The 118,428-nt window shown below is 42.0% G+C and overlaps 3 protein-coding genes and 1 long non-coding RNA gene across 26 annotated transcripts; 1 reads left to right on the top strand and 3 right to left on the bottom strand.

Annotated features, from left to right (window-relative positions):
* Window positions 1-490: 490 nt before the first annotated feature.
* Window positions 491-19,203, bottom strand: LOC104138682 (regucalcin). 3 transcript variants are annotated; one of them, XM_068922948.1, is made up of 7 exons: window positions 18,346-19,203; window positions 9,319-9,487; window positions 8,587-8,769; window positions 6,636-6,851; window positions 4,948-5,079; window positions 3,719-3,873; window positions 491-2,331 (listed from the first exon to the last, which is right to left on the bottom strand). In XM_068922948.1, exons 2-7 carry the CDS (start codon window positions 9,482-9,484, stop codon window positions 2,281-2,283), a joined length of 903 nt encoding a protein of 300 aa, XP_068779049.1. In that variant the 5' UTR covers window positions 9,485-9,487; window positions 18,346-19,203; the 3' UTR covers window positions 491-2,280. The 3 variants fall into 3 exon arrangements, with proteins under 3 accessions (XP_068779049.1, XP_068779042.1, XP_009664700.2); XM_068922941.1 differs by lacking the exon at window positions 18,346-19,203 and adding an exon at window positions 17,554-17,783 and having other exon boundaries at window positions 1,707-2,331; XM_009666405.2 differs by lacking the exon at window positions 18,346-19,203 and adding an exon at window positions 15,375-15,485 and having other exon boundaries at window positions 1,707-2,331.
* A 2,837-nt stretch (window positions 19,204-22,040) lies between these two features.
* On the bottom strand, window positions 22,041-42,969 carry LOC104138681 (regucalcin). Of its 6 annotated transcripts, none has more exons than XM_068923057.1 (7): window positions 42,842-42,969; window positions 34,434-34,598; window positions 30,726-30,908; window positions 29,243-29,458; window positions 27,531-27,662; window positions 23,308-23,462; window positions 22,041-22,588 (listed from the first exon to the last, which is right to left on the bottom strand). In XM_068923057.1, exons 2-7 carry the CDS (start codon window positions 34,594-34,596, stop codon window positions 22,538-22,540), a joined length of 900 nt encoding a protein of 299 aa, XP_068779158.1. In that variant the 5' UTR covers window positions 34,597-34,598; window positions 42,842-42,969; the 3' UTR covers window positions 22,041-22,537. The 6 variants fall into 6 exon arrangements, with proteins under 6 accessions (XP_068779158.1, XP_068779157.1, XP_068779156.1 ...); XM_068923056.1 differs by lacking the exon at window positions 42,842-42,969 and adding an exon at window positions 37,433-37,929; XM_068923055.1 differs by lacking the exon at window positions 42,842-42,969 and adding an exon at window positions 35,697-37,069.
* Window positions 30,915-42,830, top strand: LOC138063228 (uncharacterized). Its single transcript, XR_011136827.1, has 3 exons — window positions 30,915-32,533; window positions 37,067-38,649; window positions 40,580-42,830. It is a non-coding gene; the product is annotated as an uncharacterized lncRNA (long non-coding RNA).
* Window positions 42,970-43,533: 564 nt separating the features above from the next.
* On the bottom strand, window positions 43,534-113,170 carry JADE3 (jade family PHD finger 3). Of its 16 annotated transcripts, none has more exons than XM_068922995.1 (16): window positions 113,031-113,170; window positions 112,184-112,278; window positions 110,880-110,956; window positions 102,001-102,146; window positions 94,469-94,521; window positions 91,677-91,729; window positions 78,723-78,782; window positions 77,532-77,614; window positions 66,030-66,187; window positions 63,204-63,394; window positions 60,806-61,017; window positions 57,839-58,006; window positions 51,964-52,080; window positions 50,938-51,411; window positions 48,529-48,646; window positions 43,534-47,004 (listed from the first exon to the last, which is right to left on the bottom strand). In XM_068922995.1, exons 6-16 carry the CDS (start codon window positions 91,678-91,680, stop codon window positions 46,112-46,114), a joined length of 2,478 nt encoding a protein of 825 aa, XP_068779096.1. In that variant the 5' UTR covers window positions 91,681-91,729; window positions 94,469-94,521; window positions 102,001-102,146; window positions 110,880-110,956; window positions 112,184-112,278; window positions 113,031-113,170; the 3' UTR covers window positions 43,534-46,111. The 16 variants fall into 16 exon arrangements, with proteins under 16 accessions (XP_068779096.1, XP_068779107.1, XP_068779117.1 ...); XM_068923006.1 differs by lacking the exon at window positions 113,031-113,170 and adding an exon at window positions 112,756-112,832; XM_068923016.1 differs by lacking the exons at window positions 102,001-102,146; window positions 110,880-110,956 and adding an exon at window positions 95,715-95,774.
* Window positions 113,171-118,428: the final 5,258 nt, after the last annotated feature.

A 118,428-nucleotide genomic window follows, 5' to 3' on the forward strand; every position in this document is an offset into this window, starting at 1 on the left:
ATAAAATAAGAAATAAGACCAAATTGCTTAATCATCTGTCGTTCATCCAGGCCCAGCCCACGATTGTCTTCATAGATGGCATGAATTGCACCGTCATTTCTCGTTCACTCCTCTGGCAGACCATGCAGTAGAAACTGGCAAACGGCAAGTGAACTCTTTACTTCCATCACTTATCCTTCCAGTCTCAAAAGAGTCTGAACAGGATCTGGCTTACTGTAGGTGTGCCAGATCACCTTTAAAGCCTTTAAGAAAACCTGTGTTCAAGAGTCCGCTCAATGCACCCCTAGCTCCTGGCAGAGTCTATTAGAATAGGAATGAAGAACCCAGTATCAAAGATAAAAAAATGTATCTGTCAAATATTAACTGACAGGGAAGAAATTTTCACTCTGACTCCCAGGATTCCTGATGCTGCCTTTCCCACTCTATCACCTTCCATTCTGGGACAGGACCAATAAAATTAGGTTTACTTCAGACAAGAACTCCAAAATCTGCCTCTGACCATTTTCAATTTTAATTTTAAAATATATACTTCTTAAAAATAAACCCTTTTGTAATCATGACGAAGTACATTAGGATTTACTACAATTGTTAAAATACCTTCAGTGAAAACAGCAGCCAGGCAGTACATGTTTCTGACTTAAATCTTAAAAAGGTCTGCCTACCAAATTGGCAGAAGTCGCTAGCTAAGCACCAGAGTTTGTGAAAATGCCTCATCAACTTCTGGCTTCATCGAACTGGCATCATCTTCATCTTTTCATTAAATTGGAATTTTCTTCATTTCAGTTTGCCTAGACTGGCTTTGATTGACTCTACAAGAAGTCAATGGAGAGTTCAATCAAAAAAGCAGGAAACTAGTCCAAACTAGACGGGAGGTCTGCAATCTTCTAGTTGAAAACTTTGGAAGGAAGAGTTAGTTTAACTCATGAGTTACGTGCAATACTGTCTCTGTTTGACAAACCATCTTTTAAACGCAAAATTTGCTTTTCCCTTATGTATATAGCACTTTTAACAGTTTTATTCAGTTCTTAATGCTTTCAAATGCTGCATTTTTCTGCTTTTTTTCAGTGGACTCCTAATTTCCATCTGAGAAGTAAGGTTAGGATGAGCATGTCCTCAGTGAATTCTGAGAGGACAATCTTAGCTTTGGTGTAGGCAGTTGCATGGGATAAAACCCTCTACAGTTTGGGCAAAGAGAAAAAAAGCAAGAGGCCAAAGCAGCCCTCTCAGAGAGGAGAGACAAGGTGAGGGTAATCGGCAAGAAACCTGAGCAGATATATGCAGCGCTGAAAGCAGGGACAAGGACTTTAAACTTGATACTGAGCAATATGGACCACAAAGAGATGAAAGCAGATTGACAAAAAGTGAGATAACTCCAGCTGGGCAGAGAAACTTAGGCAGAAGAGAATAGAAGAGAAAGGTAGCAGAAAGAAAATCTAAAGGGGGAGAGAGAGAAAGGAGGAAAAGACTTTAAACAAGAGAGGAAAACAGAAGCCATGTGTGCAATGAGAAGGTATGGAAAGCGGAGGGAAGTACAGGTGCTTGTGTGCAAATATGTCCTCTAACAGCAAGACTATATGGAGCATCAGGTTTCAGTATCAAAGGACATCCTGGTAGCCCACAGACTTTTTGTACCCGGGCTTTGTGTGGTCCTTCCATATTTTCATGGTAATATCTGAATGTGAAAAAAATACCTATAAACACATTTTAAATACGGTTGCATAATTTATTTTTAACTGTATAAATGATGTCCTAAAGACAAGGCAGGAGAATTCAAGACAAGGCAAACAGAAACAGGCTAGAAAGAATCTAAAAATGAAGTCTGAATACTACAGAGAAGTCTGACCCCACAGCAAAGGAGCAGTCTAGTTCAAGTCATCACTCTGAAATTTATTAAAAATCTGCCATATTGTTGCTGCCACATCACTGCAACACAGGAAGACAAACTAAGAGTCAAATTGTCCAATTCTGCTTCTGGAACCACGGAGATATGAAAAGGCAGAGCTGGTCATCAGGAAGTACATCAAAATAAGCTGGAGTTTAAAGAGGTTTGTGTAAATTCATAACAGATGTCAAGATAACAGAGATAAGCCTTGCCTCTCTAGTCTATTGTATCATGCCACAGACTCGAAGAAGAAATATCTTCAGCTCCAAACAAGTGAGTTCTCAGATGTGTGTTTAGAAATCCTCATACAGATAAATTCTGTAATTCATTGGATTTTACCTTGTCAGAATTACTCCAACAAGCCATAAGCGTTTCTTGTTTGTTATTTAGCATTATATTCAAGCAGCATAGAAATTCTGTGGAATCCCTTTCACACCCAGGCCTGTTATCTGTTTAAAGAATAAGAGAAAGGAAAAGGATAAATATCTGACTGATTAGAATGGAAACATCCACATGTTGCACAACAAATATCATAGTAACCCACCCCTACATCTGCTTCAAGGAAAGCCCCGAAAGAGTCATTACCTGGAGTCCTTCAGAGCAAACAAAATGTACTCATAGTGACTGGCAACACCACAAAGCCCTAAGGTTAATCCTTAAGATTATCAAATAACACTCAATAATTGCTAATGCACATACCTTCCACAGCCTTTACACATGTTACTTATCTCCACGTTAGCGAAACAAGTCGTATTTGCCATATTTGGCAAATATGCCAAAAATTTGCCAATGCTTTTGATGCACTTTGTGCATGCAAGACAAATTGAGTCTCAAAAATAGCAACTCACTTTTATAACAGGAGAATTGAGGAACAGAGATAAAAAAAAGGCAAGATTCCTAATGACGTTCTGGTATTTAATTCTCATGTCAGCTCCTAAATTCTGCTGATTCAAGAGTCTATTCGTTCTTGGCCACAGGAAATCTGTTCCAAGCACTGCTTTGAATTAGAAAGTCCCAGATCCCAAATTAGATCCTCAGGTCCTTCCTGGGTCATGCCTTTATCCTATTTCCAAACTGATATTAAGTTGTTTCTTGTTTTTTGTTTTTTTTCCATTTCCCCTCATTTACAGCCCTTCCTTTTCACGGTAGGGTCACCCCTCAGGGAATGACAGTAAGTGCTCTTTCAGAACTGTCTTTTAATCTCCCGGTGCACCTTTTACTAATACTTTGAAAGAGAAAATAAAATAACCAGCAGAGAAACACGTTTTGAATTCAAGAGCCCTAGACAAAAGCATGATTAACAGTTACTCAAAATGTATCACCTGCTTTTAACAGACTAAAAAAAAAATCTCAAGTAAGAAATTCCTTGCAGTTTTGCCCTGGTGAGCTTAATCTGATTTTTAAAAAGGGCAATCTGTATCGTAAACCTTTAGATACCTCGGCACAATTAAGAAATGGCAACTAAGGGAGTGAAATTTCCAAAACGGACAAAAGCATACTAAGAAATAGGAGCAATACACAATCTCTTAGAGTGTATTAAGGAATATACTAGGAAGGACACGGCAGATCCAGAACCACCAGTTGCCCAACGGGCGGCAGCTCTCACCTCACTCCTGTCTGCACCCGCCACATGTGTCAGGCACAGCTGGCAAACCCAGAGCAGAGCTGCCTGCCAGCTGTGCTCAGCACACGACCAGAGGAATTGCTACGGTCACACGCACAAATATACAAGCAATAAACCCCAGCTTTGGTGAGGTCTGAGGCAATCACATGCCTCGCTATCAGAACGTGAAGCTTGGCAGGTCTGATTTATGGAAAGAAATAAGATCTGGTTACCTTGAAAATCTCTCCTGCCTGAGGTTCCTTTGCCAAGGCCGTCTCATCCAGCCCATCATATGCAGAAGTCACGTACATTTCTGAATAGTCTTTTCCACCAAAGCAGCAAGAAGTGATCCTGGAAGTAGGCAGCATTACAGTTTGGATTCTTTTTCCTGGAAAAAAATATATAATTGTCTCCTAATTTATGTTTTCTAGGAAGCACGTAAATATTAATTTACTGTTAAGGAATATGGTGCAGCTGTAGCCTTTACACAGAGCATGAAGAAGGCATTTTCTTTTCAGATAGAGGCCATATCCTAAAGGATAGTTTCAGGGGAAATGAAATTCGTCCATCTGCTTCTTGTCTAATTACTTTTCAGCACCTCTCCTATATCCATGAGGCTTCATTTCCTTTTTCTCAGAATGAAACAATCAGTATGTGAAGCCAGGGAGGGCAGAGACACATGGGGCCTGGAGTAGCTGTCACTTCCTAACAGCATTAGCCGGTTCAACATTTCAGTGCTGAAGAAAAATAAATGTTCTTTTTTTTTTTTTTAAATTGCAAGTTTTAAATGTTTTTCCCAATAGATTTGCTGAGCCAACCGTTAAAAAGCAGCATTAAAAGGAAAGGGGTGGGCTTCATCAGCAGACCGTGCGAGCAGAGGTACCTGGTACACAGAAGGGGTGGGCAGGCAGCCGGGCAGTGCCCTTCGCCTGATCAGGGCCTAGACCAGCGCTGCGCAGGGCAATGCGTGGGGCAGAAACAGGCAACAAAAGACACCAGCTTATCTTACCTTCGAAACATCCCTCCCGGCTGCCTTTCCTGCACCCTTCTGCTCCGTGACATATAGCTTAAATCAAATTACTGAAACGTTGTACATCCGTCCCCTCGGAGGATGGTACGGCTGACGTGCCCAGTGTGATTTAGCGGTGGTGATTGTCGAGGTTATTTCTCGGGGGAGCGCGCTCCTCGAGCGCCTCTAATGTTCTTTGTGGGCAGGTAGGACAAAACCCCTCCGCTGCCTCATTGTACCAACTGACATATTAAATCCATGGTGGTTTAAGGTAATACATAACGCCTTGAACTGCAGCGGCTGAGGAGCAAACACTTCCCCATGACAGACCGACTCGATTCAGAACAAGACAATTAATTGATACAAAATGAAAACACTTCAAAACTGTGGCCCAGCATATCAAACAGGCGTACTAGAAGCAGAATTACAGACCACTGCTGGTGGAGGCCTTACCTGTCTCTGGATCTAAACGAATCACTCTGCCGCCATCAATACAGGCCACCCAGAGCTTCCCTTCTGCGTCTATGCACATCCCGTCCGGCATTTGCTCCTCCTTCTCTAAACGGTACACAAGTTTTGGGCAGGCTGCAGGAAAAATTGCGAAGCTGGTATTACGTGAACTAGTACAGCTTCTGTACCGGATCCCAATCTAACATCTTCCGCACTCTTGCAAGCACATAGATTTGTTTTCCATGAGGAAGACACACTGCAAAATTTGTATTACACATGCATTTAGCAAATATGGTTAAAAGCATAATTTCGGCTGGCAGACATAAGCCGCCAGTAGAGCCATTGTGGTTTGAGATTGTGCTGAATTAGGACACTTATTATTTTATCAAGTGAAGAGAACAAAATGTCTCTGTGCCTATTATTAACCTACTAGCTGCATGCCGCACCATGACAAGCGCGATAACTTTTCTTAGGCTCATGGCAGCCTGGATGTCCTTTTATGAGCAATAAATCACATAAATAATGAGTTTAATTTAAATGTTGGTAATAAATAATCTCTCCCAGGTGAAGATCAAGAACCTTATTTATTTTAACGGCCAATAAAGCTACCAGTTTAATTAGGCCCGGACACCAACAGTTAGAGGTCTAGCTGCGGTGCAGACAATAGTTCTTTACAGAGAGGTAGGTCTGCATACGTGCAGTCCATGGAGCTGTGCCCATAGGCAGTGTTCTGCCTGCTCAGACCTCAGTGCAATATTGTCATTCTTCTACTCTAAAACAGATATTCGCCAGCATAAAACCAAGGCTGGGGAAACTCAAGCTCATTGTATTTTTGTATTTGGAGAAAAAAAACAAAGTTACCTTAAACATTCTTTAGAAACCTTAGGTCCTAAAATCTATAGAAACAGACAACAAAGGAAACTGAACTCTAACTGAGTACTGTAATTATCTTGTATGATTTTCACCTACGATTATACAAACTTCACCCTGATTAGAACACAAGGGGAGTCACTTCAGTCATTTAAATGCCCACGGACACGGCATTAGTCTCAGATGAATTTTTGCCTTTAAGATAGATAGATATAACAAAAAAATATTTCATGGAATTTTGAAATTAAGTAACCTCAGTGTTGCTTGCACTTCTATTTTCTTTTTGCAAATACTGTAATTAAAAATGTTTTCCTAGAAAATGAATTTGAGTGAAATCTGCCAAATATCCGCAGGCAATTTTGACTTCAGAGTTGAGAAAACTCCATCACTATAGCAACTCGATTTTTTAATACACTTCTGTAATATATATGCATGTGCATTCTCTGTTGGTATGTATGGAGGTAGTAGAATCAAAGCATTCCAGTAGATGGCACTCAAGAATAAACAACATCCTATAAGCTAATACTCATTTTGCAGTCTAAAGCGTTTCCTTCTTGCAACTCCTTAAACAGGTCTAAGTATATCCACTATTCAGTTGAAAGTGCTAGTATTCTATATTTTCACATACAAAATATGAAACGATTGTTCACCAAACATATCTGCATTATAACCAAATTTGAGAAGAATCATAGTCAGCCTGCTAACAAGCTGTAACCAGAAGAAGATATGAAATCTGCCAAATAAATCACTGGCTGTTGCAGGTCTTGCTGCAGAAAGAGAAATAGCATTGCTTGTCACCATATTTAGAAAAGCACACGTACCGATCTTGCCCGTGTGCACATCATAGTCGAAGGCATGCACAGCATAAGTCAGGCTGTCAATGTGAAAGAAGGTCCTGTGATCCAGGGACCAATCCAGACCATTGGAGATGTCCACCTGGTCCAACTGTTTCACTACTGAATAGTCAGGGTAAAGAGTGTAGAGAGCCCCTTGTCGCCTCACTCGTACCCCAGGTGCTGTCTCTTCAGCCATCGTGCCTGAAACAAAAGTGGAGTGTCGGTTAGAAAGGAGAAGCTTGTTCGCACAAGAGTGGCTTCCTCATGCTCGATCAGAAACCTCCCGTAAGTGTTAGTAAGAAGTCCTAATGCTTCTCTTCAAGTTTTTATGACATGACTTACTATTCATTCAACATTGAACACCACCAGTATAACATATATTGCCTGAGCTGCCTAAAAAAGGGGGAATGACGGCTCCATCCCAAAGTACTGTGCAGTGATGAAAGACCTGTTCCAAGGATGGAGAAGTTGCAGAAATGGGCCTTGAGAGGTCCTAAATACCAAAGGATAGCAAAGGCCCAGTGGGAAACAGCAGGAAGGTAGAAGAGGAGAAAATTCCTACTGGCAGTGAGAAAGGGGTGAGGTCCTGTCACACTGATGAAAAGAAGTAAAAGGAGGAGGTCAGGAGCAGCTATCCTCTGCAGAAGTCATCCCGACCACAAAAGGCCAAGTTTCTGCATTTCCACGAGGTTTAAGTTTTAGATACCAAAGACTTAAAAGAAAGCCACAACATGCCAAAGGCTGAGGTCAAAGCCCTCAATGAGACGAAGCAGAGATGGATGTGAGTGTTATACGCTCAGTTTTGCTGTTGTTGGCAGGCTACTTTTACAATGGAAATGGGCTGTGACCTTAAAATGTAGGTGCTGTAAATCACACGGTTATCTCAGAGCCAAGTAAAGAATAACAGAAGTGAGAGATTTTTTTTAAATTAATTTATGCCTCACTGTTATGCTCTTTATTTAATGTCTGATCCTCTCTGCTCTGAAAATGACAGATGTCTACGACGACAGGTTTGAAGCACTCTAGGGGGTGTTTACATTTTCTTTTAACTGTGAGGAACTGTTTCTGTTGGCCACCCCTTTTATAAGAGCTCATGAGCTTGTTTTACAACATTTGGCCAAAACTGAAATTGAGGCTGTTCATTCATTGTGCACAGCTAGGAACAAGTGTGCAAAATAGTTTTTCTTTAACTTCTCTTTTACTCTTGCTCTTAACTCCAGCAACACGTCAGCCCTAAAGCATAACCACGAGTCAAATGGATTTGCTGTTTTTTGGCAAATTTGAAATCAGAGAAAAGGCTGACTGGCAGAACAAAGAAAGATCCAGCTCTGGAGCCATCTTCACTCACATCAGTTGCTCTCTGCTTCCCATGCAGATTGCTGTGTTTGGGTCATAATTTACATGGGAGGAAAGAAAGCACAGGAGGATTCTGGCTGCACTGAAACTGATGGCAAAAGTCCTGCTTGCCTTCAAGAGGCCAAGGCTTTCTCCCAGCACCTCTGTTTCCCACAGCCTGATGAGCAGGGCTGTATGGGAACTAGGCAAGTCACCGTGCGAATTCTCCTCTGGAAGCTATGTCCTCCTCTGCACCTCCAGAAACCTTCTTACCTGTGTGCAGCCTCCACTGGCTTTTCCTGTCCCATGTCGGTAGACTTCTGAAAAACAAGGTTGGTCCAGGAACAGCAGAGCCCTCTTGTCAGACAGCCATGATTGACAGCCTCTGTCCTCATTTAGTTCAAAGGATTAAGGATTACTTCTCCTCTGCCGTGAGGTGATCAGAGACTTCAGCAGTAATTGCAAAGAGGATTCACAAGACTGCTCACACTCACTGCAGCAGTTGTTGTGGGGAACTCAACAGAGGAATTGAGAGTAGGGAGTAAAGCACACTATAATTAGTTTCTCTTTTCTCCAGGGGAAATTTCTACCAGGAACTTACCAGCAAAAAACCTTCCCTTTGGATCCACTTTCCCATCATTGAACCTGTTGTTGGGTTTATCCTGCTCGATCTTGAGGATAGTGGTGACTGACTGGGCGTCCCAATCTAGAAAGGCAAAGCTGGTTCCCAGGGCGATGACGTAGCCCCCGCACCAGCGCAGCGCCACGGAGCCCACGCGAGCATCTGCAGGCAACAGAGAGCAGGAAATGGCAGGCAGCTCCAGGGCCATTGGTTGGTCGTGCCCTTCCTACTGCACCAGAGCTGTCAGGGCTTAGTCAGGAGATACCTGACATAGGAAATGCTGAAGTGATGCTAAGAGAGCAAGGGTAACATTTTTCAAGGCTGTCACCTCTGTAATATCCCCCTCCACAGATAGATATCATCAGCCCATCCTGCTATGCCTTTCTGCCATCCAGACAAGCGCAGCTGTAAGGACCATACCTTTGCAAACACCAAAAGAACAGGGCACCTTCCCAATGGGCTTAGCAACGGCAACATACACAGGTACCTCCACACTTGCCTGTGATCCTCCCTCTGCGCTTGGCCAGCTTGGGCTGTGCCATACTCAGCAATACATTGCAGGAGGACAGGACATGCAGCTCAGCGGAAAGTAGAAGAAGCTGCAGTGCTACAGGACTCATAGCAGGAGAGACAGACTGGGAAGGATGCAGAAAAGAGTCCCAAGGGAAAAGCAGTGGATATGTTTACAGACTTGGCAGTGGACTCGCTTACCCACAGACATGCTCTGCACTTCATTGGTGACAGCGCTCCAGCGGCACACTTTCTGCGAGTTAATATCTACATACACGAGTGCATTTTCCCTTTCTTCCCAGACTGGGCACTCTCCCATCCTGTTCTTCTCCTTCACAACAGATTCAATTTTAATGGAGGAGGACATAGTCTAAAGGGACGAGAGTAAATAATTTATCTAATATAAACTTCTTTTTATATGGATTTTCATAGCTGCAGTGCTTAAAATTGGAATTTGTAAACAGCAAAGCCCTCCTAAATCCCATGCAATACAATAACTCAAGAGGTTCCTGGTATTTTTCCATGGCTTCTGGTTTTATCTTATCTGAGCACCTCTCGGTCTGGAACTGAGCTTGAAGAACCGAGTCTTCTATTTAGAAAATCATTCCTAGATGAGAAACGTGAGTAAAAGCCCAAGAGAAGACAGTAAAATTTAGAGCTCTCATTTTTTTCAAGTACTTTTCCTATATGAATTTTCTGATGTTTACTCAGGGTAATGACCCTCCCTTAGCATCAGCATTTCCGTGAGGTTGCCATGCCTTCAGTTTTACAGCCCTCCAACTAGCGATGCAGTTGCATATACATTCACATATACAAATATTTATATATGCACCTTGCTTTTGTTTTTTGCCCTTCTGTTTAAAATAACGCATGTGTGGTGGAGCATGGGTTTTCAGGTATTCCAGCTGCTGGGGGGGTTATCCAAGAGATTCATTTCTGGGCGGGCCAGCAGCAGCAAAAACTGTAAGGAAGCTGCTTCCTTCTGTGGTCGGTGTCCAAGAGCTGAGCAAAGAGGCACCACAAAGAGGACTAGGGAAGATACCGGGGGAAAGGCATGGCAGGAGGCAGCCCAAGCAAGCCGCTGGCCCTCCGTGGGAGGATTGGGTGCCTCGTGGGGGACCAGGACCCAGCGCAGCAGCTGCAGAGGGTGAACAGCCAGACAGACTGGCCATGCACCTCTCCCAGTCCCACAGCCTGGTCACCAAGCCTGCGCCTGCCCTTCGATGGGGAATCCCAGTCCCATCAGTCCTGAGACTGCTGAGCTGCTAAGGAGGCACCCGTCTCTGGGCGCAGGAGCACTGGTGACTGCCTGGAGCTGGGACCGAGCCAGCAGCTAGGAAGTGATCTCGAGGGAAAAGACTGGCTTTCCTCCAAGCTGTGTGAAGACACCAGTAGGCAGAAGCTAGGCTGAGCTGGGTTGAAAGTCTTGCTGCAGAAAAGTAAGGTTCTGCCTTGTTAATATATGTTTATTAACTTACTCCAGAGGAAAGGACATACACAGAGGTAACACTGAATGCAGTTTGTCGGTACCACAGAGCCATCTAAGCCACTGCAAATCAAATGTTTGTTCCCACATCTAGTCAATGAGCATATGCAAATGCCAGGGAATATTCCTGCATTTGAAACCCAGTGCTTTGTTTCCACTCCAACCTTTTCACGTTAGTCAGGCCCATCCAATTACTGCAGCAATGGCTCCCAACGGCTGGAGCAGACTAGTGAATTTTACTGTATGCCATGCAGGAGGGTGTAATTACACAATCAGCTGGCTTCAGGAGCAAAGCCGCTTCTGCATTTCCCATGCTGGGCACCTGCTCCTGCCCTCCTCACTCGCAGCCCTGGTGGCAGTGGGCCCCAAAAAGCAGCCAGGGGCTCTGTAGACCTGCAGGCAGGACCTTCTTCTGCCAGGCCTGGTGCCCAAGCACTCTGTAAATGCCCCTTCGGACTTTTTCCCTGGTGGTACCACTCAAAATAGTGCCTGGCGTGGCCAAGTGTCCCTGAGATACAAGTTTGCCAGAAAACCATTTTTGGTAGATCCCTGAGCCCCCAGCTGGAGCAAATAGCCAGCTTTCAGTCCTGTGGGTTGTTTCAATTCAAACAAAGAGCCAGTCTTGCTTTTTTCTCCAAAAAGCATACGCTAATGCTGATTCCTCAGACACAAGAGGACTCAGATAAGAGGCAGATTCTCTGGTGGCTTTTCAAGGCTGCTTTCCAAACAGCACCTGAGGGAGGTGGGGAAAAAAAAACCACCCTCTTGGCATCTCTCTGGCACATATCACCATGTTGTTTTCTTGGCATTTAGCTGCTGTCTGACTCATGGACACTCAGCACCCTGGCACGCAGTACCCAACCCCTACCCAACCCCATATGTTTGCCGTCAAAGCCCATTAAATGCCCTCCAGAACGCATAGCTCACCACCTGCCCCTGCCCTGTGTAGGATCTGAGCAACAACCTCCATTGTTCGGCTATTACAAAACAAAGGGGGCCTGATTTCCTCCCTCCTTCAGCTCTAGAGGAGAGGCGGTGGCTGCACCCGCCAGCCACAGCAGATTTTTCAGCTCTCCGCAGATCGCAGATAGGAAAGAGATGTTCTGGAAGCCAGCCAGCCTCCGGCGTAATGACATCCTTCCAGTTTACTATTTTAATACGGGCATTGTTCCTTAGGAGGTGAACTGGGGATAAGATTTATCTCACAGATAATTAGCTAGCACTAATGTGCTTCAACATAACTGGGAAGAGTTAATAATCACTGTGACTGAAAAAGGCAGCATTTAGGGACCCGGATATCTTTCTCGCTTTCTGGGTCCCAGGACACGCGTAACAAGGAGTCACACAGTCAAGGGGAGGTCCAAAGAACTGGTTTACCAGATATACCTTTTCCCCCTTACCCCCCCCCCCTCCCCAAAATGATGTCAAAGGAACATTGCTGAGGATGTAAAGTCAAACATTCAGGCTAATAAGTGATTTTGTACACAGGCATTATGTTACATGTTTACTTGACCTCATCATTTTTTTGCATCATGGCCCCATTGGCTACATTATATTAGTAGATAGACAGGGTACTGTTTGCACTGGCCTGTGATCGTCGATGCAGTTAATTTTTTAGCACGTTTTCTGGCCTGGCTGTGGGCGTCTGCCAAGTCACGCTCTCCCCAGTGGGGCCAGGGCCAGGGGCTGTGAACGGGACATGGTGGGACCCCCAGCTGCCAGAGTTTGGGCTTTACTAACATAACTGCAGCCATTTATAGTCCCCCTTCAGCTGTGACAGCTCAGCACACCTCCACATCAGTGCAGCTGTACTCGCGCTGAGCTAGCGCTCAGAGCGGCTGCGAGAGGCTGGGCAGCGACCCGCTGCTGCACAAAAGGATGCAGAGCGGCAGCACCAAGCCTGGGGTAAATGACGGTATATGGAAAGATGCCCAGAAAAGTTAACCACCCACTACCTGTTAAGCAGACCTTGAGCCGCAGGAGTGAGTTTCTATCGGGCTAAAGTTTGGCCATATAGCTGTAGTATTAGTGACGTGGTGCTCGGAGATCTAATGCTGACTTCACTGCGCCGTTGACCCATGGTCTGGAAAACACAGAGGTGCTCTCCACCTCTGAGAAAACTGCAACAGCAACAAGACTAGCACTAACTCTGACTCTGGCAGAGGAAGAAAGCTGCCAGATCTCTAGGAACCAGTGCGTAATTGTTTCAGTGATGGTTTCATTGATTCAGTTGGTTCATGTTAAACCTTTCTGTTCCCACCCGCTCCCGTTTCATTTAGTGCCCGTTCTCCAGCTTCTGTAACAGCAAAGTGGAGGCTCTGCAGATAAGCAGCTACAAAACACTGATTCACAGACCCATCCCGCGCACAGAGGAATATGCAATCAAGTAATTAACAACTGTTTCATAATACACAAGCAGGAGAGAAACAAACCTGGGTTGCACCCCGCTGCCTTTTTACTCCTTTCTGGAGCTGGACTGTTTGGCTTCACAACCAGAACGTTATTTTAAAGGACTTTTAGCTTTGCCCTCTTAAAAGCAAACTTCAAAAAACATGGAAATCTCACAGACACCCCATCTCCTCCCCAAGACTCAGAGAGACGTAGATTGAAACTCTCCACGGACGAAAATGCCTCACTGTCCTGGGTGCTGGGGAGGCGGGTGCCCGGGTGCTGCTGCCACTGCGCCAGGATGCCTGGACACAGGTACCGCTGCCTGAGGTAGGTGCCCCTGCAGTGTCCCTAGGGCTGGGCCCTTGGTGATGCATGGCACTGAGGGCCATGGTGCAGATCTATGGGATCCCAGCAAAATGCCCCAACCTTAATATATTGTGACAGAGAGCTTCATCAAACTTTTCAACCTCTTCAGGCTGCATCGTTCACAGATGACTGATGCGCCCTCATAACTCATTGCCACCTCGAGGCCTCCTGCCCCCCCCTTTCTCTCCCTCCTGCTCCAGTCCAAGGTGACCTGTCTGGGCCACGCTCTGGCATTTCTCCAAACAGTCCTGAATCGATTGAACTCTCTGACCCGGCAATTTTTTCTCCCCTTTGGGGACACAGTTACTTGCTGATGCCTTTGAGGGGCGAAGAGAGGGGCCCTGCTCCCTGCTCCCATCCTTCCCTCACGCCCCGGCTCACCGCCGTCGTCTTTGCACCGGTGCGGTCGCCCCGTTAAGGTTAACGCTCCTTCCCTTACGAATGCTCCCCCGTGCTGCCGTGGCTGTCAGGACAGCAGTTCCTCCCACCTCCCATCCCATGTCGCCCTCAGTCCTCAGCATCCCTGCCCTGGCTCCTCGCCCCGGCTGCCTCTGCCCTTCCTCCCCATTGCCTCCCAGGCATGGGCCTTCTCCCAGCAATCCAGGACTCAGCCCAGTCTCTCCATGAACCTCCCCCCCCCCCCCATGCTGTGGACACCTGCCATGTCCCACAGGGCCTCAGAGTATGCCTTCCCCAGCTGCATGCTCAGCCTTACTATTCCCCACCACCACCACCACCACAATAGTTCCCATATTTTTCTCCAGTTGCATTTTTTTTTTCAAAGAGCTGAACATTTGGGCTCAAAATTCCCTTGTGTTTTTCAGAGGAGAGCAACTAAAAATGGGACATTTCTGCCTTCATGGCTGAGGTTTTACTAATTTTTGCAAGAAACTGAAAACTAACTCTTTTAACAGGAAGGCCTATTAAGGCAGCACTATCCTTCACAGCGTTTGTGGCCTGGTGATTTGGGGTGCAGGAAAGCCAGTGAGTGCCCAAAATGCATCTCCAGGGTGCAGCCCGGCTCACCCGCAGCGCAGGTGCCTGGCAGCTGCTTCCAGCCCCATGCTCCCTCGACCCCCAGGATACTCATCCTGGCTCACCGTCCCTGCCAGCACCACTCTCCTCACCAGAGCCACTGAGGAGCGGTTCAAAGAAGAAGACATCTCACTGGGAAAGGATGAATTGACCCCAAAAAGTTTTGCTCAGAACATCCAGGGTTCACCCCTTCCAAAGCATCCTTCTGTCTGGCATCTTTTTGTGCAGCACCTTGCACTCTGCTTGACGCAGTTCTAATAGATCAGAGATAAATGTGCAGGAAAAAAAGTAGCAATTCCAAGCAGAAATCAGCAAATACTGCCATCTTTTCCCTAAATGAAACACAACAGGATAAAACTATCTTGTTCACCTTGCATATATCCTCACTACAAAATTACGTTGATGTTTTAGCCTCCTGGAACCATGGATAAACCACTTACAGAAAATAAGGGGCTAAGAAGCATCACTGCAATGTTTTCCAGATTAAACAATTGAAAGTTATCGGAGTTTTGAAACTGGAAGAAATATTTTCTATTAGGATTGAAAGCCTAACGGAAAAACATCCACTCTGATATTTAACAAATAAAACAAAACAAAACCCACACACTTTCTGGTAGTTATTTGAAAATAGCCTTTCTAATCTTCAATACAGATTGCTTTTAAAAATGATCTTGGCAAAAATTGGTAATTTCAATAGCCATAAAATAAAGGTAAAACACAAGTTAATGACTGGCCTTAAAGCATTTCTTTACTGTTGTTATCTCTCTCTCATGCAAGCATACATTATTTTATTTTTAATTTCAAGCTGAAGCTTTGAATAAGACAAACAGTTAAAGCTTTTAATGTGTGTACAGTGAAGCAATCGTCTCTGTAAACCAAGGAGTTTCAAGAACAATTTTACCTCAGCCAATCAACTGAATATTTATATCAAGCTGTAGGGCACCAATGCAAAACCCTGCAGTTAATCACAATAACACACCTGCTGAGAAAAATATTGCAAGACCTGGGCTGATGTCTCTTTTCCAGCGCTGGTCCAATGAAACCGGCTACAGTTTTCAGAGATGATTAAAAAGGTGCAATCGTTGATGTTATCTGCACTGAGCAGGTAACCTTTTACATTTTCTATCCAGTCAGCAGTCACATGAATCATGAGGCATGAACCAAACCCCTTCTGAATGATCTGGTTCATAATGCCAGCAGCAGAACATGTGATAGGGAAAAATCCTTGCTCAGTATTTTTCTCATGTCATCAGAGCAGGAGACGAAAACCGAGACATTGCACCATTCATTCGCCCCAAGGGCTAGCCCAGACTTCTCAAATTTAAGGTGCAAATGAATGTCTAGGGTGATAAAAATGTTGAGAGGAGGTTAATAAAAGATGAGGGGGAGGGTTGTGCAGGACAAGTCACTTTGAATGATAAGGAAAACTATTCATGTGATTAAGGTTTATTATCATCATTAAGACTTGGCTTCTATTCCTAACTGTGCCACAACCTTCTGGTGTGCAGTCACCTGCTCTCCTAGCCTCTAATATGCAAAGCGCACTCCCTACCTGGGCGAGAGCGGCTCTGAGTGGCCGCAGAGCGCGCGGGGAAGAGCTTTGGCAAGGTGTCCCCGGCAAGTGCTGGGGATACTTCAAACAGCAAAATAATTATATTTTTACTGGCTTTAAATACTTTTTTTTCTTCTTCATCTTCTCTGGTATTCACCTTTTTTTTTTTTTGTACATGGGAGGTGAAGGTCGAAGATGCAGAGTGCCTTCCCCACCCATCCTCGCCCAGCAGAGGTAGGTGACAGGGGACCTCCAGCCCCAGCTGCTGGCAACCGCAAATGGGTTTCAACTGCAGGGGGTGAGCTAAAGCTTGCGATGGGGGCAGAGTCCGAGTGAGGCAGTGCGCCAGGGCCACTAACTGCTTTCCTGCAACAAGCACCCTCTCCAGTTCCTCCCTGCTGCAGCAAGCAGGGCACTGGGAGTCCTCTATGCAGATCAGAGGCAGATTCCTGCCAGAGTTAAATCACTGAATTCAGCGAGGATGGAAGCCACCTGGCAGGAATAGGTCCCAAACCAGCAGAAGAAAGAAGTGCATTTCTTTACTCATGTAAACATTTAATGCATGTTTTAATTTGATGTTCAAATGATTCATAGGATGAACATTCTTCCCAGATAAGCAAACAAAAGAGTTAGACCACGTATTACTCCATCGCAGTCATCACAGATCCAAATGCAGAGTTCCAAAAATTACACTTCTGAGCCGGAGACAAATTCAAACATTTCTAGCAAAAAAGCCAGTAATGTTTCAATCTCCTGCCAAGACCATTGCATTATGACAAAGTGACTGTGCTCAGGATAAGGACCATTCTTAGACTTCTTCCACTTCTCAACCCAAATTATAGGCTCACTTTTAACTTCAGCACTAACTCTGTTTCTGCCTACTCTGACAACATTTTTCATATTACTCTATGCTTTCCTCCTTTTAATCTAAATAATAACTTTGAAAGGGGTTTCATATAGATATGGAGGGAAATTTTTTTGTAACTCTCCTTCCTATGAAATGCTTTTGCATCCAGTAGAAATATTTGAAAGGAAAAGTCTTCTTTAAGATAATTATAGTGGTTTTCATTTAACAACCAAAAAATATAGAAAAAAAAAGAAGCAGTCATTTTTCTATTAAATACTTTCCAAAGCATTTTTTCCTAGAGCAAGATTTAATGGTGGAAACCATATTTCCCATTCAACTCTTTTAATCTGATGACTTGACTAACTTCACCACCACACACTGCAGCAAAATAAAATCAAGTCATGCCAAGGGACGGAGCATTAACCTCAATACAATTTAAAAAATGCATATGTTGCTTTACTGGAGAGCAGCTCAAATGCAGTAGAGCTAGTCATACTAGGCCACTGTGGAAACAGCGTCGTCTGGACATACTTCTGATCTACTCAAATGGCTACAATTGCCCTGCAGATACACCGGCAGACCGTGGCCCCCTCCATGCTTTACACCACCTCTCAGCTGAGCTGCTATTCCTACCCTGCTGGCTCTGAGTCCCCCAATACTCCCAGCACCCCATCTCTTTCCCTCCCTCCCTCCCTCCCCCCCTCCCTCCCTCTCTCTCTCTCTCAGTCAGCCAGCCCCTGAAATGTCCCCCAGCTCTACCTTTGCAGAGGTCAGTGACTTTAGAAGGAGACACGTCTCAAAGGCTTTGTAGACTTTGCTTGCCAGCCTGTGCACATCTGCGGTAACAGGTGTATGCATTTACTCCTAGTCAGTCAATTATTATTTTAATTATTCCCACAAATTAGATAGCCTACCCACACCAGCCAGCTCATTTGTTTCTAATAATCGGTCAAAGGTGGCCATACGCCTCTGTACCTCTGCCTGACACCTCCTGGCTCCTCTGGAGTATTTTCTTCTTGGCTCTCTTGCTCTCTCCCTTCCTTCTCCTTTCGTTCCCTTGGATGCAATTGTTATTGCTTTCTTTTATGAATATAATGTAATTGGGATAGTGTATCAAGGCATTAGTGTAATATAGATATTAATGTAGTTCATAAATACATTGCATACCATATATACTAAAGTAGTCTGTAAATACATTGTATTTGTCTTCTATCACATTAGAGACACACACACAGACAATATCACTGAATTTGTTACTGTGACTTTGCAAATACCTAGCAAGTCTCTCTCACCCCTTTTCTCAGAACTCCCCAAATTACCCTTGTGCAACTTCTCCCCCATGAGTATCCACCCTAATGTTTAATACACTAATAACTTTACTTTGTGTGTAATTTGATGCCCTAATCACTCAAAAGTCATTCTGCAGCTAGACACAAACATCTTCTGCATTTATCTTTCCCCCCTTTTTGGAGACAACAGCAGACATGGTTAGAGTTAACACAGACACGGCTATTAAAAAAATTCCAGATAGGCACAGATGTAACTACTCACCTTGGCAATATCCCACTTGACAACGTTGTCCAAAAATCAAGTGGAGGCTTATCTTCTTTGCGGCTTTGCCTTTTGTAGGAAGGAGCTGATCCCTCCTCGCTTCTTGAATTGAGAAGCTCTGGAGCTCCCCGGGGAAGTCAATACAGCCCACTTTTATTTTGGTAGAGCTGTTTTGCCCACAAAGGATTATCTGAGTTTTCTCGAGCTTGGTTGGGAATAAATACGCTTCACCTATGACTATAGATTTTGGTCACGAGGGGAAAAAAAAAAAAAAACCCTTCAGGGAGCAGCAGCTGCTCCTCCTGATACAGCTTTTCCTGTCATTGAGTTCTTGCTCAACCCTAATTGAAATCAGCGCAAGTCTTTGATCAAAGAGGTAAGTTTCATTAATAAATAAGGGATTAAACAAAAGCCAGGGAGCATTCTTAAGCGAGGAAGCTGGCAGGCAGGAGAGAAAGGCCCGGGAGAGGCGACTGCTCATTTCCAGCTTGCTGGATCCAGCGCTCCGTCATGAGACTGGAGTCAAGAAACGTCTGCGGCGCCTGCCTGGGCTCCTCCGGGTGGGAGCGCGGAAGCACGTCCGGCCTCTCAAGCGGAGGCTGATGTGCTCCACGGCCCTAGTGTGTATTGGCAATATTAACAATACAGCTCCCCGGCACGTTCCCGTTAATTCGATGTCTATGAAGCCAGGAGTCCAGCCGTCAGGTCCTCACTGCATCTCCCAGGTGCCTCTTGGCTGGGGACGGCAAACTAATCTTTGGCCAGATCCTTCCTCCCCATGTTATGGTTTAACAGGCCCTGAAAAGTTAACGGGAATGATCTCTGCGTGACCCCTCCCGGGTTAGCTGAATCTTGCCAGGCTTCCCGCTGCTTACATTTGATATCATAGGTGGAGAAATAGCACTTGCCAGTGGCCGCTGCCACTGTCAATCAGAAGAAGGCTCTAGACTATTCAAGGAAAGGATCAGCAATAGACCGCTTAGAACAAGAGTCCAAAAAACTGACCGATCCTGGAGCTGATACATGCCTACGTCCACGATCGGTCTTGGCTGTAAAAGAAGGCCCATTTCCACGGGTTCGAGGGTTCGGTGGCGGAGTCATCGAGGAGAGAAGAGAAGATTCGAGGAGAAGAGAGCTTTTAAGGGCCAGAAGAAGCTGAGCAGCCTTGCTCGAGGCTGAGGGCTGAGCTGACGCACACGCATCCCACTCAAAGCTGCTGGACGGCTGAAGCAGAGCTACGGACCGGCACTCCTCAGGACCTGCCCTGTCCCTTGATTCGGACACTGAATCAAATCCTCCAGGATCCTGTCAACCCCTCTCCCACGTGTGGCCCTCAAACCACAGACACAGAAGTTATTACAGTGCTAAACCAGGAACCAGCACACCTACTGGCATGGCCTGGTAAAATTAACGGTGTTAAACCGGGAACCGGCACCCTCGCTGGTGTGGCCAGGTATATTACAGTCCTGTACCGGAAACTGATACGCCTACAGGGAGGTTATATTAGAAGTTTCACCTTGTCATTATCTGGCACCGCTTCATACAATATCGGGGTACCCTTTCCCATATTCCCTGTTAGCTTATTTGTGTTATTAATCTGAAGCTTCATGCTATTTGCAAATAGTTTACTATAATACATTGTTTGTGCTGTCATCTATTAAAAGGTGTTGTGTTGTCAATTAAGAGGTGCTGTAAATCCGTTCATAAAAGTAAGAAATCCTATACTGCCACTCCGAACCTATTTTCAGTTCACGGATTCAATCAAATAAATTAACTTTCTTATAAAAGGGAGGAACGTTTCTCCACTGATGCGACCGCCCGGCAAACCTGAACCGCGACAACCCATATGAGCTGTTGCTGTTACCTTTCTAGCGCGCTAACAGAAAAAAGATTGGCACTTGTTGTACTGTAGGATGGAGATAACCTTATTGCCTTCACCCTGTGGTGAGTGGCTGGTTTCCCAGTAAGAAGCCCCTGTGCTGGGATGGGCAGGCATCCCTCACAGACTCCACAGAAAGGACACATCCTCCATAATTTAATTAACTGAAAACCCCTGCCCTTTAACTGACAATCATGCCCTTTGTTATCAGTACAGGCCACTCTTTTAACCCTTGCTCCGCTGTTTCTTCCAGTGCTTTCTCACACACACACATAGGCATTTCCATTCATACCCATCTCGCTATTTCTGTCACAAGCCTGTAGAAATACCATATCCAAAGCCCCAGAGGTGAACACTGCCCCAACCTAAATGGGCAGGGAGGAGGCAGCTGGAGAGCACCATGGCTACATCATGGGACAAGCGAGCTGTGCTGAGCTGGGTGAAGAGCGAGGGAGCGGGGACACAAAGCTACCTTGTCTCCCCTCCTAAATCCGCACCTGCAGCACTACGGCAACAGCAGCGCCAAAGGGCTTCAGTGCTGGTTGCTACATTTAGAGTTCCAGTACTTCTCTGATACTGGTACTTGTACTGCTGCTGAAACCCTCTTCTCTGTATCCTTGCTTTTCAAAAAAATAGAGGTACAAACTGAGGTGCAGAAACCTCTGAAACTTGATGGTGATGGTACAGGGAGATCAATTTGCGTTTGTGCCTACTTACTTTCTGCTGCATCTCTGAACGTAAATTAGCTATCAAGGAGCTCAAGCTGCAGTTGTCACTATATTTATGACTTCCGTGAGATTGAAGGCCTAAATTTGCCACATTCTCCATCTCCCTCAACTCATAAACTTTCCCTCTCCTGTGTCTGAGATGTGTGCTTTGCAACACTTCAAGCAAGTGGAGGCATGCTGGACAGTCCAAGAGAAAAACCCTCAACTTCCTTCATCACCTCACACTTCCCATCTTCCAACTGCTGCTTAAACCTGGGACATATCACGGCATGCTTTGAAAAGCTCCTGTGCCTCTTGGGGTGAACCAGGGGCCAGACAGCCACTTTCTCACCCACTGGCAGCAGAGCAGACATAAGTGGATGCAGCAGAAACTTACTCCAACAGGCGAGCAGAAACACAGCGGAAAATCATCAGGTACCAGTACTTGGAGCTAACTGCAAAGAAAACATGCAGCGACAGACTCTCTTGTTTGCAATCAGTGGGTTAAGCCAACAGAGCAGGATCAGGACAGATACTTCATCTGCTGGCAAAGGTGCAGTGGAACGGGAACATATACCGTGCCAAGAACAAAATTTGAAGTTTCAAAACCAGTCGAGCTACACTACAGTCTTTTCAGCACAGACAGGCCTGAAGTTACTAGCGAAAGAACAATGCAACGTGCAAGTCTGCCACTCACAAAAGACGTTGCAAAGCAATCACAATAAAACTTCTCTTTCCCATACATTCATGCAAGCAGTTGCTGCTGGGGCACGCGAGCTCCTCTCGCCTCTCTGGCAGTTGTGGGGGAGTTTGGTCTGACAGGTGGCATGGGCAGGTATTGATTCTTTTAAACACCAATGGTCAAGAAAATCTGGTGCTTTTCTGCCATCACAGATCTCCCCAAATCAGGCTGAGACCTTCAGAGGAGGGACAAAGATACAGTTCTTGCTCCCAACAGTTTGGTTTTATACGTGACAAAATGAGTAACTTAATGACACGCAGTGGGGAGAGATTTTGAAGGCTCCAGCTGATCAGTGTTAATTTAAGCCTGTCCACAGCAGAGGGTCTTAAAAACGTAAGGTAAAAAGAAAGCTGCAGATGCACAGTAATGAGTATTAATGATTCGCTTGTTGAGAATTTCATAGGACAAATGAGGTTCCAGTTAAAGCAGCAATAAAACTACAAATGGATGTTTTACAAGAAACTTAGAAACTACATAAAAGAGAGAAACTCCAAGTAGTTCAATCAATAAATCAATATAGCATAAATCACAAATGACATAGGAGAATAAACAATAAAAAGACAAGATGTTAAAACAAATTAGTTTACTATTAAGAAAGTTACAACATTCAATAGTTTATGAGGGTGAGAATCTTCTTAGCACAGCAGGAAAAGTACCAGAAGGTATTTAAAGTAATAGAGTTCAAAGGAAAAAATAATCAGTTTTAAAATATTCCATGCGTTTCAGTAGTTTTTCTTCTTTTTCTGATGGCAGATTACAACACGGTTATGGTTTTGAAGCACAAGATGCCAAATACCAGATTAAGACCTTCTAACTCATCTCGCTTAAATCAGTCCTCTTTAATCCATTCTGAAGAGTGAGTATTCAACCTGCAAATGGATATGGTGGGATTCCTTTGACCCCTAGCCCAGTTATCTATTAAAAGAGAGAGAGGAAAAAAAAGATGAGCGCAATAATTCATCACTATAAAACACTTTTCTTTCACCACTAGATAGCTTTTTATTTAGAAAAGGACTGTGCCCAATTTGATACCCTACTATATTTTGTATACTGCAGCCAGTAATTTCAACCCATGCTATTTTTCCAAAGTTAAGTAATCACAGGCTATAATCCATTCCCCACAAAGCCCTTCCTCAGATACTACTAGGCCTTAATCCTACAGCCGACGATGTAACCTTTGGTATGCGTCTGTATGGAAGTGCAGGGCTTAAAAAAAAAGCAACATATCTTTATAGGAGATAATTTAGTTATAGCTAACTAGAGAGTAAATAAAAGATGATCTTATCTGCCCTTGGTTAAGACACAAAAGGATTTACACTTTTTTTTTTGTAATAAATAAACAAAATTAAATTGTATTGACAGAGGGAAGAGTAGAAAGAGGTGATGGCATGTGAAGTTTGCAGCATCAGCACTGTTACAAATTTTAAACTAAAAAGTATTTTCATATCTCTAAAAACATTCAACTTTTCTCTCCTGCAGTAGGAACCAAAACTATGAGCAATAACAGCATACTATACGACTGATGTTCCACCACCCTTTTCCTGCTTCCCACTACTCCAACTGTTCGGCTATCTAAATGCAGGACAGGAAAAAGAAAAAGGCCTTCTAAAATGAAAGGAAAAAGAACTGTTCACCTTGAAAACTCCACCAGCCTGTGGCTGTCGTGAAAGCCAGTCTTTGTCCATCCCTTCACTGGCAGAAGTCACATACATTTCTGAATAGTCCTTTCCTCCAAAACAGCAGGAAGTTGTCTTGTCAACAGGAAGTTTCACAGTCTGGATTCTTTTTCCTGGAGGAAAACACGCATGCCGTTTCTGGTTTGTCTGCTTACTATAGGGAATTTAAACAAATTATTGTGAATAACCACCACGGAGCCCGTTGCTTCACACTAACAAATAGCAGGCAGAGGGAGCTCCCATGCTGAGTTTCGGCAGACTGATAAGAACCGGGACAGAGAAATCAAACTGCTGCAAGTCACGTTGTTGTTGACGATGCATCATTTTGCAAATTTAAACCTCAGTTATCACGAACGAATCCTGCCCCAAATCCCAGTGAGTCCTCTAATTAAATGCTAACATCTATAGCACAGACACCTACATCTGAGCTCATCATCCAGGCTGCCCATATAGTAAATGGAAATGGGACATAATTTCTCCCTAAAATAGGTCACCTGAATCATGCTCTAGACCTGCTGACTTCCCTGCTTTGACTACAAAGGGACCCTGGAGCAAGCAGGGCTCATGCAGCTCTCCTACATCTCTACTGCCTGAAGTCAAGGAAGACGAATTCCTACAAGATTTTCCTGAGATTTCAATAGTCTTTCAAATCAAACTTGCATAAAATAGGGATCATGGGACACAGCAGAAGTGTACAGAACACTTGGAGCTAATATAAATAATAGCATGCATTTACTGTACCATCAAAAAGCTACTAGCCTAATGATATGAGTAAACAGACGGCCCCCAGCACTAACCTGAAGACTGCTGAGACACCTTACAGAGAATTTTTCCAAAATTCCTCCTAAAACTGGGCAGTATGTGCTTATACCCATTACACCTATTTTATTTGCCTACAATTAAATTTCTCTTTCTGGAAATATACTAGGATGTCATAGAGTTGTAAGTCTTCTTACAAAACATATAACTCCCCTTGCCCATCATTTATGTGTGTAAGAGGCGTGGTCCCCTTACAGTTACTACGTCTTTAATGGTGCATTGAAAGAGCAAGGTGATAACTTTAATATAGGGCATCCTATAAAGAGGGAAAAAAAAAAAAATCAAGTGAAATGTTTGGCCCACTTTTTGGCCCAGACCAACCTAGTTCAGCATGCCATACCCTCAGAGCAGTTCACGCTCTGTTTCGGTGTGGGAAGATGGCCCCAGCTGTGTGACATGAATTACAACATGCCACACGGTGCAGGACTAAAGGACGTTCCCTGAACTGTTTTATTTGTCCCTAGTAGGGACATAACCAGCACATGCAAAATACAGGATAGAAAGGGATGAGTGGAATTGACTTTGTTTCACTGAAAACCCTGACAGGAATGTTGGATAGTATTAAACTGTCTTGCTTTTAATCACAAAATAAATAAAAGCAGAAAGCAGGTCAGCAGTGATGAAAGAGCTTCTTTTATGTAATAGCTAGCACAGGACTTTGGACCTTTGGAGGTCAAGAGGACTTTGGGACCTTTTTTTGGGATCAGCATATTTGACATTCACCGACAATGGCTAAAAGAAAAATCAAACCCCTCAGTGTAATGGGATTTACACTGGCAGAGATTATTTGCATGCCTGGCTACCTGTTGATTCCCTGAGAAGAGCAGATATTTCAAAATATGTGAAATATTGGGAGAAAAGAAAACTTGTCTGTTGCTTGGGAAAGAGAAGGACAAAGCATGAGACCTGAAACACAGCTCCCGCCAACTGGCTCCAGCAGCATTTTGTGGTTATCTAGTTAGCTGGAAACAGAAGGATTACATGGCTGGATAGGTGACATAAAATAATCCAGGAGGCCGCCCTAGAAATTGGCTGACATCAAGTCTGGGAGAAAACAGGTGGAAAGGAGATTTAAGAGGAGAAAACATGCACTATAGGAGAAGAGATGTGAGCCCCAGAGATACTGTATTTGCAGAGTGGTCTCAGAAGAAAAGGGCCCCGGAGATGTTGTTTACAAAGCTTTGAGATGAGAAATGTCTTCCCGGAGATGCAAGAAAAGATACACCTGGATGCTCTGAAATCCACCTGAAGAAGTATTCATCTGTGCTCCACATCCATAGCATAGATAACCTTAGTAAATTTTGTGGACCCCTTACGCCCAAGGAATATAAAATATATTCATAAGGAGGAACTGGAAGATATTTAACTCCTAGTTAAAGGGTGCGATAGCACAAAACTAACAGATCATTAAGTGGCCGGAAGGTAAGATCAGACCTGGCAACGTGGAAGTCGGGCATCACTTTCGAGCCCTTTGTGTATGCAGTGGAGTCAGTCATCACAGCCTGCAGTGCATACTGAATACAATGACAGCAGCTATCCAGCTAGAAGTGCCTTTCAAAAAAACCTGAAAAGTCACTTTATCCTGAACTAATTCCATTACCTCAAAACCTTCATTTAGAAAAGATCCCAAATAACAAGTTTCCTTGACCATCCCTCTAAAAACATAATCCAAGCTTTGCTATCAGCTAAAACCTGAAAATCCTTCACATGCTTTAAATGAGCTCTTTGTCATTGACTATATCTGTAACTGGCTAACAGTAATTCAAGCCATACTTGATAGCTATTCTGCATTAAAGAGAGGTCCTCATGAAGTTACCTTCAAACCTGTCTGGATCATTTCCTTAAGCAGACTTCACTTAGAATTCAGCAAATTATGGGTTTTACATATTACTTGAAAGTAGAGCAGAGAGGGCAGATGAGCTTGAGTTGTTCACAAAAGAAGGTGGCTCCTTTGGAAACAGACACTTGGCCTGGGAAATATCTTGCTACCATCCACTGCAAATGCTGGGACTCTCATGTGGGCTCGAGGGGAGGCAGGATAACTTCACAGAAGAGAAATCCACCAGGCGTTACTAAATATATCAAAACCACATCCAGTTCAGCAGCTCCAAGCTGAAAATAGTTGGACAGTGGTCATGCGTTAGGGAGACGTACTCTGTCTGCTTTCCCTCTTATCGCACTCTCCCTATGTATCTGCCTATGGACACTGTTCCCATTAGCTTTCCCTTAAGAAAACACTTTCCCTCCCTCCAAAAAGGGAGGAGGAAGGACATAACCAATAAAAAAAAAGGAAGAAGGTGAGGGTCAGTGGGGAAAAAGGTGAAAACGGGGAACCAGAGAGGACAAACGGTAGAGCTCATTGCTCCCAGAGGGTATTCACAGGGCTGGCAAAGGCTGCCCAGAAGCACTCTGCCCACCAAAGACGGAAGACCACAAGCCAGCAGGGCCTTGGATGGGTACAAATAAAAAGACAAAGGGAAAAGCACAGCCCGAACCTCAACTAAGAGGTTCTGGAGGAGTCAGAAGAGAGGCTGCCACCTGGCCCGCTCTGTTCGCACGCATGCCAGGGTATGCGTGTATTCTCCATGCTGTGAGGGGCACACTGCCCATGACACTCCTACACAGCATTATGCAAACCTGCGCTGCCTGGCACCTGTCAAATCAAGTTCCTGCTCTCGTTACCCAGCCCCTTGCTGCCTGCAAGGCCTTATAAGTGTTTTTAAACAGACTGAACCACGCCTGGCAGACCACTGAAGTCCAAATGTGAGTAGCAATGCATGGCAGACTCAGACAATGGACACACCCAAAATATTACTGTGAGAATGGTAAAATGCTTTGGGATTCATTCAATAATTTTTATGATTTCAGTTGTAAACATTTTTATGGTATAAATAATTTTCAAAAATAAAAAAGCATTGCTGGCATCACTGTTGCGTGGGACTTGTATTAACCTTGATATACTGCCCAAAACAATATACAATGCTAAATAAACAAGACAAAAAATGGCAGAAGTCATCTTTGCCATTTCATGGTTAAACCATTTTTTTACCAGTGATCTTAAATTTGGAAGATGCAAGAGGGTGCTAACTCAAACAATTCATAAGAATAATGGTAAGCCCCTCAGCAACCTTACCTGTTCCAGCACAACAGAGGCTCAGAGCAAAGCAGACATATTTACAAAGCTAAATCTGAACAGCAGGAAACTAGGATAGGACTTAAAATTGCTAACAAAAAAAGTAACGTTTTAAAAAGAATAGATATAGCATCCTTGTGTTCAGAGGAGAGAAAAGCTCTTGCCTTCATTTTTGTTTCTTTTGTTTTTTTAAATGCAGAATTACACTCCATCCTTCACAAGGACTTACCTGTCTCAGGGTCAAGACGAATCACTCTCCCACCATCGTAACAAGCTACCCAAAGTTTGCCTTCTGTATCGATGCACATCCCATCAGGAATGCTTTCCTCTTTTTCCATTTTGTATATACTCCTACGGTTGCCTGCAGGGCAAAAAAAACAAAAATCAAAAAAAACCCATCAACAACAAAATTGGGTGAGATATTTGTTAAAATTTTCATTAGTCACAGCCCACCTGAGTTATTCTTACTCTAATTTTCAAAAGCTGTGCTGAAGCCCTGAGTATTTTCAGATGAAAGAAATAGTTGGACCATCTCTGCTGCCCCGTTTGTTTCCCAAAACAGTTGTTTCTCACCATGAAAGCCTGTAGATGACAGGTTGCTATTCACTGAAAGTATAATGCTTATTCTTGGTGCTCCTGTCTAGTGTATTACTCATGCTCCCCACTTACAAATTAAATGAATAACTGAATAAATTAATTGTATATATATTTAGAACATTAATTACTTTTATAAAAGCAGTTTAGACCACTTCAGGCATGTCTGTCTCTCAGTCAAATGCAGACTTGGAGACTTTTCAGCCAGATTGCTGGAACACGCCAATAACCACTGTTCCAACACAAAACTGACCTTCAGATATATAAACTGAGAGTTTATATAAACACAGAGTTAGGAAAAGCATTGACTTCAAAGGCATACTGTCAACTTAAAAACAAACATTTCTATCTGAACTTTTATCCACTGTTGTTAAAGAAGATTAAATCCAACTTTTCAACATTGTTTATTTTATGCTCTGACAGCTTCAGTGTTTCTCATATGTAGAGAGATTTTTAGTGAGTTTCCCTCGTGCTCCTAGGGATTGCCAGATTGCCCACAGAAAAAGGAGAGGGAGAGGGAGAGAGAGAGCAAAAAACCCAACACCCTACTTCCTAAAGAAAAATTAAATTGTAAACCATAAACATAGCAGGAAGACATTGGTGCAAGATGCTACACCTAAAACAACTTTAAATTCACAGTTCTAAAACTAATTCAATTTCAAATTGACAGAGTTCTTGCAAAGCAAAATGCTGCAGTCTGTGTACTTAAAAGCAAATTATTAGTCCAAGCTGCCGGAATTTTTCTTTTGCCCAAACTTGCAGAAGCCCTTTAGGGTTTGTTTTGTTTTGTTTTGTTTCAAATAAACGAAGGAAGAAGGCTCTGAACTGCTGTTTTCCAGCTGTTGCTCGGTACTGTCTGCAGGATCTTCATTTAAGAGCTTATATTTTAGAAAAAAAAATAGCGTGGAAAAAATCTGAAGAGCCCTAGCAGTGGTTTTGTAAAAGGCAGACTACAAGCTATTCCTGTTACTTTGCCCGCTCTGTCAGTCATAAGAAAGATGCAGCCAGAGAAATCTAACCGTACAAAAAACACCTTGCCCTTTTTATACAGGAAGAGCAGATACACACTGTGTTTAGTTACAGTATTCCAGATTACCGCTCAGACTCCAATACGCATTTTAAATACTTTATAATATGGCCAACAGCCTCTGACTAGTTTGAACTAGGAGCCCATGCAGGCACAGATTAATTTTAATATGGTTTCTGCTGTTTTGTCCCAAGGAGGATTCTGAAGAAGTGATCCCAAAGCACAGATCATAATTCATGTTCTGTCTAACAACGGGAACGAAAACAAACATCATAATACTTAGGCAAAAAATAATTATCTTAAAATGAAGTGATTCATACCAATTTTTCCAGTATGGAGGTCATAATCAAAGGCATCCACAGAATAGGACAAGCTGTCAATATAAAAGAAGGTTTTGTGATCCAGTGACCAGTCCAGCCCATTAGAAATGTCCACTTGATCAAAGTGCTTCACTACCGAGAGGTCAGCGAGAAGCGTATATAGAGCGCCCTGGTGTCTTTCCAGCACGGCAGGTCGAATCTCCTCAGCCATCGTACCTGGGGGCAGAGCCAAGGAGGAAAAATCAGATTCAGAGTGAACCAGCTCTCTCCCGGGCCGAGTGGGCAGCCCCTCGCGACGCTGATGCCCGTTGCTGCCAATGCAAGAGGGAGCTGTGGGGGCAGGGGGGCTTCAAAAATTCAGGGGAAAAATTGAGTTAAAAACAAAAAAGGAAAGGTAGATGTCAAAAGTGCTTGCATTTAGCAGAGGATGACAAAATGAAGCCTCTGTCTTTTATTGAAGTGTGGTAGAAACACTGTTCAGACTGAATTCTGCAGGACATTTGATTCAGTCATGTCAAATACTAAGAAAGGTATGGTCAAAATATAACTTCCATATATCTTAGCATTTTGTATAGTAGCGCTATTGGGAAAAGTTTCATCATCATCTCTCAGAACTAGTCTTACCAAAGCCTTTTCGAAAACAGATCTCATCTTTGTGACTCTAGGTTGTCGGTTTGGACTGGTTCTTGGGAGGCTGGGCAAAAGGAAGTCTGGGAAACTAAATACAAGGCAAACACAGAGAATAGTGTTTTTAAAACTTGGAGGACAGAATCACAGAATCGCTGAGGTTGAAAGGCTCCGCTGGCAATTGTCAGGTCACCCAGGGCCACGTCCAGTTAGGTTTTGAGTGCCTCCACAGATGGAGGCTACATAACCTCGCTGGCCAGCCTGTTCCAGGGTTTTTGTTTATTTTTTTCTTATGTTTAAATGGAATTTTATGTGTTTCAGTTTGCGCCCGTTGCCTCTTGTCCTGTCGCTAGCCATCTCTGAGAAGAGTCTGGCTCTATCTGCTTCACGTCCCCCATCTGATATTTACATACATTGGTAAGATCATCCCTGAACCTTTTTGAGGCGGCACGTCGTACTGTTTTTAGAAACACCACCTACCAATTGTGATTTATAAGGAACAAAAAGCATGATATCATAAATTTCCTACTGGAAAAATATTTCTACTGGCACTTGACCAGTATTCAAAACAAGCATGCCAACAGGAGGAGACAAGGACAGTACGTTAAACTAGGCAGGCTTTGAATAACAGATTTCCTTTTAAAAATATAGTTCTAATAAGGCAGTGACAGATGATTTAAATACATTTATAACTGGAATTAAATGCTGCTTGAAGACGAAAAAGGTCCCCACCACTTAACTAGGATTGAACACTTGCTGTATCTACCACTGATCACTGCATGTTATCAATAAAACCTAATGGGAGGAAGAGGGCCAACACTCAGCAGGATGGAGAAAGGAACTGCATCCATCATACCTGCGAAATATCTTCCTGCAGGATCCACTTTCCCGTCATTGAATCGGTTGTTTGGTTTATCCTTGTCAACGTGAGTAATGGTGGTTACCAACTGGTCTTTCCATTTCAAAGCAGCAAACCTGGTTCCCAGGGTGATGACATAATCCCCAGATTTCCGAAGAGCCACGGAGCTCACAGGAGCGTCTAGAAACAGGACAGAATGGAAAGGGGAAGAGATGAATGTATTGTAACGATACGTTTCTTTTCTGCCTGCCTGCTATTTGCTTTGGATCAGCAAGCAGGCACATTGAACTCAGTGTGATCACAGACACGAGAAACCACCTATTTCTGTAGCAAAAAAACGTGTATCTAAATATATAGAAATTGATCCTTGCATGTCGCCTATAAGAGGTCATACTTAATGGAAACAAAAAGTAGCTATGAAGAGAATTACCAGTTTAGGACACAAAAACTCAAGTTAACCTTGAGTACTACCACAGCTCCCAGGAGCAATAATCATTACCAGCACCCAATTCTGCTAAGTGCTTTAAAAACCATAAAAAGGGGGGCAGACACCAGGAACGCACACTTTGTATAGTGGGATGCTGTGCAGGGTCCCCACCACCCAGGAGAAAACTGATAGCCACACGAGCTCTGGAGCTGTTGTAGTTGCATAGTGCAGCTCCTTGACAACTCAGCCCTTCATGGCTGTTCAGCGCTAACCCATGGAGTGAGCAAGTTATCTCGGCACCGAGACGAGTCAGGCTATGCAGGGGAGCCACCTCCAAGATGAGCATCAGCACTCAGCTGTGCAGTTCAGACATGACTCTAGCAGCACCAAAACACCGAAGAAGGATGAGCAAAGCACACTCTAAGGAGTGGCAGAGCTTTCCGAGGGTTCAAGCAAACCAGAAAACTAGTAAATGCTTCGTGGTTACTCATTTGTGCTATTATAAGTCTCAATTACAGGCTATTGTAAAGGAATTAGTTTTTAAAAAAGGGGGGAGGGAAGAGAAAGAGAGAGAGAGAAATGAGTGTGAAGACAACATTTATGTAAAAGCCTACAATCTAGATGCAATATATGGAATAACAACTTTAAATAGGGCAATAAAACCTGGGATAGTATTTAACAGACAAGACTTGGTGATATCCATGAGACTAACCACCAACTTTTTAATGAGAAATAAAACACTTCTTGTACTTACAGCTTTGCACAGATATAATCACATAATAGCTTCCTGAACACCTGTAACTGCCATATGCCAGCACCGCCACCAAAAAGGAGTTGCTCTTTTCTGGCTATATGCCCCCACCTTGTGAGGCCCCTTCACTTTGCAGCCCAGTGGTGGAGTTACCAGGCTGGAGACCCAACGCAGGCACTGCCTGGCTGCACACATGCCTGTGACGCACAGGGAAGGGAGAGCAACATGACGGCAAGAGCCAGTGGGGTGCAGAGCCACTCCTGCCAGTCTCAACACAGTGATGCTGGCAGAAAGGATATATGAAGCCCTGGCCCTTGCCCACGATATTGCAGCCCTGCTTTCCAAGGAGGACACACATAACACCTTTTAACACATCCCTGCCGCGTTGACAGAGGGATGCCAAAGGACCTGTTAAGCCCTGCTGAGGAGGCGTGCGTGCAGAGCAGGCAGTGCAAGGCATCAGGTGCCAGGACAGCACGCACGGGCTCCTCTGCACTCAGTGTCCAGGCAAAGCAGTGAGAGGAGGGCAGGGGACAGCTCTGTGATGCAGGACACCACCTCAGACGCGCTGCTAATTCCAGGTTCAACTCTAACGACTCCTTCACTTAGAGACATCTCAACGCACTGGTAAGACAGTCGGTGGTCTGGGCTCATCTACGCTGGGTGAGCGGGTGCCACTTTTCTTTCTCGTGCCAGCACAGAGTCCCCTCAGCTGCACTGTGACACCTGCCAAAGGAAGTCACTTTGCTGCTCTTCCAAATGCCAGTTAACTACTGAAAAAGCATTTTTTCTGTCAGTATGACTGTACCGGCAGTAAGGGCTTTGCCAGCAAATTGTGGGAATGCAACTCTCCACTCACTCTCCCAGTAAAGCACCTGGAGACACAGCACCTGGGCACATGACTTGCAGGAGCTGTGCCAACCAGGAAGGCCCCAGGGGGAGCAGCCCCCATGCACAGCAACCTATATCCCACCTGCCCTCCTCTCCTCACAAGTGCCGGCCTCATGTCCACCACAAAACAGCACCGCATCTCCCAAACGCAGGCACCCCCAGGGACGAGAAGAGGACCAGGCTAGAAAGGTGAATGCAGCCACCCAACAGTTTGCTGCACAAATACAGCGCAAGGGAGAATGTGAACCCAGGCACCCAGCTCAGCCCAGAGCTGCTGCGGAGAGTTTCGTTAAGCAGGATCCACAGGAACCGAGTTTGTTGCAACGCCATTTTATGCCAAACAGAAAACGGACCACAAGGCCCTGCACCGTTAGACAAGTAATGGTGTTTTTCCTATGGGGTAGAAAAGGGCAATTTGAAGCTGTTGCTAACCGCGGGCTTTTCTTAATTCTCTATAAGCTTTAGTAATAAATAATAATAATTTATCTCCCTCAGTTTCCGCTTTAAACATCAACCCACTATTTTAATCATGTGGCGCTCTTTGGGCGGGTTTTTTTTTGTCTTTAATCATGGTATTCCCAAGGCAGAGCCATTAATTATGACCATTTTATTACTAAACAGAGAAACTGGAAGCAAAAAAAATAGAGTAGCTACTTTAGCTACTGTCTTGTCTGTGTCTCCAGAGAGATCACATAGAAGAGATTACACCTTTAAAAGTAGGTCCAAGTTGGAGGAAAGGGGGAATGTGGGGGAGGGAGGGAAGAGGCACGCTCTTCCAGCTAAGGCAAGAAGAAACAAGTTTGGAAAGCCATGTTTCCAAAATTTGCATCAGGCCCTCTTTCATTTAAAAACTACTTTTGTTTCAGTGCAGACAACTCCAGATCAATTTATTGTGGATAACGTGAACAGCTTACGGGTGTGCAAAAGCAAGTAATTTTCACCAAGTTTTATTAAACAGGAAAAATTATTAAAATCTGATTACTTAAATAAACCACTTAAGGAACCCTCTTGAGAAAGACAAATAAACATTTGCAGTATTACATTCAGAAGTAATTCTGCAATTCTTTATTTAGGAGGGCTAGCACACGTGCCTTCCTTTCTGGAATAAACACTGAAATTATCCAGACTGTAACTGATGACGCTGTTACCTTAAAAACTATCATCTTCTTAAACAGTTAGCAGAAATCCTCACCCAAAATTATACCGAAGAAAAAGTTATGGGCAACTGCTCCCTGAAATCAGTAACAAAACTCTCTCAGATATCAATAGCAGAGAACGAGGGTCTTCGCAAACCTTAACCTCTAGGACAAAGAGGGAGAAAAAGATAGCAGGTTGCAAACAACAAATGCGATGCAGGAGCAGATCAAATGTAACCAAACAGCATTAAGTCCTAAGTCCTCAGGACTAAGTCTAGTCGGTCCCTGTGCACACAGCACAAGTTCCAACGTCCTCCTTTGCCTAGGAAGGACAGGTTTGAGGGGATGGTCTCCTCCCTGTAAAAGATGTTTATTACATAGCTTTTAAGAGATGTAATTGCATCAAGTATGTGAGCCCTGCCCATATTTTACAGGAATACAGCATCAACTCAGGATGTGCACTCACAGCTTCAGTAGGGTATTCTTCAGCAGTTTCTTACCCACAGAAATAGCTTGCACTTGCTTGGTGAGGGAATTCCACTTGCAAACCTTTTTGCCAGTGATGTCCACATACAGGAGCGAGTTTTCCTTTTCATCCCAGACAGGGGATTCCCCAATCTTGTAATTCTCACTAGCAACACACTCAATCTTAACGGATGACATGCCTAAGGGGAAAATAATTTCAGTTTCACATAAGTCTGTAAAGAGCAAGCATGCATAACATTAAACCCAAAATTTTAATGCTAAAAATAAATATTTACACTTACATCCGCTTTAAATATATATTTTCAATCTAGGAGTTTTTGTGGTAAAAAGCATAAATCACCGGGGAAGTTTGTTTCTGATTAAACTGACAGCCTCATGCTCTTTTAACTCCTTCGCGTTTTCCCCACGCATCCAGAATCGTACCAAAAGAAAACCATAAACGCATTAAACCAATTTAACCGTGTGACGGCACCATCTTCTCCCTCCCGCACTTGGTGGAGTATTTAAAAAGAGCGAAACACCTGCCAAAACGAGGGGCGAGGAGGCCACGACGAGGCCCCCCCCGCATACCCTCTGCCCTCCCCCGGGGGGCCGCTGCCACCCCAAAACCACCCCAGAGGCGCATCGGTGCGCAGCCCCACAAACCTCTACTCCAACCGGCAGCTTAAATAATAATTAAAGAAGTAAACTAAAAAGAAGAGAAAGGTGCGGGCCCGCAGCGGGTGCCGCGGCCCCGGGCGCTGGGGCGGCTCCGCGGGTGCGGGGCGGCCCCGGGGGCTCCGCGGGTGCGGCGCGGGGTGCGCGGCGCTGTAGCCGGTCGCTGCGCCGGGGAGCGGCCAGGCCGCCGCCGCCGCGACGGGACGGGACGGGGCGGGACGGGACTTTTGCCCCGCCGCAGCGCTTTAGGTGCTGCTCTCTGGGCGGCGGAACTGGTGCAGTCCGCGGACCAGCGTACGCGGCGAATAGTATTAAAAATTAAAAAAAAAAAAAAAATTTAAGAAAAAAAAAATAGCAACCCGCCCCCCGCCCACACACACCCCGGGCGGCCGCGGTGCCTACCTGTTGCCAACAGCCCAGCCACAAGGCTCGGGCCCGCCCGCCGCGCCTCTTATACCGCGGGCAGGGGGAGGCGGCCGCGCAGCGCCGCGCACCACCGCGCCGGGGCTCCCGGCCGCCGGCTGCGGCTCCCCCCCCCCCCCCCCCCCCGCCCCAAACCTCCCGCCGGGGCCCTCGGGAGAAGTCGCAGCCCCCACGCCCTGCCTGAGCAGGGCACCCACCGGGCAGGCTGCTGCACAGCTCGGGGAGGCGCTTTGGGGGCCGCAGCTGGCTGCGGTGTTAAGCCGCCCCTTCGCCTGCAAGCCTGCTGCTTCACTAGTGGCGAGCACCAAGCAGAAAGAGAGAAGGTGAACTTATGCTTCAGGCGCTGGACAAGACCTCCTTAAATCCTCCCGTGACCTTTAGAGAGCCCCTGAATCTCCCTGACTGTTTCCCCTCTCAAAGGAAAAACCGGACCAAGGCAATGATGAGAACTGCCAGGAATATGCTTAGGGCAGATCTGCTACCAGCTGCTTGGATGCATTCCCCTCAGGAATCTGTAAGATCTCCTTTCACGGTGGCCAAGTTTTTGGGCCCCGTGAGGGGATTTGTTTTCTAAAAAGCACAGTTTCTGTGTTCCTTCCACTTGCTGTTTAGGCAAGGGGAATCACTGAGCCTTCACGCTCACTTCCAGCACTGCAGATCATGGCCTTTTTTTCCTCAGCTTGTGCTATTTTTCCTCTAGTTTTCAAGAGGTCTTGGGACTTCAGCTTGCTGTACCTTCCTTCACTCCTCACGCCCTTAAGCCTCAAAGACTTCCTGCATTAGGCAAACAGCTAGAATGAAATTTCTCCTTGTAGTTGTCCATCGTTGCAGGCACCCGTTTTCATACTACATAACAACCACTGTTGCTCACGGGCCTGAAGTCATAAAACAAAGGACACTTCAGAAAGCTGGTGAATGCCAACTTTCTTCTTCAACATCCCAAGACAAATTACTTCTTGACTCGGATTCAGTAGGTCTGCGTGATATAAACATGACTTCAGTCTTAATGCTTCATGTCTTACACGTCTTCCGGCACCTCCGGGTGCTCTAGGCACGTGCTGACTTAACTGCAGTTTTCCTGCAAGCCAGTGCTAACTTTGCTGCTCCAAAACCTGCCTTTCCCACTAGCAAGATTCTTGGTTCCAGCTGGCACTTTTAATAGGCCTTTTATTCAAGTGGCACCGCGAACAGCATGGCCCAACATTGCATACCAGTGACTGAACAGCACCCGGTAGGGTCTTCTACTGGGCAGCCCGGTCACAGCTTCTGTTATACATACCCATTTTATCTGTTCCTTACAGGTCATACATCACCTTATTTGCAATTATCTTCCGTCAAGCATTTTTAATAGATTACCTCTCTCCATACACCAGGCACTCACACTGGTTCTGGATTTTTTTTTTTTAAATGATCTCTTTGTACAGTTCACGGGCTACATGTCCTTGTCCACACCTGTTTCACACAGATGTTCATTACCTTATTGCCATCTTGCCTCAAACATCATGTTTACACACCCAATCACCTAATACTGTGGTACTGCCTTAGTAGTTTGTTTTTTATTTTACAGATTTGCATAACATTACTTGAGCTGTGCTGTACAAAACGCGGCAGAATTACATCTCAGACCCGAGGCAAGCAAATTATTACTGACTGCCAACGAGGAAAACAAGCACCCACTGGAAAAAAGGGTCACTGGAGCTCTGGCTTTTGCATGTACTTTACAACAAGGGATGAAGATCCTGAGGTTTCAAAAAATTAAGACAACTTCAATGAGAATCCATAAGTACAGTGAGAATTCAATTGTCACTTCACACAAAGCTTAGCCACACTCGCTGCTCTCCCAGTCCTTGCACGCTATGAGGCGATTTGGGATACGTGGCTAACAGCTGCTCGCAGAAGTCACCAGCAGGAGATACTCACACCCTCAACCCACCTGGCGAGTCTCGCTGCTCCTTGCTGACTTAGGCATTTGCCAGCATGGTTTGGAGGCATCAAAACAAGCTGTTTGTTGGCGCCCACCTTGGGAGAAAATTAACAACTTCTCCGAGCTCCGCGTTACAACGCAAACTCTGTCTCCTTCCAAAGCGACAAATATTTTGAACTTGGATCTCTAGTTACATGGCACAGTACTCTCTCTTGTCGTTTCTGTAATGGCTAATCCAGGCTTGCCGAGAGGTGAAACAGGGCAGAATTCACAGGGGAGGGGGAGCCTCCGCCGAGGTTTTCTGCCCGTAGAAGTTTACCAGAGAGGGAAGAGGGCAGGCAAAGTTGGAAACAGGCTGCCAAAGGCAGTGCCGCCATGGGGCTTCCCTGGCGGGAGCTTCCCGCTGTCGCATTGCAACCGTGACATTTACAGCGCGGCCTCCAAACCCAAGTGGCAGGGGGCACGCAGCACCCCTGCCTCTTCCCAAGGAAGCAGCTGATAGCTGCAGAGGAGCTAGGCTGGCCCAGCTTTTATTCCACCCGGAAGGGCACATTGCACCCTTTCTCCTCCTCTTTTACAGGGAGCAGGAAGCAGGGAAAGGGAGGGTAATTTTTCCCTTGCCAGGTCTTACAGACCCCTCTGGTTGGTTGCATGTTATCACAACTAGTAATAGCACAAGAAATACATCTATGACATAACAGGCTGTGCGAGATGGAGTCACAGTTCTTATCCAGCCTGCAGGTTCCCTGTGCCTGCCACAAGCCATTACCTTTCTTGCCACTCAGGAGCTGCTCAGCAGTTCTGGACACACGGTCCCATGTCACAGAGCTGAAAAGAAATTTTCCCCAGTACATGGGGCCTATAAGGACTGCTGGTAAGAAGCGGCGGTTGGACAATTTCAGAGCTTGCAAAGAAAGTGTTTTCTTATGCTAGATCCTGGAGGGTTGCAGTTTTTTCTTCTCTTCCTGTAGGAGCCTGATCCTTTCATTCTTTAGAGTCCACTTCTTTTATTTGAGATCTATCAGCTTTCTTATTTTACTTTTACGTCCTCCTCCTTCCCTGCTTGGAGGTCCTCATCTTTGACTGGATCCAAAATGCAGGGAGGCTCTAGGCCTTACATATGCCCGCTACAAAGCGCAAAAGCCATATATCAGATGTCTGTTTTCTTACAGCTGCCTCAGAGCACCATACAAAGGGAGTCCACGTCAGTCCTCTTCTACAGCTGGGTAAGGCCGAGACGCGGGACACAACTGCTCCAAAGGCACTGCAGCCCGAAGAGCCAGCACCTCCCAAATCTCCATCTAATGCTGCCCTGCTGTTACACCCATTAGTGCAACCACAGTGCACACTTCGGAATTTACCACCTGCAGTTAATACTGTATTTTAGAAAAAAATTCAGAGCAACGCTGGTGATGGAAATTTAAGATCTGTCACCGTGGTCAGTTGGCCGGAAGGCAAAAGTTAGCACTGCCAAGCACTTGTTTTCAGCCAAGTTTAGTTCTTGGAATGAACTTGTGTGCTTGGATCAAGCTTTTATTTGTTAGTAAGCAGCAACTAGGTCCAGGAGAGATCAAATGACTGAGAAGTCTTAACTGTTTACTAACTAACCTGGATGATCACTCATGAAGTCAGAACATTTGCCAAGGTATACTATCTACCTGCTTTGCAGAAATCTCCACAGGAGAAGGTGGCATGAGGGTGTTAAACAGCAGGCTTATACCTGTTGATTAATTCAGATATTATATCAAGTATAACATACATTGCTGTCACAGATGTGAAGGCAGAACAGATTAGGAATCAAATAGGGAACTTCCAAAAATGACTGCACTTAATTACCATGAAGTCATATTGAAGCGTTTAGCCTTAGAAATCCAATTTCTCTCACAGAACTAGCAAAGGTACCCTCACTGCTTATTAAAACTTGTTAGGCAGACTTTTTTTGAGCATCATTTCTTATATGCTGGCCGTGGTCTTAAGAAAATGTATCTTACCTAAGAATGTAGTGCTATCAGAAATCAAATACAATGTTATGTCACCCATCCCAGTGAAGCCAGGCTTTCAGAGTTTCACAGATATCCCTCACACCACCACATGGGCACCTCCAACTTATTTATTATCCTCAGAGCACCTTTGAGAGCTACAGTTCCTGCCATCCTAAGCAGTCTCAGTATGCTTGAGCGTCTAGCCTGTGCCTTTCCAGTTGCGTGCTCTCTACGTTTCTAGCAGCAGGGGAACAGGGCACTTCAGAAAGAGCAAACATTCTTCAGTGGAGCGTAGCCAAGGCATTTTTCATTAATGTCTTACTTTTCTGCTCTTTGTACCCCATGTGACCTGGATTTCCATTTTGCCTGCCTCGGCAAGAAAGAGTATCGATATGTTTAATGGCATTTGCAAAATTACAGCCACAATGTTCTAAGGTTACAGGGGGGCCAAGACTTCAGGGAGAGGCAGCATCTTATATTCAAGTAAATGATCCAGCAACAATGCTTTTAGCATTTAGAGCTTTCTGGTACACAAGTCCTTCAGGCCCAAATCAGAAGCAGACTTCCAATTAATTGCAGTTTGGGACGACTGCTCTGAACTTAGTTCAGTTAGGTTCAATCAGACTATTTGAGAGAAGTTTGTTTTCTATATTACCTGTTTGTAACAATTGTAAACTACTACTTTACTTACGGACATTACACAGCTTATCTGGCATTTTGCCTCTGTGCTTTAAGCCAGGAGGAGCTGTTGCAGAAAGCAACAGGAATAATCAGAACTGGCACAGGAAGGCCCCACCCACACCCAGTTTTAGAAGAGATAAAAGAACAATGGCTGAGCCATCAGTTTAGGAGGAGAGGAACGACTTCTCTGGTCTGGCTCCATTCAACCATCAAATGGAAGCCTGAAATACCAGTGACTGCAGGGCAGGGGTTTCCAGACTACTCAGCACCGCCTTTACATGATAAGAGAGATGGACTACAAAAAAATGCAACTAGATGTAGTTGCTTCAGATGAAGGGGGGGATGTTTTTAGGAGAAGGGTGTTTTTTCCCCCTCAAACATCTCATTGCCATGCTAGGGCTTATGCCTCTACCTGTATAACCAGAGCCATTTCCCCCAAGCAATGCATTATATATGTGTATATATATATTTTTTTAATTTTTATTTTTTACAGGTTCTGTCCCAATGGATTCCTTGTTGTTGTTGAGACCACAGAAGATAAGAGCAGCAGCACATATTGATGACAGGCACAAACTCTAAGGCTTCAGGGTCACCAGGTCTCTTGAAAACATCTTCATTTATGCTATGCAATTGAGTTCGGTTTGAAACTCTTCTGTCAAGACACTGGCCCACCAATTTGGCGGGCAGAACATCTCCGGAGCTGTTTTAGCGCTGTCAAAATATGCCTTTTGCCCCAGCCTTGCCCAATGCTCTTTCCAAGGGGAGGGCGAGTGGGGCACGAGCCCCAGAAAGAACAACAGGGCCTGGAAAAAATGTTTTGAGGATGGAGCCATAAAGGAGCCATCACAGAGCCTACCAGGAGATTTAAAACAATGTGTCAGATAAGGCAGCTTAGGTGAGGCAGGCACCAAGCTTCAGGGCTGCAGAGAAAACAATGGCCCAGCCTGGCCCAGCCGTGGAGGCAGAGAGGATGGTGGCTCTGCCCAGCCTGAAACAAAAGACAGATTCCCAGAGAAAGGGCAGGGCAAGGTGGATCAAGGAGGTAGCCCAAGCCAAGAGCAGCCTAGTCAAACCGGAAAAGAGAAAGATTATCTGGAAGCTGTACTCACAGAGGCAGGAAAACTAATGGGCAAACATCCCAGGCTGCTTCTCCTTACACAACAAGTAAGACAAACACTTACGAGTAAAGTAGTAACACAAAACTTACCTAAGCTATAGCCAAAGAAGGTTAACTGCAGAAACACAAATACACGTGCACATTTGGTATTTTAAAACAACTTCTAACTGCTGTGTAGCTTTTGGGAGGAAATAAATCATTTTGTTTCAAAAAACTCTCCTCAAAGTCACTTGAATCCACTTTGTCACGTGACACCAGAAGAGCTTGAGGGTTGTCGAGGTTCCTGTCAACCTGGTTGGGAATGAGGGAGTCCTGGGAGCGGTTATCTCAGGATGGCCCCAGCAAGAGGAGTAAGTTGCAGAATTGCACCTCAGGAGGGGCAGAAACCTCTTCAGCATAAGGCTGGCATAAAGGAAGATTAAGAGGAGGCAGAAGGGCTCCCCTCTCATGAAACCGGAGCCCAGAAGCCTTGAAGACTTCACTCATTCCTAAAGAAGCAGCGTCAAGGCACAACATCTGGTTTTCCATCTCTTCTTTGCTTTTCCCCAGTATTTTTCCCTTGCATGCCAAGCTCCCAGGTTGTGCGAGCAGCTTCCTTCTGTTCATTAATTCTCATGCCAAAAGCATGCTTTTCCAGTACACGTGTCAGTTCCCAGTAGTGCTAAACCTTAACAATTACTAGGATGGTCAAAATCCACACAGATGAAGATTTCATTGGGTTATCTTTGCAGCCAACAGAGGCAGGCTTTAAGCATTTGGCAACTCAGACAGTCGAGACACCACATACACATCTTCTCTCTGCAGCAGAGCCAGCATTCCCAGATCTAGCAAACAGTGAGGTATCGCTTCAAAATCAAGTGTGAATTTTCCAGCTTATTTTTTAATAGCATATTAAAATAGCATAATATTGTTAAGAATAACATTTGCAGTTTCTCCTTCAGTGGGTTGGGATTCATGCAAAGAGGACGTTATAGAGGTGACAAATACAACAGAAAAGCCAAAGCACAGATTATAGCTGTGAAACAGTCTCATTTTCTCTTTGGACAAAGCCGTAAGTCCAGAGATCATGATGCTTCAAATCACTGCACAGAAGCTATTAGCACTTGTGGGAGTCTGGCCCAAGTCACCATCAACAAGTAGCCAGACCTGTGCGGCTGTCTGAAACTCTTATTTGTAAAGAGTCTACAAAACCAGTAGTAGCCGTTTCCAAACTAAACAACGGGGATGCCGGACTTCTTTCCATGGCTCCGTCTTTCCCACTCCCAGCCACAAATAGACTGTACTCACAAAGGCACTGGGAGGCCACCAGGCAAAAAGTCACAGAAAGCAAGTCTTTCACTAGAAACAGCAAGAATGCCTTTTGGGAAGGAGAAATCCTGATCCTGAAAAATGGCTGATACTACACCACTTACTGCTTCTTCCTAGTCCTGATTTTTTTCCTCTCCTCTGCACGTATACTTTCACTGCCTTTTCTCCCCTCTGCTCTCCTTTTCAGCTGCAGGACTTGTGTCTCTCCATTTCACCCAACCCACCTCCAGCTCCACGGCCACCCTGCCTGCGCTCCCGTACACCATCCCACACACATGGCTTCACTGTTCGGCTCGCGGCCGCAGGTTGCAAATCCCCCTTGAACGCTACCTCCACAGAGCCGATGGGAGTATGAGGGACACTCTCCTATCGGTGGTGCAGTCACGCCTGCCACTTTCTCCCCATCCCTTCTCCCTTGCTCTGGCACAGAGAGCAGCTCCTCTCTGCCTGCAACGTATACTACAGCACCGGCCAGTGGGAGCAGGAGGAACTACAGGAAAAGGCCACGCAAAACCTACCTAGAGCCTCCCCTTGCAGGCTCCCATTCGTCTTTTCCACACACACCCCACGACGGCTCATAATAAGTATTTATTTGTGCACATACGCGAGCGTACAAGAGGAGGGCTGAGAGGGTAGGCCTAGCTACAGCTATTCCTCTATAACTTAATTTGTTCAACCAAGGAGAAACACTCATACTAAGATAGAAGCAAGGATATTAAAAAGTGAGACTGGTGCAGCAAACGGTCTGTTATATTTGCTCAGACAGGCAGAAATACATGCTAGATATGGACTATTTGCTATACGCTGTAAATGAGTTTAGTGTTCAATCACCACCTTTGGCATTTCTTTTTTGGGAGGCTGACAGAGAAACATTTTCCTTGACATTTCAGCTCGTTAAAATATTGCCAACTCTGCAGAAATAATTTACTCTTGATGGACACAGTATTGCTGTTAGACTCATTACTTTAGCAACCTACCAGAAACAAAGGGTAAAGACCTGAATAAATCACAACAAATGAAAATACTGTTAGCAGTTTCATAATTTAATGAAAAAGTACTTGTAAAAAGGGGACATCTGAAAAAGACCGAGTCCATCTTGGAAAATTGAATATATATATATATTTATATATAAAACAAAATGCAAAAACACAAAAAAAAGACAAATAAGGTTAAGAGGTAATACTTCAAACAGTTAGCCACCGAACACACAATAAAAACTAGCAAATGCACGTTGGGGACAATACTTGAGAACTACATAACCAAGGGCTCCTTCATATATCTATTAAAATCATGTAAAAATTAGCAAAACCATTGCCCAGACTGGAAACAACTGAATTAATGACCCCAGAAGAGCAGAAATGCTGAGTTTTGCTGAAGCACCATTTTCCCTCCCCTCTGCTATACACTTCTGGTCATGAAACAACATGAATGCTTTGCTGACCTCCCAAGTTAAGTGTTCCTTCCCAAAATAAGCTCCATAAATTTTCATGACCAATAAGAGGATTACTAATAAATACTGAAGGAGAACTAAGAGAATCAGAACTGGAATACAAATGAACGGACATTTGTTTACTTATTCTGAACGTCCCATGGCTTAGAACACAGAGCATTTCCCATTAAAATAAAGCAGGTGGAAACCTAAAATGCTACTGCATATTTACACCAAAAGAAATAATTTTGAAGGTACAGCTCTAGAAAGACAAATTACACAAATATACATAAAACCAAGAAGTGAAAAAAAATTAAGCAAATATTGCATGAAGCAAATAGAGCAGAACTGCCAAGTATACTTCTTTTTTTTTATTTCACTACTGAAAAGTCTTCCAGCACCTGACCTGCTAGTCCTATTGCGACTATGGAGATTTCAAAATTTTAAACAAATCTAAGAATGCTGTTGCCATTTCCCAAACTAAAAGCAATAAAATAAGTTAAGGTTATGAAGGAAACCAAGTTGTCTTTTGGATTCTGCATAGTCATCTTTACATTGGGTGGTGAACCTTTCCTGTATCGATAAAATGAAACCCCCAACAGAAAGGGGCTATTTGGTACGGCCTATACAACCTCTGTCCTATTTCACCCAGTGAGGTGGGGACAAAAGATTTTGCATATTTATGAAATGTACAGCATTTCAGAAAAAAACAGGGCAGTTACTTTGTTGATCAATACAACACATTTTGGAAATCAGGTTTATTTGTATTCAAGCAAAAATCCTGTGTCATATCAACAAACAGAAAAGGATTCTCCTCCCCTCTTGCTTCCTCAAGACTGGTTAAAATTTAAATACTAGTTAACAACTGCTGATTTTAAAATAGGTAATAAGAGTTTTAGTTTGGGAAATAGCAAGTGATCCAGAGGTTGGTAAGCAGCTTAATGTAATCACAGATCTTCAGCAATTAAAAAAAAAAAAAAAAAAGAAAAAGAAAAAGGTATTCCAAATGATGACTGGCCAAAATTTTACAGACCTAGATGCCAGAAATAAGACTCATAAACCTAGGCTCTTATTTAGGCAACTAGGTTTGAAAATTTATGCCCACATAAAAAGGTCTGACAAAATTATTTCTATTTCAGCTTATTTCGAAAGCACCAGGTTCAAACACCTCTGGACATGAAATCTGAGTTTCAAGAGGAACCTGGCATCACCGGTGATTGCCTAAGTTTAAGTGTCAAATAGCAATTTGCTTTGAAGTAGTACATCTACTTTTGTAAACACTATCCACAAAATTAGCCATCTGTACTTGTTAGCTGGGTAAAATATTTACAAGTGCATCCCACAACAAGCAACTATGTACAGAGATTAAAAAAACTGAAGTACTAGAAGTTGTATATTTACAAAATAAGCAAATTATTGTGAAGAGAAACACAACCTTCAGCAAGAGCAGGGAACGGGGGCACATCTAGAGGTCAGTGAGTTTGGCAGCACTGGCAATACCTGCTTCCGACCCTCCACAAGGAGCCTGCGAATGCCACCGCGGCTCTAAACCTCCCACAGAACAGGATCCTCACTCAGTAGTCACTTCGGGCCTGATCCAGCAGAGCACCCCAACACATGCTCTGAGATCCAAGCTCAGTCTGGTTCCCAAAGAAACCAACAGGACTTCACGTGCCTAATTTTCTAACATACGCTTAAGTGCGTTGCTGGATCAAAGCCATACTGCAGGTACCCTAAGAATACAGTTTCAATGTCTGCTTTTGCAGTCTCCTGCAACGCATTACTGAGTAGCGCAAGGACCCCTTTAAAAGCTGTCCACTGCCACAAAACTGCCGTAACATGAACGTGTTGCCTTACACAAAAGCTGGCAAGGAGGAAGCAGCGTCCTGAATTTATGCAAAGGTTAACTGCTTCGTACTTTCCCAGATGTTAACCTCTAATAAAACATATCAGTTTCTACACGACTTTGCAGTCACTCCATTAACCTTCCAAAGACTGTAAGCCAATTCACAGTTGAACAAAACTGCTCCAATTTCTCTCCCAACCCCCATCCCCTACTGCAATTCTTCCTAATGTAGGTCCTGTACTGTTTTCTGGAACCTTTTGATGCTGAGCTTTGCACAGGTACACTGGATTACACAGAAGCTGAATTACCCCGTAGGGGCTTCTAATCACCTTTGTACTGAACCGTGAGAAATCATATTTTTTTTGTTTCTATTGTGACAATCTCTTCCAAAATCCTTAGTGGGACTTTCTCTCTCTGAGCTACTTCGCCGTAGCCTCACTTGCTCTTTATTTTCATCACTTTCTGCTTCAGAGTCACTCAACTCTAGATCGGGACAGTACCCGTCATTGTCCTGGTACGGAGCACCTTCAAGTGCCTGCTTGCTCCACAAGCGATCTTTTGTAGCAAGTCTTCTTGTTGGCTTTTCACAGCACCGGAGGTCTTCTGTGGTCCTTACCAAACTGTTGGTAGCCTCTTTAAAGGACCGGCTGAAATGTTCTATAGTGGATTTCCTAAAACCACTCTGGCTGGCCAAATGAGCCGTAAGCACAGACTCTTGTTCATAAGGCGTCTGGCTAGAGCTGTCTCTCTGGCTTACGTCTCCAGCCCTGCCCATCAAACCATTGGACTTGGCAGCCAGCCTCGAGTTCTCCTGCTGCATCCTCCCATTCCCAATGGAAGCCTGGCCATGCAGAGCAGCTTGAAGTGCTAAGGGTTTCCCAGTGGGCTGGCCCCGGTGAAACTCTGGCATCGGCACAGGGCCAGAATCCTTTGCTTCGCTCCTAGGCTTGCCGATACCTCCCAGCAACCCGTTACTTCGGTTGTCGTGCTGATACCTGGAGTAAGACTTTGCTTTTATTTCAAACGATTCCTTTGACATCTGTATGCTCCTTTTGCTGTAGACAGTGCTATTGTTATCAGGAGAAAGCGGTCTGTTGCCAGGCTTCAGTGAGTTATTCCTGCAATCTCCTAGTGCCGATTTGGGCATTTTTAGCTTCAGGGTGATCCTGGGAGGTGGGTAGAACAGCGTGTTCTCTAGTGCACTTGTCAGGGTATGGCCTATAGGAGAAAAAGGGGAGGAGGGCAGAAAAAGTAAAGACTTTTTTTCAAAAACAAACAAACAATCGATCATTTTGTTATCTGTAACAAGTTTTACAGTCCATTAGAAGCATATTCCATAATAAGGAGCATTTGCAAAAAATTAGTGTGAAATTATTTTAGGACATGAAAGTCATGAAAGTCAAAACTGTTCTAAATTATCTGTCATTTCAGAATTTAGGTACGCATCTTAGCATTTCCATTAAAAAACAACAACGTGCCCTTTTAAATCCACCCTGAAAAAAAACCCAGCAAATTGAACCAGTTTTGAGATATAACTGAAGTAGTTCCAACAAAACTATTAAAAAACGGTTCAGATTCAGTTTTGGATAGAGAAAAAACAATGCTTCAAACTGAGTTTTAGTTTGGACTTAGTTCAACTCTCTGCTTTGTATTTTAAAATTCTCTACTCTTTCAAAGGCTTTTCATCCCAATGCTTTAGAGTCTTCATGATAACATACATCTATATCGCCACTGCAAAGTGGCTCTCAAGCTCTTCTAATAAGCTTTAAAAAACACTTGTATTTGTAAAGATACAAAAAAAATTATTTAATAGACATTTCTAATAAAATATACTTACATAAAACCACACATTAAGAGTACTGTTGCTTCCACAAAATACTATTCTGATCTAAAACAGTTAAAAAAAAAAAAAAAGTGTCTGTACTAATGAAACCCATTTTGATGGCCAGAGGAGTACAGACATCACTCTGAACAAACTAATTATAAAAAATACAATATGCATCTTGAATGAAAATCAAGATTTTAATTTCATATAGCAGAAATAGCTACCTTCCTATTAGAAAATAATCACACCGTAACATATACTCTTCCTGTCTTCAAATGTTGTGCTCCTTCTTTTAGGACGCTTGCTAGAAAAATTAAGTGCAGCGTCAGTTTTGGTACATCAGCAGTCACTGTTCACTATTAAAAAAAAAAAAAAGTACGTAAAACCTTTTTAAAGGAAGGATAGTAACTGCAGATCACAAGCTGAGGAATTCCTCTTTGCACTGTTCATCAGGCACTCAAGCCAATACCAGAACAACAATTTCTATCAGTCACTCTCTTCACTTTCACCTGAAGAAATTAACAACTGACAGCCAGGAAAAAAAACAGTTAAAAAACAGTATAGGGCTTGCTGTGGGGGGGAACAGTACAACAGCCCCATGAAGAAAAAGTCTAGACATCACCACCACTTCCTCTCTGTGTGCCATGGACTAGATGATCTCCAGAGGTCTCTTCCAAACTCAGCCGTTCTGTGATTCATAGTAACTGATAACTAAGCAGCATATACCAAAAATACTCACGAAAGAAGAAACATCCAAGTAAATATTTTAGAAGATTAAGACATTTTGTGCATGCTGCTGATTTAATTGACTAGATAATTGCAGAGGATTTTTCAAGGTAGACTTAAACATGTTAAAAAAAACTGTGTAGTGTCATAAAGAAATATAGTTTAAATGCATTTTACTTTTATATGATTACCTGCAGCAATTTCCTGATTAATGAGCTGGACTTGCAAATTGAAGACCTGTTCATGTACTTTACTGTGAGACAACTTTAGTTTCTCCCTCCTGCTTACCATATAGCAGAGATTTCTTACCTACAGAGATAGTAACAAGAGACAATAGAAACAAACAAAAATATTGTATGTGTAAAACCTCGTGGAAAAGATCTTAGGAATATTACTGAACATATGAAACAATCACCTAGAGTGGGCGGGGTGGGGGAAAGAAAACCAGTTCCTGCATTTTTTTTTTTTTTTAAAACATCAATTTAAGGAATGCCTTGAATATATTCTGCAAGACCGTGGACTACATTTCCATCTATTAGAGCAAGCAAACAAAATTCCAGTCAAAAGAAAAACAACTTTCAAAGACTTTCTCATCTGTAAAACTGCTTCCACTACATACTACACTGGGGATGTTATGGTAGGCGATACTAGATTCTCCCAGAATTTCCATGCAAAATGCTTCATAGAGTGATTTATTTTGCATTACAGTGCGGCACAATTCTACTTTCAACTGTCCATTTTAGTTGATAGCTGCAGTTTTTCCACCTAATGCAATGAAAGCAGGAACAAGCACTGAAAGATCTTGATAAAGACCTGAAAGAGCTTGCAGAACAGCAAAGCAACATATAGGTTGGCTGAAAGGTATTTTCCAAATGCACTTCTCCCAGCATTTAATCAAATCTAGCTGTTCAAAAACTGGAACCTCTCTCCCCAGAAAGGAAATTCCAAGATTCCAAAATTGTTTTCAGCCCAGCACATAACTAAGTGAAAAAATCTTGCAGCGCAAGTTCAGAAAATTTTAGCCAAGCATTTCAAACTATGAAGAACCTCCACTGACAATATGTAAGTCGATTTCAACAAAGTTTGAATTAAATCAATAACTCTTCTAATACAAAGAAAAAGATGAAGTGTTTTTTTTGGAAAAAAAAAAAAACACACCTATTCCAAGCGTGTTACCATTTTTTTTTTTTTTCCCCCAATAAGGATCCATATCCAAAGTGGTCCTGGAAAAGGAGGTCTGAGCTCAACTTTTGACTAGACTAAACAGAAGAATTCGACTGACAAGTGAAAGACCCCGGTCCAACACTCACCTGCTTGTGTTTTCATGATCTGTCTTCTCTCCCCACTATTTTTTTTCCCCTTTTCCTACAACACTACTTTCTCTCTCCTATTTTTCCTTCCCCTCTCTTCCCCAATGTCTCAACACCACATTTAGCATGCCCAGTTTACATTGTTACCTTCTCTACATTTACTGTCTCTAAGTGCTTGAAAAGTACAGGTGATCACCAGCCAACAGACTGAACTAATGGGCAGCCTCCAAGTGGTAACAAGGCTGGCTCCCTCCCCATCAGCTGCCCAGGAAAGGCAAACTGTATGGATTTATAAGAAATTCCTACCCTGGATTTTGCTCAAAGACTCCACCTTTTGAAATTATTTCCTAGCTGGCAATCTAACACACCTAAGAGCGCAGCCAACTACTGATAGAAAGATATTTTCCCTCTCATTCTACTCAGCAAAGCCACAAGCTGTAGTAGACTTAGTGGGTTGCTTTCAGACCGACTACAGCACCTAAGGCAGAGCTATGTGCAGTTAAAGCATCTAGTTCAAGAGAGCGAGGAGCGATTCAGCCTGGCCACTGCCTAGCATTAGCAGACACTGGCACGCTAGCGAAGAGAGGTGAACCTGACTCCTGAATCAGATGTCATGGGCAGCATTCATCTTTTTTCCAGTGTGGAGCCAGGACTTGCCGCACAAGTTAACCATCTCGGATTTTACCTAATTACCTTCATGGGGGTGAGAAGATCTGTTTGGATTTAATATATATTTCAGGATTCCGCAAAAGCTTATGTCACACTTAGAGAATACTTATTGCTTCCCTGAAGCAAACTCGTTTTTCCTAATCCAGAACTGGCCAACAGGATCTGTGTGTCTGGAATGTGTAAGAGTATCACTAGCAACTACTACAACTGGTTCTAATAAACACCTACTGAACATTTACTCAACTGAAGATGAAAGCAAAGAGTCGATTCGCAAATACGTCCACTGTGCATAGAAACATGCATCTTAAAATATATAAAGGGGACACCTGTAAGCAAGTCAGGAAGCACTGTTTACATATTGAATCTGTGACTGGAGTGAGAAGGGACAGCTCCTGAAAGTCTCTGCAGCAGGCAATGACAGCGTATCACAAGATTGCAGGTGAAGGCCTCTGAAGGCCTTACATATATACATACATATATATGTGTGTATATATATGTATATGTATGTTTTTTAAGTCATCTCCCCTTGCTTCTCCCATTCCCATTTTTATCCTTGTCCATGGACAAAGGCTTCGCTCACCTGCAGATATTTTTTCAAACCTTTACCACTTAAACTCTTACCCTCTCTAGGTCCTGCCTCAAATGCATGAACATCCTCATGCGAGTATGAATGCTATCTTCTTTTGGCTGCACCAAGCCATTTTCTTCATCCTCCTTGGGAGGAAACAAGGGTTTGTTAAAGTTACTTTTTCGCTTTAATTTCCAGTAATTGTAGATGAAGTCTACAGCAAGTTTAGGTAGGCCCAGTTCTGCTGCAACATCCTCCACTTTAACTAGTGAGTAAAACTCTTCTTCCAGCTCGCGGAGTTTTTGGGCTCGCAAACTAGTTTTCTCACTCTCAGTTTGCTTCTGGTCTGACACATTCTTGGGATGCTCATCGATGTCAGGCAGAGAATTCTGTTTGTTTTTGCTGTGCTTTAGACAGTACGACTTGAACTTGACCTCGTCCCCATCATCCAGGATAGTTTTCATCTCTAAGCTATGCTCAAAGGCACAGGTGACATGAAAGGCAGTGATGCAGCTTTTCACAGAGCACTACGAGTGAAGGAAACAAAATAAGTCACCAACAGTAGCAACAAATCAGAAAAAAAGAACAGAATCACCTTAATTGTATAAAAGCCCATTCCTACAAAAACATTTCTTAAGTACTATTAAAAATATCTATTGCTCTCTCAAGTTGGTTTAATCTGATTTGGAAAAAAATGGGTTACGGTCCAATATTTCCTCCTTCTTTCAGAACAGCTGCATGTTGCTTCAAATGCAATGTCTAAAACGTGTATTTTCCCATTTGTCAACAGAGGGCTCAACAGAGGGGACCACTCAACCCATCTCTGACTTGCATACTAGCCACGCTTACACATCTTCACAGCTTTAGTCAAAGAAGGCAACTCAGACTAACTCCGAAGTCTCTATGCTCTAGGGTGCCTAGTGAACTAATGTGAAGAGCATAAACAGCTATGAGGACACAGGCGGCTATCCAAAGTTATCTTCATTATTAAGCATCTCTGAACACAGGAAGAACAGAATTCAGAAGCTAAATTCCCCTCCTCATATAGGCTCAAGAGTCACTACAGGACAAACACATACCTGAATGCAAGCACCAGTTTTCAGTTTGCATAAACTACATACTAAAGCCCATCGACTTGGTGGAATGTGAGACACCTTTGTGATCGGTTCCATCCTCTCTGGACAAGCAATGCTAACCTGTTTAAGAAAAAAAAAAAAACAACACAGCATGGAAAGCATTTATTGAGGCAGTTAAAATAAACTAGCCATTAATACAAGAAGAAGAAATATAACCACACATTTATCTCATCGAAAGATCTCCATGTGCTCATACTTCTTAGCAAATGACACTGAAAGATCCCACATGAAAAAATGCTGTGGCATACCTACTGGTTTAACCTGGTTGCTAGAAACTGTTTTCATCAAAACATTTAAGGCATCTACAGTGTGCCTGGTTACGAGTCAGTTAAAAGACTGCAGTAAGTTACTGTTAAGTTTGTTTGCTTTCAACTTTGTATTTTTCTGAGCTGTTTTAACAGCTTCAACTTAGCACGTATCAAAATACAAAGTAATCCAGAAGGAAACAGGAGTATTTCCTCATACTTACCTGGAAAGTTTCTCCTCTGTTTAAGATCCACAGATCCACTACAATAGCTGGCAGAAGCCAGTTCACAGTCTGGGGCAGAACCAGATTATCAGGCAGCAGCCAGGGAAAGCCTAGCTTGCCTGCGTTCCCTCTACTGAGCACTCCCAATGAAAGAGGTGATTCTAATACACTTCTCTAACTACAAATCGCATGAAGTATAATTTGAAAGAGAATACAACAAACTTCTCTTACTGCAAAGCACGGTATATTCTTGTGTGCCAGTTTTCACGTACTTATTCTGGATGATCCATTTGTCTCTGGTGGACCAGATTATGGATATTAAGACTAAAAGAAAGAAAAAAATTTCAGATAAGCACAGATATCTTCTCCTCTTCTTTGCTGCACTAAGGTCCATGTATCCATTGTGACAGAAATTTCTCAGTTGTCTGCTATGCTACCCATACTGGGAAACAGAACTATCCTTCATATACAGGCACCAAAATGGAGGTAAATGATCCTCTGGCATCCCAGCAGCACTCCTGAGAGACAGGATGTATCCAAGTGCAAGAACAGAACTGGGCAGCTCTGAATGGTCAACGTTCAGAACCGGGCCAACACCAAAATGAAGGCCATGTGGCAGACGTTTTCAGAGAGAACTACTCTGCCAGTCCCCAGAAGTTTGGATTTTGATGCTTACACAAAGGAGGAACGCTTCCTGAATTGAGAGGTTGTGCGCTAAGGAGGACCACCTGCATATAAAGTACAATACTGATTCTGGCTAAGAAAATCCCCACACTTCGTATGAGCAATTCACCTGAACAGAGCAGACCCCATTATGACTAATATTTCCAATGGATGGGAGAGATCCCAGAGTTCAAAGAAAGGAGATTCGTAGGTCATGCTCTGTGGCACCTGTGAGGTCAGAATAAAGTTGATTCCTTAAGAAAGCAGTTAAGGCTGAGATTTGAACAGCAATATTTTTCTAGAACACTTTACAAGCACCTATACTACAGCCTTTTTCACAGACTGTTCTTCCAACCTCCACAGTAAGACTCTCCTAGGAAAATCTAATTATACAAATTAGTTCAACATCTGATAATTAAACTATCACCTTTACAAGAGCCAATAACCTAGCTGAACTTCCTAGCTTTGCTTCTGGGGCACATGAGCCATCACCTGATGCAAGTATTCATTTTAGAGCCTATTTAATTCCAGAGGAAGGACAGTCTTTGTTTCAGGAGACTGTGAAGCAGATGTTCCCTAAGACAACAATAATACACTGATCAAGCCTAGGAGTCATACAGCTGCTATGCTCAAACTGAGTACTATTGCTACTCTGTCATTCTCATTTTTCGCAGTGCTCTGAGAATCAGTTAAAATGGTGGAAAATATAGCTTCACAAGAGGATACCTGCTTTACCATTTCCACATTAAAAAAAAGGCCGATTACCAGTTCATAGGTTAGCGACGGAAGCTGACGCAAATAAGATGTTTATTTGGTATACTATTTCACTCTCCAATCCCCAAGCTGCTTCCCTATCTTCTGGGATATCCTGAGGTCAGCCTGGTGCTGCATGGCATTTCCACTCAGCCCAGCCACAGGCACAAGTGACTGTCCCGAACTCAGTGATCCAGGAGGCCTGATACTGGCTCCGAGTTGGCCTTCTCTTTGGCCAAAACCTTTATCGGAAATCTTTCCCTAGGGAAAGATAAGAGGACTTTACACCCAAAAAGCCAACATGACTGCCATTTTGAGACTGGAAGAAAATGTCAGCTCAAACGATAAAGAAAGCAAGATGAGGAAAAGAAATTTGGCACAATCTTTCTGCAAAGAAAACCCAAGCTGTTTCTCAGAAGTCTTCATTAGAAAGATAGCAAGATGCCTCAGAGAGGGCCTAGTTTTCACAAGACTAGAAAGAGAATAGGGAGGCAGTAAGCAATACTCTCATCAGGAACAGATGACAGCCAATTTCGTCTGTTGCGGCCTTCCTATAAACTGGTGAAAAAGGGACAAAGCTGTTCTCAAAACTCTTGAATGGTTTCACAGAATCATGTTCAACACTCTCATCTAAACATCAAAGGCAGCTTTTTCACTTTGAAAACAAGAGAGCCTTTCGTAAGTCTAGCTCGACCTTGGCTCAAGACACAGAGCTGGGTACAAGCCGTACAGGCGTGTCTGAGGAAGAGAGACTGGCCACCCCAGCTCTCACCCCAGTTACCACTTGCCTACGAGGCAAGACCTCCTTCGGAAATTAAGGAATTGCATCAACTTGTCCTGCTGTCTGTATTCTCTCCAAAAAAAAATCAGAATCTACATTTTTTTTTTTTTTTTGGAAATATAGGAACACCAGCTTCGTACTGTCCCTCCCAGCAGTAGCTGGGAATTGACAAAGATTTTCTCCCTGGCCCCTTCTCTGCCCCTTTTAATCCTCTCCCTACTCCGTCCCCAGAGACATCTCATAAGGCCAGGAAATACTTATGATGAAAATACTGTCCATTCAGCTTGTAATGCTGTCTGTTTACATTACCTCACTTTGTGAAAGCATAAAGAGGAGCTTACAGAGTCAGGTGCAGTTTATTTATACTGGCCTCAAGCCGCCTGCATGTTTCTAACATTCAAAGAAAGGAGCCAAGGCACTGCCTGTTTGAACTCAGCTGTCCCCAAAGGATCAACAGAGCAAAAAGGCCAACTTTTCCATCCTCTAAAACCTCCTACCCGAAGACAGACATGATCAATCTGCCTTAACATGTGGCTGTCCTCTCTGTTATTTCATCAGGTTATATCAGATTACATTTTGACTGCTGTACTCTGAAGAAGTTTTAAGAGTCAGAGAGGGTGAAAACCATGCACTGTTGAAGCCTCTTATTTGGGACTGTTATGCCTATGAGCTGACATCTCTCCCGTGACCCCGCTATCCTCTGCTTGGCTGGTGACCTGCCACCAGCAACGGCACATCAACGCGCAAAGATCTGCATCTGCAGCTGAGAAGGACAGCTCGATGGCTGGAGCACAGCTGCTCATAACTACAGCTAAGGATAATCGCTTCATACCTTTCCACTGTATCAAGGGGAAACAACAACAACAACAACAAGAAAAAATAAACAAAAAACTTTCTTTCACCTGCCAACACAATTTTGAGGGAGGTCATAACAGCAATGGGTTACCTAAGGCAGAGCAGAACCTCTGGATTTCAAAACAGTCAGTGCAAGGTTTCTGGTCTCAAAGTCTTTCCTCTTTTAGAGGATAGCCTTTGAGAAAGCATGAAAGAAAAGAGACATTTAAGCTAAAAGACTACAATGGCAGAAGAATAACAGGATATAAACCAACAATGAGTACTGTTTGGAAAGTAAAAATCTTCAGATTTCCCAGACAAGCATGGCTTAAGAAAGCCTTTCAACAGCATTACCTCAGAAGGGAAGGGAGGGAAAATCATATAAGTCGATGCTGAACAAGTTAATGAAGGAAATTATCTGGTGCCACTGCCTCCAGCAACGCTAGCCTGCACTTAGTGACCCATGAGGTCCTCTTTCAGCCTTTTACCATGAGGCGCGCACACGTTTATGGACCGTTCTTCTCTGCAATCTGCCTTGCTCTATTTTGTTACAGGCTCAAAGGGGATTTCATTAGTCGTCTAGGTCTTTCTTGGGAGGTTCCACTGTGCTCTGGCTTGGGGAGGAGAGCACATCTACGGGAATAAATATTCCCTGAGAAATATCTCCAGGTCTTCAAAATCTGGGCCTTTCTTGTCTCCGCAGCGTGTAAGGCCACGATGGCTCTCTAGACAGGAACAGACCAAGATGTCCGCAGAGATTCATGAAGCTTTCTCTGACTTCCCTGGTGACAACTGCTTGACAAGTGACAGTGCAGGAGACCGAGAGGGTGGCTGGATCCAAGAAACATTTCCCTCATCTATCGGCATCTGCTGCCCCCTTGCAGGGCCAACGCACTCGGCAGAGGTGCAGAGCTGCCTGAGGCCGGCAGGCACCACCTGGGCTGCTGGCGCAGACAGCCCTGCGCTGCCCCCAGCTCCACTCCCTGGGCCAGACAGGGCGGGCAGGCAGCACGTGCTGCCTGCCCGGCAGTCTGCTGATTTCCAAACCTCCTCGTTCCCTTCTTGTTAGGTCAGGCATCATGGCAAATACATGCAGAAAGGACCTTTTAGGAGAACATCTGCTCAGAGTCAGGAAAGCTTCCAGCCAAGATACTTCAAGTACAGGAGGCAAAGTGGAAACTGCAGAGATAACCTCTTTGAAAAATCAAATATATTCTTGGGACACAGCTAGGATTTGCACATTGTGTCTGCCTATGAAGCTTTTTTTAAAAAAAAAACAAAAAACAAAAAACCCAACCCAACCAACAATAACAAAAACAAACAAAAATATATATACACAGAACTTTAATATCTTCCTGAGAAAGTGTTTTGTAAAAGTGAGGCCTGGCTGCTTATGGGTGCAGAAGGTTCAGGAAATAAAGCATTCCCCTAATGTCACAGGGCCAACAGATCAACAGATCTGGCTACGTGCTCTGGCTAAATCATCTGCCTTGGATGGATCTGTGGATCTTACCAGAAAGAGAACAGAACTGTCATTCTGAATACAAAATTAAACACAAAGCCTGCATATGAATGAATGAATATTCTGATTTACAGAATTACATGATACTAAATTTGATTCAAACTACAGAAAGTGTAAGGTTTCATTATTAACCTCACAATATATGTAGGTATACATACACACACACACACACACATATATATATATATATATATATATATATATATATATATATATATATAAAAGCCTTTTATTTTCAAAATAAAGCATAAAAGATAAGAAGCCTGACCTCCCTACAACTCAGAGAGCTTTCAGTTCAAAAAAATAATTTAAAAATACCTTCCCATTTTCAAGTCAACTATATACGAATAATGACTTTTTATTTTTTAAAGGAAGTGGCTGTATTCATGAAAATGATACAACTGAGAGCGCACAGGTGTATCAGGAAATAAGTAAGTGAGACAACGAAGCTGCAGTCGTACAGCGAACACTAGCTTACGTCAATAAACCTTTCCAGCAGGTCACTCAGATGCCATAACGACACTAAAGTGCTTGCTCAGTAAATGGAGGGGACAAAGTGATTAATTAATTAACGGAACATGAGCTGGACTCTCTCCCATCTTCAAGATTATGCAGACTCATCAAAACTAAGTTCACTATTAAGCCACAGAGATACCTTAAATCATGAGAATTTTAAAGGCCGAGGAGGGAAAAGGAAAAACGACAAAGAGAGGCTACAATTTTAAAAAAAGAGAGAGAGAGAGAGAGAGAGAGAGAGAGAGAGAATAAAGGCACAGATTAAGTTACTAAGTTTTACCTCTGGAATCCAGAGGGCACAGCTCACATGTGCCCACTTGGTCCCTGTCCTGGTAGCTTTCATGGCACCTCCTCTTTTGGGACACAAGAGACACTGCGGATGTATTCCCAGAACGCACGTGCGACACAGCCAGCTCCCTTCGGGTACTTTTAAGATTCCATAACACGCCTTGGAAAAAAACACGTATTGAAATCATGGCACTGACATAATTTTACACACAAACGTTCGTACCAGTTTTCATATGGCACAAAGCTTTCAAATACTAACATCGCAGGCTGGCACCACAGGTTGGCATTTAATCCTCTTACCTCTTCACATTAAACTAGTCAAAAGGTAAACAGACTACAGAAAGTCTTTTTATGTCTGTTTCTGTTTAAAATTTGTGCACTGGTGTTTGTTTATGTATAAAAACATACCCACTGCGACTAAAAAAAACAACACTGATGTTAAGAACATCAGTCTTTGCATTTACTGACTTTTAAATTTCTGAAGCAAAAAACGTAGACATCCCTTCAAATTAGCTTCTACATGTGATCTGCTTTTTAAATTGCACTTTCTCACCATTAGTAACTTTGCAATCTAACACAATTCTACTTAGAAGTGAAGGGATACGACCTGTTTGACTGAAGACTGTTTCCTGCAACATTACCTTTACGGTTACAGCTCTGAGAAGCGTTTGTTACTTAAAATAGCTACACAATACTGCAACAAGAGTTGCGGCATATACTGAGGTGCTGTTTGTATGCTTATTTCCTCAGCACTGCATTTAACCTCCCCAGTAATTGAGAAATTTAAGTGTTGCTGAATTTGAGAATTAAAAAAATCTGTTTTTTTATTCAAATTCATAGCAGTTCATAACCTAACAGCTAACTACACATGTACACAGATCTGTTCTGCTGCACATACACACGTCTTCAAGCTCACTGTATCTCAAACCATCAGCTGCCAACAAGGTCTAATTCCACACAACTGTTGCAAATGAAAGTTTCATCAGTAAGACGGCTTTCCTAAACTATCTTACCATTCCTTACACTGTATCTGGGAGCAGTAATATTGCAAGCCTCAACAAAATACGATCACTAACTGTAACCACTGTTTTAGATTCAAATACAGTAGAAAGTTTCCTATGCTCATTTTCGCAGCTTTCTGAAATCTCAGTATTTAATAGGAAAAAAAATCATAAAATACTGCACATTTGTGTCACATCCTGTGGAGGGTGGGATTTTCCTGAATTAAATACCATATAATGAAAATTCCAAGATAAAGTAACCAACACACTCTTGTGATATAACGTGTTTTCACCATTATGAAAACCCAGCAGAGGGCGCTGTAATCTAAATTTTACAATTTTTTTTCCTATTATGTAGCATATATAGTCACACCTACATCCTTACTATTAAACTAACACAAAAGTGGCATTATATCTAAGTTCTCAGTGCATTTAGAGGCTTGAAAATGGACATAAACCACATTCGAATTTAATCCAGTTAATGAGTCAAGGTGGTCTCTAGACTAAAACAGCAGTTTCACGATTAGTTTCAGCCAGCATGAAAGGAGAAAAAGGGAGTCTCACACTCCTCCTCCCTACCTCCAAAACTTGCATGATGACAGACACACCTGACACTACCTCATGAACCGGAGCTTGCCTAAACTAAAAACCAAATAAAGAAATCTTTTTTGCTTTGCCAGGCTGTTCCCCAGTTTGTTTTACGACCTGGTCACGTGAAGCATTGGGCAGCATACGCAGAGGGTAACGTGGGACTGGGAACAAGGCAGTAGGACTCGGCACCCCTGCTCCCTGTTTAAACTCATCTCAAGAACAGGTGTATGGTGCCCTAAGGTACAGGGAGTCAAAGAACGCACTTTCCTTCCCGGCTCCCCAAGCCTGGGCCACGAAGACAAGCACTTAGGGGGCCAGGACCTCCAAGTTTGGGAAAAGGCCTGGTGACGGAGCAAGAGCGAGGAGGCAAGGGCCGTCAGCTCAAGCTCAGCTGTCAGTGGGGATCCGCCAGCCTCTGACTGTAAATCCATCACTGTTCTTAAATGGGCATAAGCGCGGGCTGCCCCTGAACCAGGCAGCCCAGCTGCATTCCTGTCACTGGCCTTGTTACCGGCACTCACATTCACGCCGCTGCTTCACGTGGTGAAGCGGAACAGGAAAGTGGCTGGGCTGAAAGTCGGCCTGCGCATGTGAGGAGGGGAAAGCTGCTTTTTCAGCCAGGTAAGTTTTCTGAGTATTACCTGTGCTCGTCACAAAAATAATTTTTAGAAAATCCTCTTAGTCTCTTTTTAATTTATAGTATAACCTCTTCCAAAACAGGATGCATCAGAGACCACAGGATTCATTGTCCCTTTTTTGAGTGTAAGGAGACCCATACCCAACTACACTGAGTTCACGCAGCATGAAGACTAAGCTACATTTTAAATGCTGTAAATGTGAGAAACATTCAGTTTCAGAGCACAGTTGCTGCAGGTGCTTGCACCTTTTAAATAAATATAAGTCTGTTAAAGCGCCTACATGTGGTTTAAGATACCTAAATTTGGACTGACCATATCCGGCCAATTAACTAGTCACTCAAGAAGGAAAATCCCCTGCTCTGAAACAAATGATTCTTAAATTCTTCACCTATCGGCAGGAAGCATTCCCTGTCCCGCTTCTGATCTTCAGAAGCAGATTTTAAAATGGGGAAAAAAATTGCATACGGTCACAGAGAAAGTACATGCAATACCCGAGAACATACCTCACATTCTTTCCTCAGACTACAGTTGTCCATATATTTACTATGTTAGGCCACTAAATCTACTGCAAGTGTCAGAGCATAAAAATTTTACTTAATGTTGCATCATCCTTCACACCTAGAAAACCTCAAAGCCCTCCAAATTAATATATATTACTAGCTGAAACATCACACTTGCCAAAGTAAACTAAGATCACAGAACAGCGTCAACATTTCTGCAGACACTAACCTGATGGACACAGATATTACACTTGTCACAAAACACCATATCATTTCCATCTTCACTGTCAGGGGATCGGCACACATCACAGATGACATCTTCATCATATTCGATACCTAATCCTTCTTCGGTCTCAATAGCATGATTCATATTCTCATGACAGTGCCGTTCCAGCACTTCAATTGTCTTTTCCATTGTGTTTTCATCCAGGGGCCCGCATCCTAAAACAAGGAATAGGGAGAGGAAATGAGAACACAGTCAGGCTCCTCCGACTGAACTTAAGATGCAGGAAAAGAGAAAGGCAATCTCTAGCAACTAAAGCAGTAAATAGCATCTGCCCTCCCATCACTTATAAACTTTTTTCATTCACTGGCTAATTTCAGCATTGTTACACAAACAGACCTACTGCTGGAGTACAAACTTTAGTTGTACATAAGAAAAGATTGCTCCTTAAAAAAGTATTATAACATATGAGTAAGATAGCAGTTTCTGCAACTACTAGCTGCTCTGATACAACTCTCACCCCATCTCCATCACTTTAAGAAACACTAATGACATTCAAAATCACACACTTAAACGTTCTCTACTTTGAAGAGTAACTCGCTAAGAAATAAAACTTAGAAATTACACTTCACACCTTATAAAGGCACAAAAGTTGCCACCATCCAATCCAGTACGCTAGTTGAGCAATAGCATGATAGTTATGAATTTTTTTTTAATAAAATAGTAAATAAATGTACTGCTGGCAATAAATAAGAAACACGATTAAATCCATATTGCCTGTTCCCTTGAACACTACATAGATGCTATATACACTTACCACTACTTAAGCTTACCATAAGTAGAACTACTTAAAAACGATTTGCTGCGAGACTGGTCCTCAACTTGCAGCTTCAAGACACTATAGTTAGTGTATTTGAAACCTATAACGTTCACAGCTATAGGAAGTCTCTAAACTCCTCTCGAAAACCTCAGCCCCAAATGATGCTGCCACCCACGGTACACTATTTGCTCAGACCAGTAAAGGTTGCAACATTCATGCAATGTTCATCTCAAAGACTTACATTTTAAGTACAAGACTATACATAAATAATATGGCTACTAATTTTTATTTCTGTTGCAACAGCTAAACAGGGAAGTCGAAAAGATGATAGAAAACGCATTCCGTTATTGAACTGTTCTCTCCAGTTCCAGGGTATTTTTTCAATCCCTGAATTTAAGAAAAATCACAGAATCATTCAGGTGGGAAGTGATCTCAGCAGAGCTCTAGTCCAGCTCCCTGCTCAGGGCAGGGTCAGCACTGCATCCAGACTAGGCTGCTCAGAGATTTGCTCAATCACATCTTGAACAGCTCCACTGGCACAGATCCCCTGCGATTTGGCTTTGCAAATACCATCCCTGTGTGCCCTGGTAAGCCTATTCTTGCTTTTAACTTTTACATATGTCTTTTTGCACTGGAGCTGAATCATGAGTTCCCTGATTCACCAAACTGGTCTGCTGATACATCTATTCGGTCTCCTGAGTATCAGGATAGATCGTTCTTGTGCTTGCAGGAAATTGTCCTTAAGTCCTGCCAGCTCTCGTAACCTGGATGCCTCCCAGACACCACCCAGCAGTTCCCCTGAAAAAGCAGAAATTTGCTCTCGTGAAGTCCAGGCTGCTTGCTTTCCTCGTTCCCCTCAGGATCTCGGCCTCCACTATTTTACAGTTGCTACAGCCAGCGCTGCCATTGCTTCCTGCACTCCAACCAGGTCTTCCTTGTTTGTGAAAAGCAGATCTAGGAGAGGGTCAAATACTCCCCTGCTTTTTCCTGTCTGTCCTTCCCGAAGGATCTGTATCCATCCACAGCAGAACACCAGTCATACATATCTCAGTTATTCCAGTGATAACTCCAAGATGTTTTCCACCATTCACTTCCCCTCATAGCCCTCCATACCCATAACTTGCAAGGAGAAGAAAAAAAAAAGCTCACTTAGCTGATTTTAAACCAGCTTCTATGTGCGAAACTGTTAATAACCCAGCATGCAAGCTCCTCAGAATTCTGTATTTGGTAGCAATAATATGTTCAAGTTTAAGAAATGGAAACACCTGTTTTTCCAACACAAATTTTTAACTTTTGAAGCCCAAAAATGAATTCCCACTTGATGTGGATTTTCCTTCCTGCCTTAGTCTACAGAATTTGCACACAATTTCGGATGTGAATAAGTTTTTGGGCACAACAGGTAAGACATTAACTGATCTAGCACCTCACTATTTTAAACAGCTTTCTGTCACTACCTCATATTTTTCTTAGCGTTTCCATTCAACTCTCATTCAAAGATCCATAAGAGATCTCACACAAAAGACTCCAACTCAAACATCATAAATTACCTGCTGCTTTAAAGACTACAACTTATTGTGAAATTACCCATTTCTGTAAGCTCCTCATTTAGTTCCTGAAGCCAAAAGATGTCCATATCATCCAAGTCATAGCGACACATAGATTCTGCCAATTCCAAGATGTTGATGTAACCAGGTTCCGTGGGCTCTTGGCTGGAACAGTGGATATACTTCCTGGGTCGCGTATACAGTACTTCCTTTACCTTTTCTGCTACCACCCTAGTTTAAAAAATAATAATAAAAAATAAAAATATAAGAGAGAGAGAGCGCGTGCGCGTGTCTGTTAGCTACAGCTCTTTAAGATCTATCCTCAAAAGTTTTTTTTTTAAATCAGGAGCAAAGAAACCTAGTGGTTCACAGATTTTGAACTAAACTGATAAAGAAACCCCTCTCCCCGCTCTGGGTATGCTTAAGTGTCATTTCTTCACACAGAATATGTTAAGATTTGCTATGAACATAAAATAGTTTTTGAAGCATATAGCTTAAATTAACAAATCAGCAAATAGTACTAGCTTGATGATGCAAACATTTCTGAAACCCACAGAAAATAATACACACAAAAAAATTCTACCATCTTTGTTTTCGCCTTCCTAAATGAGGGACAGAAATCTTGCCAACCAATAACTTTGAAGATGCTGGCTTTTTCAAGAAAGTTTGATTTATTCTATTGCAGTGAGGAGGGGAAAGAGATGCTTACTCTTCATTTGGAATAAACAGTCTACCTTTACTTCGCAAGTGACACCATAGGCACACTACAAATGTGTTATTTTTGTTATATAAGAATCATTCTGCTGCTAAGCAAGCACATAAAGGAAAAAACAACAGCTCAAAATCATCTAGGAAGTACGGGAGAAAATCATCCGTGTTACAGACCTCTCAATTATTTTAAGAGATAAAACACAGTGTGTCATTAGGAAACTGGCCTATGTGAACGGAAAGACTGACCTTCGTTAGACAAAGTCAGTCTTTCTCTGAATCAAACGCAAGAGCCTTGTATGCCAAAGGAAGCCAGGGAGATACTGAATGGAACAGTGCCATGTGTCAACAGCACTGCATGCTTTCTAGAGCTAATCCTCCAGAGTACAGAGAGGAAAGCAAAAGTGTGGAAAACATGGCAAGAGGAATAAGAAGGAATAGGCAGCAGTCACGCAGTATTCCACGCAATTCTCACTGGACAACGTGCCTTGCCATTGTTGGCGCAAGCAACGCTCTTCTGCCACTCTTCCCCCTTCACCTTGTTCCATTTTTTTTCCCCCTCATCCCCCCGTGAGCTTTGTTTTTTCTCTGCTCCATTCAAATCTATAGCAATTTTTTTTCCTCTGATTTCACACGGCTGGTATGAGATGCAACGTATTTAATAACTTAGTACTGACAATAGCCCCACTGGAAATTAAGTTACGCTGGCATCAGCACTTTCACCGGACATTTCATTTATCTTGGTCTTGAAAACCATGCTGGCAATAATACTTTTATGTTGAAACACACTGTGTCTCCACTAGAAAGGGTCGCAGGAGCGTTACGTTTTCTTAGCGTAAGCAGAGTATAAGAGAATGAAAGGTTACTTATCAATCTCCTGAAACTGAGATCACTGAACTTCTGTAATAATAAAGAGCTATTTATGGAGAGAGAAGGCAGCAAGGATTAAAGCGTTTGGAGGGTGGGGAAGAGGGAGAAGGTGTTCCACTATGTTTAAAAAGGGTTAAATATAAAAAAGGGTAACGTAAAAAGAAAAAAATATATATATACAAACCTTAAATTAAACCTAGTCTAACAGGATTATTATGTATGTAAAAGGTAAGAGTTTCAAGAACATCCCAAAACACAGGACCTATGGACTTCACGATCACAAATGATCTTAAGTCATTTAAGGGATTCTTGAAAATTCAGAGATGCTATGCACAGAGTTTAGTGGTTTAAGTTCGATCAAGATGAGCCATTTTGAAAATCCAGAAACTTAACATTCCCTTTCACTGTTTGTCAAAGCACACACTCTATATAGATCTTCACAGCTCAAAAAGAAAAGCCTGATTTTTTTTCCATTATTTTCTTAGGGGATGAAAAGAGCATTTAGAAGATGATTAGAATTTGTTATAAATTACAAAATCAGCAAAGCCTGCATGCGCACAAAGATCTGTCAGTACAGAACCAACTCCTGAGGCAGTGACCTTAAGTCAGGAAAATAAAACAAAACAAAAATGCAAGAGAAATACAGGACACAAAATTCTGAAGTGTATTTAAGACCAACTTCCCTTACAGATCATTCAAGCATAACTTCTTAGTGTTCCACTAAAGGGCACAAACAGGTTCTCAATTTTGGCTAAGAAAGGTTACATTTCCACATAAAAGCAATTTGCACAATACTACAACGTTCTGATTAGCCTTTTTGCAAACTGTACCAGTCATCAGCTATTACAGATTAGTTCCTACTATTCTATATTAGCTCGCTTTATAGCTTTATAATGCTTTATCATGCTTTATAATGCTTTTCAAGTAACACGAAGACATAAGAGTTTTTTTTTCCTATTTATTAAGCTCACAACACTCAAATGAGAAGACTGTTTTTATACACAGCAGCATGTGACTTAGGGCAGAAAAACCCTTTTTTTAAACCTACACTGTAGCCATTGCAATGCTGTACAAAGAGAAGCTGGTCTGGACTGAAGTATCACAGAAATTATTTCCAAATTGGTCCTGGTCTAATTTAAATAAACACACCTGGAGCCTGGAGGCTACTATATTGCAGATTTAATACACCAAGGGAATGCTGACTGCATTTAGACAATCAATTTTTTGGAGAGACCATCTTTTCTGAGCTGATGTTTGGTGCACATGATCTATGTTTAATTGCTTTTACCTGAGAGAAGGTTGTGGAATAGTTTCGGGACTGGCTGGAACCTGAACTCCTTTCTCCCATTCTTGTTTCCATGTGTCCGCAAAGATATAATATTCATCAGGGTTAACATGGTGAGAATCTGGTAATTTCATGGCACTAATGAGATCCTTACGGAACACCTGCAAAGAAAATCCAGGAAGCTTGCTTAAAAAAAAAAAGAGCTGCACCAAATAAGCTGTAGGGCTTCCCCCCCCCCCCCCTAATTCGCACAGAAACAAGGTATATACGTTGATAATTTTTACAAGAGTACTGACACACAAACCCACTAACATGAGATTATCTAGATTATGCAGTATGATAAGATTTTAAGCCAATGCACAACCATGCTGCTGCCCAAAGCAGAAGGAAGGAGGCTGTTTCAGGTGACCAGAAAAGAGGGGAAAGGAGACAGCATCTGATTTAAGTAGCTTTAAGAATCCTCATTACTTCCAAACAGCTGATTTTCCTTGCTAGTGTGTATGCTTTATCCCAATATAAATACAACGTAGCATATCTTCTTCTTTCCCAGAGTTAAGCTACCTTAAATTGTCATATTCATCATGGGCTAAGAACATTTGCAGTGACAGTTGCCATGGAGAAAGCGATGCAGAGGAATTTGTTCATCTCTTAAAACCCTTTGAAGTTTTACTGGTCAGTATCTTTGGGATCAAAGATGAACAACTGCCTCCATTAAAATAAGAATTCTGTTACTTTATTCCTGAATCCCCACGATGCAAACACAGCAGTACAGTCTGGCTTCAAGATTCTTTAGCAAACCTATGAAGACGAAATATGCCATCTTAAAACAATACAAATCAACATACCTCCAGCAATGACGTTCCACTCTCTTTGGCTTAAAAGTGGTTTTTTAAAAGAGCAACCATGATTATCAGTTACAATAAGAAAGCTTCGAGAAAACTATCTGTCAAATACTTCTACGTGCAATTTAAATAAAGGCACTCTTTGGTTTTCTTCACTGCTACGCTGCATCAGTTTGACATTCGTAAAAGCGACTACGGTTTGTGCTATGGAGAGATCAAAACTAATTAACTGATATGTTAAAACTAATTAACTATGATAACAAGAAATCAAAAGGCAATAAAATAGAATATTGCCTCAAAAGGCAATAAAATAGAAGAGGAAATATCCCTGCAATAACATGTGGTAGGTGGAACTCTCCTTCTTACTAATAGTAATAAAACATTTCAGAGGCAAAGATGTTTTTGTACCCTTTTCCATTTGACAGTACCAGATCAAGTATGCCTACTGCAAAAATCCTCGGCTGTTCTTGCAAAACATCAAGTGAACATTCTAGTTAAAAGCACAGTGCCTTTTTCTAATAAACACGTATAGGTATAGGCTGCTGGCAACGTGGAACATGGGCGTTGCTTCAATATGCACTATAACTGCATCTCACATAGGCTGCAGGGAGAGCAAGCTAATCAGGGAACTCAAAAATACAGTCCAAGTAACAAAATCCTAAGGCTTTCTTATTTGCTACCAATGTGCTATTGCTTTGTTTTAGATCAGATTGTTTACAGTAACCTTCCATGTAAAACCCAAGTACCTAGTAAGCCTTATTAAAATCCAAATGACAAGAGTGCAACCGCTAAGATTGTAAACACCACTTTTTTCCAAGCAGTATGCATACACAAAAAAATAAAATGTAAAGTGATTTCTTCCTTTTTAAAAGGCACTTAATTTTCTTGTTATAAATATAAGACCAGGTATAAATACAGGAGAGACACTAACATGGTACAATTCCAAAGAACTCTAGAAGGGAAAAATAACCCAGCAAATCAGAAATGCAATGACTGGTTTAATTAACGGAAAAGATACCCCGCAAATCCTATATGAGATAGTGCTTAGCAGACTGCCTTTTAAGTCACTGACTAAATACAGAAATAGAACGTTTCATATCAAACACACTACTTCTTAATACTAGATGAAAAACGCTACTAAGGGCATCAGCATTCTAACTACATTGCTTAGCAGCAAATTCATCTTCTCATCATCTATTATGTATGCAAACTGTATCGTCTTTATTTTTAGAGCACAAATCCCTTGAAGCATGGGCTATTTTTTGGTCGCTGTACAGTACTGACCACACTATCACCGTGCAGCAATGTTAAGTCCTATGCTTCAGATCCCTGAAACTGACAATAGTGGTATCACTGAGGATCAAAGATTTAACTGATGCAAACATAGCTGATGAAAACTTTAAGAACCCAACATGTGATCAGGATTTCCTAGGAATACACTCTCCTTTCCAATCATACTTAAAACAACAGTGTAATCGAGTATTTCCAGGCACTTGGAATCCTTACATAGACACCAACAATTTATAGCTCTCATCGTTCTTCGTTTCCTCACATGTGGCCAAGCAGGGTCTTCCAGCAGTAAAACACACTCAGAAGACAATGTATGAGAATGTGTGTTTTTACCAAGTACTCTATACTTATTTTGTTACAGAGGCAAACCAAAACACCCAGGGGAACCTAAGACACTTTTCTTATGAATTAAGTAAATTTTTCTTCAACAGGCAGCCTCAAGGCTATGAATTAAGCCAACTCAACAAAAAAAACACACACATCCAGTATTTTGAAAGCTAGCTTTTCCTTGTAGTTGAGCCTTTGTGGATACTTACGCAAACCCTTATATTAACTGAATCCATAAAGCAACAGTTAGTCCAAGCTATAGCACAGCCTGTCCTCTTGAAAACGGTCACCTTCACTTCCTCAGTAGGCCAATAAAATGCAATAGTCATGTTTCAGTCATCCCAGTGAATTACAGATTATGTGGTTCTTGGATCCAGTTTACAGAAAAACTGAGATTTACAAAAGCACAAACAGCACTGCATCCTAAATATCTATATAAGCTGCACATGAAAGTTAACTTGAGGAAGACATTATGATAGATGCATTTGAACTGTAATTATCTCAAGTAAATTTCTCATATAAAGATGTCACAAAGCAAGGACTTAGCAATACCAAACTGTAACACTGGTGCACCACAGGCAACACTCACTGGTAAAACAGTTCTTTCGTGGGCATGTATTTGTTTTCTGAATTTCTGCATGTAACCGTATATTTATCAAGCATAGTGATCTCATGAAATACAATAGTACCTCCATAGATTATCACGAGTTATACTTTTAAAGCATTCTTCAGTGATCAGATGCTTTTCTTAGCTGAACTCTATTCAGCTTCTGCCTTTTCAAGTTTGATCTACGCATGCCTATAGTTACACGGGTGGTTGCTGGATTTATCCCTCAGCAATATCTTTACCATATGTTAAAGGGGCGAAATCTTAAATTCAGAATTCAGTATTTTTCCAGCTGATAGCATTATGCCTAGAGAAAATTTCTAGTGGCGGGGCAGAGGGAAGGAGAAAGAAATCAAGTTGAAACTGAAGACGAGGGAGGCGAGAGTAGAAAGGGGGAACATCTTCACTGCCAGCCTGTTTCCTGAGGCTAATGCTTCTAACCACAAGGATTCAGGGGCAAAAGCAGAAGGTTCCTGCCTTGACAAGTTGTTCTGCTCCCTCTGAAACCTAGAACGTGGCATTACTAACCTCAGAGAAAAAGATGACGTCTAAACACTAAAATGCTGTCCTATCTTGAACATGAAAAGCACCCTGTCATAGTGAGGAAGGGACAAAGATATTAATCAGAGAACTTCCTGGCACGTAAAGCTAAGAGCACATAGGAAGAATGCTATATTTTATAGATGCACCTTTTTGGTTACAGGTGTACAACTAAGTGGTATTTTCAGACTCCCCAAGCCCACTCCAAGAAGCGTTTGTTCTTCTTGCTAAAACAATCAATTCGCCAGAAAACAAAAGCTTGTTGCAGGCAGCCATTTTGACAACTGAACCCTCTATTATCAGAAAATGCTGTCTGAAAAGAAAAAAGTGAACTGTTTTTCTCCACTGAAAAGCTCTAACACCTGCAACAGCAAATTTACTGGTCAGACCGTTCTCCACCGTAGAGCACTTAAAGAGAAATTCTCATCCTTTCTGCTAACCTTTATTTTTTTCTAATTCTTTCCTAAGACATCCCCTTTCTGCAAGTTGCCTGACAAGCACTTTCCATACTCCAGCATCTTACCAGTCGACCTAGCAAGCCTTAAAGAAACCGCCTTCCAGAGGATGACCTTGATCAGAGAGCTATAATGCAAATTAACAAAAAGAAAATGCTGCTGCATACTTTTCCAACCAGTAGTTTACTTACTGATTTTATAACCTCTACATAAAACAAAAGGGATGGTAATATTTCCATCACCAAAGACCGCCTAATGCCAAAGACAGGGGTAAATTCTATACCCTCCTTGAATAAACTCTCTTACTTTACTGAACTATGAAGAGTAATAAACAGCAGCTTATCAGTCACTGCCAAATAGTCATATTTCTCACTATATATAAAACACAAGTCTTCAATTTTATTTTATTATCATCTTGCAGCATACAAACTCAGAAGACTTGAAAAAAATTGCATGCCTAGACTAGACCTAAGAGGGCATTCCCACTTCTCTATGAGGAAATATTATTCTTGAAGAAATAGGTGTATGTCTTTAACTTTACATATATTTTTATATGTAATTAACATAAGAAGGGTCTTATAGAAACATGAGATGACTTTTAGTCCTGCTTACCATGCAAAACTCTTTTGACTGAACTTTCAATTTAATTTAGTTACCCGCAATTTTTAAGTTTCAGGTGAAAACAGTTTAGCAGTTTGTCCAAATGAAGTCAATGAAAAGCGTGCTTGGTTATGTAACAAGAATCTTATAAGCATTTTGTTCCGAGAAACTAATACTTCATCCGTAAAGCTGGGGCTTGAAGCAGGAAGAGGAACCTCATCTTCCTCACAGGACCCTCCTGTGCTTACTCTGCGAATAAATCAAGATTGTGCAACAACACACACTTTTTTCCCCCCCCCCCCCCTGCAGGATCCCTATCCACTAAAGATGTTGGGAAGGATGCAAGTAGTGATATGGAGCATTATAGTAAAAGATCAGCATCAAAGCAAGAGAGCAGGTTCTTGACTATACAACAGCCTTCATCAGAAAAGGCTATCTTTTCTGAACAATTCAAACACCAGATCTGCACAGATATGGGGGCACCTTCTGTTCATGACCAACGCAAGCCTAAGACTCCAAAATGCAAAACTAGAGTTCAATATCTTTTTCCATACCTCTCTGTAAGCTTCTGCTCAAGCTGACAGATCCCGCCGCTCATTCCCCTTGCCTTCCCCTGGCACATGCAGGAGGGACAGAGGGAGAACTTGAACCAGTTGCGCCACCTCTTAAAAATGCAGTTAATAAAAACAGTGCTTCTTCTGGTGACACCCTCTAAGCTTTCTGGTACTTTGGCCACCAGAAAGCCAGTGTGTTTGGTCACAAAACACCACAAGGGTACACCTCTTGCTGGGGCCATCTAGGTCAGGATTGGGAATCACACCTCAAAAGTTTAATAAATTGTGTGTTGATTGCTCTTCTGCTGTTCGCATCAAAGTAGGATTTCTCCTGGATTGCATCACCCCTAAGACTTCCCCTGGTGCCTCACAGGGCTCCTAAATGAGTCAGCAAAATACATTTCATTTCCTCACGTCCACTATTTATGCAGTCAGAAAACTCAATAACCCAGAAAAAAAAAAAAAAAAGTAGTGATTATTAAAAGGTAGGAGGGAGCTACTATGTCTTGGGTGGTTTTTTTTGGTTTTGGGGTTTTTTTGGATTATACTCTCAGAAATCTTGTATGGAAAATAACACTAAACAAAGGTCAATCTCCTCTCTAAACAGAGAAAGCTGAAACAGCTAGCATTTTCCTGAAATCGCCTTCACAACCCATCTCAAAGGCCAGCTATGAAATTTAATGTGCCAAATACTTACACTGCAGCGGGCATTTTCAGCAAATTACACAAGAGTTTTTCACCATGTTTTGTGTCAAAGCATCTTCTCACTCATTTTCTGAAGGACCTGGGTAATTTTTTATTCTAAAGTCAAGTCACCTGCAAGCATCAAAGCTCACTCTACTATCACAGCTCTCAAGTAAAACACCCTTGGCAAAATTTAAAGACACTATAAAGCAGCAGTTTACACCTAAAATCACCACATACATAATAAAATGGAAGCCACATTGTAGTAAGAGCTACCAGAAGCGTAACACAGTCAGGTAATATCTAAATACGTCTAATCTTTATATAGATGTTTCACAACGCGTGCAAGACTGCCTGCTTGCCAAGGTAAAGCTCTAAGGGACACCACTTTGCACAATCTGGTGGGCACGTCCTGGAAAGGAAGAATTTTTCTAGCTTAACGCATCGTGAGCTGGACATGAAGCTTCTGAATTAAGGCACCTGATATGAAGGAGTCTGGAGTCTCAGGGCAGTTTTGTTTCGTTTTTTGTAGCAAAGTAAAAAAAAAGGCAAAATAATTTTAAAATGGAAATGAAGTTACAGTTCCAGGCACATATACTGACTGGACCGAAAAATTAAAGATGTTTAAAAAGTTTAGGGCAGATGGGAATAAATGTTAAATTTGGACTCCACAAATGAAATATCCAAATAATTTGGACACGACCTGCAGTAAATCCTAGTCTACAAACTCTTATTCTCCTAAAACTATTCTTACTGATTACTCAGGCCTCAAGCAGATGAAGTATTTCACTTTTCTTTGGAGTGGCCATGACTCTTCCTAGCCTCCTTTACAAGTGTCCATAGGAAATGCCAGGAAATCAGATACAAAAATCATTCCCACCTAACATCATGTCTCTGACAGTATTTCAGGAGCCAGAAAAATGTGCAAGAATTGTGTAAGAACGCAACAAGTTTCATTTTGACCGCTAATCAGAGATAAGCTCTAGATTTTGGGATCTAATTCTAACAATTAATTTTAAAAGCATAATAATTATACAGATATTTAGAAAAAATCTGTACTTGTTATCATCTGTTCAGTTCCTTCTTTGGTCTTGTTTAATTCTCAGTCTCAACAACTTCCCATGGCAGATGTGCTTCACAGTCTAATTACACGACGCATGGAAAAGGATATCCTTTTAAATTGCTCCAGATTTTCTCATTTTTAACCTCGTTCATTCTCTGCCCGAGCTTCCTCCCCAATTCTTCTATCATGAGGACAGGCAGCATTGAAGCTCTAGTTCTACTGTTCCGATACCATTCGTACTTTACTATTATGCCTGCTCATTCAATTCCAAAGGTAAAATAGCTCAGCCTTTTCACGAGCAAGCTTTTCCATGCTTTTATGCGTTCTTGTCACCTCTCGTTAGAGTGTTCAAATAGCCTTTCTGAGATAGTATCTCAAAGGCAAAAAGAGATCATAAAAATAGCCAGCAAGGTTGTACCTCTGATTTATATAACAGTATTGTAAATTTTGATACCAACTAACCCATGCAGGTAAAAGAAACAACAACAAAAAAAAGGCAGCATATCAAAATGCATTAAGGCAAGTTCACCAAAGGTCTTGAGAAACCTATACAAACATCCAAGGTGATGCAGTTAATTCAGACTCTTCCAAGACAGGCACACACATAAAGGTAACATTCTCCTGTTATACATGGTACATGCAAAGCAGTGATTTAATCATGTTACTCATTCACTCACAGAAAAAAACCCTACCCCTTTCAGACTGCAAAAGGAATCCGTTCTCTGCTAGGAGTCTAGTCTTACAAAATGCTCCTCAGGATCAAGACCTATGATGTATGTGGCAGTTAAGTGCCACTAAAAAAAGTTTCACATACCCAAGTAACGAAAGTAGACAATTTACTTGTGGAAAACAAGTAACAGTTCACATGATAACACAGATGGCGCTACCAGCGATGAGGGATAAAACCTAGTATTGCTGCTGTGGGATTCAAACCCATCTTATACGGTCAGGATTGAAAAAAAGCACAATCCTAACTTAACTCTTTTACAGTTGTAAGAGGGAACAAGGACTTTCATATATATAAGAATATAAATAATATAAGCTTGAGTGTCACAAATTTCTGTTCTCTTTTGTGCTCCCACAAGCCTGAAGGAAAAAAAAAGTCGTTCAGGATGGTCCAGCTAATAGGTTCTCCCTGCAAAAACGATTCCAATTGTTCTACCATCATTTTCTGCTGCAACTTCCAAGGAGACAGGAAACAGCAAAGTACAGGTTTCATGCTGAGCCAGACATCCAAATGCCTCCTACCCTGCTACTCCCACACAGCCTAGTGTTTAGACCTCTGAGCGACTCCTGTCTAGGTTTAAGTCCATAGGGGGCAACACTGCAACTGGCATGTGGCCAACATCATCACAAAGGTTTTATACTACTGGTGTGCCTGCAACCTTAACACAATTTAGTTTTTCCAAAGGAAATGCTAAAGCTAATTGGCTAGTAGAATTTTGAAGTCACCATTTCAGTGGCTCGCAATACATTATAATTCAAAAGCAGAGCGCAAAGAAAGAGCCACCGTCTTGCTTTTAAAACTACCCAGGGAAACACAGTATTCTGAGGAAGTATCATTCTACGCTTGCTCTGTTCTCATACTCTTTTCCAAGGAACGTAATGGGATAAACGGACCTCAGGTCTGACTCAATAACGTTGCGTTTGCATTTGGGTAAAGGCCCAGTAAATCAGACTCTGGGAATTGACATTTATATTCTAACCCTAAATCACTTTGCTCCACAGAAGTCATCCATGTGCCCACCTTGATTCTGAAACAAATACCAAGTAATTCAAGGCAGAGCGATCCTCAGTTATAGCTGCTTTGCACTCTTCACAGGCAACCACAGGGGAGCACAGCAGATATAGACAAGTCCTATGAAGCAGCTGACAAATATAGGAACTTGTTCATTGGTCACAGTACCAAAAAAAGGTGGTTTTATTTGGAAACATAACTCAGGTACTCAAAAATACTTGGACTGTAGATGGTTGAGGAATTTGAGAAAAGTCTAAGTATCCACATGCAATTTAATTTAGAAAGCCAGGCTTACCGGCATGAAAGAAAAATTAATGTATGAAGACCATGAACAAAAATATTCCCAAACAGCTATTTATAGCTTTGACCTTTTAGATTTTCTGCATCACTAACTCAAGAAACAGTCTGCTGCCTGGGAAGCAGAGGTGAGTGAAAGGAGACCGATGCCAGCTTGCTAAAAGGGATCCCTTGCTATAAGGATGTTGTTAGCCTGAAATTTTAAATTTCCATAAAATAGATATTAAATAACTATTATTACAAGAAATCTGTGGAATTATTATAACATGTTTTTTGGAAGGGTGTGCGGTGGTGCGTCTTTTTTCAGTTTGTGCTTTACACTCTCGTCAACACTTAGTGCATAAATAATCAATTTCAACGCTCTGCTGACAACAGCATTTCATGTACTGTCCTGTCCAGCATATGCTTTTCTAGAGGCTGAAAAAAAAATGTTTGCTTCTAGCAGAAGGAAAGAAAGACTGGAAAGATAGCCAAGAATCTTGCACACAAAGGGTACAGATTATCACTGTCATCCCACCCTCTCTTCCCCGGAGGGTTCTTTAAGTGTTGGGGTTTTTTTTAATATCGTTTTTAGGAACACTTAGGGCATTCTTCTGGAAGAGGAAATAATCTAAGGTTTGAGATTTCTTTTCTCCCCCTTTTTTTTTTTGGTCTTAAATTAAAGAAATCCCTTAAAATATTATGGGAGTAAAAGTATTTCAAAACCTGATAATATTGCTGGAATAAAGAAGTCAGGAAACGCTCCGTTTTAAACGCAGAGCATACGCTCTAGTTTTTGTTCTATAAAAAGTTTTGTGTTTTCAAACACTAAAGGGCTCAAGATCTTGTCTTGGAACAGGTATAAAACAGCAAAGATGATCACAGGAGGAGGAACTGAAAACACTGCTCATTTTAATTCCTAGAAGTTATGTAGTCCATGTATACAGTATTCCTATTTACATCTTCGTAATTATTCTTTATACGCACAGGCACACACAAAGAAAAACTGTGTGGAGCAGAGGCAAAGAACCCAGTAACAGGACAATCCTTAGGAGGAAGAGGTGCAAGAAGAAAGCTGGGTAGCTTGGCAGGGAGATGGAACTGGCAAGGGACTGGCACTGAGGTGCATTTCAAATAGCAGCAAGCCTGGCAATGTATTTGTTTCAGTTCCCATTTGATCAACTTGGCAAATGACAAAGCTACTGCATGGACAAACATCAGCAACAATTAAAATACTTCAGTAGCCTCAAGATGCTTTTAAGATCGAGGATTATGGTTCTATAAGAATTTCAAACACCAACATTTTGAAGGTAAAATAGGAGGCTTTTCTTAACCTTCTCAGCACCTGCAAATAAAGCGTTATATTGCGTATTGTTTATTTTTGTTGAAACATTCATGCAAGATTCTCTTTTAGAAACAAATCAGTATGTTTTCTTCCATTAACTTGTGATAAAAATTAAACTTCCAAAAAATGATATATTCTGTAATATCTACTTTGTTCTTACCAAACTCAATTCATCCAGTAAGCAGCATTTAGAAAGGAGCATGAGGTAAGTTTGCTGAACAGCTTTTGCTATATGAACACAATCTCTATGTTTATGCAATCTCTCACAGTAACATCTAAGCAACTAAAAAGCTATCATTTGATATGGTACAGCAAACTACTTCTAGGCCATAAGTCTCTGAATTCAATTCTACAGAAACAAAGTATTTTTTGTCAGTCTTTTTTCAACAGCCTCAGGCATCAATAATCATACCAACATGTCAAAGGACTCATTTGGAGGGAGTGTGATAGAAAGTAAGGGGAATTAACTGCAAGAAACATATCTCCCATTTGCAGTAATTTCTTGACTTCGGCCCTTAAGAAGCGAGCATCGGATATGCAGAAAGTGGCCAATAAATCCTCCCAAAAAAGGGCTACTGGTGGAACGGCTGAAGAATGGACTTGAGCACAGAATCATACATAAATGCCAAAGAAAAAAAGGACTCAATTAGGGTATATAAATCCAATGAAAGTGGTGATAGGCATGTATGCAGAGTGGCCCTAACAGGTAAGGACAGCAGAGTAAAACCTTTATTGAAGGTAACGAGTCAAAAGTGAAAAAAAATGACAAAAAGATGAGTAAGCACTGATCATACAGAGCCTGCCAACTCAAGTTTTTGGCAATTTTTGTTTTATCCTAAAGCAAAAGGAAGGTATCCTTTCCATATCCATACAAATCACTTGTCTTTGACATGCTTTCAAATCACAAGACCAGCCCAGTTTTTCAGTTTCAAAATGAAACTAACTTTCAAGGAGAGAAAGAAGTATGCGTTACTGTCTGCAATCCCTTAAGTCATTTTAGGGCATCAAATACGGGGTCCTATAATACTTGCATAGCAGGAAGAAACAGATTCATCAGGAAACTGACAGGCAACAAAAGGCCTCAGTGGCACTGGTCCAAAGCTCACTATTTCAAGGCTTTGAAATATGAAAACTACACAACAGAAAGAACTACCAGCAACCAATCTTTAACCCCCGATTCTTACCTCAGCAGGTTTCTTTTGTTCATTTGCTGGTGTTTTTGACTTGCTCCTGTATTTAGAACAAGAAGAAAAGGAAGTGGAAGGACCTGTTTAAAACAGAAACAAAAACACATTATAGCTCATTTGAAATCATTTAATTGCTCAGTAAAACACAAGGCACTCCAGTCTCCTGAATTATCACAGTTCTTGACAAGACGTGGGCAAAACACTCTTATGCGGTGTGTAGGCTTGATTGCAGCTCCTCCTGTTCCACTTGTTCTTTGTAAAACCACAGCGCATTGATTTGAGAGGCACATTCTGCTCTGCCTGATACAAGTGTGAGTAAACAGAAACAAACGTGTGGACCACCTTCCTTCATTTCCTTTCTATCAAAAGTGGAAGGAGAAAGAGCAAAAGTGAGGATAGAAAGCTTGCAAGTTCTGGAAAAACAAACAAAAGCAATGATATTAAAGCATGCTGAAGGGATATGCAAAGCAGTATAGTGTCATGACTAGACATTTCTGGGCAAAATGCTAGTTCAGTACATGATGCATTGATGACTTGCAATAAACGTGAGAATGAATTATCATTATGTACAGAGGTATTCAACGGACACAGATTTAAAAGAAACAAACCAGACTACTGCCATATAGAGTTTTATACAGCTAAAATGGGAAGGTGCAACCTCAGCCAGACGTGTGCCAAGGAACTTTTAAAATATAACTTCACTAATGTATATAGCAGATTGAAGTTGAAAAGAGCAAGAACCAATATAAGAAACCCCAACAAGTGCATGCTCAAACAGCTCTTCACCTCCAGGAATTTTAAAGTTAAGGCTCTGCTCAGGACAAGACAACAGCACTGCATTCTATTTGTATTTATTTATTTATTCTCACAAAATAACCCTAACTGTATGAAAATTTCCTCTTGACAGTGAAAGTTGTCCTGAATCACAGTTATTTTTTTTCCCCAAATGTGAAAGGAAGAGATATACAAATTTCTCCTGAAATTGTGAATTCATAGGATTCTTAGCTTCATTTCCCTCCAGCAAAAAAGAGTTCAGAACACCGAAGACCACAGAATGCAAAAATAAAATGAAATCAAGCAAGAAACATTTTTTTTTAATTATAAGAGGTGAAACAGTTTGCCCTCAAACCACAGAAGGAAACCACAAGGGGGTGATAGACCAAAGAAAAACTAGTACATATTACTTACTCTCATTGTCTGAACTGTCACTGGTGCTTAGATGCCTGTGGCGTTTCATCCTGACGCATCCTAAAGAGGAGGGGGAAAAAAAAAAGTTGATGGCAACCATTCTACTAGGGAAAAAAATAAAAATCAAAGGCTGTGCAGATCCTGCTGGTTCACAGCAGTCTCATCACACAAAAGGCAGCATTCCTCTGAAGGACTTTAAGGCACATAAATAATCCAAGTTCGGCCAAGTTGTTTTATTTCTGTAAGCAACGAGTAGACCACAGTATTATTTACAAAACGAAGCACCCTTAAATTGGTGTGCCTCTGATGAGCAGAGTTCGCTTTAAATTTTTCAGAAAGGAGTGCAACCTGCCAGCTGATTCTCAGCACAGCCTTAGCAGCGCTCCACGAGGAGGAGACTCAAAACGTCCCATCTGTTCAGCCAAAGGAAGAGTTGCCATGGTGGCAGTTGCTAACTGAGAAATGGGTGGAGGCCTAGAAAGAAGATGGCTGCACAATGAGGCAAGGATTTAGAAATACAACTCACCTTAAAAAAAACAACAACAAAAAAAAACCTATGTAAATCAAAAGGCAGATTTTAAATAGAGATAATTAGAGCAAACGCTGACTAATGTCATTTAAGTCATCCGATCGCAGCTTAGTTCACAAAAAACGTGGCTTTCAAAAGTCAGAGAAGAGTGATCGAGTGCATCAGTGAGAAGCAATTCTGTGGTCCCACAAGAGTTTCACAACTAAGCATTGGGCTTTTCAAAATCTAAACATTTAAGACAGAATGATGAAGAAAATTCTGCATCATTCCTTAAAACAGAGAGATCACACAGAGAACTATATATTCTAAACAAGTGCCCAAAAAAATCTATATATGTTCTAAGTCCAGCCATTCAGGATGATAGTACTACTTTTGTTAAATAACAACCAGTAACAGTTTACAAATTAATATAAAAGGAAAATTATCCCCATCTTTTCAATGGATTGAATGTGCAAATCATTAGAGGAAAGAATTGAGGGGGGGGGGGGGGAAAAAAAAAGATCCTGCAAGAGTAGGCAACAATTCAATTTTTTTGGAGCAGAAAACAGGCGCAGGCAGGCTACAAACTTAAGGATCAAAAACAGTTGCAGTAGTAGAACTGCCAGCCTGTCCACGTCTGAAACTTAAGAAGCTTCATTCCTTAAACAAAACAAAAACACATGCTGTTAAAAAAAAAAAAAACCACCCATGAACAGCTAAATATCCATTTGATAAACCCTCCGTGTTGGTTACTGTACAACGGGTCTTGCGATTATCCAAAGCCCATGGGATAAAAAGGATCTGCAGATAAGAGAAGTCTGTCAGAAGGCTGTGAAAAGATTGCAAGGGAATTGTTTGCAGCAGGATTGCTTAATTTACTGGAAATTTTCAGCAGCCTTTATATTTAAGAGCCTACATTCACAGAATCTAAACGCAACGGTCAATTAAAGTTTAAAACAATTTATTTGCTCTACCACTTCAAAAAAATATTTACCCACGCTTTTGGAAGTTGAAAAGGAAATGATGCATATATTTTTCAACTAGGTATTTAAAAAACTTCTGAGTCAGGATATTTGACCTTTGCGGGGTAGGTGGGAGAACAGGACAGGATATCAAAAAGTGGCACTTGTATCACTTTGTAACTGAACTACGATCTCCCATTATTTAAAAATAAATTTCACGTCGATTCACCTTCCCACAGCTGAAACAACATGGCAAGGCAGCCATACTACACAGAAGTACAGCTCCCAACAGAAGAGCGACGGGAAAAACAAAAAGCCCAAAACACTGCAGGATTTCACTTCCATCTAGCAATTTAACATGGCTTGTGCAGGCACCAGTCAGATCAAGAAATTTCCACAAATCTCTTAGGCAAAAGCAGCTTGACAGGTAGAAAGTACTTGAGCCAGACAGGCTTTTCTTTTAAAAAGTGTGGGGGGGGGGGGCCTAGACTTTAAGTTAGCTGCTAGGTGATGAGGGAGAGAGTAGGAGACTACTTTCACCTTGCCAACTGGTGAAGCTGGAAGTGATGCGTTTTAAATCAAGAGCAGGTAAAATGGCATCGTCTGTTTGAGAGTTTAACCCCCCCGCCCAGAGCCCCGCTGTGCTCCAGCCGCCAAACGCAGCATCCTGAAGGACACGACCCTCCCTAAAAAGGAGCAGGTTGTGCCTATGGCAACACTTTCCCCACCAGCAAGCAGCCTTCAAGCTCTGAACAGCCCTGCTTTACAGACCTCCTGGGTGCACGGCAAGACCTTGGGAGAGGCTGAAAAGATGCACCTACAGCAGCACTCCCCATTTTCATTTCTTAGCAAGAAAAGCAAGGGCGCGCACTACTTGCTCTGTTTTTACGTTCAGATGAATTTCTGAGCAGTTGTTAAAAGATGTTGAAAGCTTGAGGCAGGCGTTTCTCATCTTTCCTAAGTCTATAAAAATATGCAGCAATAAAACCTTCTCACTCTGCATTAAGGACACAGCTATCCAAAGAATACAACGTGAACATTCAATTAAAATTGGTTTAAACATCAGGTTAAGAGATACAGCTGCAGAAGGGATCATCCAGGAAGCCTGCACTTCTGCCTCTGTTAACTAGGAAAGACGGGGGGATGGCTACTTTACAGACAGCTTACATAAAAATGGCAAGTGTAACAGCTTTTAAAAAAAATTTAAGAAAAGGAAGTATACCTCTGACAACAACTCCACAGTAAAAAAAAAACATTTAAAAATTTTATTTTGGAAGTGGATTTGTATCAGCTCAGAAAATAAATTTATACCTCCGTTCTAGCAAACAGAAGCTAAAAAAGTAGTCACTCAGGTTAACAACCCCATCTAGTAATAACACCGGATTCCAGCCTGATTTTTGCAGCAGTATTAACTACAATAGCCATGAGTAAACACCCACAGAGCTGCAACAAATCATGAGTACTGTGTTCAGGAAGACAGGTTATTAAAAAGATCAACATGCTACAAGTTCTACACATGTCCCTACACGATACAGGAACAACAGCCTTAGCATCGCTCTGACAGGACCACCTTTACAGAAGGCTTTACCTAAGTTTTTAATAGGAGAGAACTTCCTTTAGGACACTCTTCTGTAAGCTTGTATACTGAGACTGCCAAACAAGTTGTAGCTCGAAGTGGATTAAATGCAATCTGTACCGCTGAACAGCAGTTCGAAGAAACAGCCAACCTGCCATCTCTCATCTCCTATTCAAAAGTCATTTTAGATTCAATCGGAAAGCTGCCACTGTCATAACTGAATATATTTCCACCCCAAAGCGTCAGGCCTCATCCGAAAGGCTTACTTAGACAAAGCTTCTACTCCCAAGCTGTTACAGAGGGATCCCAAGCAACACCGTTTGTAGGTGAACAAGCAAGACGGGAACTTCATCAGTCTTCACAAAAAGCAAAAGAATCTGCCACGGCTCCGTTAAGAAAGCAAGCAGATGTAAAGCCAGTCTTGACAACACAGAACTAAAGGTGAATCTCCGCAAGCTCCAGCCAAGCCCTCTGAAGCAGGCTGGTGCTCTTCAGTGAGCCCGTCTGCCTCAGAGAACGATGCTAGGATCTAGGTGACGTGGTCAGGGTCAGAGCAAGGCTGCCAGGAACCCTGTGCCCGAACACCTGCTTGCAAAGAACTGAAGAAACTAGAGGAAAAACAAAACAAAACATAAGGGCTAAATGTAGAAGCAAGCACAATTTCCACCACTCATAGGTGTAATAAACCCAAACCAGACAAGCAGAACCAAAACCTGTCACAAAGATGGGTAGAATCTCTCCCAGTGCTCTAGAGTTTTTTCTTTTCTATTTTCACCCCCTGAAAACTATGGCAACAGTAAGGCCTAGAAAAAGGTGGCACAATTCACTTTTCTCAATGATCAAAAATATCAAGATTGAATAAAGGGACACTGGAAAAGATCAGATATTAACACAGGACATAACAAATTCAATGTTCATGAGATTACTAGTGTCCTTTTTCAACCTCAGAGTATCAGCTACAAAATGGCATTTGACAACCTTAAAACAATTGAAAATAAATTATTTTTACCCACGTAATGAAAAATTATTTCAAGATTTTTTCCTACTGGATAAGAAATACTTTTTTTTTTTTCCACAGAGGAGTTCAAAAATAACTTTGGAAAGCAGTCTCAAATAGATGTTTAAAAAAAAAAAATCAAAGAGATGAGACAAGAGAAATGAGCTGTCATTAGGAGCATGACAGAAATGCCATCTACTGAGTAGATAAAAAACATCAGACACTTTCCAATTCCTTTATCTTCATTCAGGTGTTTTGCAAATTTACACGTTGAACTTCTGTTCTGGATTTTGAGAATTTAATTTTAGCCTTTAAACTTTCCAATAGTTCCAATATAGGAGGAAAAAAAAGCATAAAGTAACTTAAAACTTGATGTTGTTGTAGATCAAAGGAGGCAAGTGACTCAAAAAAGTCTAATTTCCCAATCACTGAATTATGATTGATAAAAAGTAAGCAGGGGTGCTTTGGCTAGGGATTAAAAACGCTCTCACCTCAACAGTCAAGAACAGATTACCTTCAAAACGATCACTAAAAACTAGAACATAACATGCCTTGATATAACACTTGTACTTTTATCAACAGGACTAACAGATGAAGAATCACTTGTATGACAACATATACAAATTCTCACAAAGATCTATACAAAGATATTCACCTTCAAGAACCTTTTGCATGAAAATCAAATACAAAAGTTACATTAAGAAATCAGAGTGTTGCAAGTGAAGATGCACTTGATTCTCCAGACAATTCCCTATGCCCTTTGGGTGTTCAATCAAAAATAACCTCAGGAAGTCAGATTCTCCTCAGCCAAAGGCAGCAATCTCACGCTGCCAACATTTCCACTGCTTCCCAAACGCTGCCTGTATGAAGCCAAAACTCCTACTGGATCCAGCGCATCATTCCACGTTCAGGCAGAGCAAAGGAATAAGCCAACCTGCATTCAACTGGCGGAAATTTAATTCAATAGCTTCCTTCCCTAAGCGTAATCAACATATCACAGAGCATATGCAAAAAGTTGGTTAAAAGGGTAGTACTGATGTTTCTAAAAATATAGGACAGATTTTTTTTTTTTTTAAAATTAGTGAGTCCTAAGTTACATTTGCCTTTTTTTTTAAACTTATTGGCAAGTATCAGCACAAAGTTAATTCCAGTGTTCTCACAAGAAACATCCACTTGCTTCTACCACCACTGTCTCCTCTCAGTAAAAAGAAAAAAAAAAAATTCCACTGACTTATTAAGAAATTTCCTATTTCTGAAGAGCTACTTGTCATGCATTACCCTCCCCCAAACACTACATGTAAACAGCAGACAATTAACAATTGTGAAGCCTTGTTCAAAGCAAATAGATTTCAAACACCTGTTGGTGGAAACAACAGTAAGAAAGATTTTTTGCTTTTCAATTTGCTTGAGTAAACTAAAGCTACCAAATAAGCCATTAAGAATTTGTCCCCTTATTATAATATATCTCCCAGAACAGTTTACCAGAAACAAAGTTAACAGACAGAAGGATGATGAATCTCACAAAGTCTGAACTCACATAATGTGTTAGGCAAGACGTCAGTGACAAGTGTACAAAATGAATCCTTAAATCCAGCCAAGATTTCTGAAAACAGTACCTCAAAGGAATAACAGTCTTTTCCTTCTTGGCTTCATTTGTTGAGAGAAAGGTTAAACTTATAGATAAGATATTCACTATCTGTTAAGACCTACACAGAATGAAAAGGCAACCAAGAAATTCAAGCAACTGTAACACAAATATATATCCTAGACCTGTGAGATTTTATTTCTTCAGATTTTAAAACAGACTGACAAAAATGGAACTGGCCACAGTACTAAGGAAACTTTCAACGGGGACAGAAAATAACCTACTTTCTCTATCTTATTAAAAAGAAAAAACAGCATCTATGTGCATAAACCAATTGACAAGCTACACGCAAATCTCAGATTAAAAGTCTGTACTTACATTTTTACAATATGGCTCAGCTACAAAAAAAAAAAAAAAAAAAAAAGGCAGCAGAGGCAGTAGGTAGAAATTTCCAAGTCTCCAAAATGTGGTTTATGTAACTGTTAAATTTAGATTAGGAAGCAAATTATCTTGAAAGGTCTCCAGGAAATCTAGTACAGTAAAACCATTTAAATAGGTCAAATTTCATAGTCAACTGCCAGGGAAATTACGAAATATGAGTAGCGTTAATACAACCTTTCAAGTAACTAGAGGAAGAGAAATCACTCATGTTTGGTTTTTTTATTATTTTTTTTAATATCCTATCCAATCTCACAAAAAGGCTATATACACTGTGAAAAACGTCCACTCAAAACTTGGGTTAGCTATATTTGCTGCATTAAAAAGGTTTGAAAGGTTAAACAAGTCAGAGAAAAAAACTTCAGAAAAAAGTAACTTTGTTTCTTTATTTCACTTCAAACTGCAGTTCAGAAACTTAGCAGTATACCCCTGCTAAATTTACCAACCTTGCATTAGAGCAGCCAGCCACTGCACGCCCACCATTCCTCCCTCACCCCCAAAACAAAACCTTCAGGAATTATTCTCTAAAGACTGTACTGGGCCTAACTTTTCTTGCTAAAGTACTGCTTTCATAGAGAATTTTGGTTAGCAAAAAAAATCTAATTCAACAGAAAAGGAATATGCCCGTTTTTAGAGGCAGCAGTACCAGTGACAGCTGATTCCTTTGCCACTAGCTAAGTAAGTAGTTCTCCTAGACAAGGAATTGGGTATTGCAGAGATCTGGCTAATACCATGGGTCAGGACTAAATGCAATATAGCAACTAGAAATAGTCTCAAGCTCTATTGCCCTTCTACAGCCAGCCAGCAATTGCTAGGAGCATACAGTGGATTTAAAAATGCAAAATATTGTCTTCCAGCATGACCCATCCCCTGAAATAGTTAAATTCTGAATTTAAATCAGCTAATAGATCATAAAACTAAGCTGAAGAAACCCCAAATATAACTCCCATCTATATCAATTTATAGATTATGGGCCAAAAGGGAACCCTGAAATCATTTAGTGTGCCCTTCTAGATGATGATTCATCATTTAGTCTGGTGCAAAGCACTTAATGCCCATCATTTTGCTTTGTAAGTATTAAAAGAGGATAAGTGATGTTAATTTACGTTTATAACATGCTTGGAAGATAAAATAAAATACAACATGTCCCAAGTATAACTGCCTTTCCTACCCTGAAAACAAAGTGCTGCCTTTCATTTCTGGTACCACATACATGCCTTTAGCTGTTGCGAGGGCAGGATGGAGAGATCTGCATCAGAAAGCTTCAATTAAGTCACCTCATGCTAAACACATTTTTGAAAATCAAAAATCACTCTTAGAAGCATGAGTTACTAGCAGCATCTATAGTTTCAACATTAACCTCAGAAACTCTCCAAGAGACCAGAAAGAATTAAATTGCACTCTCTTGGTTACCATCTTCTTAACACAAGGAAATGAAAGGAGAACACCCTTATTTTAGTCTTTAAGGACAACTGCACATGCCTGCCTGTACATAAACCAGTCAGGTGGGCCAGCCTGAGGCTGAAATATTCCTGCCCACTAAACACTACAGCCACAGTACCAACATCCTGAAGATGATACCAATCTGAACAGAATCAATTAAAAAAAAAAAAAACCCAACAGCCACGAAACCAATGTTAACTCCGATACACAAACACGTACATGGTTCTACTCCCTTCTATTTTGGTCTTCAACATCGGCTTGCAGTATTGAACAGAATATTGTTTTAACAGCAACTACTTAACAACAGAACTATTGTTTTTCCTAAAACATCAGCAGGGATTTGGACCCAAAAAAAAAACAACAAACCTCCAAAACATCATAATGAGTTTGAGCCTGGTTTGGGGGGGGGGGGGGGGGAAGGGGAGGGGGGAGGGAGCATTCTTTCCCTGAAACTGCAGTCACCGCTACGCTGCCTTTGTATCCCCATGCTCGCCAATCTGCGACATATCTGCCCTGCCCAGGTCCAGGGCACCAGCCCGCCGTTACGACTCCTCACCTACCTTCCAATACTGCTCTCAGGCATGCGAAACGTTAAAATTAGGGCACAGCGTCTGCTGGGTCCAGGATGACACAGAGGAAAGCGAAACGTTGCTCTCGGCACGACAGCTTACTCGACGTCGCTGCCCGTGCATCGCTGCAGGAGCGCGGAACCGCACCGGCGCTCCCTCTCTGCCTGCAGCAGCCCGCTGCGCGCCGCGACCGCGGAGGTCCAGCGCGGCGCCTTACTGCAGGCTCAAGCAGCCATCACAGAGGAAGTGACAAAGCCCCAAATGCAGTAAAAACGGGTAACAAGTTTTCGGTAGAAAAGTCACAGCTCTGACAGGGCTGCTGCTACAGTTACATTAAACATACAGGAAGCCTGTGGATTACTCTGATTTCAACAAGCGTACGCTAGATTTACCCTGCGGAGGCCAGCCTTTCTGCTAAGCAGGTAGGCAGGAAATGTGCGCAAGAGAAGATAGCTGGAGGGAAGCAGTTACAGCTCTCACTTTCTAAGGCCACTATTGCACAAACTACCTCTTGTCAGGCTGTTCGAAACTCTACCGCAGTTAATTGATCCCTGAAGGAAAACCACCCCGAGGTAGGGGCTAGCTGGAATACAGCCCTCTTTAACTACACATATGCAAGGAGCTGCAGCATTAAATGTAACAACAGAAAGCCTGCTATCCCAGCTATACACGCTCTGGGAATTCATTGACACTGAAGAACCCTCAGCAGCGGAGATGCAGTTACTTATTGTTTATTATCTGTTTTATAGCGTTCCCTCAGAAGAAAGCTTCTGCCTGATGCTAACACTAAGGCATCTAATAAGCAAGGGGCAGAAAATAAAATAAAAAAAAAAAAACCAACAACTAAAAGCCTACACATACTTACTCAAAGACAAAACTAAGGACATCACCTTTGATGAAAGGCTGGTGCATGATATACTAACATAAAGGAACAACGTCAGGTCATTTCACCTAACGCTAAACAGGGTAAATAAGGATTCAGGCACCAAGGAGCCCTCCCACCCCCCAAGGAGTTTAACCACCCATAGATCTCCACACGCTCTGGGTCTGCAATGAGAGAACAGTTATAGGCGCACCGAACACAACCAAGAAACAGAAGGGGCAGGCACACATTTAACTGATACGAGCGAGCAGAAAATCTCAAAGAACATGAAGTTTGGTTTTCTATTTTAGAACCTGTATGATCCACATCATCTTAGCTCTAAGTGTTCTGCAGTCTTTATCCTATATACCCTTACAATAAGCTCATATTAAGCAACCACTAAAATCCCTGACATTTCAGAAGCGTGGCACAGAGCAGCCATACATCACACAGGAAGTCTCTGACAAAGCAGGCAGTTGTATCCATGTCTCCTAAGTGCTTATCCAGTGACCTCACCACTAAACTCTCTTCCTGCTGATATACACATAAAGTTGAACAGAAGAAAAATCCCTGTGATGCATTAAGTCACCGAATATTGTCATGCCGTTGTACACTGATGAAATTGCACAATACCAAGAAAAACAAACCTGCAAAGTCAAAAGAAACTCCTAGCAGCTACCCATTGGTACCTGTCTCCGCTCTTCAGTCGAACTAGTGCACGCTTTCATGACAAAACACAAGTAAGGATAGTAGAAGATAGTATCAAGGGAACTAGACCAATATGAGCTCTTTGGGATTAACAAAAAAAAAAAAAATTCTATCATCACAGGCAACAGTTTTCAGATTCTGCAAGACATTCACCTAAAATAATCAGTTAATTTTTTTGTATTTGGCAATAAAACATTAAAGTAGGGTTTGCTGTTTTTTGTTTTGTTTTTCCTAAATTTCAAATGATAAAAGAATTAACAACAGTAACTTGCATTAAATATTTCCTCTAGCTCTTCCAATTCTTGCTATAATGCTTTGAAGAACCTAACTGTTTTGCTGAAGCTTTGCATCATTAACAAAACCTAAAGGACTGCAAAGGGCAGAAAACATCAGGTTATATCTTTGTAATCTAGTCAAAGGATAAGAGAAAGCAAGACCACAAAAATATTTTCCTATTAGGAAACACTAACCTGATAATTTCTTTCCTTATCTGACAAGAAATGGTTTTCATTTACAAGTTTGGAAAGAAAAAAAAAAGGGGGGGGGGGGGGAGGGACTGAAGAGATCATTGTAGAAGAAAAATTAAATGAATGCACTGTCACAACCGGAACTCAAATTAGTGTTTGGCATTTTCCAAGTCACTGGTGGAATACAGAAATCCTATGGTATTTCCTAGCGTTATTATGACACAGGTGTCTGAAGCTTCACTATTGTTTGTTAGTTCTCATATGTCAAAACAACAAGAAGTGAGCAAAAACTGAACTGGAAAATTGCTAAAGCATTTCTTTTTGGTTTTAAAAACTTTGTCTTTTTTTAAAAAAAAGACAACAAAGTTTATCTTATTAACTAATATATTTAAATTAATTGTAATGACCAGTCAACTAACTTCATGTTATGTGCTAAAGTCTTGAGGTGTTTCAATGGATGGTAAAAAACTACAAGACAAAGACACTGAGGTCAGATAGATTTAAAATAGATTTATAAAAATGTAAAGAGCAACCTTCCAAGCTTCTCTGAGTCACCCACATTCAGATGGAAGACAACATACTGAAAGAGATACTGTGACCAACTGATTTTTGTCCATTTTTAGGTACAGAACAGAGGTAAAAAATTTAAAAAAAAATCTAGGTTTTTCTATCATAATGCAAGGTGCAGCAACCACAAAATAAATAGCAAACTTGCCTACTGGAACCGATACTGTCCTGAAGCAAGGACCACGGGATGATCACACCTGCTCAAGGTTTCAAAAATGCCACACCTTGTATGAGAGAGCAGCAAGAAGATGGGTCCAAAGGATCACATAAGGTTCAACTTGTCATTCAGTGGCCACATTTACACCAAGGGACTTCTACACATTTTGAATGAGGGGACACATCGATCAGGAATGACCATTAACACTTCTCTATGTCTGCTCCTTCCACTTCCTCCCTGTTCACTAAATTAACAAGATTAAAATGAGTAAGACTAGATGATCCTCCTTCTACTGCACCTAGAAGAAAGTGTGTCCTAATCAACCTTAGTTAAAGCCAAGTGAGTAGATGGAGATTTTTCTCTTTTTTTTTTTTTTTTGGGCATGGGAAAGGTGCCGCCTGCCTCATAGGGTGGATAACAAACAATACTGGTACTTGGATACATGGAGTCAGAAAGTAAAACAAAAACAAACAGAAAACCCCACCATCCTTTCCATGCTGTGAGGCTAAAGAACTATTGCAATTGACATTCCAGAGCTGCAGGGTTGTGAGATCTGACTTCAAAGCAGGTCCCTTTATCCACTGTCCACTCCTGTACTGGGATGCATGGAAATGCCTACAAGCCATGGAGGTAGGGAGGTGTTTCAACACATCTTTTTTTCATAGGTGAAAGCCCTTTACATGCTGCAGCTGCTGCACCTGAATCCCATGCCAACAACAGCAGTAATAAGATCTCTGCTGAGAAACAGGGAGGAAAAAAAGAGAGGTTACAACTGAAAATGCACCTGTAAAACTGAAGGGGGAAAAAACAAAAAACAAATAAAATTTGTATCTAGCCTAGTAGACTCACATTTAGAACAGTCACACTTAAGACTCCGTACCACAACGCAAAACCTGCAGAGTCAATACACTTTCAGTTGGTTGGGGAGGCTAAGGAACTGCTTCTCTTCAGGCTCTTGCTCTCAGCAGCCACAGGGAAGAGGGCAGCCTGCAGCCGAAAAGTTTATCAGAAGCTCTGAAACTTAAACAAAGCACAACTGAACCTGCACTTGGGCCTTTGCAGAATAAAGCGTTCTGAAATGCCTCTTTCACCATCTGTCCCCCCACTGCCCCCAGCAAAGGGGCCTGGTTGTTCGTGCTGAAGTTATGGTCCAACGAACGGCTCTGCTACGGGCAGTTCCCTCTGCCATCCCCTGCTAGGGAAGCTGACGGCAGCTGCTTGTGCCAATGCTACTAATGGCTCCAAGTTAATATATGCACAGCCACATCACAGCATCTGAAGGACACTTTCAAAAGGTCTTAAGTGGATGAAAGTAAACACATTAATTGAACGCCTTTAAAAATGGCGTCCTTGAGCATTCCAAATCAGATGTAGCAGAAGCTGTTTTATAGGGAAAACACCACAGACCATTGCACATTGATACAAAAGAGACAGCCTTCTGGTAAGGCCCAAGAACAGGGAAGAAAAGCAGTGATACAAGCTTGTCTACTTTCATTTTGTACACCCACTGAGACACAAGGAAAAAGCTTTATGGATGAGTGACACCAGTACATCACTCACTTTTGCTAAGAGTAAGAGAGTATCTTCTCCCCCTTCTGGTACTACTACAAGAAAAAGTATTGCAGAAATAGCAGAATGTGAACCTCCAGCTATAGTTCTATCAGGAGCGTTTAATACGTTTAGAACGAGAGAGTAAACAGACCGAGATTATCAAGCTGGGAAGAGAAGATGCTGAATGCAAGATATCTACCGTAAGCGGTACAGAGAGGTGAACATGAAGAGACTACTCAGCTGTTTCTCATGGCCCAAAAAACTAGACACGCAAAAAAAGTCATTAAAAGCAAAGAAAATTATTTTGCACACAATTACTTAGCGAAATTCATTGCTACGGGATGTTGGTTGCAGGGGTCTGAAAGCACACAGTTTGACTGATCCTCCATTTTCCTAGTTCTCTTCAATCTTCCACTCCAGAAACCCCAACGTCAAAAATTTACAGGAAACAGAGTGTATATCGGCTTTATAACGCTTGCTTTTCCTAGGTGTCCACTGCTGACCATTATCAGAGACCATAATTGGTCTAATTCATTAAGGGAGCTCACACGAAACTCGACTTACTCATCAGAAGTCACCTCTGTCCACTGGATTTTCATTTCTTTCTTTATTTTTAGCTGAAATACAAAACCAATTGTGCTTTAATATAACATGCCAGTTCCCGACCTGAACTCTGCAGACTAGAGATCAAACAGCTGCTTTACAGGGCCACGGTAGATAGCAGAACGAGTATGATTATCAGATAAATTTTTGGAGAAGATGAGCACAACAGATTCTGATGGCTGACATACTATTGCCCCAAAGTTTCTTAACCACTGTTCACTGGAGAGAGCTATTTTGGTCAAAATGATTAATTTAAGTAAAACATTAGGTAATTCCCAGCGTGTTAGCATTTGTTTTTAATGCAAATTCAATAAACATGCAATGCAAATATAGCTGATGCGCACCTTAAGGCGCTATCCAGTCCAGTTAGGATTTTCTTCTGGAGAACCCAGAAGAATAGGAGGAGAAAGAAAAAGCAGCCTGGAACAACCTGAAAGGTATGCATGCCATGTGCACACATGTATATATTTTAAAATTATTTTTTACAGACAGCAAATCCAGGAAAAGGAAAGCGCTGGCAGCCTCTGTGTTACTGTACTTCCTCTGGAGGCACAGGTATGCGTTCCATATATAAAACGCATTAGCTTTAAAATTACCATTAAGAATCATTAGATTCACTAGTGAAACACTGAGTTCTGTAGACCTATCAAGGAACTGTTTTTAGGAAAAAAAGTGCTTTGACATCTCTGTTAATTCAGCATTTCTTGTCATTTTTTCAATCAGCCACAAAGAAGCAGAGACACACCTGTCTGTATCTACTCCCACCTACAGTCATATCGGCATCTAAGAGGAATATCTACTTTTATGCCTACGTGCATAGTTGTAAACAAGGGTTTTAATCTATTTTTCAAATGTTTCAGTCAAGCTTCTACAAGACATAAGAGAACACTACAGAGAACGTACGGCAAAGAGTTAAGAATAGCTGTATCAACTTTAAGCTAAGTAGATTATAAAAAAACAAATAGGCTGTGAGAATTTCTGAAGGCTCTATCTTTGAAAGTTTCCAAATCCAGAAGATATAACAGCTTGATAGTTAACATTTCTGCAAAGCTTTAATTATAGCATTCCTGAATTTGACCAAAATGACATTTTTATAATTGGTACATTAGTAAGCAAATACTAAATACAGAAAAACACGCAAAAGTTTATGCCCATTACTTATTCCTCCTTATTTTACTCCAAAGCTATTACTCTGCAGAGATTTAACTTAGTGGGGCTTTCAGTAATTACATTTGCAATTCTGTATCTGAAGTATAAGGATCCTCAACACTTCCCTTTCCTCATGGAATGGGATTTCCCTTTTTCTAAGTGTGGATAGCACGGTGTTCTCCTGGGAGCTCTTATACATTTATTATCTCAAACTTTTCTACAATATAAATCTTAAAGTTATTTTGTCTCTCACCTCACTCACAGAGAAATAACCCAAACCCACTGCCAGCATCACGCTGCTCTATATTTGAATTCAGTAAGTAGCAAGCTAAACTCTTAAAAACCTACTTAAACTACTTAGAAGATACAACCTGGAACAGATTTGACTAATAAAATTCACGTCTGTAATTAAATTGACCACTGTTGTGTTTGGACTTTACAAACAAATGTTTAAATTCAGTTACTTTTTTTTTTAAGCTGCAATGGCAAAACACATTACATTTCAGTCCTGCTAACGGTACAGAATCACTTAAAAGACTGATGCTATGCATTTTTGTGTATCAAAATAATTGCTAAGTTTTATCCCCATGAAGACAAAGGGATGGTACAAGAGTAGTCAAGGCCAAAGTTTTATTTGTGGAAAATCATGGGATGATACACAATAGCAACTGAGCTCAGATGTTAAGAGCCCAGCTGGAGTTTGTAGAACTGATCTCTAAATTCAGAATATCCGACATTAAAAATCAGGTATAACGCTTCCCTCCCCCACTTTTTTAAACAGTCAAAGTAGAAGCAAGCTTTGAACTAAAAATGCTGAAACTGAGTTGACTACATCCCTTTTCTTTGCCACTCCTTATAATCTTTGGTAGCCAGCCAAAGGGCTCAGCTTAGCTTCACTTTCCACATCGCTCCAGAAGTAGAATAGGTAGTAAAACTTGCATCAGGAGAGGGGTTTATAATCACATTAGAGACATGCAACGGAGACCAGCTACCTCGGTTCACTGGACAGCTTGAACGAGGCTCCATAATGAGGTACAGGTGTTGGCACTAATTAGGAATACCCAGCTCAGTGCTGACATCAGCCCCTCAAAGCAATGACTACACTTTAATCCTTTAAGCCACATAAAAGAAAGGCAGAGAGCAGGCAAACAACAACAACAACAACAACAAAATCTGAAAAAGCCTGGCAGAGAATAGTTCTTAATTTTAGTAAGCCTATCACAGTGTGGAATATTTATTCATCGTAACAATCAAAATCTAAATTCATTAATAAAAGCACCGAATAAAAAGTAAAAGTAGCACACGTAAATGCTGTGATAAATAAAATTAGTCCCTCTATGCCTACAACATCCAAGCATTACAAGATGCATCAAGACAAATTGTAACTGAAATTACTACAAGGACTTCTGCTGGAATCTCATTGTTAACAGCTTCTTTTATGACTTCCTCTCCTTTAAATGACTTTATATTCCTTTAAAACCCACAAAGCTTTCATTTACAAAGGTGGTACCTGAATGTTGAGGGTATACAGGCTCAATTTACACACTGTAAACACCAACACACACATTTTTTCTTTTTTAAACTTCAGTTCCTCCTTCACTTACATGCCAGGTCATGAGGTAGATGTTTTCGCTTCAGCTGATGACATCACAAGCTCCTAAAAAAATGAAAGGAGTGCTATTTAGGTAGTAGGAGTGACATCAGGCATTTCACATTTGAGCTGCAATTTATTTTTTGGCAAGTAAGTGAAGGGTATATTTTTATTACAATGTTTCCAAAGAAAATTATAAATCTATAATATAAATTAAAACCTTAGATGATGCAATTCACATTTAATATATAGAAAAATAGAACGCGTCAAGTGTATGTACCCATTATAATACGAATACACAAAGTACTACAATCAATATTAAATTCATACGAATAATCTTAAAAGCAACTTTGCCATTCTCTTAATATTAACATGAGTAGGAACCAACTTTAGCAGTATCAACAGAACAAAACTGATAACAGAATATTCTCTATCCTCTATCCTGTTTTGGGAATATGAAGCCAAACTTCTAGATAACTGCAAGTTTATACAGCGGATTCAAGGAGCTGATCTGTTCAAAAATTTGCTTTCTTCTAGAGGATCCCTTATGAACTGAGTACGCTTAAAAAAAAAAAAAAATCATACAAAGGCAAACCAAAAATAAGTATAGAAAGAAGGTTCCATGTAGCTCCTGCCTTAATTCCTCAAGACATTCCTTTAGACTTCTCCTTGACGATCCTGGATAGCTCAGCTTCCTTGGCAGGGATTTTGCTTACTTGCTCTTTTTAATCTAGCAACTACCCGTGAACAATATTAAGTGTGGGAATAGAAGGAATTTTTCCCTCTACTAACAGCCCACGTTCCCCTCTTGCAGGGTTATGCACATGTATACTTTGCGTCCTATGGTAATGGACATGACAAAAACATTTAAAGTTGTTACACCCAACAGATTTGTTACAACGCTTCTTGGAGATGTGAGCAGTTATATCAGGGTCTATCCGGGCAGTCAATGCACACCATGCCTTAGAATAAAAAAAAAAAAAACTAACAAAAACAGCAGCATTACGAGCTAAGAAACAGAGTATTAGAGAGCAGAAATTCAAGTAAAAACCAGGAACCAATAACTATGTGCACTGCTAAAAGAAAAAGAATAAGAAGAGGGAGGGGGAAAAATAGTAATGTCTTTCTAACTGAATTAGGACAGCCTCTGGCCAAAGCGTCAGCACCATGCTGTAACGTTTTTTGTCTCCCCACCCTTCTGCAGTACAGAAAGAGGATACCACCACCCATCTACTAAGGAGTGGCCGAGATCCTATTACTTCAGGACTATTGTTGCTCAGCTTGGTCTGTGGCATCAAAGGAAAACGTTGCCTTATAATCTGTAAAAAAAAAAAAAAAAATACAGAGCATATACTATAGCACCCGTATTTTGACTCGACGTAATTTTAAAGTTTTAGCTATGTTCATTTTCTTTGATTTAGGGTTTTGGTTTTTTTGTTTTGTTTTGTTTTTTAAATCATCTCCGTTCCCTTTTACCAGCTCTGTGGCAGTCTCCGGCTATATCTATGCTAAGCAATTAATTTTGAGCAATGCAAGAAGATCCGTAGATCAAAGCAGTCACAGTGCCAAGGTCGCTGAATCATGATACGTGGGTCGGATTTTTACTTCAGATAAACAGATACAATCAGCCCCCACCGCACACATGGTTTGAAGCTATCCAAAAGAGGCTATCACTGGGAGATAAAGTGCATTTGGCAAAAAACTTTGAACGGAGCCTCTAGTTTCCATCAAAAGGAATCTAGCTTGCATGCAGCAAAAACACTGCAAACTGAGCCAACACACAGTAAGTGGGGATGACTGGAGGGACTCGCTTCAAAAAGCACACTACTGCTCTGCAGCAAAACTCTGATATTAATACGGCCTCTACCCTCCAGCTAGCAAATACTGAAAGCCTCACCCACAAAATACACTTGGGGAGGGAGGACGGGCACTGGGAGACAAAACAAATGTCTGGATCAATTTTTCAAACGTGACTTTGAATAAGTTTCTCTTATGCAATGTTTCATTATGGTATAATTCTTCAATGTCCCCACTAAACCCCTTTAATGCAAGTTTTCCACAGAAACGCAAGCAAAGCCCTGGCACTGGCAGCTCAAATGGCAACATTAAAATGCAACACAGCCTACAACTTTTCAGCGTGAAGAAAACCACAGCTTTTGCCTCACAGCTGAGCCACAAAACTAATATATTTTTGAACTCTTCATTAAAAACACATTTGTTTGCTCAGTTAAATGCCAGGATGAACTCTGAAATACCAAAAGGTTCAACTAAAAATCTTCTTCTCTTTCTCTAGCCGTTAACACTATACGGCCACCACCCTCAGTCCCAGTTTTACTGATTTCACAAACAGATATCGCCCTACAAAATAGCATAGAAGATACAGGTAACACCACTTCCCTCCTTTGCTTGGTAAGCAGTCCTAACACACTGATTCAAAAAACAGTGAACTACATCAGCTCTGACTAGCGAGCAGGGGGGCTCTTCTCCATTATGTAAAAACCACAACGCTCCCCAGTCTGGAAGGGCGCCAACCCACCCACCTCCCCCCTTCAGTCGCAAATTCAGAGGAGGGAAACTGCTGGGGAGAAAGAATACGCAGGAGAGAAATATCATCCTCTCTGCACACGCTGTACCAGCCGACTCCGGATTTCTACTCCCCCGGCACATTTGAAAAAGCAACGGGGCAGCGACAGAAACAGCAACGCGGAGGAACAGAAAAGAGAAAGCAGAAAAATTTTATAGAAACTAAAGACAACGTAGACGCAGGCAGGAAGACTTAGAAACGCACAGTAGCTTTTCAGAAATACTGTCTTGAAACTAAGCATCAACAGGGGAAAAATGCCAGTAAGATTTATTTCTTAAAACACAACTTTTTACAACAGAAAGCCGTTTGGAACAAAGACCTATTTTTGCAGTCATCACTACTGTTATATTACAACTCCTTCTGTAATTTACCATACTACTTAGCAACGGCCAAGCCTCCAAAACAAGAAGTGCACTGGTTGAAAGCCACATCTCGTGCTTCCTTCCTTAACCATCCCATATGCTACACTGCCATTTTCAAAAAAGACAGCAGAAGAAAGATCTCCCAGGGTGCTGCACAAGGACACCAGGACAGGGCCAGCAGTCTGTGCCATTCCCAAAACGCCTGTTCAGACTGTGCTTCACAGAGACTCCAGGGCTTCTCCAGGCAACCCGCTTCTGTCCAGTGCTAGCCTTACTGCCTGAAAGCTTTTCCTGGTGCTTAAAGTGAACCTCTCTCTTGACGTAACTGAAGCCCTTCACTAGTTCTCTGACCTGCACCCGGCTCTGAAGAGATCATTCCTTTCCTCTTTACAGAGTTAACAGCACGTTTGAATGCTACAATTTTAACACTTTTGTTAGTAAGTCTCAGCCTTTTCTCCAGACTAAATATATTTTACTCTTTCAGCCTCTCCTCATAGGCCACGTTTTCTGCACCTCTGATCCTTCCAGTTGCTCCCCTCTATAGTTCCTCGTGCTGTTCCACAAAAACGACACAGGGTTGGCATGCCCACATCTGGGCAAAGTATTCCAGCTGAAACCCTCCCTATGCAGAAAATATTCCTTTCTTGTTGAAGGAAATTGTTCTTTCCCTGTTACGTGAGTTAGAGATGAAAATTTTATTTACGCACACTACTATGCTTTTTGCAACAACATGATCCTGTTGACTCGTGTTGCGCCTGTGCCCCATTACCACACGCACAACCCTTTCCGTAAAGGGCTGGCTGCTTCGCCAGTCGTTCTCACCCTGTACACGTGCAGCTGAGCACTCCTACACCTTATGGGGCACGATTTCCCATTAGCCCCCTACTAAACTGCACCCAATGTCTTCCAGACTGTTTCTCCAGTTTGTCAAGGTAAGTATAAATCCAAAGCCTCTTCTCAAACATACACACAGCTCTCCCCAGTTTATCCTGAAACTTAATAAGAACAATCATTATTCCTTCATCCAACTTATTAAAGGCAAAATTAATATTGGTCCTAGGAGAGGCCACTGTTAAATCCCGCTCAATTCATCTGTCTTGTTGAAGACTGATTAGTAACTACCCTCTCCGTTTTCCAAACGGCTGCTAACATTCCTATAGCAATTCCATCTTATCCATGTTTCCTTAGCTTGCTTCTGATAATGTCATACTTCATCTAATGCGCAATTCCCGCCTCACAAATGACTTTCAAGACTGCATATCAGAAAGTCAGTCTTGTGATGCTTCATAGCTCATTCAAAACAAATAATCCCACAGACACAGACATAGCAACTGCTTATAAGGGAAAGGTAGCAGAAAATCATTTTACTGCTTCCAATATTTTTAGACCGTTTCAGATACCTAACACGCATAGCCAGCTTCCCAAGGACTACAACTTACGTTCCACAGACGTCTTACAAAAGGCAGATCAAGATTTAGTACTGCCAGGACAGCACGGGAAATAAAGCCAGTAGTCTTCGAGATTATAGACACGTTGTCATATGAAGTAAGGAGGTAGTGGCACTATTTCCTTTATAGTTCTGGAAAAGTCAGAACAGGAACAAGCATCCACATACTACAATAGTATCCACCGTATATAACTGAAGAGATACTTCCAGGCAATATATTTATCCTATTAACAAGAGGACTCTAAATAGAAAATAAAAAGTCACTAGGCTTTGGGAAAGTCGTCTAAAGCCCTTGCTAAGTGTTCGTAACAAACAGGGTTGGATTTTTGCTTATTTTAAACTGTGACCTTGCACTTATTCTTCTCGAGTGACTAACTGTGATACGTACAACAGATACTCAGTTTTATGATTTCTACCTTGTCTTCACATTCGCTTAACCATGAAAATCATTCAGTAAAAATTCACCATCTCATTGTGAAAATCTGAAGACATCTCACCTTAATGTAGGCCAGAGAACTCAGAAGCGTGTAACAAAGCTTGCAGTTTTCTAGTATCTTCGCTTCCTTCCACCATCACAACAAATATATCCCATTACACCTTTCTGCAGTGACAAGCCTAACTTTAATGATAGCCAGCAACTTAATAATTCCCAGCCACCAACTAGAAATTGCTGGGAAAACTATTTCCCACAATGGCTTACCCATTTCAGACAAACAATATAACAGGATGTTTAGAATGACAGGTTTCATAAGACAACTAACAAGTAACATTAAGTCATTTTATGAAACAGTCTGGAGTCTTGCGCCCCAGGCATTCAGACGGTGACCCAATGGAACAGTTATTTAGAGTGTATATAGCGACAGCCGTTCTGCCAAATACTCAAAACTCTTTATTCTTTGCTTGAAATTGCTTGTTTCACAATAAAATTAATATATACATGCGAAAAAGTGATTCGGCAGCTGAAACAACTGCCTTACAGGGAAAAGCGAGCAAGGCTCAAATACACGTGAAATTTTAAGTTAAACACCCAGACTAAGGTACATATGAAGTTATTTACATTCTTTCTATACTGGTAGGGCATTAACATTAACAAACAACGAAATCAGTCTGTAAAAGATCAGACGCAATGGAATAAATCTAAGACAAAAAACTTAGGTTTAGGATTAAGGAAACTTCCTGACACTATTGCTCTGTATCCCCAAGGGAAGAAATGGAAGCTGGAGCTCTCAACGTTTAAACAAAGATTGGACAAAAGTACTGGTAACTGCACTGCCAAAACAGGCTCCAGTTCAGTGTTTCTCAAACTGGCCTGAGGGAAAAGCAACAACAAAGAGGACCCAAATGTAAAAAGAAGGACTGCACAAAACCATTTGTTTCTCTTGTTTGCACTAAAGACTGCACATAAGCATATAGACAAGTTTCCACGCAGTAACAACTAGCTGTGCATCAGCTAGTCCATAGTACACATACATACTGAGATACATAGGTGAAATTAAGAGTCATTTGAAATAGGTTATTCCACTTTCACCTCTCCTCTCTCCATCACAGAGGCACAGAGAAGCAGTTTTACACATACGGAGAGAAGCCAGAGTGTACAAACGTATACTAGAACAAACGTATACTACCACACCCCAGCTCAGGTAAAAGGACCAGGTCATCTACCTCAGCATAAGATTTTAAGCAGCTGTATTACTTCAGCCTGGTATGGGATGCTCCTCTCTGAGGAACGCGCATTGCCAGAGGTGGGTTACACAGCAATACAGGAGAGCGCAGCAGAACGCCAGGGAACATGAGCACGCGCAGCAGAAGCCTGCGGGAAAACTAAATTGGGGTAAAAGCGCTGGGAACTCACAGGATACTTCTTGAATCGAACAGAGTACAGGCAGAAGTGATAATTGTATTTTGGTGCCACCTGCTATGAAGAGCTGGAGAACCAAGCTATGAGCCACAGAACATTAAAAGCAGGCTATCTATGAAGATCTGGAGCCCCTAGAAAACTCATTTCAGTTTGAGAAAAGAGAATACTACATATCTTCCCTCTGGCCAAAGCCAGTTGTTGGCAAGTCAGTCTTTAACAGTCAACCCACCTTATTCAACTTGCACATCCTGTTCTAAATAAACGTGGTTTTACGTGTATTTCCTAAAGCTAAGCGATGGGAGAGCTGTCTCATTTTATCTTCTGAAGCAGGGCTCATGTGAACATTTCAGTAGCACTAATCTAGATGACCTAAAAGCATCCTTTCTCATAGCTAATTTCCATTCTTTAATGCAACTGTATTTGTGCACATTTACGGACATCTTTAGTGGAGATCTCAAAAATAAAACGATTCTGCAACTGTGAGAAACTTCTAAAATATGGTTACAGATGTTATGTTTGTGATGGCACAGCCATGCTGTTCTCATATGCTCTGAAGAAAGTCTCACGACCCCATAACAAACGCAGGAGAGTCAGAGATGCTAAAAGGAGTATCACTGTTTCTTGCTGGATCTTCCAAACATTGACAATATAAAAGACCAAGAGTCAGATTTGGGATTAAGGTAACACCAAACTGCATTTTAGTGCCTTCAAGTTAGATCTCTTGCTCTGGAGCATCAAAAACAAAAAACAAACCACCATAAAGCTTAAACTCCCCATGTAGCAAACACAAGGACTTCAGAACGGGACTCAAACTACCCAGCACACCCAGTCCAGACACTGAAGAAGGACCTATGTTAGAAATCCCTCCTCTCGCTCATATTGAACTGCTGGCGTGCAGCCCTGTAAACAGATGCCTCTGGAAATTCAGATCCATGCTTAGACTCCTCCCCCGCCACCACACACACACTCTTCAGGCATCCAGTTCAGCACCTGGTAAGGCTGTAAGGTGTCAGTAGTTACTGGCCTTGCGCAGGCAGTCTCTCATTTTACAGCTCATCTTCCTAACCCTCCTCCCACCCACTGAGATTCAGCTCTTCATCTCCACCCTCAACCCCAAACTTCTCCTCCCTCCAAATTCCAGCTACTGAACCCAGCCCCCTTTCCCTTGTCGGATCCTGCTGCTGCTGCATGCATGGAGCGCCAGGAGCATCTGCGGCCATTCCCACCTCTCTGCTCGAAGATCAGTCTGGGCAAGCATTTTCTAATCTATTTCAGGCTGCTTAACTTCAACTACCTAGTCACAGGATGGTCACAAACTGCTGGGTAGTGTCAGGCGGGGCTCGGGCCTCCGATCATCACGGGTTTACAAAATGAACAGTCATGCTGAGCCCCTGTTCCTCTTGTGGTCAGGACAGATAATATCCATTGGTTACTTTTTTCCTAAATAGTAAAAAAAAAAAAAAAAAAAAAAAAAAAAAAAAAGAATTTATTTTGGGATTACAATATAGAAGATACCATGGAAAGCCATAAGAAGCTTGATACCAGCCACAGTTGGATGACAGTGATAAATAAAGATCATGCCTCCATTTCTGGGTTGTGGGTGCTCACCACTGTATAACGCACTGGTACATGGAGACTACAGAACATAAGATTTCGAGTAACGGCGCATAGGAAACTGGGAATTTGAGTAGTGTGGATATACTGAAGACGCATATCACATTTTACCTCATTTAACTCACAACAGGAAAGTTTAGGCCAAGAGAAAAGTACAAGAAAGCTGTCAGCATCTGACACTTAGCAATTGTTGCATTTTATTTTTATGGTTCTTTCAATGAGCTACTCATCCTGATTAAGAACTAATTTGATGTATTAGATTGCTCAAAAAATTTATTTTTCTTCTTCCTGGTCTCAATTACATCTTTGTGTTCACTGAAAAAAAAAAAAAAATCACCCTTATGAACAGCTCATGTCACATCAGAAACTTTAGTCAGTATTTAACCAAATAATAAACAGTTCCCAGGGAAAAAAGAAGGGTAATAAAAAAGTAATAGACTTAACTTCACTTGCTCATCACAGTGATTTAGAGTACTTTCAACACCCTTCATCAAATTTAGGACATTGTAACAAAACTCCCTCCCTCCTTGGTTAGAGATCTAATCATCACACTAGCACTCAAACAACTGCCTCCCACTACAAAAAAACCCCCATAAATAAATAAATAAAATACAGCACCCAAACTTTGCACTTTGACATCAAAAACAAGGGTTGGAGCCCAATCAAGTTGACAATTAATGAAGCAGGAGGCAAGAAAGAAGAGTAAATGAGATGATCAACTTCATCCTTTGTGGCTGCAAATTCCACAGCAACAACCAAAAATGAATTCTGCCTTGAAGATGATCTTAAATTGTCAAAGAGGGCTTTTTTACTGCTATGAAAGAGAAACCTATGTCAACTAATTCATCTTTTTCAAAACCACCCCTGCTCGCTCAGACAAAACAAATTAGAAGTTCTGAGAAACGAGCAGGGAAATTTTGGCCTCAATGGAGTCAAAATGAATTAAAGTCAATGCCAAAACAGAGCCAGAAATTAGCAAAGAGATTCATCTGACAAATGTTAGCAAACCTCCTAGGAGAGGCACGTGATTTTATTTCTTCTCAAAACTTCCTGATTCAGGTACGTGGGGCGGAAAGCAAGATTAAGTTACAATGCAAGAGAACTGCTCTTTTAAGCACCCCCTGCCAGGAAAGCTTACTTTCAAAAGGAAAAAATGTGACCCTTAATAAAATTGTGTAGAAGGACAGAAGTCTTTAGGATTTCTTGTATTTTATTAAAGTTAAGACTTCTGTTTTCTCAAGCTGTCTCCTTTACAGAGACAAAGCTCCTGCTAATGTTTAGAAAGGGTTAAACTAAAAATACAGGGAGACTTCAAATCAAGTTCACAGAGAAGCACCTACATCACTTCCGAGAAGGACAACACGTGACGCTGCCCCTCAGAATCCACAGGTATTTGTGCACTTCAGGCACACAAGAGCAACAACATCGTCTATGCGATACCCACTAAATTCCACCATTGACCCAAGGTGGGGGGGGGGGGGAGGAGCCATGGCATGGAAATAAAGTCATTGTGTGTTTAAAAAAAAAAAAAGTTTGCTCCCTGAGAGTCTTAAGTCACTTCTGCTTACCTGAAGCATGAAAATCAGTTTTTAGTCCTGGAAAGCTCAACAGAGAAAGTAAACCCCAGAGCTGAACTTTTCCCTCTTTTCAGGATTACCACCACACAGTTAAAACACACCATTCTCACTGATTAAACCTCCAGAAGCCCATGAGAGAGCATGAAGAGGTACAGGTGTTACTGGATCATTAGTACATCAGGTACCCTGATGTGGGACAGAAGCACTTAAGAGGATAGAACTAATCATGCTTTACCATGGCTAAAGAAGCCTGATAAGAGAAAAATCAGGCTCAGTTTCTACAGCGCTTTTTGCGAGGGCTGACACTAAGGTTACTTCTTCAAAATGAAACATGTACGACCAGTCTGATCATTATAATGTAGTCACACTAGCGCAACTCTTTCAAATGGTGAGAAAAAACAGGTTCCTCTGACAGAAAGAGCTTAAATATAGATTCTCCGAAATCCTTCTGATTCCAAGGAAGAAAGAATACAGCATTTGAACAAAAAAATTACTGTAGGGTTAGAAAATCTGGTAAAAGCTTTGAGAACAAGCACCTCTGAAGTTACTCTGGAGAGTGTTGAAAGTTACTCAACTAAGCCAATGCTTTGCCAAGCTCCTGTTTTTCCAGCAGTTCCCCTTGATTCAAGAGGATAAGTTTTTTTCACTTTTGAATTATTTTCTCCACAAAGTAAAATACACACCAACATGTAGAAGTGAAGTCAAACATACAGATTCAGCTAGCTTAATCAAACAGAACTTACAAAGGCACATGTGTAACAGAAGTTTGTGAGAAACACAAACAGAATATACATCACATTAATACAAGTGTTCACTGAAAAAATGTTGATATATGATTTCTATGAATATTTTTAAAAATAGATTTTTCAGTGAATGATGCTTTTATACACACATATACATGCACACACAAATGGACTGGCCAGAAAATACCACCTCATGTAAAACACATATAGGGGAAAACATCTTTTATCAGACCTAGTGAACCTACACAAATGTTGTTCAAAAAAATTCCAAAAGGCTTGCCAGAGTATTTTCAGACTGCAAACAATCTGGAAGTCCATAACATCTGGAATTTGATATATGAGAAAAATTTAATTTGACCCAGCTGATTTACATGTTCTAAGACGACTGTTCAGATGCTCACCAGAAACAACGTTGTCTACTACAACAAGGAAAAAGTTTGAGAAGTCAAGGCAAAGACAAGATAGGGTACGAACATCTAATGATAGAATCCAAAACCACTGAAGATACGACTGGAGGAGATGATTAGGACCTATAAATCAAATTAAAGTTGTATATACTTGGAGGCTTTTTTTTTTTCCCCCCTTTTTAATTTACTTTTGCCTTTTTTTTAACCCCTCCAACTCTTACCTCTTTCATAGCTCTACATTTCAAACAGTCCACTTGAATTCAGGCAGGCAGAAGCAAACACGCAGAAAATAAACCTATTTCAATAATACTAAAAAGACAGAAATGGTACCTGCAAAGCTATAAGATTCTACCAGTCTACATTTACGCATATCCCTTTCCCTGTTTGCTGTTGCATACAGAGGCTTCTGAAAATCTAGACCAACTAAACAGAAGACACCAAACAAAGGATCTCAGACAGAATTTAAGCCAGATTTATCCAAGTAATGGGGGTGAAGGTGTTCTGACTGATACTGAGCTGTCAGGAATCCAAACTTTCTAATAACTTTGAACTCAGATGTTCCACCTTCAACAGTTTCCTGACATTTCTACAGGAAGAAGAATGAAAATACCACACTCATGTCAGCTTTAGCAAAGTATTACATATACTCAGCTTTAAGCAACAGAAGACAGACAGAATGCACTAAGGATTAGGTATATAAACTGTGTTTTAACTTCTTGCTCTTTTGTTGATTTAGCCCAGGGTCCTTCTATTGGCAACAGCTGTTCCACAGTTCATCTGAGCAGTTATTTCATCTCTGTGTAACTTTGTCTGATTACAGCAAATCAGATCTCCATCAAAACTGCAGAAGCATCCACAGATGTAATCTGCTAGTCACTAGCAAATTTCAGTCATCACTGTCAGTAAACTCCCTTTGTAGTGTAGCTATATATTTAAAAAAAAAAAAAATTTAAAAACGTGTACAATACCCGAATAAAGAAAAACTTCCTCATGTTTCCGAAAAAGTCACTAGGAAACTACAGTATGAAACAGACTAAAGTCTAAGGTATGCCAGTTATAAATAAAAATATGACTCTCTTGTATCGGAAATTTGGAATTATTTTATCCTCCTCCTTTTTTCTTTTTTTTAAAATAACTATTTGCCTGAACAAGTGAATAAGAACTAACCAAAGAAAGCACAGAATATTAGTTTTTGCAATGTGGACAAAATATTTTGCAAAAATAATTTCCATAGAAGAATCAACACCATTAAGCAGGAAAAAATATTTCTTCATATGGACGCCAGTAGCCATTATCATATTGCTGCTCATAAATAAGTACCGCGTATTAACATCAACCTTCTAGTTCCTCCCTCACTCTCAGCACATTCTGTTGTGGAACTGCAAGTTCAAATTTGTCAGGCAAAATGCTTCACTTGCTTCTTAAGATTGCTCATTTCATGCTACACTGGAAATGATTATGTTGCTAACATAAGGAAGACCGCAACTTCATTATCAAGTTTAAGTATCTGCCTTCCAGTTGCTTAAATGATAGACAATTTGATTTCTTTCTAGTGAACACAACCGCTCTTGAATTAAGCTGTATGTTGAAAAGTTGCTAGGACCTCCCCCAAAGAGTCACCGGTCATCAGCGTTGCTGTATTTTGATAGTATTCCTTCAGCTGTTATATCAAATTCAGTGGCCTGCGCTCTTGAGAAAAAACAGAAAATTATTCTCTATGCTTGAAATGAGTGCTTCTTCTCCTTCCTATAAAAGGTTTTACAAGGTTTACATTTCACTCCAGAATAATCACCTGCTATCATCATTTCATTTCAGTCAATTACCTGCAGTGAGAAGAACCCATATGCACGAAAGCAAGAAGAGGAGCACAAATTTGTTACTGTTCTTCCATTGCAAGTACTAGCAAAAGTGGGAGCGATTACTCCTATCTGTCCTTCTGCTAAGGCTTCTCCTCACCACGTAATTGCTGAGCCTACCATTTTCTTGCGCATTTTCATTAACTCACTCATGTACTGCCTACTTTAGCCGCATGAGAGGGTTTTTCGTTCATTAAAGCCCAAGCCTGCGTAGGATACGGCAATATCTCAAATGATGAGCCCACTACAGCCACTTCGATATCACTGCAAGAATATTTAAAAAGCTACAAACAGTTAAAGCAGCACAATAAAGAGAATTAAAAAACACAAGTAAACCCACCAGGGACACTTTCTTTTTCCTCCCTTGTCAGAATACAGGCTTCTTTACATTACCATTATGTATACAGTAGCTCAAGATCTAAGAATTTTGATGAGCCAATAGAAGATAAAATATTGCCATGCTCTTCCGCTATGCATGATATACACAGAAGATTTAAATATTTAGTACATTAAAAAATAAATCACATTTTTAAATTAGTACGAATGAAAGCTCTGAGTTCAGTTGGTTCTGATTTTCAAGTGCTTACGGATATTTTCAAGTGCTTACGGATATCTATGTTACCATAGCTACTTAACACTGTCCTAAAATGTTTTTACCTTTGCAAAAAAACTTTTGTCTATCAACAATTTGTAGCAGATATGTCATTCCTTTTTTGCCTATTTAAAGAATTTCAGTCATTCAATATTATATGATGAACCATATACCAAAACTGAGAAGTTACCTATTCGTAAGCATGTCCCATACAGAAGTTTTCCTTCCACTACTTGATAATTCACCATCAGCACATTCCAAAACAAGAACTACTGTAAACTTAATATACAGCTTGGAAAACACTTTGCAACACAATCACACAAAATTATTTGTAATAAATGCTTCTGTTGAATTCTTTGGTTTTGCACAGTACCACTGCTCTTTTGGGATTCTCCTAGACCTCCAGTTTCTACCCACCATGTAGCACTGACTTCTGGAAGCTGTTGGACTTCCTTTGCTTCAGACCACTTGCACACACGTAAAATTGCTCTCTAGGACGTAAGCAAGAGTCTGAGCCTTTCACCAGCAAAAGCTGCCACACAGCTCAGAGCCTGAAGTAAATATGACAGATCCTCAGAAGAAAATGTTTTAGTGTGGAAAAGAAAAAAAGAAAAATATCTGGCCAGTAGGGTACCCCTAATTGTACACAACTCCCTCCAGACTGTGTGACAGGCATATTCATTTTAGCAACCTGTCAGGCATGTACATAAACCTGTTTTTTAGCATCTCCCAACAGCTCTAATTAGAGCATAAGGAGGCATTAACAACATGATACACTATGTTCAGCCTTCAATTCAATAAGCAAGAAATATAGCTCTGTTATGTAACGCTGCAACAAGTGTACTTTAAAGAATGAATGCCCTCCAAAGTTTTCAAAGTTTAACAAGCTACGGCAAGTATATCACTATTCAATCCAGGAGAAAGTTATAATAAATAGCACCAACAGTCATGAGCTTATCCTCCCACCTTCTCCTGCTACTCTTAACAGGACAACTTAACTGCATGTTCAAGCTCTACAGCCATGTAAACAGCTCAAGGTCTTTCTCTCTCTCTCTCTCTCTTTTTTTTTTTTTTGTTATTCTTCCTCCCCCCCCCCCAATCAAAGTAAACCTTATATTACAGCTCTACAAATGCAGAAGCTTTCATTAGGCCGAAGATTGCATGTCCCAATACTGTTCCAATCCCAAAATTGTTAAGTCTCCTACACATTGAAATAAGATCTTAAATGCCGTAAGCTCAGATGCTGTCTAGAGAAGGGTAGCTTAGAAGTAAACAAATATGAAAGAGCTAACAGCCCAGGGAAACAGGGAGATGGTTAGTAATTACTGAGACACGAGAAAGCGAAGAGTGCAATGTGCAAGTCTGACCTCTCTCCATACAATGTCAATACCTGGGCTGTCACAATACACTTCTCAGACATTTTTTGCCAGATAATATCTTACAGCTGAAATAATTTGAAGTATCAGTAAAAACAGTATTTACAAACTTACTACTTTGTGTTTGTTGTCCAGAATACCAGAGTTGTAGCCAGAAGACAGAATGTAAAGCAGTCATTTTAAAGTAATAGCGTCATTGATCATTTAATGAGAATAAAGATGAAAGAAATCCAGAAATCTCTCCTCCTCCCGCCTTTTTTTTTTTTTTTTTTTTTTAAAAAGGGCAACATTAAGTTAAAGTTCTCTGTGGGCTAAAATGCAAAATATTATACAATTATCTCACTTTTCAGAAGTGCTAGCAAGCCCTACAGATGTCAAGAATCTCCAACTCCTACCTGACACGTCCTCCACCAGCACAAAACCTGCCAGAGGTCTGACATAACATTTTACACATCAGCTTTTCAAGATGCAAATAACATCTGTTGGCGTCCATTACATAAATACCCCCGTAAGAGCTATTATTAACTTGCTAGTTTCCATTTTAAGTAAAGTATGCGAAAATTGCATTTATGGCTCCAATTACATGAAGCCCGAAGTGTTGTAAGCACTTCAAATCTCAAGAAAACAAAGAGAAACACCACAGAATTTCAGGGGAATCATCTCTTTCTAGAAATTGCAAAGCCATTGAATCCCCTTATCTGTAGCGCCCCTCAAAATTGTGGGGGAGGGGAGAGGTTAAACTTACATGATCAAATAGCAGTTGCTTTGGCTGTTTTGGCTAAGTCAATTTCTGTCTACAAGGAAAGAATTAAGCCTTGCTTGAACTAAGATACAGTGCAAACCAACCAAAAAAAGCACAACGATACCTCTGAACCAGACAAAACAGTTAGTTCTGGATTATAAAAAACATGAAAAGAATGATACCCATGCTTAATAAGGTATTCACGTTTCAGTTGAATATAACGTTCTTAATTAGTAAGTTGGCCTGTATTCTCTGAAGAGCAGACATAACATTATATTATCAAACCTATTTAGGTAACAGCTCCACAAACCATGTACCAGCTTCTAAGGATTAAAGCAGAAAGACATACCACAGGTTAAACAGAAACAGATGTTTACATAACCTTTTTATCTATGGATCATAGAAAGAGATACACTACAAAACGTGTGCACATTCCCATTCTAAAGATATCCCCAGTCTCACTCAACCAACAGAAAACGTACAAAGGTGCTATAACATACTCCTTATCCTCTAGAGTACGATGCCTAGAAATATATTTCAAAGCCTGACATAAGCTACCTTAGCAGACCATGGGGAACATCTTAGGGATATCAATTCCGAACTCAGACTTGAGGCAGCTCGTACAGGGTTTAACTTTGGTTCTCACCACAACGTCTTACAAATCCAGCAGGTTTCACAGCGGCCCTGGACACCTGCTTTCACACCAACCAAGCATTCAAGTCACTACTCAACAAAGCCCACATGCTAGCTGTGGCAAGCTCTTTGGGATAAATGCTCTACAGCAGTCAGCACGTGGTAGCTAGTACACTAACGAGATACTTCTCTGCCTGCGTGTAGGTACATATGTAAAGCTGTACAGGTAAAAACAATACTCAAAAATAGCCAAATAGCCTTTGTGTAGTCTATGAAAACTATGCATATTTTAAAAAATAAAACCAAAAAAAAAAAAAAACAGTCTCTAGTATCCCAACAAAACCAAGATGAAAAACTTCCTGGTTTTCTGTCACTGAAAAGAAGTTCACAGACCCACAGAAAAGAAAAGCTGGAATTATCCTAATATTTCACTGAGATACTGTAACCCAGACTTTTATATTCACAAAGGACTTTCACGATTTTAATGAGATCCCAAATGAACATGCATCCTTGCCAGGAGATACCACTGCATATGCTCTAGCCTCAGCTCTTTAGCAAATCCTTGTGGGTATCTGCTACGTTTATACATCAAAAATAAAATTAGAAAAAACAAAACCAGCTGTGCCAACTGACCCAACTCAGGGGATTTTTTTCTGATGGCGGGGGAGGAAGGGGATGCACGGCAGGCGCACCTGTTCTGTAACAGGAACCTAGAAAGGAGTAAACAGCAAATGAAGGACAGGTAAATAGAAGCAGCTGTAATTATTTTGATGACTTTTACTGTATACAAAGCCTGACCTTCTCAGAAGGGAGCTTTTTTTCTGCTCCTCTTTGGCATTAAAAACAGAGCATGTCATGTCTAGTCTGGAAGGAGGTCAGAAGTTCACGTAAAAAATACTTCAGATCTAAGCACTAACTGGCTGTAATTTGAAAAAGCACTTTCTTAACTGAAGAGGCTTTAAAAATCGCATTTGCTCCCTCCAATACACACAGCAATGTTTTTCTGCTGTCCTGTTAAGAGACTTCGTGGCACACTTGAAAGTTATGCCAACGTACATGCAGGCCTCCCTTGCTAAAGCCATCTGCATCTTGCATTTTCAGGTTAACTCCGCGATTGCTCAGATATGCTCTCACTTTGTATAGATTAGCAGGTGTACTTGAAGTGCTCTATGGAATAGCCCACAACAAACAGCAAGGTGATGTAAGAAGTTGGTGGCAGACAAAACATCTCACACGCACCAAGACAAAATATAGTTCCCTAATCTTTCAGTTTTAGTGTAATGACTCTCTTATGTTAACAGAGGTACAACAGCTTTCAAGTTTCTAGCCTATTTTAATCACAGGGTTTCCAATCAAAACTGTATGCTGTCTCCTGCATCCCATTCTCCTGAACGCAAAAAAAAAAAAAAGGCTTTAAAATACAGCGCTAATTTAGCAGAATTTCTTTACTACATTTCAAGAATATAGTCACTTAAGAAAACAATTTGTCAACAACAGTTCAACTTTTCAAATAATTAAAAATGCTTTTCATGAAATAACGGCAGTTTAAAAGGGGGGGGGGGGGGGAAAGGCGTTTATTCTTCCCATTGAGATGCATTTTAAAACATACCCAACGACTTGATGCTCTCCCATCGCTCACCAAAGAATTATTTCTAAGTGCTAATCTCGCTACACTCCCAGCCGCTAATCGTACTGGCTGTTGCGCATACACAAAACGAAACCACCCTTTTACAGAAAGTCCTTTACATTAAAGCAAATGCCATCTGAGGGAGGATCCTGAAAGGTTTCATTTATAGAAACAAAAGCAAGAGCGCGGACCTTCCGCTCTCTAACCCTAAAAACCAAGCGCAGCGTTTGGGCGCTAGCCATGCCCCACCGCGCGAGGATTAAAAAAAAAAAAATGTAATCAAATAAAAAAAAATAAAAATCCAACTTACCTTCACCACAGCGTACTGAGCATCAGGCTATTAAGACAAAAACATCGCGCTAGCATCTTGTTGCCAAACTCAATTCTAGCAAGTTCCTCGAGGTACTGGTTTAAAAAAAAAAAAAAAAAAAGGGGTGATGGGATTTTTTCATTTATTTTTTTAATTGCGGGGTGGGGGGGGGAAGCGGAAAAACGCATCCGTGCCTGCTGGCAGCGATGCGCGGCGAAGGCCGGTCACGGCCGCGTTAGCGCCGGCCCCCGCCGCAGACGGGCGCACGACGGAGCCCCAGAGCGGCGGCGGCGGCTCCGCGCGGGACGCGGCCGCTCCTCGCCCCCCTCCCCTCCCCGCCCCGACACGCTCCTTCGAGGCGAAGCAGACTCCTGCGGACGCCAACGAGCCTTCACATCGCCTCGCTGCTGCAGACAAAAGGGCATTTCACCACGGGCTGCCTCCCGCCCGCCCCGGCCCGTGGGGCGACACCCCCCCCCCCACCAACTCCGCCGCAACTTTTCCCTCCGGCCGCGGCAGCGCCGCCCGCCCTCCCCCTCCTCCTCCCCCTCCCCACGGCCGCCCCCACATACCCGGGCCTCACACCCGCGACGCCGGCCGGCTGCAGCCGCAGCACCCGCCGACCGCCGCCTCCTCCCCCCCCCCCACGCTGCTACTTCCTCCTCCTCCTCCTCCTCCTCGGCCTTGGCGCCAAACGCCGCCGCCCGCGTCCCGCCCGCCGCAGGCCCGGCGCCTCCCCGCGCACAGGCCCCGGCTCGGCTCGGCGGCCCGGCCCGGCCCGACCCGGCGCGGCCCTGCGCCCGCCCCCCGCCCCGCCTCCATGCGGGCAGCCCGGGCCCGCGCTCACCTCTCGCCGGCCGGGCCCGCTCGGCCGCGCCGCGGCCTCCCCTGCTCGCCGGCGTGGGCGGCCGCAGCCGTCAGGGCTGGCGCTCCCGCCGCCGCGGCAGCAGCAACAGCAGCAGCGGCGGCGGCGGCGGCTGCTGCCCCGCACCGGCGCGCATCGCCTCCGCCCGCCCGCCCGCGGCGGCGGCCCCCGCCCTGCGTGTGCCGGCTCCTCGGCGCGCCCCGCCGCCGCCGCCACCGCTCCCGCAGCCAGGCCCCGGCCCCCACTCCTCCTCCTCCTCCGGCGGCGGCGGCGCCCGCACAAGAGCCCTATTGTAGCATTGACACCGCTGCGCTCCAGGCTCCGCCTCTTCCCCTTCCCTCCCTGCCCGCGCCGGGCCCTTCCTGCCAGCTGCGCCCACAGGGGCTGCCAGGCCCGGCCCGGGCCGCCGCCGCCCGGCCCCTCCTCCTCCTCCACCCTGAGGGGCGGCGGGGGGCACCCGGCGGCTCTGCCCGCTGCTCGCAGGGGTCTACAGCGGGTGAGGGGCTGATGCGGCGCCCGAGGGGCGGATGAAAGGTCAACGGCCTTGGCCCCGCGCCTCTCAAACTACCGGGTGCGCGGCCACCCGAGCGGGCCCGGCTGGCTACGCGGGGACTCGGGCGGCACGCGGCGCCATGCGCCCGCCGCCTTCCGGCAGCTTCTCTGGCGCCCGCCCGCGCCCCGTCGGAGGCGGCGTTAGGGACGTTTTAACTCAAGTTGCGCACGGCTGAACAACGTTACCACCGTAAAGCCTGCCTTCGAGCAGCTTTTGGCAGCGGCTGATAGATTTTAGCCGTTTGACCCGTAACGGAGTTCCCCATTGAGACGACAATTGGTAGAAAGCGCAGACAGCAGCGTTGGGCATAAAGGAAACAACAGCAAAAAACGAAAAAAAAAAAAGGCAAACCTCCCCTGATACTAGACTCCACACGCATTTCCCCTACTAGCACTAAGTATCAGTGGTGTCAAATACATTGTAAACTCCTCGTGACCGCTGTAAAAAAAGGTCTCCCGTCCCACACGCAGTAACACCGAGGCACGGAAAGGCTCACTTCACACTAAGCCACACGGAAACTTTCTTAGAGAGGGAAATCACATCTGGTCTCTCAACCAGATACAGCCCAGAGCCAAGTTTCTTCTTTCTAGGCCAGGCACTGAGAAGGAAAGGTAAGGCTATGGTAAGGACAATGAAGAAGGAACAAAGAGATGAGCAATGATAGTTTGGCATGCCTGAGCTGCACTTTCACAGTGTTGGCAGGCAACGGCCAAAAGAAGAGGTGACATAGGTCGTAACCAAGGAGCACCATTTCAGGCCAAACGGTCCATCCAGCCTGCTAAACCTCTCTCTAGCTCTACTGAGTCCTGGGCCTCCTCATCAACTTCCTCCTGGCCCAAACGGGCATCCACAGAAAGATACTTCCCCCATATACTCTGCAAGCCTCCAACTACTTTTAGCTGAGGAGATTTCCCAAGCGCGATGTGGTTTGTCTGTTTAGTAACTCTCAATAGATCACTTCTCCAGTACTTGCCCAAGTAAGCTTTGACTGAACCTGCGTTAGCTGAATGTAAAACCTTCTGATTGTAAAACACTGCTGGCAAGGAGTCCTGTGCATCTAGTACCTGCTGCATAAAAAAAACCCCACTCTTTCTTTGGTTAATATTCCTTTATGTAATACTAAAAGGTAGCTTTCTACAAACACAGACAGCAACGCAACAGTGACACGGACATGTATGGTTTTCTGCATGCACCAGTGATCACCTCATTTGCCTTCTGTTCATTAATATATACTTGCCAGGAAAACACTCTGTGCCTCTGAGCAGCTTCAGAAAGCCGCAACGTCAAGTAAAGATGTCAAGAACACTCCTTCTGCCCCCAGACACGCTTGTGGAATCTTCTATATCAAATTGGATGGTCTAGACAGTAGGGCAGGCAATGCTAACTCTTAGACAAGAGGTTTAAAGTCCAGAACGCAGAAAATTCAAAATGAAATAAAACCAAGTCTGTGCAGTATAGACAAGCTGTTTTCTAGTCATAAAAGGAATTTTAAATCTGATTGAGTTACCCTTAACACAAACGATGTGGAAGTATATTTTAATATATTAATTTATATTTTTAAATGATTTTTTGTTTCTGTGTCCACAAAACCTGCACAGTGGAGTATATAGTGTTTATCAGTCATTCTGAAGAACAACGAAGAATGCATATTCCCATCAGTAAAATAAGCATTCCTATGAGAAGTTTTCTTTCAGATTATTTCATATATGAATGACTTTATCAGGACCAGATGCAGCCCAACCCAGGAAAAGGTGTTGTGCAGCTGTCTTCATTTCACATGCCTGGGATCACACCTCCCTCCCCTTCACTGGCTGTCACGTATCAAGGGATAGAGGGGACGACATTACAACCTGCACTTCTACCATAAATCCGCATCTGTACATGCTAAGGGCTGAAAGATATGCGACACGGAAAAAATGGTGGCACAGAGTCAGTAGGGCTACTAATTTCAATAAACGCTTTTATATGCAAATAAATTTTTCATTATCTGATCCCATGTTAATTCTAGCAAACTATTTATGATTTGATAAGAATTTACACAGAATTACATTTACATTCTTTATGTGTGTTCTATAAGAAAACGTAGCAAGATGAAAAATAAGATGCAGACTATATATTGTTCTTCTCTTTAAAAGACACATGCAACACAGTTTCCACATTTTCTTATGAAAGGATGAACTACAGATGCTCCTATGCACCTAGAGAATAGGCGGTATTTGCAAAGCCAGATGTTAACATGCTGATAAAATATAGCACAAACACAAAGTCCTCCCAAGGGAGGAATGCTCTGGAAACTAGAAATACAAGAGAAATAAATGGTCACAACGAAATAATGCATACATGTATACTATAAGCAGGTTGAACTAAGTCATTATTCAGCTGTACAAAAGCTAGGGGCTGCACATAGTCTATTAAAATATTAAGGAAGTTACACTGAAGTAATGTTTAACATCTGAGAGGTAGGGTCACTCAGAGTTTAACCCAAAGTGGAGCTGCAAAAAAAGCATCTATAATTGAAATAGCTAGAAGCATTTTCAGTGAATTTCAACAGAAAACTATTTTTTCTACCAAATCTGCTACCTCTGGTCAGATGCCAGGGATGTAAAACAGGCAACAAACAAGTTGTAGAATCATGGAGGGGTACACTGGGGGGAAGGAAGAACTGGAAAGGTTTGGTGGTGGTGGTGGGGGGGGAGATCCAATTCATACCTCTCCGTCCAAGTCTTTGCAGCATTCCCAGCCAGCATGTGGAAGCCTCCAAGGGCCGCAATTCTGCTCATCTCTGGTAAGAAAAGAAATACACAGATACCAAAGCCTGGCATACCTTTTTTCTTTGAAACCTGTAAAGGCTGCATAAAAGTTGGATCGCTGGTAGATCACAGGCCATTGATGAAGCCTCGATACAACATCCCCCAAATCAGGCCAAGCATTGACAGCCACTGGCAAGAGACAGAAAAGCATAACTCCCTTATTTTCCTTTCACAATGAACAAAATCATTGAAGTGCTATAGTAAAGCACAAACGCCCACCTGCAAACAAAAGAGCTAATTATTGCTGTGGAGTAACTTTCATTCTTCTGGGGGGGGCGGGAAGTAGAACCTCATCTAAGGCTCACTAGCTGTCTCAAAACCCTCCTGTGATGAAAAGTATTTCTTTCTAAAATGCACTATTACAAATAGAAGCAAAGACCACTCAGATTTTCAAAAGATTATCTTTACTTCCAACACTGAACCCAATCCTTTAGCACCTGTTGGGGTAGCTATCAGAAGAGGCCCTCAGGTCATAGCACAGCCCCTCCACTTAAGCTGCAGAACCTTTACCAAAAAAAAAAAAATTTTTTTAAAGCAGGGACTTCAGAAATCAGGGGAAAGGTCTCCTCTCTTAAGAAGGTCAGCACATTCAGAAAGGGGAGGGGAAAAAAAAAAAGGCACCTTCTACAATAATGAAGCATTTACTCTCTTCAGAGCAAAATGAGTGTGCCAGCTTCACTTTCCAGGATCTGACAAGTTCAAAGTTTTACGCTTAGGCAGAACTTTTATTTATCTTTCTCCTTCTAAGATAGTAACAGAGAATGGAGAGAACTGCCAGCAGCTTTTAACAGGTCTCAGTGTTACGGGCCTATATCTTTACTTAAACACACACAAGTAAGTGCCTAACACAAAAGAAACAAAGAATACCTCTTATGCTTGTATTAGTGAGGAAACAAATTGTATCTCTTACCTAAAAAAAATTGGAAAGTTAGCTGCCTCTATGTTGCCTTATATACAGACTCAGGGAAACTCTCTATGGCAGTTAGCATCCATGTTAAAAAACAAAAAACAAAAAAAAAATCAAGACTGACGCTCCCTGGAGTGTTCAGATATCACAAGTTAGCTGCTTCTCCACACACTCATCCCTAGAATTTTTTTTTTCCTTTTCTTTAATTTTTTTTTTTTTTAAATACACAAGTTGAAAGGCTCAAAGAGCAAAGACTTTTCAAGTTTTCTTACAAAGGTACCTAAAAACAAAAGCAGAGATTCTTACACAAGTTAAGGAACTTGGACTTTAACATCACAACACCTATGACAAAATGAAGTTGGAAAAGCATAGAGATACATAGTACTGTCATCCAGTCACCAAGTAAACCATTTGACCATTAGTACTGCACAGATAAACTTAATTTAGCCTCATTGTTTTGGTAGAATTTGCAATAGCACATTAAGTTAAACACATTCTTTTAGCGTTTGCTGTTCAGGAACATCAGAGAAATGCTTGTGTAGTCATTTAAGTGCTGCTCAAGAGCCCCTTACCCTAATCTTAATTTCTTACACCTATTGACTTTACCTGATGCTTCTAAGGACAAATTTCCTGTAGTGGTTTCATCAGAGGGATTTGAAGGAAATCCACACATTGTTAAAAGATCTTCTTAGTCTTTAGATAACACTGGCAACTCTTAAAACCTTGTGCAACTGGGAAGGTGACTCACACTTGACTTAACTGTGGTCATGTTGCTTAATGCACCCCAGGAAGGTTCTTAGGTACCCTAGTCAGGAAAATTGTGCATAGCTGGGGAAAACCACGGAAAGAACTAAAAAAGGAATGAACAGACAGACAGTAGGTAGGGATAGAGAAAAAGTTTATCACTCAAAAAAACTTCAGAGCTTTTGTTAAAAGTTTCTGCCATCCGTCCCTCACTTTTTTTTTTTTTTTTTTTTGGCTCTTCCTCAAAACCAGCCATGATTGCATATGAATCAGCATGACAGCCCGACCACAAGCGTTCAGCAGCAGCCACCTTATGGCAGTCAGGCATTCCAGTGGGATGAACAGCAGTCAAAGGCATTCTCTCAA

This window comes from Struthio camelus, chromosome 1, assembly GCF_040807025.1.
Source record: "Struthio camelus isolate bStrCam1 chromosome 1, bStrCam1.hap1, whole genome shotgun sequence".
In the NCBI taxonomy this organism is placed as follows: Eukaryota; Metazoa; Chordata; class Aves; order Struthioniformes; family Struthionidae; genus Struthio; species Struthio camelus.

What these genes read in the sequence shown, in the direction of transcription:
- LOC104138682 (XM_068922941.1), bottom strand. Translation starts at nt 17,652, where the DNA reads ATGCATACACCTGTTACCGCAGATGTGCACAGGCTGGCAAGCAAAGTC. An exon ending in AGTGCAGAGCATGTCTGTGG is followed by an intron (nt 8,770 to 9,318) that starts GTAAGCGAGTCC and finishes TGTTGCCTGCAG; the next exon opens with ATGCTCGCGTGGGCTCCGTG. An exon ending in TCGTTTAGATCCAGAGACAG is followed by an intron (nt 3,874 to 4,947) that starts GTAAGGCCTCCA and finishes ATTTTTTTCCAG; the next exon opens with GAAAAAGAATCCAAACTGTA.
- LOC104138681 (XM_068923057.1), bottom strand. Translation starts at nt 34,596, where the DNA reads ATGTCATCCGTTAAGATTGAGTGTGTTGCTAGTGAGAATTACAAGATT. An exon ending in TGCAGGAAGATATTTCGCAG is followed by an intron (nt 29,459 to 30,725) that starts GTATGATGGATG and finishes CTCTGCCCCCAG; the next exon opens with GTACGATGGCTGAGGAGATT. An exon ending in CCTCCATACTGGAAAAATTG is followed by an intron (nt 27,663 to 29,242) that starts GTATGAATCACT and finishes TTTGCCCTGCAG; the next exon opens with GCAACCGTAGGAGTATATAC.
- JADE3 (XM_068922962.1), bottom strand. An exon ending in AACAAAAGAAACCTGCTGAG is followed by an intron (nt 66,188 to 77,531) that starts GTAAGAATCGGG and finishes TTTTCTTTGCAG; the next exon opens with GTGTTCCGTAAGGATCTCAT. An exon ending in AAACTGGTGCTTGCATTCAG is followed by an intron (nt 51,412 to 51,963) that starts GTATGTGTTTGT and finishes CTTCACTCGTAG; the next exon opens with TGCTCTGTGAAAAGCTGCAT.